At 44.2% G+C, this 144,179-nt stretch overlaps 1 protein-coding gene and 2 non-coding genes across 8 annotated transcripts; 2 read left to right on the top strand and 1 right to left on the bottom strand.

The window, feature by feature from the left end:
* Positions 1 to 9,747: 9,747 nt before the first annotated feature.
* TRNAG-CCC (transfer RNA glycine (anticodon CCC)) lies at positions 9,748 to 9,820 on the top strand. Its single transcript has one exon. It is a non-coding gene; the product is annotated as a tRNA-Gly (tRNA).
* A 19,463-nt stretch (positions 9,821 to 29,283) lies between these two features.
* On the bottom strand, positions 29,284 to 136,972 carry SYK (spleen associated tyrosine kinase). 6 transcript variants are annotated; one of them, XM_069575593.1, is made up of 14 exons: positions 136,489 to 136,972; positions 87,695 to 88,123; positions 85,228 to 85,388; positions 68,362 to 68,497; positions 65,044 to 65,125; positions 64,627 to 64,670; positions 62,890 to 62,958; positions 53,805 to 53,892; positions 52,051 to 52,228; positions 48,490 to 48,699; positions 47,461 to 47,650; positions 36,675 to 36,815; positions 35,418 to 35,530; positions 29,284 to 31,942 (listed from the first exon to the last, which is right to left on the bottom strand). In XM_069575593.1, exons 2-14 carry the CDS (start codon positions 88,094 to 88,096, stop codon positions 31,870 to 31,872), a joined length of 1,887 nt encoding a protein of 628 aa, XP_069431694.1. In that variant the 5' UTR covers positions 88,097 to 88,123; positions 136,489 to 136,972; the 3' UTR covers positions 29,284 to 31,869. The 6 variants fall into 6 exon arrangements, with proteins under 6 accessions (XP_069431694.1, XP_069431695.1, XP_069431696.1 ...); XM_069575594.1 differs by lacking the exon at positions 136,489 to 136,972 and adding an exon at positions 132,613 to 132,817; XM_069575595.1 differs by lacking the exon at positions 136,489 to 136,972 and adding an exon at positions 105,680 to 105,854.
* A 2,075-nt stretch (positions 136,973 to 139,047) lies between these two features.
* Positions 139,048 to 139,119, top strand: TRNAW-CCA (transfer RNA tryptophan (anticodon CCA)). The gene has a single exon. It is a non-coding gene; the product is annotated as a tRNA-Trp (tRNA).
* Positions 139,120 to 144,179: the final 5,060 nt, after the last annotated feature.

Below are 144,179 nucleotides of genomic sequence, written 5' to 3'. Positions count from 1 at the left end.
TGTTAACAATGATCTGTCTTGGATGTAAATATACCAGGCTTGTTCCACTGGACCTTGACTGGGGTGGACATCCAAGCCCTTTTTTATTTTTCTGCATGTGGTTGGCCTAAACCTGAAATATATATGCTATATTACACAAACTGCTGCTTTTTCTATTGTTAAGTTGCAATGGTCACTGTGTTATTGAACTCTCACACTGCATGTCTTTATTTGCAAGCCCAGATCCTGGTTAACATCCACACAAACATTGCCAGTTGGCACTATTGGAATATTCTGCCCCTGCTTTTCCAGACTTATATGAGAATTACTGCTCAGGGACCTCCAGTCACTGCCTATCAAGAACTCTGGCTGTTCCCACCAGTGCTAGAACCTGTGGTTCCACGTGGACCCCCACAAAGACCCCCACACTGCTGCAGGACTCTGGCTGAAGCCGCCTCACTACTGCCTCAGCCAGGAGGAGCTGTCCCCATGAGAGACAGCCGTGCCCTGAGGTTGCCCCCATGCTCTTGGGGATCCCTGAAGCCCAGCTCCATTTCCTCCACTGGAGTAAGACTGAAGGGCCGGGATGATGCCCTTCCTTGGTGCTGCCTCCAGAGTTAAAATTCTCCCTCTGTCTGGTCCTGCTCCCTTACCCCCACAGGTACTGATCCTGAGGTACTGCCCCGAAGTACTGCCTCTGTACAAACCAGGGTGTTTGGGGACCTCTGTCGTGTGTATGACACCACTCACCTCTCCAGACCCCCATCTTGCATTGGTCAGCCCTCTGGCCTGTGCTCTCTTCCCCACATTCATGCATGGGCCCTCATCTTGGCCCCACTAGCAATTAGTGCCATGCACCAAATACTCTAGTCATTCAGCCTTCTGGGGTTACTTTCTTGGCCCCTTTTTTCTTATAGGGGTCTCTGGGCCCCTTTGATAGCTTCTGGATGGGACTCCAGAGTGAAGGCTTAAGCTTGGCTATCCTGACCCGTGTTCCTTGAGTCTCTTGACTTAAGGACAACCACCCAGTCAATCCTAAAGGAAACCAACCTTGAATAGAAGGACTGTTGAAGCTGAAGCTCCAATCCTTTGGCCACCTCAACTCACTGGAAAAGACCCTGATATTGGGAAAGAGTGAGGGCAGAAGGAGAAAGGGGTGACAGAGAATGAGATGGTTGGATAGCATTACCTATTCAATGAACATGAGTTTGAGCAAATACCAGAAGACAGTGAAGGACAGGGAATCCTGGTAGGCTGCAGTTCATGGGGTCACAAAAATTTGGACGCACTTAGCAATTAAACAACAACAATAACCCTGACCTTAAAGAACTTAACCCCCCATGACAATGAGCTTAGTATTATTCCTTTGCTACAATTCCTTTCTGCACCTTCTCTCCAGGGGAGCAACAGGATGGAGGAATGGGGAGAGATGAGAAAACTGATTGTTCTCTTCAAAGAGGCAGTTAAATCATATCTTCTTTTTTTCATTCAGCAGACAAACAATAGAGGCTCTGTTCATCAGGGTTCTCCAGAGGAGAAAAACCAATCGGAGGAGATAGATATTCATATAAAGGAATTTCTTATGAGGAATTGGTCCATATAATAATGGAGATTGAGAAGTCATACTCTCTACTTTCTGAAAGGGCTGAGAGTTGATAGAATAGTACAGTCTAAGTCTAAAAGCCTGAGAACCAGGGATGCTGAAGGCCGCATACCAAGGGCAGAATAAGACTATGTCACAACTTCAAGACAGGCACATGTAGCAAATTCTCCCTTCCTCCACTTTTTTTTGGCTCTATGCAGACCATCAACTGATTGGGTGAGGCCCACCACATTGAAGAGGGCAATCTGCTTCATTCAGTCCTCCAATTCAGATGCTAATTTCACCCAGAATTAAACTCACAGACACAATGAGAATCACATTTAAGCTGATGCCTGGGCACCCCATGGCCCAGCCAAAGTGACACATAAAATTAACCTTTCTGTGCATAGTTATGATGTCTGGGTGCCTTAGGACTCACCATTGTTTTGGGGGGGGGGTGGACCTCAAGCATCTGGGATACATGGAATTATTGAGAAGAACTGAGACTTGTCCTTAGGCAAGCCTGAGAGTCACTCTTGTAGGACAGCCAACCTGTGGGGTACAGCTGAGGGGTGTAATGCTGGTCAACAGCCAGGAGGCTGCCAATGTCAGCCCTCTCCATGGAATATGTGCTCCAGGCTCATTGGACCAGAGGGAGGTTGGCAGGCATGAGCTCCTCTCCCTACCTTGGTTACTCTCAACCTTGTCCTTTCATGTCCCCCGGGGGCAATGGCCTCCTCCCTCTGATGCTGTGACCACAACCTGGGTGATCCTCTTTCCTTCCACCTTTCCCCAGCCTTGGATAGGCCAGTTACATATTCAATCTATTATTCATGGATAACATGACGCCCTGCCCACCAGTCTTTGGTTTTTAAAATCCTTTTAAATAATTAGTTTTTGTGTATCAAAATACTTTTCTCTTGCAGATTGAAAAGTTTGCCTTTTGATACTATTGTGTCAATAGAGACAGCCTCTGTTAGAGGCTAAATGTTGTATGTGGGGCTCTTTCTTTGATAAATTCCTTCCATAACATTCACCCTCCTTGAGAACACATCTAACAGGCAGAGGAAAGGAAAAGGAGGGGCTCTCAGATGTGCAGTCAGTCCTCTGCTTCCTCTTTCCCCTCATTTATTTTGTCTCCTTAATAAGTTCAAATCCTGGGCACAGTTAGAAGTTGTTGCTGTTTAGTCACCAAGTCGTGTCTGACTCTTTGCAACTGTACTCTCTTCTTAGTGTAACAATATATAAAGTGGTTGTGTTTTTCACAAAACCTGCAAGACTGAAGACTTTTGGAGTCCAGCATACAGTTGTTTCTAAAAAAAATGTTCCCTTTGAAAGAGGTCACCTGCTCCTCCTTTTTTTTTTGCTCCTACCCACTCATCTTTCCTTCTCTGATGAGATCTTCCAGTGAATGAAGGGTGGGATTGGTGAGCAGCTTCCCAGGGTTCACCAGCTATCTAAGATCTTTATAAGCTTAGTCAACACTGCCTGTCCCAGAGAATGCAGGAAAGAGGCAGTGATCCAGGGGTCTAGAATTAACTTCTCCCACCCCTCCCCACCCCACACTTATGTACAGATAGAATTGCACATTTAGTGGGACTTGGACTGGTTTATTTCTCAATTCTTTAGACAATAGTGGCTGTTTCTACCTGAAAATACTCTTGAAAGTGCTGGCCCCTCATCCAAGCAAATGGGAATAAGTGCACAAGTGCCCATCAGCAAAGAATGCATGAATGCATCACCTGACACCCTACTCTTCCCAGAGAGGGAATGCCCCTCGAACTGGGACAGAGTGACCTACAAGCTCACGAGACAACCCAGGGGAGGAGCTGGCAAGTGTAACATGAGCCAAAGAAGCTGAACAGGAAAGTACAAACTGCGATTCCATTTGTGCTGTTTGTTATTCAGTCACTAAGTCGTGTCTGACTCTTTGTGACCCTCATGGACTGCATCACACCAAGCTTCCCTGTCCTTCACTATCTCCCTGAGTTTGCTCAAAGTCATGTCCATTGAGTTAGTGATGCTATCTAATCATCTCATTCTCTGCTGCCCTATTCTCCTTTTGCCTTCAATCTTTCCCAGCATCAGGGTCTTTTCCAATGAGGTGACTCTTCACATCAGTCAGTTCAGTCACTCAGTCATGTCCGACACTTTGCGACCCCATGGACTGCAGCATGCCAGGCTTCCTTGTCCATCACTAATTCCCAGAGCCTACTTAAACTCATGTCTATCACATCAGTGATGCCATCCAACCGTCTCATTCTCTGCCGCCCTCTTCTCCTTTAGCCTTCAATCTTTCCCAGCATCAGGGTCTTTTCCAAGAAGTCAGTTCTTCACATCAAGTGGAAAAAGTATTGGGGTTTCAGCTTCAAAATCAGTCCTTGCAATGAATATTCAGGACTGATTTCCTTTAGGATGGAGTGGTTAGATCTCCTCACAGCCCAAGGGACTCTCAAGAGTCTTCTGCAATACCACAGCTCAAAAGCATCAATTCTTTGGTGCTCAGCTTTCTTTATAGTCCAACTCTCACATCCAAACATGACTATTGGAAAAACCATAGCTTTGGCTAGACAGACCCAATGTCTCTGTTTTTTAATATGCTGTCTAGGTTGGTCATAGCTTTTCTTACAAGGAGCAAGTGCCTTTTAATTTCATGACTACAGTCACCATCTGCAGTGATTTTGGAGCCCCTCAAAGTAAAATCTGTCACTGTTTTCAATGCTTCCCCATCTATTTGCCATGAAGTGATGGGACCAGATGCCATGATCCTTGTTTTTTAAATGTTGAGTTTTAAGCCAATTTTTTCACTCTCCTCTTTCACTTTCATCAAGAGGCTCTTCAGTTCTTCACTTTCTGCCATGACGGTGGTGTCATCTGTGTATCTGAGGTTACTGACATTCCTCCTGGCAATCTTGATTCCAGCTTGTGCATCATCCAGCCCGGCATTTCACATGATGTACTCTGCATATGTTAAATAAGCAGGGTGATAATATACAGCCTTGGCGTTCACATCAGGTGGCCAAAATATTGGAGTTTCAGTTTCAGTGTCAGACCCTCTCATGAATTTTTAGGGTTGATTTTCTTTAGGATTGACTGATGTGATCTCCTTGCAATCCAAGGGACTCTCAAGAATATTCTCCAGCACCACAATTTCCAAGTATCAATTCTTTGGCCCTCAGCTTTCTTTATGGTCCAACTCTCATATCTATACATGACTACTGGAAAAATCATAGCTTTGACTAAACAGAGCTTTGTTGACAAAGTGATGTCTTTGCTTTTTAATATGTTGCCTAGGTTGGTCATAGCTTTTCTTCTAAGGGGCGAGCGTCTTTTAATTTTATGGCTGTAGTCACTGTCCTCAGTCATTTTGGAGCACAAGTGAATAAAATCTGACACTGCTTCTACTTTTTCCTCATATAGATGTCATGAAGTGATAGGACCAGATTCCATGATCTTAGATATTTCAATGAGTTTCAAGCCAGATTTTTCACTCTCTTCTTTCATCAAGAGGCTCTTTAGTTCCTCTTTGCTTTCTGCCATTAGAGTGGTATCATCTGCGTATCTGAGGTTGTTGCTATTTCTCCTGGCAATATTGCCTTCAGCTTGTGATTCATCCAGCCTGACATTTCACATGATGTACTCTGTATAGAAATTAAATAAACAGAGTGATACAGCTTTGTCATACTCCTTTCCCTATTTTGAACCAGTCTGTTGTTCCATGTCTTGTTCTAACTGTTGCTTCTTGATCCGCATAGAGGTTTTTCAGGAGACAGGTAAGATGGTCTGGTATTCCCATCTAATCAAGGAAACTAAGCTCTGCTGATGGAAGTCAGGGTAACAGTGGCCCTGGTCCCACTCTAACCAGGTGATCCTTCCTTGGGGCTGCTGACATCTGCTCTTGTTCTGGGACTGGACGTGTGGGTTGAGCAGTTAATGAGACTTCAATAAATCATGCACTTATGAAATGTGCTCTGTGTGTGTGTGTGTGTGTGTGTGTGTGTGTGTATCTCACATTTAAAAGTAAAAAAATTCAAGGGCCACATCTGTGTGGAGTGAGGAATTCGGAAGATCCATGTGGGTCTTTGGGAAGGAGAGGCCCACAGACACCACTTTGCCCACAGACACCACTTTCCTTATCCATGGCACTTCCCTCCTGCTTGGTGATCTGGTCTATGTTTTCTCTCTGTGGGCTGTAAGTGACAAGCTGGGGTTATAGTGGGGGATGGCCAGTACAGACTGAAGTGGGATCCCCCAATGTCACCCACTGTGTGATCATGGCTTTGAGGTGGCTGACAAAAGGGAAAATAAATAAATATATGACTCATTATTGCTGCTTTTAACATTAAGACTCCAGATTATCCAGGACAGTGAAAACACTAAAGAGTGTTTTGATAATTGAAATTGAAGATCCAGGTTTCTTCCAGAATGTTTGCAGAAGGTCAAACAGATGAAAGTACAAGAAGAAGCAAAGCTGTGAGGGGCAGCTGTTGGTCCTAGAGCTCTAGGAGGAGAAGCCTGGGTGAGGATGAGAGCTGAAAACCTCCCAGAGCCAAGGAAATGGGTTTCCAGTGGCAAACTTCTTTTGTGAATATAATCCAGAATTTATTATTATTGTTGTTGCTGTTATTTGTTTGATTCATGTAAAACTGACCTCTTAAGAGGAATAAATTCAGTTTTCCTCTCAGAAACCCTTAAAAACAGAACCATCCTCTTTGAGATAAAAGAGGACAAACCAATTTAAAACTTTCACTTCCTCATTTCTTTTGTTGAATCTCAAGGGAACTTAAGGAAAAAACAAAACACTGAGATACACGGGTCTATTTTAAGAACAGCAGGTATTTCCACATTGGTGCTTTGACTTATTTCTAGACCAGAAAACCGGATTGCAGGTCCTTTCACAGAGCCCTGTCCCACCTGGCATTTGCTCTTCATGGGGCATGGGAAAGGGCAGCATGGGGTCAAGCCAGAAAGGCAGTTCTGTCTTTTTCATGATCGAATGCAAGAATGCACTGCTTTTAGCCTCTACTCTGATATGACACACAGAGGTCAGGATTGGAGTTTAGTCTTTTCTGGAAATGATTCCTTTGAATCAGGAGGACCACTTAAAGAAAAGAAACAGAGTTGCGTGTTCCCTGGTAACTCACCTCACTGCTGCTATGTGCAGCTTTCCTTGTCAAGACTTTATCTGGAAGCTTCTCGTGGGAGGTTTGTTCCCATCCGAAGTGTGGTGGTACTCGAGTTACTGCAAGCGTACCTGCCAGGGGAATAGCTTCTATTTCTAGAACCATGCCCGAATGAATATGTAGGAAGGGATTTCACAGATTTCAAGTATGAGTGTTCTCCATAAGGAATCCCACAACATTTGAATGCAGACTAGTACAGCCACTACGAAGAACAATGTGGCAATTCCTTAAAAAACTGGAAACAGAACTGCCATATGACCCAGCAATCCCACTGCTGGGCATACACACTGAGGAAACCAGGATTGAAAGAGACACATGTACCCCAATGTTCATCACAGCACTGTTTATAATAGCTTGGACATGGAAGCAACCTAGATGTCCATTAGCAGATGAATGGAAAAGAAAGCTGTGGTACATGTACACAATGGAATATTACTCAGCCCTTAAAAAGAATACATTTGAATCAGTTCTAATGAGGTGGATGAAACTGGAGCCTATTATACAGAGTGAAGTAAGTCAGAAAGAAAAACACCAATACAGTATATTAATGCATATATATGGAATTTAGAAAAATGGTAACAGTGACCCTTTATGTGAGACAGCAGAAGAGACACAGATGTATAGAACATCTTTTGGACTCTGTGGGAGAAGGTGAGAGTGGGATGATTTGAGAGAATAGCATTGAAACATTTATATTATTATATGTGAAACAGATCACCAGTCTGGGTTTGATGCATGAGACAGGGTGCTCAGGGCTGGTGCACTGGGATGACCCTGAGGGATGGGATGGGGAGGGAGGGGGGAGGGGGGTTCAGGATGGGGAACACATGTATGCCCATGGCTGATTCATGTCAATATATGGCAAAAACCACTACAATACTGTAAAGGAATTAGTCTCCAATAAAAATAAATAAATTTTTAAAAAGTTAAAATACAAAATAAAATGTATCAGAAAAAGATGAAGTACTTAGAATGTCAATTTTTAAAATAAAGTCATTTTTACATTAAGTTTGAAAATTGTATGGAGAGTGTAGACATTGGGAAAGCCACCTTCTCATTTGTAATTTCTGTGGTAGGCAACTTCTGAAATGCATCCCAATGGTCCCCACCCACTGATATTTATACTGTTCTGTACTACCCTCCATTTGAATCTAAGCAGGGACTAGTGACTTGTTTCTAATAAATATATAGAGGGAAAAGTTTTGAGATGGTATTTCCAATGTTAAGTTGCAAAAGACTGTGATTTCCATCTTGCTCCCTTTTGCCTTCTCATTTGCTCAGTCTCATGAATCTAGTGCCCGGTGTGAGTCTTCTAGGAAGATGCCCACATAGTGAGGAGTAAAGGCAGAAGTCTGGCCAATAGTGTGCAAAGAACTGAATCCTCCATTTATGAGTGAGCTTGGGAGTCCTCTTTTACTAGTAGTCTTCAGACAATGCTGGTTCAGCTGGCACCTGGAAGGCAGCCTTGTGAGTGATCAGAGTCAGAAGACCCAGCTTAGCAGTGACTTAGATTCCTGACCCACCAAAAGTGAGATAATAAATATTGCTGTGAGCCACACACACACACACAAAAGGAATCCCACAACATTTGAGTTTGAAATGACCATCTGGATCATCAGGTCCAGGAGTCTTATCAAAGCCTTTCTTGAGATGGGGCTGCCGGAGGGAGTTCCAAGTCGATGCCTCCACGCTTGGCACCTGCTGTGAGTATTGCCACACCATCTCCATTTATGCACTGTGCTTTCTCACAAACAAGATTTCATCCGACAACACTTACCAAAGTTAAAAAGAGTTGAAAACCACTCAGTTACTTGAGGCCTTTATTCCACAAACAGGAGAACCAGGCACAGAGAAGCATGCTGATCAAGGATTCCCAAATAGAAAGATCAGCAGATCACTGAGAACTCTCAAACATGAGAGAAAATGGAACGTTATGAAAAGGCAACAATTCAACAAATGGAAGGAGCCCATTTGGCAAAGTCTTAAAGGTAATCACAATATAGTCAAGGAGATTAGAGAACATAAACTATTCATAAAACAAGAAGAGTTTGTTATGAAAAAGAACTAGGAGAGTTGGAAATTTTTTTTAAAAAATGACTGCTAAAAAAACACCCTCAATAAGTAGGTTCAGTAGCAAATGACATGATTGAAGAATGATTTAGTGAACTAAAAGACCAGTCATTTCCTGCAGAATATTCCTGAGGACAAGAAAATCAGAATAGGAGAGAATAGTGAACACATAAAGGGGAGAGTCAGAAGCCTCATCACTTATCTTCCTAGAGTTAGAGGAGAACAGACAGAATCCAGGGAGGAAAATAAAAGAATCTCTATCAGATATTTTCACTTCCAAGCAGGACTAGCCTCACCACTGTGTGGCCTTTGCAGTCTATGGGGCCCTATGCTTGAAAGGCTGTCGACTTGACTTAATACCTTGCTGTCACTGACTTGAAATTGTTAATAATTTAAGCTTTGCATTTATGTTTTGTAAGTGAGTCTGATGGGGATAATGGAGCATACATGCGACAGGGGAGACATTGTGCAGAACTGGCGTCTGCTGGTGTCCTGTTGCCTGATTCAAATCCACAGTGCCCCATAAAGAGAGTAATTGTGCACAGGATGCATGGAGTCCATTCAGCAAGACTCAGAGTGAGTACAGTAAGTGTGTAGCTTTATAGCCAAGTGAAGGGGTGGTGACAGCTCTGCAAAGCCACTCTTTACTTGAACCAGAACTTGCTTCAAATGCACAGGGAAGGCAGTGGCCATCTCAGCAACATGAAGCACCAAGGCACACTGGCCTAGCCTCCCTTACCCATTTACATTTCTGTTTCAGCCAACCACTACTCTAAAGTGCCAACACAGCAGGAAAGGGAAGCACATTCTTATTTAGTTCTTCCTTTCTCCTCATCAGGCCAAAGTGTCAATAAGTGAACTAAAAATGCTGGAGTTAGTTTTGTTCAGTATTTCCACTGTTCAGGTAAGAATGAAATACACCTGCATGGGACTTCCCTAGTGGTCCAGTGGTTAAGATTCTGTACTCCCAATGCAGGGGACCCAGGTTCAATTCCTGATCAGGGAACTAGTTTTCTGATATGGCAACAAAAATTCTGTATGCTGCAAATAAGACCCAGCACAGCCAAATAGTTTTTCTCTTTAAAGACAGAAATATACCTGCATGAATTACACAAATAAACTATGTAATTTCAATGGTTCTTCACGTGGCTCAGATACTCTTGCATTTACATGTAAAGTGACATTGCACAGTATGAAGGTGAATGCTAAAATGTATGCTAATAATGAAAAATTGTAACTTTTATTTATTCAGAACAACATTAAAAACACCATGCACAGTGGAATATTAGTCAGCCATTTAAAAGAATGAAATAATGCCATTTTCAGCAACATGGATGGACCTAGAGATTGTCATACTGAGTGAAGCAAGTCAGACAGAAGGACAAATGTCATATGACATCCCTTTTATGTGAAATCTAAAACAAAATGGTATAAATGAACTTAAAAAGCAGAAACAAACTCACAGCCTTAGAGAACAAACTTATGGTTGCTAGAGGGAAGGATGGGGGAAAGATAGATAGGCAGTTTGGGATGGACATATACACACTGCTATATTTAAAAAGGATAACCAACAAGTATCTACTGTATAGCACATGGAACTCTGCTCTATATATATAGCAGCCTGAATGAGAAGGGAGTTTGGGGGAGAAGATACATGTATATATATGGCTGGGTCCCTTCACTGTTCACCTGAAACTATCACAACATTGTTTGTTAATCAACTGTACTCTGATACAAAATAAAAAGTTTAAAAAGCATAATGAAATGGAAATACTGGCACAAGTATGGGAAAATATCAGAATATTCTTAAGGGAAACATATAAATGAATTTTTACATCCAAAAAATAAATGAAAACCAAAACACCATTCAAGTCAAGAGAGTCTGTGAAGGAAAGGAAAGCTTTATACTATGGTGTCTATAAGTATGCTGTCTTACAAGGGCCCCGCATTTAAATTTTTCATGGGGTACTGCGAATGAGGTAACAGGCCCTCTTTAAAAGGCCTGATAGATTCACAGCAGAATATACTTTAAACATGTTTCTTTTGGAAATTCAAAGGTAAAGGGGAATTTTTTGAGCCTTTCAGAGACAGAAAGAGAGTTCAATGACAAGAAATGAGAGTGACCAGGACAAGCGATGTCTGAGCTGGGTAAGGATTTCATTGCTGATCAAGACTGTGCCACTCTGAATGTGAGCACTGTGGGGTGCCCCTCCAGGGCTCCCTACTAGGTGAGGCCATGCGGGCAAGGCCCACAGCCTCTCAACAATTGGGTGGCCCAGGTGGGACCTTGTCTTCATCTGGTCTAGAAAGCAAAGGAGGTGGTGAAGCCAGCGTCCCAGGGCAGTAAGGTGGCTGGTTGTGAAATCCCCAGGGCCGTCTTCTCGCAGAACCGGCAGGGCTGGCTCTGGATCTGGGCCAGGTTCCCGGACGTGCAGAGACGCAACCTGCTGGGCTGTCCCCGCGGGGCTGTAGGCAGGGCTGTGGTTCAAGGACAGGTTGGAACAAAGCGCCCACTTCTCTGGCACTTGGACACTGAGGCCCAGCAGAAAGCCCAGGAGGCTGGTGTGGGTGGGGGAGGCTGTGACAGACGCGGCCAGGACTGAAGGACCCTTGAGCCACCTGGGAGACTGCTGTTACCCATGTCAGGATGGCCAGGACTAACTCTGAGTTCATGCCCTAAGTTCATGCACTTATAGACACACGCACACACAACTGCAAACAGACACAGGTAAACATCTGCAGACAGACATACAGAGACACACACATTTACAGACATACACACACACACACCTAGAGACACACACAATGCACATATATTAAAATATACTCCACAGATATATATATAGACACACACACACAAACTCATGGACACATGCAGACATACACTTAAGAATACACACAGACATGCACATATGCAGACACACACATAGACATCTACACACACACACACACACACACAGATGATGAAAATTTCTCTTTTGGCTCTTTAAACACAGAAACCAGGGAAGGAAATGTACAAACAATTCACTTTGGCCAAGCAAACTCCTGGGCAATGCTAGGAGCTGGTGAACTATACAGGGAGTCAGGGTTCTCTTTCATCCCTTCCCCTTCAACCCTTGGTAGAGGCACTAATGAACAAATGCAGCCAAGCCATCTAGGAGGAGTGATACCGGGCAAAAGAGTCCAGTCGGCCGGAGTGTTGGAAAAGCCCTAGGTGAGCACTCCTTCTCATCCTTGCTGGGCTGGTCCAGGCTCAGAAAGGAAAGAAATACAGCTCCTGCTTCCAAGGACTTATAGCTGGACCTCCATAAAACACACCTCTCAGGGTGGATGGTACATCATGTTACAGGGACCATGAGAGTAAGGGAATGCAAGGGAGTGGGTGCTTAGCAGTGGAAGAGGGGAAAGATTTATGGGGAAAGAGGCATGGGCTAAACTCTTTGGTTGGAAGGGCTCAGGACAGAGAGTGAGGCCAGGGCAGGCACACAGGCACTCTCACTGGGCTAGTGTGAAGGGAAACTTCTGGCCAAGGACCCCAAGGACATATGGAATCATGTTAACAGGTTCTTATGCTGAGGAGTTCTATGCATTTTCTAAACATTTATTTTATATTGGAAGATAATTGCTTTACAAAGTTGTGTTGGTTTCTGCCATACACCAACGTGAATTAGCCATAGGCATACACATGTCCCCTCCCTCTTGAACCTCCTTCCCACTTGCCACCCCATCTCACCCCTTTAAGTCATCACAGGGCACCAGGCTGAGCTCACTGTGTTATACAGCAACTTTTCACTGGCTATGTAGTTTACATATGGTAATGTATATATTTCAAGGCTGTTCTCTCAATTCTCTCCTTCCCGTGCTGTGTCCACAGTCTGTTCTCCATGTCTGAGTCCCTATTCCTGCCCTGCAAATAGGTTCATCAGTACCACTTTTCTAAATCCCATATATATATGGAATATATGATACTAGTTTAATATAAGAACATATATCGTTAATATACGATACTTGTTTTTCTCTTTCTGACTTACTTCACTCTGTATAACATGCTCTAGGTTCATCCACTTAGTTCTATGCATTTTAAATGTGCTTTCTGGATCTCTGAAAGGGGGCTATTATCTACACAGGTTTCTATAAGAATTCAACCACAGACTCTATTCTGCTCAGCAGGATGCAGCCTGTAAATCCTGATATGAGCAGATAGTGGAGGCTGTGAGGGTTATGAGGAGGTGACAGGTTGTAGCTGGAAGATAGGACAAGTGGGTCCTGACTCCTAATGCACAGCGGAGTTAATCCAGTCTGCTAGATCAACAGCATGTGGAGCTGGAAAGTTGCTGTTGGCTAAAAAGGTCTGACCCTGGGTTGAGGGGCTGAATAAGAGGTGAGGGGATGGATCTTAGTTGATCGTTCTCTCTGTGGTTGGAAAGAGAAGGTGCACAGAGAAATCTCCAGGTCCAGTCATTTATAAACAGAGACAAGTCTATATCAATAATGGGGATTCCGGTGGGAGTGGGTGGTGCAGGTCTGGTAGCAGCTACACCGTAGAAGCAGGCTCTGCACTGGGGCTGAGGCCTGGAGACTCACTCTGGACCATCCAAGGGTGCCAAGTCCAAGTCTGGCCCTGGGTTTTAGCAGTACCTCCAAGGCACAAAGAACTCTCCAGCCTTGGGGTCCACGTGTGAACAGAGAGGCCTTTGGCCCTTGATCCTGGAAAGTCTGGACAAACGAAGACCATGCAGCGGCTGCCCTTGCTCTTATGAGTCCAGTTTTGGCATCTGGTCCCAGAGTTGCCGCCTGGGTGCTGAGGATCTCTTGGACTCCTTGTGTAAGGCCAGGCTCTGTAGATGCCTGGGAGGCAAAGTTTAGGGAGATTTCCCCCCACTGCTGCCAAAGAATTCATGCTTTAGAACTGTGGTGCTAGAGAAGACCCTTGAGAGCCTCTGGGACAGCAAGGAGATCAAACTAGTCTATCCTAAAGAGATCAACTCTGAATATTCATTAGAAGGATTGATGCTGAAGCTGAAGCTCTAATACTTTACCCGCCTGATGTGAAGAGCCAACTCATTAGAAAAGACTCTGATTCTGGGAAAGACTGAAGGCAAGAGGAGAAGAGGATGAGATGGTTGGATGTCATCATCGACTCAATGGACATGAGTGTGAGCAAACTGTGAGATAATGAAGGACAGGAAGGCCTGGAGTGCTGCAGTCCACAGGGTCACAAAAAGTTGAACATGACTTACTGCCTGAACAACAAGTCCCCACTGCCCTCAAAGCCTGCCCTTCTTTCTCTAATCCATTCCTCATCCAGCACATAAGTTCTAACTCTAGCCTCACCCTCTCATGCTGCAGAAAGATATGATAAGGCGTGATGCACAGGTTGGAGCTTATTTCTTGAGCTGAATCTCCCCATGTGGGGACCAGGACTTTGCCTGGAGGTGCTATGGTGGGAGGGCTGGGACTCAGCTCCCAAGTGGGTCACTTGAAATTCTTCATGGTGGTGTGCCCAAGTACAGGGGAAACTGGACCACAAAGCACATTTGTTTAGGGTCTAAATCCCTGCCCTCTGTGTGAATGTTATCCGCAGATCAGGAGTCAGTTAACTAGAAGGAAGTAAGAGAAAATGTAGAAACACCAACCTAGAAGGGTGATCTGTCACTCTTGACATTTCTCAGATATTTGGGGGTGTGTCAAGGAGGCAGCTCATCCTTGGCTTTGCTCCATGTCTGGGAATCAGGAAACGATATTTCAGCCCTGCAGTGGGATTTCCTCCACTTGCTGACGATCGGTGACCTGGGTGGAATAGAAAGAGCTCCGAGTAAGTATTTATGAACTCCACAGGCTCTAACCACACCCATCTTGGGGACTTAGTTGCTCCCCTTGTAAAACAGGGTGGGTTAGACCTGGGACCCTTTGTGTTACCCCCTTAGAACCTGCATCCAAACCATGCTGACTACATAGCAAATACATTGTTTATAGATTTCTTTTAATCAAAGGCTTGGACTATACAAGCCTGAATTAAGCAATCTGAGTATTTCTGAAGTCTGAGTGGCCTTCTCCAGGAATATGTGGTGAGTCCTTTAGTTCCCAAAATTCTAGACTGGGGAAGAACAGGCGTGAATGAGGGACCCTTCCACCTCAACCATTCAGCTTCCCACCTCAAAACGAGCTCATCTCAAGGTCAGGCCAGCAGGAATGAACGCGAGCCAGGCAGATCTTTACAAGAGGACTTAAAGAAGCCTTTCAAATTCCCTCTACTGGTCAATATCTAATGGCAGATTAGAAATTGCTTCCCTGAATAGAGTAGCCAGCTGCTAACCACTTACATTTGAAGTAAATCACTCACTACATCTTTTTACCAGCCAAAATGTGGTTTCCAATACTGCAACCTGTCGTTGACTTTCAGGCTTTTGTGGAAATACTGCTGCTAAGTCACTTCAGTCGTGTCCGACTCTGTGCAACCCCATAGACGGCAGCCCACCAGGCTCCCCCATCCCTGGGATTCTCCAGGCAAAAACACTGGAGTGGGTTGCCATTTCCTTCTCCAATGCATGAAAGTGAAAAGTGAAAGTGAAGTTGCTCAGTCGTGCCCGACTCAGCGACCCCATGGACTGCAGCCTACCAGGCTCCTCCATCCATGGGATTTTCCAGGCAAGAGTACTGGAGTGGGGTGCCATTGCCTTCTCCGTTGTGGAAATAGGCGGAACCTAAATCACTGCCTCCGGGGCTTCCCAGGTGGCGCTAGTGGTAAAGAACCCAGTAGGCCTAAAAGAGGAGGGTTCGATCCCTGGGTCAGGCAGATCCCCTGGCGGAGGGCACGGCAACCCACTTCAGTATTCTTGCCTGGAGAATTCCATGGACAGAGGAGCCTGGCAGGCTGCAGTCCACAGCGTCGCAAAGAGTCAAGACAGGACTGGAGTCACTTCGCCAGCAGGCTTGCAAATTGCTGCCTCCAAGACCGGTGAACTCTCCTAGGTGTTGCGCTGCCACCTAGTGGCCGCTGGGGGAGCGGCCCCGCTGGGTGTTTGTCCTGCAGCCAAGGGAGCCCCGGTCAGCCATGCTCCTGGGAGGGAGCCAGGGAGCCTGCTGCCTTTCTGCCATGGTCTGGTCAGACTGCCTATGTTGACTCGATGGGATGGTCATCCCTCCCATCTTTGTCTTTCCCTTCTTTTCCTCACCTCCATCTCTTCAAAGGGGTTCAATCCAATGAAATAATCCCCCACTTCCCCCCGCCCCACCCCCTGCAGCACATGGCAAGGTTTTTGCTTGGAGAGGAGGCTTCTAAGTCTCAGAAATTACCCTGGATTTGGCCCTAGCACAGGCTGACTGAGCCCCAGCAGGTTAGGACTGCACCATTAGATTCAGGAGGACCGGACCCCTAATCTTCCGTTTCAGGAAGATGGCTCACTTGGGGATCTTTGTTCTGCCCTGGCACCCCTAGTTCACTAGGTCATTATAAGAGGGTGCCCAGCAGCCCAGAACGACCTCACCAGGTTGTCATGTGGTGGCTTCAGAGCAGCTAACACTTGTGGGTGCCTCCCTGAACATGAACTGCACAGAGATGCTACCCCATTCCTGGGTGGCCCCGGGGCTGGCGCCTGTGGGCTTCTCAGACGGCTTGAGAAACAGGCCACAGACAGGCTTGTGGACCAAGGGGTGGTGGACTCTGGGTGGGGGGAACCCCGGGTCGCACACCCGGTTCCCTTCCTGCTTCCTGCCCTGATCAGACTTCCCATCACCTCCTCCCCAAGAAGCCCTCTGTACAGGTGGGATGATTATCACTGATTTAGCAGCTAAAGCTGCACCAGGGAGGAGGTGGCTTTCTCCAGGCACCTGTGAGAGACGCAGAGGGAACTGGGGCCTGGTCCAATTTCACAATTTCCTTGAGCTCTTTCACTTGGGAGGGGGCTGGAGAGCAGAGGGGCTCCACCCTGAGGCCCTACAGTTCTGGTTTAGAATGATGACCTTGGGGTTGTGATGACTAAGGCTCTGTGGGGTCATAGGGCAAAGCCAGAACACAGTGGCTGGACTGGGCACAATCCCTCCTCAGATCTGGCTGAACAAACCCACACAGAGAGGCCCTGATGAGAGCCAGGAAGCCGCAGCTTGTGGGGACATGGCCCTGGGCAGACCTGCCTGTCTACCCTGTCACTGTTCCCTTGTCCGGGTGGGTGAGGGTCTTGGGAAACCCCTTTCAGTGCCTTTACCTGCCTGCTGCCCACCTGCGCGGCCCATGCCCAGCACCAGGTAAACACAGCAGCTGTTTGACACCAACTATCAATGCCTGGGCACTTTCTCCAGGTGAGCCTGACCTCCCCCAGCTCCCAGCAATTCTGTGTCTCCCTGTGGCTGGCTCTGTCTGTGAAAAGCTTTTGGGGCCGTATGGGATGGGCTAGACATAGGGGAGCAGGGGGGAAGGAATCCTGGATTCTAGCAGAGCCCCCTTTTGTCCAGGTGACTTCTGACATCTGTCTCCCCACCACCACCACTGCCATGCCCACTGTCTGACTGGCCAGAATTGGGGTGAATGCTGGGGGCAGATAAAGGATCTGTGGCCATGAACGTGGGCAGGGTCTCTAGGCTGTTAAACACAGCTGTTCAGAGATCATAGTGGAGTACCTCAGATGGTTCCCATTTCTCTGCCTGACCTGGAAGCAGGGGGGCCTAGGTTGGGGGTAGCAGTTCCTAGCCAGGCTATTGGAGGCATGGACCCATAGTAAAAGTATTTCTTTATGCAAATATAATCATGTCTGAAACAAAGTGTTAGTTGTTCAGTTGTGCCCAACTCTTTGCTACCCCCATGGGCTCTGGCCTGCCAGGCTCCTCTGTCCATGGGATTCTCCAGGCAAGAATACTGGAGTGGGGTGCTGTGCCCTCCTCCAAGGGATCTTCCTGACCCTGGGATCAAACCTGGGTCTCCCACATTGCAGGCAGATTCTTTACCATCTGAGCCACGAGTCAGCTGAATCACAGATTCTCTGAGTGAGAATATTCCTCTAAGGTCAGCATTTCTGAGCCCATGGGCCTTGAAGGGACACAGAAGCAGACACGCGGGTACACAGCGATGGCACCTGCCTTCTCAAAGGACTCTCAGGACTCTCAGGACCCTGCACTTTTGCTGCTACCTGCCCACAGATGTCCTCAGCTACACAGCACTGTGTTCTGACCCTGTGCTGGTCTGGGTGCTGGGACCCAGGGTGATTGGTACCCGGTGGATTGGTACTGCCCTCCTGCCTGTGACCCTGACCCCGACCCCTGCAGACTTGTGGACTCTGTGGGGACAGAGTCCGGTCTCCTCTGGCTCAGGGATCAGGAACCTGCCTGGTGCTGCAGGAAGCAGGAGGGGTCAGGCCAAGCACCCTCACTGAGAAAGTGGTGGAGTCCTGGAGACAGTCGGGCCACAGCTGTCAGCATCTGAAGTGCAATGCCCTCTGACTCCCGACAGTTCACATGCCCACAGCTCCCGGGGGCACTGGGTTATTTGGAAAGAGCCTGGAAGCAGGTGATCCTCTGAGAAGCTGACTCTAAGGAAACGTCAGGGCAAGCGTTTATCAGCTAGAGCGTGGGTTCCACATGAGGAGTGGAGAGAGGCAGGGCCACAGCCGCCTTCCCATGGGGCTCGTGTGGCCCAGCAGAGCTGTCCCAGGAGGACCAAACGCCGGACCTGCACAGACCTGGACAGCCCACCTGGACAAGGTGATGTCTCTCGTCCCTCAGGATGTCCGCCTGTGCCAGGAAGCTTCGTGGGTCTTAAACTACCCTCTGGCTGAAATGGGGCCCCTGGGAACTCAAGATATGCCTCCAGGCCCTGGGCTTCCCTCTGGGACAGCTTCAGGCTCAGTCCTGGGAGCTCCTCCCTGTGGCTCCACTTGTGACCAGAGAGGGGGTCACTGTACAGCTGAAAATGGTCAGGATGGGCCTTGTTCTCTGCCCCACCCACCCCAGCACAAGGAGGCGATGACTTGGGGTCCTGGCACCCCAGGACCTCAGTGACTTGCTCATGTAACCTTGTGTTCTAGTGAAGTGAAAGTGAACATGTCAGTCGCTCAGTCGTGTCCGACTCTCTGCGACCCCACGGACTATAGCTTGCCAGGCTCCTCTGTCCATGGAATTCTCCAGGCAAGAATACTGGGATGGGTTGCCATTTCCTTCTCCAGGGGATCTTTCCAATCCAGGGATCGAAGCTGGGTCTCCCGCATTGTGGGCAGATTCTTTACTGTCTGAGCCACCAGGGAATTGAAAGTTACACATTTTGACCCCAGGGCATGAGACTGTGCTCTCCCTTCTGGACCTTCTCAGTGTATCCATACTTATCTGTTCTTACAAGTGGTTCCCAGGCTGCACCGGATTCAGGCCCCACAGAACTAGAAGTGCTTCTGCTCCGACCACCCCACCCCAAACACCCTGGGAGCCTGTTCCTCCCAGAGACCACACATCAGACTCACCCACCGGCCTTTAAACATTGTCAACACCCAGGCCACAGCCCAGACCCAAGGAGACCAGCACTGCATACCCCTGCAGGCAAGGCTGGAGGGCAGCAGGTCAACCGCCAGAGCCGGGGCCTCTTGTTATTCCACTTGGGGCCACATGAGCCTCACCTGGGAGCTGGGAGGCATGAAGTGTGCTTTCCCAGTCCCATTGCCTCAGAATCTGCCTTTCAGCCAGATCTGTGTGATCCATGAGCCCGGGTCATGGAGAAAGGTGACTGGGAGCCACTTGCCCCCCTCCCGGGTCTCCCTGGCACTCATTTAGCTCCACAGAGAGAAAGGGCACCTAGTGCGGGCAGGCCGCCGGACCCTGGGTTTCCCTGAGGATGCTCGTGGTCGCTTCCTGGAACCATTGCAACAAAGCACTGCAAACTGAGCAACTTAACAACAGAAACGTGTTGCCTCACAGCCCTGGTGGCTGGATGTTCAAGGTCAAACTGTGGGCCTGCTTGGTTCATTCTAAGATTCTGAGGGAAGGGTCTGCTCCAGGCCTCTCTCCTTGGTCTGTAAAAGACCGTCTTCAGGTTCACAAGTCTCCTAGTGTGCATGTCTCTCTGTCCAAATTCCTGTTTTTATAAGGACAAATGTTGGATCAGGGCCCACCCACATGACCTCATCTTACCTGAAAGTGAAAAATAAAGTGAAAGTGTTAGTTGCTCAGTTATGTCCAACTCTGACTCAGAGAGCCCGCCAGGCTCCTCTGTCCCATGGGATTCTCCAAGCAAGAATACTGGAATGGGTAGCCATTCTCTTCTCCAGAGGGTCTTCCTGACCCAGGAATTGAACTCCAGTATTCTGCATTGCAGGTGGATTCTTTACTGTCTGAGTCACCAGGAAAGCCCCATCTTACCTAAATCATGTGCAAAGACCCTCATCTGTCAGTAAGATCATGCTCACAGGTACTGGGCTGGTATTTCAGCATCTTGTTGGGGACACAGCTCAACCACACCTTTCCCAGAGTGTCTCAGGGCCAGGTCGGTGCTGCAGCCCCCTCCTAACTGGCTAGAGCCATCCTCGGCCAAAGGAAACACTGCAAGTCCCTTAGAAGGCACAGCCTGGCTTCAGCTGCCCCTGTCATCTTCAGAAAGACACGGCATGGGCTTGGGGCCCATCTCTGAAGGAACTATGGGGTTGGTCAGCTAGAATCTCTCTGTGCTGGGAGTGAGGTTCTGGTTGGACTCCGGTGGGGACCCAGCTATTTCCAGGCTCTTGAGATGAACAAATGGGCACAGGGACAGAAGAGTCCATCTGCCCAGTGTTATGGGCTGAGTCATGTTCTCCAAACCCATGTTAAAATCCTAAAGATGGGAACATTTGGTCTCAAAGACAGATGTTCACAGAAGGACTAACACGTTTTTCAGGGAGAAAACAGCTGTCTGCAAGCCAGAGAGAGAGGCCTCAGGAGAAACCAACCCTGCTGATGCCTTGACCTTGCCCTTCCAGCCTCTAGGACTGTGAGGAGAGAGATGTCTGCTATATAAGTTGCCCTGTGTTTGGTGCTTTGTTATGGCAGCTCTGGGACACTGCCACACCCAGGGATGTTGACCCGGGGAGGACTCAGTGACGCTGGCTTCAGGCAATGGATGGGCACAGGGAAAAGCATGTAAGACGTGCTTTTGGGGGAAGGGCCTGATGGCCACACGCAGCTCCACACATACACCCAGGTGTGCAGGCAGATGCGGGCAGGCATAGACTGAAGAACCCGACTTTGTTCTTGTCCTGTGAGACATGGGCCAAGAACAGTCCCGCTGGGCCTTGGTCTCTGCGTCAATTCAGGGCAGGCTGCCCTGCCAGGGATCACAAAGCCCGTTGGAGCCACATGTGAGACCCCAGGATGCTCAGCAGTAAGGTGGGGCATTCACAGATGCTGGGGATCAGGAACGTTTCCATCTTCTTTATGAATCTAGCCTTGGTTTCATCCACAGATGGTGTGACCTGGGGAAAAGGAAGCAGGGAACGTGGGTGCCAGGGGGACCCTGATGATGTCCCAAAGGGGCTGAGCTCCAGGGGACCCAGCTTGATGGTGCAGAGCCAGGTGGTAAGCATCCAGGCAGAACCCACAGTAGAGTGTGGTCCTAGAAAGTGACTTCTCTCCTCTTTTTAGGCAATGTCCATCCACCCCCACTCACACCATCTACACCCTCCAGGATAAACTTAAAAGAGATTTAGTCCCCCTGTTCGAGGGAGTTATTCAACCAAGCCTCCAGGTTGTTGGTCTCCACTAGGATGTGTGTAAGGGAATGGCTCAGACTGACATCACCATGGATTTTGCTCATTGCTGGGCATCCTGCAAGTCATCTGGGACACAGGTGTTGGCCGTGCTTTTGAGGCTGAGGTCCCCAGATTCTTTTCCTGGACGAGGCCTGAACCTCACAGTTTCCTCCAAGTCAGCCTCTGCTCATTGATGATAGCTCCTGACACCTTCTCAGGCCCCCTGACACCATATCGTCCTATTTGTGAGACTCTACAGACAGAGAGGGAGTGAAGGAGGCAGTTCAGTTGCTAGGCTGTTTCTCAATTTGCTGGCCAACACCGACAAGCTGATCATGACACTGACTTCTTCATGCCACAGATTTCTCAGTTCTTTCATGAAAAGTTGGAACCCAAATCACAGGGATGTGATGAGGTTTAACAGTCAAAACCACCAAGTCAGATTTTTATCAGCCAAGAGAATTCAAGACCTTCACTTTTCACTGAGATGCTTTGCAATTGCCGGGACCCCTGAGAGAACTGTCCTGGTAGGTGTTCAATGACCCATCACAGAGAACATCGGTCAATGCCACTTGGCTTTCATTGAAGAAACCCAACCTCCTGGAACTCAGGTGGGGCTCTGACTTGAACCTCCTGCCCCAGGATGCCAAATGGTTCCAAGTTGCCCAAGTTAGAGCTCTGATACAGAGGAGCACCAGTGATGGGCCACACAAGGGGGATGGGTTGCACTGTTAAGTATTATCTATGCCTTGGCCCCCGAGGCTCCACTCCAGATGAATGGAGTATTGCTGTGGGAACACTGTAGAGAATGCAGCCTGGACACCAGTATTTTTTAGGTTCCAGCTGACTCTACTGTGCAGTCAGGCCTCGGAACCAGTGGTATTAGATGAAGACATCTGGGTTGGCTTCTTTTGGGCAGCTCTTTTCTGAGTCAGGACATTTCCATTTGTAAAATGAAGAATCAGTGACCATAATCATCTCAAAAGTTGATTGTTTTTTAGACTAAAAATAGAAAATGTACCTGAAAAGGCTTTGCAAGCTACATTATGCAGATGCAACTTCTATTACAGAGTGCTCAAAAATGACACCGCACACACCTAGTCTACCAAAGCGAGCGGAACCGTGTGTGTGTGAGCAATGTTCTGGGCATTCATGCTTTGCTTGATTTTTTTAAAATTGATTTTAAAGCCCTGTGCATGCCGGTTGTCCCAGTAGTCAGAGGTGCAGGCCATGGGTCGCCAGAAGGCATCACATGGAAGTTCTTTCCTCTGACCTGTGTGTGTTCACCGGGCACAATCCAAAAGCTGCATGTCACTTTCAAGTGACATGGATGAGTGGTCTAACTTTGTTTTCTCTCCTGGTGAAATCTCTAAGAATCAACAGTGGCTTGGGGCTTCAACCGAGGCCGAGGAAGGGTCCTTGCCCCTGTTAGCCATGCAGGCAATTGTCTTTGAGACAACCTGGGCCATGGCTAGCTTCCAAGTGCCATGCATGCCCACTCTGCCAGTGGGCTGGTTCCTCAGGGGCAGGGAGACAAGGAGTCACAGCAAAAGCCTAAGTTCCACTGAGGATGCACCTGCAGGTATGGAAAGGATGCCCCCTGCTCTCAGTAGACCTGCCTCTCTCCTGACATGGGGCTCCCCAGCACCCACACCACCCTCTCACTGCAGAGCAGCAGGCGAGTCTCTGCAGTGCAGACAAAGCATCCTTTCTTGGGCACTGAGACATTAGGCTCTTAGAAAGATATCAGTAACAGTGCCCTTGGTCCATGCTGCTAAGTGGGGGAAACCAGTTCTGCACACTGAGAACTGAAGTGGGGAAAGCAGTGACCAGGTTGTTAACAATAAACAGTTATTTTTACGTTAAGAAGAGTATTAAAAGGACAAGAAAGTCTGCATATGACCCTGCAATCCCACTCCTGGACACATATCCAGAGGAAAACACAATCTGAAAGGATACATACATCTCAGTGTTCATTTCAGCACGATTTATAATAGCCCAAACATGGAAGCAACCTAAATGTTCATCAACAGAGGAATGGATAAAGTAGATGTGGTACATACCTTCAATGAAATATTGCTTAGCCACTAAAAAGAATGAAATAATGCCATTTTCAGCAACATGGATGGACCTAGAGATTGTCAAACTGAGTGAAGAAAGTCAGAGAAGGAGTAACAGCGTATGTCATCCCTTATATGTGGAATCTAAAAAGAAATGATACAAACAAATTTATTTACAAAGCAAAAACAGACTCATAGACTTAGAGAACAAACTTACCATTGCCAGGGGGAAGGATGTGGGGAAGGGATAGTTAGGGAGATCCCTGGGATCCATGCATATACACTGCTATATTAAAATGGATAACCAGCAAGGACCTACTATATACCACAGGGAACTCTACTCAATGTTATATAGCAGCCTGGATGAGAGGGGTGTTTGGGAGAGAATGAATACATATATGTGTATAGCTGAGTCCCTTTGCTGTCCACCGAAACAATCACAACATTGTTATTCAGCTATATTCCAATAAAAAGTGAAAAGTTTTTTTTTTTTAAAGTACAAACAGATGTGAAAAAGAAGAAAAAACATGAACACCTGTTTGACACAGCTTCACACACACACACACACACACACACACACACACAGGATCCCTGGGGAACATTACAACAGAATACAGGCCCCATGAGCCAATTTTCTACCCTGTGTTTTCAGATTATGACATACAGAAGCAGGGTTTTGGAGTAGAAGGAACTCACTGGCACTTTAAGGCAAACCCTCACCTTAAACGAGAAAGCAGACTGGGGGACATGCAGTTCACTGCAGTCGCTCAGTCATGTCTGACTCTTTGCAACCCCATGAACTGCAGCACGCCAGGCCTCCCTGTCCATCACCAACTCCTGGAGTTCACTCAGACTCACATCCATCGAGTCAGTGATGCCATCCAGCCATCTCATCCTCTGTCGTTCCCTTCTCATCCTGCCCCCAATCCCTCCCAGTGCCTAAGAATGAGGCACAGGAAAGATACAGAAAAATCTCATTGCAGGACATTCAGGAATGGACATCATACTGACTTGAAGAGAAGGAATGTTCCAGACTGAACAAATGTCTAAATGTTCTGATTGCAGAGTAAATCATTTGCCATGGCTGTCTGCGCTGTGCTGTGCTTTAGCTGGGCAGCCCTTTTCTTTGGAGTGATCACCTCCACTCAGTTCTGTCTGTCTCGGAAGCTTGGCTTCATCTCTGAGCCGAGTGGAGTCTGCTTAGGTTCTGATGTCCTGATACAGATTGTGTATTTAGGTCACCTTCTTTCTGTCTGGTTTTCCTACCGTGTACATACTCGCTTGAGGTAAAAGGTAGAGATAAGTGGGTTTGGCTTCATCAAGCATCCTGTTTTTTTCTTCAGGGTTGAATGTTGACAGAAGCAAGAAGAGGAGGGGGGAGGTGGTGGGCTGGGGGCTTATTGGGCAGCTCATGTGCCTCAGTTCTTGCGGGTGCTTGGGGGGCAACACACTGCTATGTAAGGTTGCTCACTTGGGCACCTGGGCAGGCAGAAAGCTCCCAGGCCTCCCTGGGAACACATCCAGTGCCCAGAGGTTGTGCTCTCCAGGGTGCATTCAGGATGAGAGGAGATGCCACTCCTGATGTTCTCTAAGCATCACTGGGTACATCACGGAATCAAAAACCCACTTCCTGCGCAGAGAATGCAGGTAACTCGCCCACTCTGGTGAAAATCATTTTCTTTCTGGCCCAAGTCCCCTTACCAAAATGGTTTTCTTGATCAATGATCTTTCCTTCCTTTACTTACCTGCTCACTGCCTACGAGGCTGACGCCTCTACCCTGCCTCCATGTCAGGGAAGAAGGGACTCGAGCAGCTGTTCACAGGCCATGAGTGTTTACAGCGCCGTCTTCCAAACAGCTTTGACAGCCTTGGTGGTTTATAGAAAATTCAAGATGTCATCACCTCATATGTGCCGTGGAGAATAAACAGCAACTAGACACTGGCTTTTTACTTTTATGAATGAGGAAGAGTTGTTTGTGAACAATGTTCATTTTCCACTCACTGTTCCACAGCTGAATGGTAGTCATGGAAAACTGAGTCATTCAAAGACCTCAGAGATTGCAAAGGCATCAAGTCTCATGACTCATGGCTTTGGCGAAATAACGCCTAGCTAAAAAAATAGCTCCTGGAAATGGCCTCAGTTGAGTGGCATGTGGGCTGAGAGCATCGCTTGGTCAGCGAATATCCCATAGGAGGGTGGTGACTGGCAGTGCCAGGCTGGTGAGATCACGAGTTCAAACAGGCTCAGACGGGCCGAATCACAGCTCAGGATGTGCTGGCTATCCAGGTGGATGCTTGCTGGACTTGGTGGTAGTGGCTCTGGGAATATGTTCTTTCTTTCTTTCATTTTGTGGCCACACTGTGTGGCACGTGGAATCTTAGTTCCCTGACCAGGGGTTGAACCTGTTTCTCCTGCAGTGCAAGTGAGGAGTCTTAATCCCTGGAGTGCTAGGAAAGTCCACGTTCTTTCTTAATGTAGGTTAATGTTGTAAAACTAAAAAATAGTAAGTGGTCTTAAAAAGAGTCCTATGTGACGAAACATCAAGTTATATGCCCGGTGCCCTCCTTCTGTATGAAAATGCCATCGTTTGATTTCTTTTTCTTCGAAGGAAAGAGTGATTATATGTGTCCTGGCATTGTGTGTGTGTGAATGAGAGAGAGAGAGAATATGGTGTGTAAATAACCCACATTTGAGGACAGGACGGGGCTAGTTTTTCAGCAATAAATACATGGTAACTGCTTCCTTGAGCTTCCCTGGTGGTCAGTGGTAAAGAATCCGCCTGCCAATGCAGTAGGCATGGGTTCAGTCCTTGGGTCAGGAAGATCCCCTGGAGAAAGTCATGGCAACCCACTCCAGTATTCTTGCCTGGAGAAACCCATGGACAGAGGCGTCGAGGGGGCTACAGTTCATAGGGTCACACAAGAGTAGGACACAGCTTAACAATCAGACAACAGCTCCCTTGGCTGATTTCAGGGACAGAATCACCTTCCCACAAACACACTGCATCTGCTGTTGAGACCCCGCCCTCCAGCGTGTTAACTGTGATGTTTCCCAGACTGTGAGGAGCACCAGCTCCATCTTGCTAGTAGTCTTGAGCACAATGGTGGCTCTATGGTCAAAGAAGTCAGGAAAATGATGAGCTAGAAAAAATGTGTGAAAAGGTCTTTGCTGCACTATTCCTTGAACCTTGGGCTAAGGGGACACTGGGATTCTTATGTGGAAATGCTCTCAGCCAGGCTGTTTCACCAGGGAACTGCTGGGTGCGCAGCACGGCTCTGTCTCCAGACTCACATTTGGAGGGAAGACACTTGTGAGCTGTTTATCGGGCTTCTCTTTGGGTGATGGCAGGGAGAAGGAGAAGGGGTAGGGCTTGGGTGCTTGAGTGCACTTTGCCTTTGCTGGGCTTCCAATGCCTGAGAAAGGTCACGATTCAAGAGGACTGGCTTTCCCTGAGGGTGGGGATGAAGTCCATCCTGAGGCCACAAGCCAATGTCCAGAAGGAAGCAATTACTGCCTAAAGTGGGAAATGCCGGCATCGTTTGTCCTGAATTAAGATCTCATTCTGGCTCTTTCAGTTATTTTTATTTTTCTGAAAATCAGCTGTATGTTTCAGAAGCTGGGAGCCACTGCCACTCCTGGTCTTGAATGAAATGAAGTTCCTCAGTCGTGTCCTACTCTTTGCAACCCCATGGACAGTAGCCTACCAGGCTCTGCCATCCATGGGATTTTCCAGGCAAGAATACTGGAGTGTGCTGCCATTTCCTTCTCCAGGGGATCTTTCCAATCCAGGGATCGAACCCGGGTCTCCTGCATTGCAGACAGACACTTTACCATCTAAGCTTAGGTGTCTACAAATTGGTGGGCAGTTTAGGATCACATGAGGAGTTGTCATTTCCTTGTATTAGGTGGTCACTGGGTATGTTTCTTTATAGTAATCACAGGACTTTCCATAAAGGGGGTTACTTCTCAGGCTCCTCAGTTTGGCCTGTGTGGGTGCAACGGGGAAAATGCCTTCTCTTTCTCAAGTAGACAATTTCAATGGAACTACTGAGTGGACAAGAAGTCACCCCAGCTTACAGGAAGGCGGCTGTTCTCTGCTAACCCCTTTCCCTTGGGCCCCAGCAACTCTCATCCTAAATGCAGCTCGGGACAGACAAAGTCTAACAGGTGCTTTTTTTGAAGTGAGAAAGTGTTTATTAACTGGTTTTGAAGTCCCTTCCTGCCTTTGGAAAGTCAAGCCAAGGGTCTTAAAATCTCTCTCAGCCCAAGCTCAGTTTGGTGGTAAAGCCACTTCACGTCACCGTTTCCAGTGGTCACAATCATGTGATTGCTCGGGTTCTGCTCCCTCACAGTGATCACAAATGGGATTGCTAGTTTTCTGCTCTCTCCCTGAGGTTGAAGAAGTCATTTCCTGTGCCATCACTCAGCGCCACCTGCTGGCCTGCAGAATTCCCACAGGTCAGGTGCTGAGGGGACCAGGGCATTTTTAGAATATGTAGACCCGCCCCCCCCCCCAAATCCCGCCTCTGCGCCTGGCATTTACGTGTGCCAGGGCAGTCAGTGGGTAACCCTCAGCTGCACTTTTGCACATCAGGAGGCTGAGTTTGTATGACTCCCCCAAGGTTAGTGCTGGAGACCACCTGTTATGTTCCGCTTCGGGGGAAACCCGCCAAGAGGCTGTTTGGCGGTCTGTGTTGTTCCTGTCCTGGGGCCGTCCTGATCTCAGGGCCCACCAAGGGAGAGTGAGGCCAGTCAACCCAGGTCTCTTTCAAACCTCTGCCTGCCAGGAGCCGGGGAAGTTCTAGTGGAGCTGGAGGGAGGCTGGCTGCCAGGAGACGCTCTGGTACTTGACCCTGGCATAGAGCAGGTAGAAGAAAGACGACAGGGCCACCACTGTATCTCCCACGGCAGGACGTCTGCCTTACACTTGTGCTGAATTCCGATGAAGTGGTCGTTTGCAATAAGGTTCAGTATATATGTGTGGCATGTGTGTTTATGAGGTATGTTACGTGCAAGGTATGTGTCTATGTGATGTCCATGCATGTGTGTCTAACCTCCTTTAAAACAGGGAATGGGGGCTCTGGCTTTCTTTCCTTGTCGCCTCCAGTGCTCCCTAAGCTATGTGTACAGAGAAAGGGAAAGTTCAAACCCACAGCCCTGCTCTGGCCCCTTTTTGGGATTTCTGTCTTGTCGGCCCACATCCCATTAGGGTACATTGTGAACTGCAAGGCTCTTGCTGGGCAAACCCCTGCCGTGAACAGAGGAGCTCCGTGGCTCAGGGCCCTCATCAATAGGCCTTTACCTTCTGTGCATGGCAGAAACTTCCAGATCCATTCCCACCAGCTGCAAACATCCACCATTTTAGACCGTGGCTGGGGACTTACTGTTTTTAAACACACTGCACACTGGACATGCTGTTTGACATAATGTATTTGACAGTATACCTATCCTATTTTGGGCTTCCCAGGTGGTGCTAGTGGTAAAGAACCCACCGTTCAATGCAGGAGGTGTAAGAGACACAGGTTTGACCCCTGGATTGGGAAGATCCCCTAGAGGAGGAAATGGCAATCCACTCCAGTATTCTTGCCTGGGGAATCCCACTGACAGAGAAGCCTGGCGGGCTACAGTCCCTGGGTCACAAAGAGTCGGACATGACTGAGTGACCGAGCACACCTATCATATTTTAATTACATCCATGCAACTCATCACAAAGCTCATTTAAATGTTTTATTAAAAATTACAGTTGGAAAAAAAGTCCAGTGACAAAAGATTGCTCTTCCGAAATGAATGGAGAATACAACACCCAGATTAACTGGTCAACTGTGCTCCTTGGGAGGCTGGAGGCCTGACAACCCAGCAGTCTGTCCCACATGTGAAAACCCAGGTGGGGTTCTGCAGTCATCGGTTGGGGGTAAATGTGAAGTCGCCATCCAGTGGCAAAGGCAGGGCTGATACCAGCAATTGCAGGGAAAGAACAGGTTCAAACAAAAAGCATTTATTATTTTAACCACAGAATGAATTATGTTTCTGTTACAAGAACTTTTGGTCCCACTGAGGAACAAGGTGTTTGTGGCATCATCAGACAACTGATGCTGGCCAGGGCAATGTATCCATCATACTGTCCTTTTGTTCCTGTTAAACGTGGACTGAAAGGCACATGGAACTGAAGGCACACGGAGTGAGCCCAGATCAGGGTAAAGACGCGCTTAGAACCATCAGAAGGGCAGCATGCATCTGAAAGCCCAGCCCAGGCCAGTTGCCCCAGAGGAAGCCCTAACCTTCCAAATTTTGCTCATTTACATCACAAATACCTCTTCTACAAGGTTGCCTTTCCCTGTGTCCCTTCCTCTGTGACCCCTAGGGGAAAGGAGAGTTATCCATAACACAGGACACAGTTTTCCCTAGATAAGACGTGGACAGTGGCCACAGGGGGAATTCTACACTCAGGTCTCTCTCCACTGGGGGCGAAGCAGAGGACAGCGTGGGAGGGGGAAGCGCTGGCTGCCTCCCAGGCTGGGTTTCTCTTGCCGCTAGCATTCTAGATGTTCTTCCTCCCCTGACTCCGGGGAGGGGTGAGGAGATGCTAGGCAGCAGACAATCCCACCGGAAGGAAGGAAAGAGCTCTGCACACTCACTACATGCACGCCCCTTATTCCTGTATGCATGCGGCCTCAGCTACAGACACACTTTAGGGCTGAAGAAGGACCCCGGGAGTCCAGCAGTGTGTATGGATGGCCTCTTTCTTAGATGCCATCCTCGCTTTATCCAGATCTTCCTCTGATAACTCTACACAGCCTGACCACAGAGATGGAGTCACTAATCTTTATAATTTCAATGTGCTGTGCACTGAGTATCTGCTTAGCACACAGGGATCCTCTCTTTAACACAGGGAATAAACCACGAGGGGGCACGATTCCAAAAAGCAGGGGTAGGTTCTGAAAGTTTCTTAACACAAGTTCCACCAGGGGACTCAAGTCTTTGCCTGGCTAAGCTGGGGTGCTGACCGCTGCCTTTCTCTGTTCCCAGCTCCCCTGTCAGGAGGGGGGCCTCCTCCTCTGGCCATCAGCTGGATGTAGACGCAACTGATGATGAGATGCTCTGAGTTTATGTGTCTTGACAGACCTAACCAAGAAGGATGGTCAATGAACACCTACCTTCAAGGGCTACAGCAAACCTGATATCAATGAGCTGATGCCCTACATATGATCAAACAATAGTCAGGATTAACCAAGAAGTAGGGGACTAGAAAAGATTTCCTGGGTTTCGTAGCTTCAGCTGAAAATCATACTCAGTGAGGCCTACTTGTGGGCAGGGCAGGGTCTTTGGCTTTATTCTGAATTAATACTTGCCTCAGAAACTTATCTTTAGATGGCCTTGGCCAACAGGTTGTCCCTTACCATGAATACATCCAGCTGCAGCAGAGGAAGCTTGGCTAAGCAGACAGCAGCCCGCAGCACCCTGCTGCTTGTCCTTGGTCAGACCTGAGATGATGGGCACCTTTTCCGCTACTGGATCTTCACAAAAAACCTTCTTTATTAGTCTTCAGTCAAGTACAGCCTTCAGAGAGTCTGAAGGAGAGAGGCTACTGTGGGGAGAGTAGGCCTAGCCAATTCATTCTAACAGGCCCCATTTTCCATGTAGACCTGAACTTTCTGCCTCAGAACACACAGAGCAAAAGCAGGATCCAAACTTTCTATTTTCCCTGAACTGGGCTACAGGCTTAGAGACTGCACGGATGCAGCCTGATTTGTTTGTTTGTTTTTAAGCCTCAAAGCACTTTTATTGGGGAAAGTTTCTCAGTGGCAGGGCTCAGTTTCAGGACCTGTTGGAGCCCATGTTCTAGAAGCAATCAAACCCCTTCTCCTCTCCTTTCCCTCCCTGGCAGGTGTCACAAGCCAAAGGCATCCTCCAGAAATTGCAGCCAAGGTGGGCAAGAGGGCTCAGCACGCCATGGTGATGCTGGGTGTTCAAATGCAACCCAGGAGCCTGAAAACTGGAAAATGAGAAAGGAGTTTGCAAACAAATTCTGCAAACAACGTGCCACATGGACAAGAAACACACACGAATCCCTAGGCTCCTTAGTCCTGCTGTCTGTCTGTCTTCCCACCGCTTCTCTGGGGCGGGTTTACTTTGTGGAGGGTGTGTTCCAGGACAGGCCTTGGCGGAAGAACAGTCGCAGACACAGTCCGCATGAGCTGTCTCTCCCAGTGGGCAGAGGGAGGGAGAGGAAGGCTCAAAATCAACGCACTAGAAAAGTCTTCCCGCGCCGCTCATCTGCTGAAAGACGGCGTGGGAGCCTTTAGTTAACCACGTCGTAGTAGTAATTGCGCAGCCGCAGTTCCACAGCTACGAATCCAGGCCTGTTCTCCACGCTGCAAAGGGAAGAGAGGTATTACTGTTTGTTATCAATGCTAGAGAAAAAGCGCTGATCACAGCTGGGGCCTTTGCAGGCCAAGTGCGAGTGGAGTGACAGCGCCCTCTGCTGGCTTTCTCAGGAACCCATGTCACAGCACACCTCTGCTCTGGGATCAGGACAACCAGAAGCCTCTGGGGGACAGTGTCAGGCCCACCCCAGACCCACAGAACCAACCTGCATACAACAGGGTACCCAGGTGACTTTAAACCCCACTTTTAGATCTATAAACCCCACTTTCAGAAACGGTCTATTTATGATCTAGCAAAACAGAATGCGTCTGAAAATACTTAGTTGATCAGTGTGCTGCCGATAAACACTTAGCTACTAATCTTTTTTTAAAAAAAATGGGGGCACAATTTAAGGTTGTGCCCCAGTAGATGGCTCTAGATTTTCTGAAAACACGCTGCTATTACACACCTTAATGCGGCAAAGTCTTACTTTTGTCACTGTTAGCAGGTGAGGCAATGGTGTATGCAAACCATGGGTAAAAGTCTTTAAGAACCTGCAACCTCTAAAGAAACATCTATAGGCATCTCTGTTTCATCTAACATGGGCATACTGAACAGGATCAGCTGAAAGCAAGTATTTCTTAAAACTCTGAGAATATGTCCTTGTTTGGAAGTTATTTTATTTTGCAAGATTTTTGGCAATATTGCAAGCGGGTAAAATCACCCAGTAAGTGACACAGAACTTGAGGTTACACTGCATACACTGTCCACATTCAATCTTTTTGACCAGCAGCAGCTGCAATTTCACATGGTTCAGCCTAGGTATGAGAGAATAGCCAGGCACCACACATGGGGAAAAAAATCACTCACTCACTGTGCAGTGGTTGCGACAGAACCAAAATGGGCTGTTCTAGCAAATGGCATCAAAATAAATGGTTGCATTTACGGTTTTCATTGGCACTCATGGTTTTCAAGAGCAAGCAATAAAGCTGCTTGACATATGTCATCTGCGGTCATGGTTAGAGACAAAAGCTTCCTCCAGCCACCAAGATGTGTCTCCAGCCACCAAGGTGTGTGCAGGAGTGGAAGTGATGGCCAAGCCTGGGATGCAGAACCGCAAGTGGAAATGCGTCCACACAGAGGGAAACCTTCCCTCCTGCTACTAAGCTTCTACAGCTAAAGAGCACAACCTCATCCTCTTTGCCAAATGGGTGTTCTCTGACCGAATACACAAAAAGTCCCTTAAGAGTCTTACTGTGAGGGTTTCATCCACCAAATAGACTGTACTGTGTGCTGTGCTTAGTCGCTCAGTCGTGTCCGACTCTGTGACCCCATGGACCGTAGCTCGCCAGGCTCCTCTATCCATGGGGATTCTCCAGGCAGGAATACTGGAGTGGATTGCTGTTTCCTCCTCCAGGGGATATTCCCGACTCAGGGATCAAACCCAGGTCTCCTGCACTGCAGGCGGATTCTTTACCATCTGAGCCACCACGGAAGCCCATGAATACTGGAGTGGGTAGCCTATCCTTTTTCCAGGGATCCCCTTACGTGACAAGCGAACTAGTGTGGGGAAATAGGAATATAGAAGGACCCTCAGCAAAGACGCCTGGTCAGGTTTCCCATAGAATCTCTCCTTTACATTATGGGTCAGGCTGCTGCCAGGAAGCCAGGGAAACTCTGAGCTTCTGCAGAGGAGCATGGCCAAGGGTCCTGTGTACTTGACGGTGTTCTGCCCACTTCTGTGTACCCGGGTCTGGGGTGCTTTTGCTGCTCTGACCCTGGTGCCCAGCAGCCTCCTTCTCATTTCCTGCACTCAAGTTCCTCACCTTGCAGTTCTCAGTTGGAACGCCCCTTCCTAAAAGAGGCCAATATGGACTTGTCAATGGAAGTAAAATCCCCACCCCTCGCAAATTCTCTGTGCGTGTGCTGTACTGTACTTAGTTGCTTAGTAGAGTCCAACTCTTTGCGACACTATGGTAGGAGGGTCCGACTACTACCAGTTGGAGTAGTGTCCAACTCTGTGCCTGTAACCCTCCAGGCTCCTCTGTCAACGGAATTCTCCAGGCAAGAATATTGGAGTGGGTTGCTGTTTCCTCCTCCAGGGGATCTTCCCCACCCAGGGATTGAAATTCTCTACTCTCACTCAAAGATCCCTGTGGTTTGCTTTATGGCACCATCACAATATGTAATCATGTGTTTAAGTGCTTAGTTAATTTGTTTCCTGTTCGCCCAGCCCAGAATTGTTAACTTCCATGAGGAAAGTTGGAGAAGGCAACAGCAACCCACTCTAGTACTCTTGCCTGGAAAATCCCATGGACAGAGGAGCCTGGTAGGCTGCAGTCCACGGGGTCGCGAAGTCGGACACGACTGAGCGACTTCACTTTCACTTTTCACTTTCATGCATTGGAGAAGGAAATGGCAACCCACTCCAGTGTTCTTGCCTGGAGAATCCCAGGGACGGGGGACCCTGGTGGGCTGCCGTCTATGGGGTCACACAGAGTTGACTAAAGCGACTTAGCAGCAGCAGCAGCAGCATGAGGAAAGTTGCTCTTTCCCTTGGCTCACCCCGGGTCACTTTTAGATAATAAAGAGATTCTTAACTTCCATTCCCAACTGCAGTCACAGAAGATGCTTCCTGGGATGTTGCAGAATTCCAGGTTGCATCTGAAAGCACTTAGAATATCTATCATCTTGGAGATGCTTCTGCAGCATCAGATGTCATACCTGAGAAGAAACCTGATCCTCAAAATATTAAATCTATTGGCAGATATATGAGTTCCTCTTGATTACAGACCTGCATCTTTTCCAAGCTACAAGGGTTCTGCAGCACACTTTAGTGTCAGAGGGACGGAGACTCTGGCCCTGAGTTTCTCCACAATACGCACCCAGGCAGCCAAACCCAAGCAAGGTCAAAGGCCATGTCCCTTATTCTCGGGGGCAATGCATTTCCCTTGTCAGCTGAGCTCCCCGGCATATCACCTGCCTACAATGTCACATGTGCTCTACCTGGCAGGCCACTGGGGCAGACTCTAGGGCCACTATTTCAAGTTCTGAGTCACTTTTGGGGAGTGCAACCTGAACCAATCCATCCGTGATCATGCCTCAGGCTGAAAGGTGATCAGGAATTAGGACAGTATGACATCTCTCTGCTAAGTACTTCCATCATCTTCTCTTACCAAACATGGCATGCATCCCCAGACCAGACACTTAAGAACATTTGTTTTTATTTTGAACACCCCTTAACCCTGACTGATATCATCTACATTTAAATTTTCATACCTGGAATTAGAGTAATTTATACTCTTTAGACTAAAGAACAGAAGTGTATGGTCCAGGAAGCAAGACCTGTCCCCGATTGTTTGTTTAGAAGGGAGCCGATCCCTGATTCATGAAAAGATAGCATTTATGCTCCTTATTAGTGCCTGGCAATTCCATCTGCCTCCAGAGGATTGGGCTACATGGCAGGAAGGGCTAGGTACTCACTCATAGGTCCAGCACAGGGTCATCAGCTCGTACATCTCTCTCGGACACCCTGGTGGGCACCCCATCCTCTCTCCTTTCTCCAGCATAGCAGAAACTTCACTGCCTTTCATTCCCTAAACCATGCAAAACCAAGCACAGCATTCAGCAAAACAAAACAAATAGAACCCATCCCTGAAAAGAGACGAAAGAGTCGATACTGTGTGACTTCAATTATATAAAGTGCAAGAAACAGAAGCACCTAACCTATGATGCCAGGAATCAGGTGGGGTGACCCTTGGGGTAAGTCTTGTGCATGTAAGGGGAAAAGGGAGCTTCTGTTTCTGCTTTGAGGGGCTGGCTTTATGGGCATGTCCCAGTTATGAAATTCCATCAAGCTGTAGCCTAGGATTTGTGCACTTTTCTGTACATATATTTTGATGTGAAAAAAAAAATCTTAGAAAAGATTACTGAACTGCACATTTGCAAATGAGAGTAGCCATTATTTTTATTTCAACTCTAATGAATGTCGATTTGGGTAAATGTTTAAGTAAAATTTGTATTTTAAGGCAGGACAAAAAAATTAAATATAAAATCCTCTCTGTGTGTTTTGACCTCCTCTCTGCCTCACTAATGGGCACCGTGTATCTGCACTACACATTAACCCGAGCTCCTCAAAGACAGGAGTACCTGCGTGACCACAGAGATCAATTTTCTTTCTCTCTTCTGACACTGGCAATGTCACTTCTTTAAACAATAGTGCTCTTTCTTAGCTCTGAGGGGGTCGTGCTGACTTGCTGCTCCCTCTGTACATGCTTACCTGGACTGTCTATCCTTAGTGAACGAGTATGTCATTTTGATGTATAATCTTTTGTCTCAAAAGATCTTGTTTCTAAGACTGTGCCTTCGACTTTTAGCAGGTGGAATAACTCTCAATGCCTTCTAAGAATTTGCTTCCTGGGTTATGAGCCTCAGTTTGACTCAAATAAAATTCCCTTTTTTCCTTCTGATCTCGATAGTCAACTGAATTTTTGTTGACATATGAATGCATATTTATGTGTATAATACACAATGAAAAAACAACCCACATATTGTCCAGATAGTTTCAAATATTTCTTTCAGTTTAGAATAAACTGAGATCGCATTAACTCTGTACTCTCAAAAGATACAGACTCAGGAAGGGTGACCAAATTTGAAGTTTTCCAGGGTCCTTTAAAGATAATCTGGTGCTTATCTGTTCTGATGGCCTGATAATTAGGAAATGAAGCACAAGTAACTCACCCGATATGGCTTCTGCCCATAGGAAAACGCTTCCCACATTAACACTCCGAAGCTCCAAACATCACTTTTGCTGGAGAACTTGTAGTAGTTGATGCATTCCGGAGCGTACCACTTCACAGGCCACTTTCCATGGGTCTGGGCCTGAAAACCAGGCAAATGGAGATGTTCCATTAAGGATAAAATGATGGACACCATGTCTGTTCATAGCAGCACTATTCACAACAACCAAAGGTGTGAGCTCCCCAAGTGTCCATTGACAAATAAACAGATACACAAAATGGGGTATATTGACATAGTGGATGTACATTTAAGAAGGAAGGGGATTCTGATCATGCATGACACAGATGAACCATGCAGTTGCCTTTTATTATGCTCAGTGAAATAAGCTGGTCAAGTCACTAAAGGACTAATATATGATTCCACACAACTGAGACCTCTGTGGAGTCACAGAGACAGCAAGGAGAATAACTGTTGCCTGGGACCAGAGGAGGGGGAGAGATGGAGAGCAGCTGTTTAATGGGTACAGAGTTTCAGTTTGGGAAGATGAAAAGAATTCTGGAGGCTAGTTGTGAGCAACGTGAATGAACATTACTGAACTATACTCTTGAAATGGTTAAGATGGTAACATTTATGTTATGTATCTCGTGCTAAGTTGCTTCAGTTGTGTCCGAGTCTTTGTACCCCTTGGACTGTAGCCTGCCAGGCTTCTCTGTCCATGGGATTCTCCAGGCAAGGATACTGAAGTAGGTTGCCATTTCTTCCTCCAGACGTTATGTATATATTTACTGCAATTTTAAAAATCAATAAAATCATGACTCACAAAATGCCTATGTATATATATTCTGTCTGAATCTTAAAATACGATTAAATCTTAAATTTTTAAGATTTAAATACGCATTTTTAAGATTTGGACTGAAGTTTTTGTATCCTCTAAGTCTCTTTCTCTTACCTCTTTGGTTGCTCACAACTTCTCGGAGTTTGGCATGACAATACAAAAGTCAGGCCTGAGTATTACTTAATGGTTTTGTTTCAAGAAATACTGGGCTGTTTACAATATATTTAACTATTATTGTACATTTGTCCACAGTTTTAAGTCAGCCCTGATTATTTTGGGGGAGATGGTTTCCTAGTATCATTTAAAACAAAGTTGCAAACTGTCTAATTTAAAAAAGCAAGTGGTGGTAAAAAGATCAAAGTTTTGCCCAGAAAAACCCATTCTGAGGGACATGAGGTTCAGTGTGACATGGATAAGTCTTACTACCTCCCCTGGAAGTCACTATAACCCTGGTGGCATCTCTTGGGTGGACAGAGGGAGGCCAGCTGCCCTATGGTGGCCAGAGGGGGACAGCTCAGGGATTTTAATCTGAGATCATAGATACCAGCACACTTCTCTAAATGGCACATTGCTTATACTTCTGTCTCATTCATTTATGCATTATTTTTAGATTTTGACTTCAGATTTTTTTGAACAGGCTAGTCATGTATGTTATTTCAAGTTAACACTCTCAGACATAAATCACAGCAGGATCCTCTATGATCCACCATCCCAGAATTCTGGAAATAAAAGCAAAAATAAACAAATGGGATCTAATTAAAATTAAAAGCTTCTGCAAAACAAAGGAAAATATAAGCAAGGTGAAAAGACAGCCTTCTGAATGGGAGAAAATAATAGCAAATGAAGCAACTGACAAACAGCTAATCTCAAAAATATACAAGCAACTTATGCAGCTCAATTCCAGAAAAATAAATGACCCAATCAAAAAATGGGCCAAAGAACTAAATAGACATTTCTCCAAAGAAGACATACGGATGGCTAACAAACACATGAAAAGATGCTCAACATCACTCATTATTAGAGAAATGCAAATCAAAACCACAATGAGGTACCACTTCACACCAGTTAGAATGGCTGCGATCCAAAAATCTGCAAGCAATAAATGCTGGAGAGGGTGTGGAGAAAAGGGAACCCTCCTACACTGTTGGTGGGAATGCAAACTAGTACAGCCACTATGGAGAACAGTGTGGAGATTCCTTAAAAAATTGCAAATAGAACTACCTTATGACCCAGCAATCCCACTGCTGGGCATACACACCGAGGAAACCAGAATGGAAAGAGACACATGTACCCCAATGTTCATCGCAGCACTGTTGATAATAGCCAGGACATGGAAACAACCTAGATGTCCATCAGCAGATGAATGGATAAGAAAGCTGTGGTACATATACACAATGGAGTATTACTCAGCCGTAAAAAAGAATTCATTTGAATCAGTTCTGATGAGATGGATGAAACTGGAGCCAATTATACAGAGTGAAGTAAGCCAGAAAGAAAAACACCAATACAGTATAGTAACACATATATATGGAATTTAGGAAGATGGCAATGACGACCCTGTATGCAAGACAGGGAAAGAGACACAGATGTGTATAACGGACTTTTGGACTCAGAGGGAGAGGGAGAGGGTGGGATGATTTGGGAGAATGACAGTCTAACATGTATACTATCATGTAAGAATTGAATCGCCAGTCTATGTCTGACGCAGGATACAGCATGCTTGGGGCTGGTGCATGGGGATGACCCAGAGAGATGTTATGGGGAGGGAGGTGGGAGGGGGGTTCATGTTTGGGAACGCATGTAAGAATTAAAGATTTTAAAATTTAAAAAATAAAAAACTAAAAAAAAAAAAGTTTATTCTGAATTTTGATTATAAGATAAAATTTTGACAAATCCTAAATATGAGGGAAAGTGAGTCTCTTTCCACTACAAACTCTAAGTCCTCATCAACAGAGACAGCACGTTTGATTATTTTTCTTGAGTCCTTCCAGAAAAATCTATATATAAGTATAAATAAGTAATACATGCTTTTTTTGAGAGGTAATCAAGCTACAGGCATATACTTTTATACTTTACTTTTTAATTTTTCTACTTAGCCATGTGTCATAGATATATTTCTGTCAGCACTTGCTAAGGAAGTCACTTTTAGAAGAGTTAATTGCATGCTTTCTATAAATCTGCTATGATTCATCTAGCCAGCCTCCTGCTGAGAGGTCATTAAGTTTTTTTCCCGATTTTCGCTCTTACGCATCATGCTAGAGTGAACATTACTGACAGTGTATATTTGCCCTGTGTGTGGAGTACTTGTAAGGAATTGCTGGATCAAAGGGCATCTGTGTTTACGGTCCTGGTGCTGCCCAAGTCCATCCTGCCATGCACAGTTCTCCAGGAGCCCAGCTAATTTGCTTCTGCCACTATCATCTCTCTTTAATCTTTCTTAACTTTTTAAAGGTTTTCATTTCACTTTGTTTTCTTAAAGAAATTCATCATGTTCCCATCTTTTCACGTGTGTTCAGTTTCTTTCAGCTGCTTCTAACATGGCTTTTTTTGGATACAGTTTGATGACTGAGACGTGTATATACTGCAAAATATTTACAACAATAAGATTAGTTAACACACCCTTCACCTGACAAGATTACCATATTATTTGTTGTTGAAATGGTGAGAATGTTTAAGATCTACTTTCTTAGTAACTTCCAAGCTTACAATGTAGTGGACTTTCCAGGTGGCTTAGTGGTAAAGAATCCAGTTGCCAAAGACCCAGGTGATGTGGGTTCTATTCCTGGACCAGGAAGATCCCCTGAAGGAAATGGCAACCCATCCCAGTATTCTTGGCTAGAGAACCCCATGGACAGAGGAGCCTGGTGGGCTACAGTCCATGGGGTCACAAAGAGTTGGACACAACTGAGTATGAGCACACACAATGTAGTACTCTTAACTCTAGGCTCCACACTGTAGGTTAGAGCCCCAGAATTGATTTTATAACTAGAAGTTTGTGCCCTTTGACCAACATCTTCTCATTTCCCCCACCTCCCAGCTCCTGGCAACCACAATCTACTCTCTGTTTCTATGACTTTAGCGTTTTTTAGATTCTACCATGTAAGTGAGGTCATATGGTATTTATCTTTCGCTGACTTGTTTCACTTAGCGTAATGTCCTCAAGGTATGTCTGTGTGCTGTGCTCTGCTGTGCTTAGCCGCTCGGGTGTGTCTGACTCTTTGCGACTCCATGGACTTTAGCTAGTTAGGCTCCTCTGTCCATGAGTATTCTCCAGGCAAGGATACTGGAGTGGGTTGCCATGCCCTCCTCCAGGAGATCTTCCCAACCCAGGGATTGAACTCAGGTCTCCCTGGGTTCATTGCAGATAGATTTTTTACCATCTGAGCCACCAGGGAAGCCCAAGAATACTGGACTGGGTAGCCTATCCCTTCTCCAGGGGATCTTCCCAACCCAGGAATTAAACCAGAGTCTCCTGCATTGCAGGTGGATTCTTTACCAGCTGAGCTACTAGGAAAGCCCCCAAGGTACGTTGATATTGTTTCAAATGGCAGGATTTCCTCCTTTTCTATGGCTGGATATTCCCCATGTATTTGTCTACAGTTTTAAGCCAACACACACATACACACACGGACACACTCACACACACATCACATTTTCTTTATCCATTCATCTATTGATGGATATTAGATTGTTCCCATGTCTCGGCCATTGTGAATAATGCCACAATGAACATGAGAGCTATCTTTACCAGATAGTGATTTCATTGTCTTGAATATATACTTGGAAGTGGGACTGCTGAATGATAACAGTAGTTCCGTTTTTATTTTTTGAGGAAACTCTGCATTGCTTTCCATAGTGACTGTACAAATTTATATTCTTACCAATAGTGCACAAGGGTTCCTCTTTCTCCACATCCTCAATAACATTATCTATCTCTTATCTTTTTGGTGACAGCCATTTTAACAGGTATGAGGAGACATATGATGGTTCTGATTTGCATTTCTCTGTTGCTTAGTGATGTTGAATACCCTTACACATACTTGTTGGCTATTTGTATGTCTTCTTTTATTATAGAAATATAGGAAAAATAGAATCTTTCCATTCTGGTCCTTTGCCTATTTAAAAATCGGATTATTTGGATTTTTTGCTACTGAGTTGTATTGAGTTGTATGACTTCCTTATATATTTTTGATAATTACCAATTATCAGATAGATGGTTTTTCAAATATTTTCTCTCATTCTCTAGGCTGACCTTTAATTCTGTTGATTGTTTCTTTTGCTATTCAGAAAACTTTTTAGTTTGATGTAGTCCTGCTTGTTGCTTTCTGCTTTTGTTGCTTGCACTTGGGATGTCATAGCCAAAAATAATCATTGCCAAGACCAATGCTGAGGAGCTTTTTCCATATGTTTTCTTCTACGAGTTTTATAGTTTCAAGTCTTACATTTAAATTCATTAATCCACTTTGAGTTAGTTTTTGTGAGTGTTATAGTCCAGGAGTCCAATTTCATTCTTTTGAATGTGAACATCCAGTTTTTGAAGAGTATTTTTCCCCGCTGGATATCCTTGACTCCCTTATCAAATATTACTTGACTATGTATGCATAGGTTTATGGGCTCTTGCTTCTGTTCTATTGGTTTTCATGTTGTTTTTATGTCAGTACCACACTGTTTTGTTTACTATAGTTTCATAGTATAGTTTGAAGTCAGGAAGCATAATGCATCCAGCTTCATTATTTTGGAGGATTGCTTTGTCTATTCAGGGTCTTTGAGGGTTCCATATGAGTTTTAGGATTATTTCTTCCATTTTTGTGAAAAATGGAATTCTTGTAGGGATTTGTATTGAATCTGAGGATGGCTTTGTGTAGCATGGTAATTTTAACAATATTAACTCTTTGTATCCATGAACACAGGATATCTTTCCATTTATTTGTGTATTCTTCAATTTTTCATCAATGTGTTATTTTCAGTCTGCAGATCTTTTAACTTTCTTGGCTAAATTTATTCCTAAATATCTATTATTATGCAATTGTAAATGAAATTTTTTCCTTCATGTCTTCTTCAGATAGTTCACTGTTAGTGTATAGACATGCAATTGATTTTTGTATGTTGATTTTGTGTTTTGCTAGTTTACTGAATTTGTTTATTTGTTTTCACAGCTTTTTGATGCAGTCTTTGGGTTTTCTATATACAATGTGGGGGTTAAACAGTGTAGAGGTTCAGGGTGCCAACACTTCATATACTCAAAAATCCATGTATAACCTTACAGTTGGCGCTCCATCTTCATGGTTCTGCATCTATGGATTCAACCAATAGTGAAATATGTAGTGCTATAGTACATACTTAGTGAAAGAAATCCATGTGTAAGCAGACCTGCACAATCCAAATCTGTGTTGTTCAAGGGTCAACTGTATAAGATTATGTCATCTGTAAATAAAGACAACTTTATTCTACCTTTCAGGTATGGATGTCTTTTATTTCTTTTTTTAACTTGAGGTAACTTTGATACATAAGCCCTTTTTTCCCCTAATTGCTCTTGCTAGGACTTCCAGTACTGTTTAATAAGCACTCATCTTATTCCTGATCTTAGATAAAAAGCTTTCAACCATTCTCCACTGAGTTTGATATCAGTTGTGGGCTTGCATACATGCCCTTATTGTGTTGAGGTATGTTCCTTTTATACCAACCTTTATGAGACTGTTTATCATGAAATGATGTGGATTGTGTCAAATGCCTTTTATGCATCTAATGAGATGACCATATGATTTTTATCTTTCATTTTATTAATATGGGGTATCACATTTACTGATTTGCATACATTGGACTAGCTTTGCATTCAAAAATAAATCCCACTTGACCATGATGTGTGATCTTTGTAACGTGTTGCTAAATTTGCTAGTATTTTGTTGAGAATTTTTGCATCTAAGTTCATCAGGGATATTGGCCTATAGTTTCCTTTCCTTGTATCTGGCTTTGGTATCAGGATAACATTGGCTGTGTAAAATGAATTTGAGAGTATTTCCTCCTCTTCTATTTTGGGCATTAATTCTTCTTGATATGTTTGACAGAATTCTCTTATGAATTCTGTTAGGTCGATTTGGTCTAAAGTATAGGTCAAGTCCAATGTTTCCTTACTGACTTTCTGTTTGTATGACCTATCTATTGTTAAAAGTGGGGTATTGAAAGCTCCCACAATTATTATATTGTTATCTATTTCTCCCTTCATATATGTTAGCATTTTCTTAATATATTTAGGTTCTCCAATGTTGGGGCATGTATATTTACAATTATTATATCTTCTTTATGAATTGACCCCTTTACCATTATATGATGACTGACCTTTGTCTCTGGCTAAGGTTTTTAGATTGAAGTCTATTTTGTATGATATAAACCTAGGTACATTTGCTACTTTTTGGTTTCCATTTGGAAGGGATATATTTTTTCATCTCTTCACTTGGAGATTTTGTGCGTCCTTAAAGTTGAAATGAGTCTCTTGTAGGCAGCATATTAGCTGGTTTGTTTTTTTTTTTTGTCCTTTTAGTCACTCTATGGTTTTTGATTGACAAATTTAATCCATTTACAGTTACAGTAATTATTCATGTTATTCATGGGTAAAGATTTACTAATATCATATTATTGTTTTCTGGATATTTTAGATTTCCTTTGTTCATTTCTTCCTCTCTTGTCTTCCTTTGTGATTTGATGATTTTCCATAGTGGTATACTTAGTTTCTTTTGCTCTATCTTTTATACATCTACTGCAAGTTTTTTCCTTGTGGTTACCCTAAGGCTTACATAAATATCTTACAAATGTAAATCTATTTTAAGGTGATAACAACTTAACTTTGATTGTATGAAAATACTCTTACCCTTTCACTCTTCCTCTTATGTGCTATGTTTTTGATATCACAATTAAAGTCTTTTTATATCATATATCCATTAATAAATTATTGTAGCCATAGCTATTTTTAATATTTTTGTCCTTTAGCCCTTATGCCAGCATTAAGTGATTAACACAACACCATATTATAGTAATGGGGAATGCTAAATTTGATTATATACTTACCTTTATCAGTATGCTTTATATTTTCATATTTTTAATGTTATTAATTAGCTTCTTTTTATTTTAGCTTGAAGAATTCAGAATTTCTTATAACATAGGTCTAGTGGTAATATATTCCCCCAGCTTTTTTGGCTGGGAAAGTCTTTATCACATCTTCATTTCTGAAGGACATAAAGCGTTCTTTGGGATATATAGTATTCTCGGTTGGCATTTTTTTTTTTCTTTCAGTACATTGACTGTATCATTCCACTCTTTTGGCTTACAGATGTGTGCTGAGAAATCTGTTGATAGCCTTAGGGGGAGCTCCCTTGTAAGTGACAAAATTTTTTTTCTCTTGCTGCTTTTACAATTCTTTTTCTGATTTTTGACAGTTTTATTATTGTGTGTCTTGGAGAAGATCTATTTCAACTGAATTTATCTGGGACCTATGAGCTTCATGAACTTGGATGCCCAAATCGCAGATTTGGGAAGTCTCAGTCATTATTTCTAAAACAAGCTTTCTTCCCCTTTCATTCTCTCTTCTTGGACTTCAGTAATACATAACTCATTTCACTTTATGGTGTCCCGTGAGTCCCATAGGCTTTCCTCATTCCTTTCTTTAAAACAGTGTTTTGGTTGTGTTGAGCCTTTGTTGTGGTGTGCAAGCTGTGGTGCATAGGCTTAACTACCCTGAAGTATGAGGGATCTTAGTTCTCTGACCAGGGATTGAACCCATGTTCCTGGTATTGGAAGGTGGATTCTTAACCACTGGACCCCCGGGGAAGTCCTGAGAGAATCAGTTCCTAGGCAGGTTGATAAGAAGTCTGGGGTCTCTGAGGAGAGGAGGAAGGGGTCGGGGGCTCTTGAAGCAGAGATAGGGGTCTGGAATTCTTGAGGCTTTCCTTTCCTGGTGAAGGGAACTCTTTCTAGCTGCGTTCTCGCCTGGCACTGAGTGGTATGGACCTGATGGATGGGATGATACAGGAAAAATGAAGTTATTGTTCTTTCCTTTTAGTGCAGTTATTCTCATGGTTTTCATTCTGCTGTGTTGCTAAAGCTTTTTAAGTGGACTCCAGAGTTCTCTCTGGAGCTCTGCGAGATAGTGAAGGACAGGAAAGCCTGGCATGCTGTAGTCCATGGAGTTGTAAAGAGTCAGACATAACTGAGTGAATGAACAAGAGTTCTCTCAAAGCTGTTTTATTCATGGATAGCTACCTGACCATTGATCATTTTTGGAGGACAGAATCTGGATCTCCTACCCCACTGTCTTGTTCCTGATCCTTTGCCTTTTATTTCTACACTGTCTTCTATATTTTCTTCCCTTCTTTATAGATTTTTAGAGATCTGCTTGTTCCCTTTTCAAAATATGCTGTTTAATATCTGTGGCAGTTGAAAAAATTGACCCTCATGTTCTTTGATATTCCTCCCTTCTGCCTTGAATATGGGTGATTTGGGGTTGCTCTGACCAGCAGAATAAGTGGACAAGACTGTAAGCCAGTTCCTAGGCCCTGAAGTTAGGAGTGTGACAATCTCTACTTCCTGCCTCTTGAGTAACTTGGTCTCAGAACCCAGTCACCATGCTGTGAGGAAGCCCAGGGGTACATGGAGAGGCCACATGTAGATAAGTTATTGTTAAATGGATACAGACCAGTGAAAGTCCCAGATCATGGCCCATGTCAAATGAGTCATTAGTGGTGTGAGTGAGCAGAGTGCTTGGAACCACCCCCATGACACTGTATGGAGCAGAGATGCACCATTTCCACCAAGCCCTGCCCACACCGCAGAACTGTGAGTAAGTGCTTGGTGTTGTTTTAATGCAACAAGTTTTGGGACCATTTGTTTTCTCAACTTCTCCGTCTCCTCTTTAAGCCCTTGCTTTAGATAGTCTGTATTTCCCTCTTCCTACTTATCATGAAGTGCATGTTCCAAAGTGTCTCTAACTTCAAAATCTATTTTTTTTCTGGTGTGTATGTGTGGTTATTATTTGAAGGCCATTGTTTCTTTTGCTCCATCTTCTAGCAGTCCCATCAAAAGGATCATTTGATGCTTTACACATTCTGGCTCATTTCTGAAGTGGCTTCTCTGGGGCCAGCTTGTCTATGAAGAATGGAGTGAGGAGCTGTGATGGGAGCTCTGCTTCTGTTGCTCAGCCTTTGTGCTGACCCTTCGCTGACTGAGATCTGCTATCCATCACCATCTGCTATACCCACTCAGAGAAAGCACGAGTGGGTGTATGTGGTCGCTTAGGTGTCTTCTCCAGCCACTTTGTGGTATGGCACTCAGGGAAAGTCCACGACTCTCACCCTGCCATTCACTAGTTAGATCATCAGGGTATGTCATCTATTTCTGAGACTGTTGGACATTCCCAGGGTCATGAAGAGCTGAGAATATGTTCTTGACACCCTTTTCTGCTATCTCGTCTCTGTTACATTTTCTAATGGGTCAGGGTAGACTCTACATACACTCTGTGACTGAGTTCATATGAGGATGGGGCTGTTTACTTTTTTCCCTTCTTTTACTTGCTATCAGTTCATTTGAGGGTTCATAAAGAAGCTTTGAAAAATCCTACTAGAGTCAACCTGTCCAATATGTATTTTCCAAAGTAATTTAACAAATGAATTCTATTCTTGTTTTTTTTCCAGATGAATCATCATTAATACCTTGATTCCCTATTTTTCTAAGGAACATAGTTTGGAAGATACTATTCAGAGTAAATCTCAAATTGTGACATATTAGAGTATTTCCATCTTTTTAACAATAGAATCAAAGCTTAAGAAGAACATTTCTTACACAGTCATTTTTCTATAGGGAAACTGCTTCTTGAAATCTTACCAAAATAAAATAAAGAACCATATATTTGCATTTCAGATTTTTACTACCAGCTGCTCTCAATGGTGGGTGAGTTGTTCGTACCTTGTAGTAGTTTTCATCAGCACGAAGTGCTTTGGAAAGTCCAAAATCACTGATCTTGGCATAATGTTGAGTAACCAGCAATACATTCCTTGCAGCCAGATCTCTGTGCACAAAATTGCACTCTTCCAAATATTTCATTCCCATAGACACCTGATGAACCAGCTCTATGATGTTTTTATCCTTGACATGCCTGAAAGCCACACATATGTCATTAATGATAGTGAACAGGAGTCCATTTCAGAGCAACCAACCATGCTTCTCACACAGAGAGAATATGAACCCACTTATTTCCTATTCTTCTAAAGCAAGAGTCACAAGTGGCAGTGACTGGTATTCAGCTGCTAGAATTACATGAAAAGCAGTATAACAGGGTGGTCAGACCTGGCTCATGGAGAATCAGGGTTCAGTTAGAACCCTCATTCCAATATTGAAAAGGTAAGAACACAACCTTGAGTCCCACTGAAGCACAAGCATAGGTACAAATGGGATAAAGTAATCAGTGGCTATTGTTATGATTTATTCCTCATGATTCTCTATCTCAACCATGACTGGAGATGAGCATAGCATGATTACTCCATTGATGGTTGCCATGAATTAACAGCAATGGATATTTTCAAAAATAATTACTTATGGGAATGCAGTAGTTAGCCAGATATGTAAAATATCACTGTTTTCCCATATAAAATGTTTATTTAATTGTTTCCTTTAAAAGAGCACATTCTTTCTGCCTGGTGAGAGGAGAATGCTTTCTAAGATAGTCTAGGGCTGACTTTATCACCAGGCCAGTATGACATGAGCAAAGGAGACCAAATTGTTGAATTAGAGTTTTTCTTTATACATTAAGGGGTAAAGAACACTTGATCCAAAGACTACAGCTTTCAAACCTCCCCACTCAAGGTCCCTGAGGGTGGGCCAACTCTTGGAAGGCACCGGAGGAGACAAGGGTTCTGGAAGAAATCAGGCTATGATGTGCACTGGGCAGGCAGGCCCTGCCCCTCACATATGAGCTGCTGGGGCACCTAAGGATACCTGTTCTGTTGTAAATATTTGTTGAGTGGACCAAGTTCTGCCATCTCCATGACCAGCATCCAGGACTCAGCTTCACATATCCCTATCATGCGCACAATGTAAGGGTTGTCAAGCTGCTGCATGACATTCGCTTCTGCTAATAACTCATCCTTAAGAGCAGGGTCATTGGCCTCATTTTTCAGGATTTTCACAGCCACTGTTTTCACAACTCTGCAAAAGAAATCAAAACACATAAGGAACTTTTCAAAGTGGTTCACGTATGGATAATTATCTTCCATGACACATAATTCCTGTGCTGGAAATGAAGTAATGGAAATACCTGCCACAGAGTGGAAATATGTCTGAAGAAGCCATGTTGTACATGGCTAATTCTTCAATCATGTTCTCTCATTTTATAGACAAGGAGTAATATGTAATTAGTTGAAAATAATCGGAGAGTGCCGAAGAATGCCCCAACCAACCAGAAAGCTGACACACTGTAGAATATTTAAATAACTTTCAAACAAACTTTAAAAACTGACATGCATGGATTCCAGTAGCATCTTGAGATTTATCACATCATTATGTATAATGTATGTAATTACAGCATGCCTTTAATATATGTTACAATGAATTTCTAGATGCAGAATTAAAAAGCATGCACTGTTGAAGCTTATAATTTACAAAACACTTCTAAAAACTGAATTTTGTTCATTTTAAGCATGCTTCAAAAAGTTTGGAAAAAAACTAATTTTTTTCCATTTTTGAATAAAAGCATCATTTAAGTCATGTTTGAACTCTTGAAAATATCCTGACATGGTGGGGGCTTAAAGAAATAAATAGCACTTAAATATGTACAATTTGAAAAACTGCATCTTTTCATGATACAGTTCCCACAAATGCAGGAAGTATAACTCTTTTGTTGAACTTCAAAAGTAGAAAATAAAAACAGATGTATCAAATAAAATACGTTAAATAACATAATAACAGGTAAGTCTGACATACATTCAGAAAAGAACATATAGCTGCAGTGTAGAACTCAAGAGTATTTACACATTGCACACAAGATGTAGTTCCTACACAGATGGAAGTATAGAACATATCCAGTACCCAAGAAGCCTCTGCATCCTCCTCCTGAGATCAAGGAAATATAATATTATGCCATCTCTAGATAGCTTATTGTTTCACCTTTCACATTTCGGTCTACCATCCATCTGGAATTAGTTTCATGTATGGTGTGAGGTAGGGGTCAAAAATAACAAGCACAAACTTCTTGATTCTTCCAATGTTTAAGGAAGAAAGACCATTCACAAAGTTTTCCAGAAACAAAAGGAGGAAGGGAACTTCCCAACTCATTTTATGATGTTACCATCAGCCTGATGCCAAAACCAGACAAAAAAATTACAGGAAAATAATTTACTGATATCTCCCATCAATGTAGATGCAAAAATCCAAAGGGAAATATTAGAAAATTTAATTCAGTGCTTTATGAGAAAGATATAATGAATATATAATTCATGAATAAGATAGGTTTATTCCAGGAATGCAAGGTGGGTTTAACATTTGAAAATCAATCAGTGTAATTCATCCATAAACACAACAAAGGAGAAAAAGACTATCAGCAGAGGAGAAAAACTAAACAAAAAATGTAACACCCACTTACAATTAAAAACAAATCTCTCAGAAAAGTAGAAATAAAAGGAAACTTCCATAATCTGATAAACAGCAGCTATGAACCTACTGGTGAAATATTGAAAGTTTTCCCCCTGAAATCAGGAATGAGGAATGTGACCGCTGGCACTTTTATTTAACATTGAACCACAGTATCTAGTTAGTACAATAAGGCAAGGAAGAAGTGTAAAAGTATAAGAATTGCACAGGATAAAATCAAACTGTTGTTATTTATAAATGATATATTTCTGGGTCAAACAATACACAAATAAACTACTGGAAATAATGAGTGAAAAATAATAGAAGAGTTTAAGAAAAGTTGTTGGACATCAGGCAAACAGACAAAATCATATTCTTGCATTTAAGCAATGCCAAGGAATAGCACGAAAAAATTTTAAAATTATACCACATATATAACCAAAAATATTAAATACCTATGAATGAATCCAGCAAAGAAGCTGTGCACGACCTGTACACAAAAAACTAAATAATTTTGCTCAGAGAAATTAAAGACCCAAGTAAATGGAAAAATGGGTCATGCTTATTGATATGAAGACTCACTACTGTAAAGACATCATTTTGCCCCCAGTTAACCTATGTGGCCTTTCCTCTCCCCACATCTCTAGTTGAAATTATATATCTATAGTCATGTCCCTGTCAATTTGTATATTTAATTAAGCAAGGAATCGAGTATCACAAACAAGTTGAGAAAATTTATACCTTAATACAGGATAATTTATATTCATTTATAAAATAATGGACATATATTAATTTATTTAAAAGTAAGCATAGCAGTCATATATCTATATATATGACTTAATATATCTGTCATATGTCATATATAGATATATATATACACACACAAAGTCAGACATAACTTAGTGACTGAACAACAACATATATATATATATATATATATACACACATGTATAAACACATATGGTGAAAGGGGTATGATTAAAAGCATGTTTCTGTGCATACTCTTGCTTGTATTTTTGACCCTTGAGCCACATAAATTATCTACTCAAGAAAAAAACTGTATACAAATTCCTTAAATTTAAAATAGCATCAAACAACCAAACCCAATTATATTCATATCAGTAACTTCCTAGCTTGAACATAGATTTTCAGAGGATTTGTTTCAAAGGATTTTAGAAACCAATAATTTTACTGAAAATTCCATGACGGATGCCTTCTAAGCACCAAATAAAATACAAAGAGATTTTTAGTACTCTAGCAATTTTAATTGTTATATAATAAATACTAGGGTTTCCAAGGTGGTGCTAATGGTAAAGAACCCTCCTACGAATGCAGGAGACATGAGACATGGGTTCAGTCCTTGGGTTGGGAAGAGCCTCAGGAGAAGGAAATGGCAACCCACTCCAGTATTCTTGCCTGAAGAACCCAATGGACAGGGAAGTCTGGCGGGCTACAGTCCATAGGGTTGCAAAGAGTAGGACCCAACTGGAGCAACTTAACACGCACGTGCACACACATAATACATACATACTGTTCTTGCATCTTAAGTAATACATATGTGTATGCGTGTGCATATAAAGATCTAAAAATTATAGACACTCAGGTTTGTTAACGGTCGCAGTGTTTGAGCGGTAAAATATGATGTTTTTATTTTCTTATATTTTCATTGACTCTATTTCTTAATTTGCTATAAGGGACACACAATACATCTAAACTATTACATACACAGTTAATATATGTAATAGATGCTTTCATTGTAATTGTACCAGAAATGAACAAAAATTGTACAGTCAGTCATAAAGGATTTAGCCATGCTACATGACATTTTGTGTCTGGGATTAAAAGAACATGATACATGTATATGCAGTAGTTTCTAGAATGTAAGCTCACATGAGAATAAGTGCAGGGAAATGATGCAAACTTTTGACTTACTTTTTCATCTGGTAATAGCCCTTCTTCACAGTCCCAAAGTTCCCAGAGCCTAGTTCCTTGTCTTCCAGGGTCAGCAGCTTCCGGTCCAGGTAGACCTCCTTAGGCCGGATCTCCTCGGGGTCTGCATAGGGGCTTTCGTAGACCTCAGTGTCCATGGGCAAGGCTTCTCTCTGAGCTTCTGCAAAGGAGTTAAGAAACTTACAGCCCGTGAACTTGATTCCATGTGAAATTGCCATTGTCCCCTGCTCTTGTCTCCTGGGGTCATGCCTTGCATTTCATGACCTTGGTTATCTTGGGCATTTATAGTACCTGTGAGCACTTCAGACACAGCCTTTCCCAGCTACAGCAGGGTAGGAAAAAGGCCCTCATCTTTGTTGTACTTGACCCCCTGTTCTTGCACTGAAGTACATCAAGAAAGAGTTTTCCTGTCAGCAGCAGAGATGGATGTGCTCAGTTGTGTCCAAATCTTTGGCATCCCATGGATTGTAGCCTGCCAGGCTCCTCTGGAATTTTCCAGGCAAGCATATTGGAGTGGGTTGCCACTCCCTACTCCAGAGGATCCTCCCAACCCAGGGGTTGAGCCTGTATCTTTTGCCTCGCCTGCACTGGCAGGTGGATTCTTTACCATTAGCACCTCCTGGGATGTGGCCCTCCTAGTGGACTGTGGTGCCTTTAAACTGTCTGAAAATCCTGGCCCTCCTTCAGAGAGGCGGGGTCTACGTCACCTCCCCTCCGTGGCTTCTGTAATCATGTCCACCGATAGAGTACATCAGTAGTGATGTTTGTGATATACTCAGGCCAGGTCCTAAAGGCCAAGCCCCTTCTGTCTGGGTTGCTGGGACTCTTGAAGCTTCAGACTCTGTGCAGTTGTTCAACTGCCCTGGCTCCTTCTATGCTGTGAGAATGCCCCAGCCAGCCCAGGTAGAGAGACCAGATGAAGAGTCTCTGAGGCTCCATATCCTGGAGATGAAAGATGCTGGCTGGCCTCCAGTGCCTTGGTTCTAGTCCCACCACGGTCTCCACTCCTGCTGGCCCAGCTCCACCCCCGATCTGCCTGTAAGAGGCCCCATGCCACCACAGCCCAGTTCAGCCTTGCCCAGATTCCTGATCTGCATAACTGTCGCTGATTTAAGCTACTAACTTTGGGGTTGATTTTTTTGTAGCATTAAATAGATCAAGTTTACCAACTAAAACAAAAACCTGGGGCCACCTAGAAAACCTAAGAAGCTGATCCAGAGGCCCCATTTCTGACCAGTCTAATAGAGGCCTTGTGAGTTTGAAGGGGTGCTTCCCCTCCTGCCCTCACAGAATCACTGCAGTTCCCTGAACATGTCTAGAATCCCAAAACTTAGACGTTTCTTCAGTTTTTACCAGCTACCCATTGTTGGACCTCCATCTGAATTTACTCCTGGATACAGACATCTTTCCAAGAACAGATCTTAGAAATGGAAACTTTAAGTAGCGTTAGTTATTACTGGAAAAGGTGAAATATTCTGAAGCAGGGGGTTTGGAGGATATTTTCAATATGGCTCATTTATTGTGAGGGAGGCTGTACAGATCATTTCCTCCAACAGACACCACTACTCGCAGACACATAGCATCTTCCACCTGCCCCCAGACGACAGGATCACTCACTGCTAAGCAGCGCCTGTAACAGCTGCTGACAGCAGGGCGAGCCTGCCCTGCCATTTGCAAGGGACTGTGGGAGGCATCCTTGCGCTGTGAACGCCCAGGGCTAAAGGGGCAGCTCTTACCTCTCTCGTTGGCCCACGGTCCTCGGTCTGGCTCATATGGGTTGAATGTTGTAGAACTATCCACCTGGTTCCCTGAGGATGTGCGGGTCTGAGGCACACAAATGATAACAGCTCATTTTTCTTCATGGATAACACTGTTGAGTTGGCCTGCATACTAATTTTTATTTTCAAATAATCACATCTTAACTTAAGCAGGGAAGACAAAGGAAGGAACCAGGAAAAGAGACAGGAAAACAACAACAGCATGGCTTATCTCATTCTCTGGGCAACTGATGGGATGCTGTGAAGGCTAAATAGAGCTCATGCTTCTATAACAGAAGGGGCCTGCAGGGATCCCAGGGGGTGTTGTGAGAGAATTAACCAGAACTGTTTTGGTGGAATTCCCGCCTACTTACTTGCCCTTTCAAATCCTACTTCCACTTGCTAAAAGATGCTGAGTATTTTCATTATCCCCTTGGATTCATTCTCCTCCGTTAATTTTTTCTAATATTACAGAGAAGTTATTGAAAAAGAAACATTAAGTATCCACCAGCCGCTTCAACCCACTTCCCAACTCTAAAGCATCCATGAATTCCCAGTATCCACATGTATCTTTACAATCTGTGGAGATCTAGCAACATTTGGGTAGATCCCAGAGGATAGTGTTGGTCTGGTCAGTAAGCTAGAGGTACCAAGATGAAGCGGCTGCTAGCATCCCAGGGTCTAGTGCCCCACCTATTAATTGTCACAATCGTCATTATCATCATCTACCAACCCTTTGAGACAGGGAAGCCTGTTTTTGCTAATCTGAAGGCAGGTATTTCTTCCCTGTACCCAGAGCAGGTAACTGATGCAGATAAAAAGCCTTGCTGGCCATTATTAATGGCAACTTTCCTTATTATTTATTTGATTTGCATCAGTTTGCAGCAGGAAATAATGGGGGTAAATCCACTGTTATATTCCTATATCTTTTCCCTTCCAAAAGCCTCCATCTCAGTGGAGATCCACCTTTATCCTCAACTAAAAATAAAGGTGTGTGCTTAGTCACTTACTCATGTCTGGCTCTTTGTGACCCCATGGACTGTAGCCCACCAGGTTCCTCGGTTCATGGGGATTCTCCAGCGAGAATACTGGAATGGGTTGCCATGCCCTCTTCCAGGGGATCTTCCCAACCCAGAGACTGAACCTAGGTCTTCCACATTGCAGGTGGATTATTTACTGTCTGAGCCACCAGGGGAGCCCAAGAATACTGGAGTGGGTAGCCTATCCCTTCTCTGGGGATCTTCCTGACTCAGGAATCGATCCAGGGTCATCCTGCATTACAACTGGATTCTTTACCAGCTGAGCTAACCGGGAAGCCCCCAAACAAAGATATTGCTACTAAATTTGGTTCACAGAAAAACCATGGTTCAAATTATCTTTGTGGCATGAGTTGAGTAGAAAGAAATTTTATATACCCCCCCCCCTTTTTTTTTAGCAGTGCCCAAACACTGGCCATGAAGAAATGAGATACTGCCATATTTTGGAGAAATTTAAAGAAACAGACCGTAAGCTGAATTTTACACAGTCGCTTATCTACTGGCACACACAGAATGTTCACCTGTCTTCCTGACATCCCCAGCTCGGGATCCAAAATACAGTAATGAAGTCACAGTGCATCACTTCTGCGACATGGTCAACTGTGCCTGAAACTGTCTTCTTGCTGCTTACCGAGCTCTATAGAGCCCTGGCTCACCATGGCAAAGGCCATTCTGACAAGCTAAAGGACATCTGCTCTTATGTGTTAATGGAATGCCATTGTATCCATTTTCTGATCAACTTTCTCAGCATTCTTATCAAACTGTTTAATAGAAACAGCTGTGATGTATCAAGAATGAAAATAGAATATAAGTTACAGGGGATATAATCATTGATTTACTGCATCAGAGCTTTGTTGCTAAATTGTTCACGCAACCACTGCTAAATAAAAATGAGTTCAACAAACATAACATGAAGAAATGAGTGAACGGAGATAAACTTCAGACTGGCAGGTGTGAAATGTAAACCCTTTTAGTGTGATTTAAAAATGAATTCTCTCTCAAGTTCTTCTATTAATAGGTGCGGATAATTCCAAATAACAATATACCACTTTAAAAAATTAACATGATTATAAGACTCTTGGATATACAGCTAGTTCACTTTTTATTTATGATCACCCTGTCTCAACGGAACTGTCCTAGGAGAAACTAGGTAATTCCCAAAGCTTGCCATACTCCTGCTCTGCTTAGTCCCCTCCGGTAATCGAACTGCAAGGTTGAAATAGTTTTCAAATTAAAAAATAAATTCTCTTTTAGGTTCACATTGACTGTCATTTCAACTTCTCTGATTTTTGCCCTCGAGGTAGGAAGGTTCTGAACTCAAAAGCTAAACCATGACCCCAGGACCAGCCATCATGGACAAGGAGAAGGCGCCAATACCCCTTCTCTGCACTGGAAGGCCTCCCACTCTTTTCCCACTTAGGGATGTATTCCAGGACTGCAGCCCTTCCACCCTGACGGGATGTTCTCCGGAGCAGAAAGACTTCATGAAGGCTGTTACATTTGAAGCCAGAATGCAATGATCTGCGATATGAATCCTGCCAGGGAGAATTTAAAAACAGAGGTGGGGATGTAAAAAGTACTGAAAAAGACACTAGGGCATGAGGAGTAGGAATCAGTGGTGATGGCCACAGTTTGCCTACGGCCCTGGACAGACTGATGCATACTTTGATTGGCTGTGTGGTGTCCATCCCTTGTCTGTCTTGTCTATGGATAAGACAATGGGTGTGGGTCTCCTCTTGAGAAGGTTGAGCCCCATCTTTTAAGCCGAGGTGGTTCAAGGGCTTCATTTCAACATTGCCCAATTAGACCACCAGCCTTTGCAGCCTAAACCTAGTTTCCTTCAATAACCACATCAGCTCCCTGCCTGGACCCCTTGGCCCTCCCTGCCCTGACTGCGACAAAAAATGGAAATACACTCCACAGAGAATGCACTCTGGAAGAAATGGGAGGTTTTTCTACTGTGTCTGTTAAAAAGGCCGTATTGACTTGATTTGAAGATGAAGCTACAAATGCAAGTTTCATCTTTCCCAAAGCACTTGGTGATTCTACCATTCAGTAGAACAACAACAAAACCCTATGGAGTCAAATGCTTGATTGAAAAGAAGATTTGAGGACTTTGTAAACAATGAACTCTAAGGCAAAATGATAAACTAGGAAAGTATTGTTAATATTTAGAATTGAAATGCCTTTTAATTTAATGAAAAATGTATTGCTGATCCATTATATCATCTGTAGTTATTATTTCTGCTCTTGTATCTTATCATTTATTCTGCCCTAATCAATAACATCTCCTTTTCTGCATAGAGAACAAGGTATCAATGAAATGTTGACTGTTGCTTTCCCCCTACTTTTGCTGACATTGGAAACCAAAGTCAAACCTTCAGGACACCACTAGATGTCACTAGCTACCTTAGCTTTCCACCTTTCAAAGAGCAATTTGCGAGTTTTAAGTTTTGTAAATTTAAGTAAAAACAGATCACTCCACAATAATAAAAATAGTATTTGGTTAGGTTGGGAAGATCCCCTGGAGGAGGGCATGGCAACCTACTCCGGTATTCTTGCCTGGAAAATCCCCGTGGACAGAGGAGCCTGGCGCGCTACAGTCCATGGGCTTGAAAAGCGTCAGGCGCAACTGAGTGACTAAGCACAGCACTGCACAGGTTGTAAATTATGATCCTTGATCTCTTGTTGGCTACTTAGCTGCAAGTAGAGAATATATTTGACAAATATCCTTTGAGTGCCTATTTTTAAGAAGTATAGATTCAGAAGTGAACAAAAGAGAAAAATACATTGCTTTTATGGAGCTAATTGAGAGTTTCCTGACAGGTATTCTGATTTTCATTTCTAGACTTTAATTTTTAGACTTAAAACACATTTTCAAGTCAGGTAACAGCAGTAATAATGATGACAATATATTCAATACTTGTCACCACTGCAATGACAAAAAGAGCCAGTAGGCTTCAGAAATTTTAGCTGCCCAAACCGCTGGTCTTCAGCGGAATGACTGGCCCCAGTCCAGGGTTCCAGAGCTAAAGGCAGACTCTCCTTGGTCAGGGCATGAAATAATCTTCGGTTTGCTTCAGATCCATAAAAATAAGCACTTGGCTGTCATAATTAATTTCCCTTCACCTTAGAAGCAAAGATGTAAACCTGGTCCTTTATAATGATGTGGAAACATTTTCTCAAGGGTGTGGCCCACCGCTTCCACGTTACTAAGTACATGGGTATGATTTAAGAACTCCTGTCTTTCTCCTAGCTGATTCTTCGTGAATCGTGTTAAAACGTCTAAAAGTATTCCAATCAGCAATGTAGGTGCTGGAATAAAACATGAAAAATGGATTTGAATTTGAAATTCTGGAACATTTTTCCACAACTAAGACAAATGTGAACGCTATGTTTCATCTTAGAGAACGTGCCTTTGAACTCTGAAACAGAAGCACGGTCTTTAAGGCTGCTGTTGTTCAAACTGACAGTGATCCTCAATAGAAGGATTGGTTTACATACTTAAAGCAGCAAAGAAAAATATTCCAATGCTAACAATAGGTGGAATTTTATCCATGTAAGGATTAACAGTCCTTAGAGTAAGTGATGGCAGGAAGCAAGGATAGGGTAGGTTATACTTGAATTATTCTTCAGTTAAATTCATTCATAATTTCAAGTGTTAAAATGTTACTAATCTCTAAAGAAAAATACTCCTGCCCTTAAGTTTTTGTCATAATATTTCAAATTATCTGATTAATAATATTCTGTAAATCATAATACATTTGTCATTAACTATCTGCATGCTAGAGTTAATTCAGGTTCTAGCATGTCCATTTTGTGCCTGAATTATTTAAAAAACAACTATTCATATTGAACAAATAAACAAATTCAAGAAAGTTATTTATACCTCAACAGATGGGATATTTGACATAATTCCCACAAGTCTTTTTCATGACTGGTTAAATAATGGAAAATTCCTCTTTTATTTTTTAAGACCTAAGTATTAGTTTTCCTAAAATATTTCCGGTGAGCAATTAAAATATTTTTAATTCATTGCTTAAATCATACAATGTTTCTGTTTATTAATGAACTACTGATATTTTTGGCTTTTATGAAAGTTCAATGCATACTTCAAAGCTGTTATAAATTTAAATAGACAGTAGCCCTCTTTTAGCCAGAAAAGTATTTCCACAGTATTAACCAGATTAATTAGCTTCTAATATTTAATTGTCTTTTAAAAGTGATTAAGTAATTTAAGAGGGGCAAATTTTAAAAAGCACAACAGGGTTTCAATGAAAAAAAGGGTCTCCTCGACACACCATTTCCTACTCCCAAGGCAACTAGTGCTATCAGTATTTGCTATATTCTTCTAGAACATTCTACACTGTATCAGCACATATATATGTGCCCAACTTTGTCATCTTCAATTAACATTGCATTTTGGAAATGACTCTATATCTCAGCTACCCATCGTGGTATGAATTTTATCATAAGTGATTTCATTTATTTCCCATTGATTTTTAAATTATTTCCAGTCTTTGTCAATGATACAATGTTAGACATGTACCATTTCACACTTCTCCAATAAAGTACAGCTTACTCACCACACACTTGTTGTGTGGTGTCACCAAGCTTATTTATTTGGGCCAGTTTTACTGCTGGACATAAGAGAGCACCATAGCTTTAACTCACATTTTTCTTATTATGAAATGCAACAGCTTTTCCTATGCTTAAGAACTGTTTGTATTTTCTTTCCTATAAACTATCCTATGCCCACTAACCTATTAGATAGTTAAAACTTTTATTGATTCATATAATTCTTTATATAGTAAAGATATTGACCCTATATATGGATATGTGTATATATATATATATATGATCACTGCTAATATTTATTTCAAGTTTATTATGTTTCTTTGGAAGACGTTTTGGTTCTTATCCACATGTCTTTTATTTTTTGGTAGTCTTGCTGATGTTTTCTTCAATTTCTTTAGACATTCTTCTTTCATCTAAAGGCCTACTGAATCTTATTTTCTGGATACTTCTGTATCACTGTGGGTGGGTGGGCTTCGGGCTGCTGGGGAGGACCACGAGGCTGGAGAGGGGCTTAGTTCTTCACAGGCCGGGTTACTGTTTCCTGAGGTGATAGCGCCTTAATGTGTCACCCTGACTGGCCTGAATGATACTGCTGTGTTACTGACTCAAACTATGATCATGGTACTGCTGTGAAGGGATTTTGGAGAGGTAATTAAAATTCTTAATTAGTTGCTTTTATTTAGGGAGATTATCCTGGGTGGGCGTGACTGAATAAGTCAAGAGTTCTTAGAAGAGGTTGAGACTTTTCTAAGAGGGGTGGGGCAGGGGGAGTGACTGACCCTTGGCTGTTAATGACAGTTCCACCTTGCTTATCCACCCTTCCTGATGACTAGCCCTATGGACATTGAACTTGCTCCAACAGTTGTGTAAGGCAAGTCCTAGTGATAAGTCAATATATATATATATGTATGTGTACATGTATACAGATGTTTATATAAATATGTACTTATGTGTGTTAAAAATGTACCTGTGTGTGTGTATGTGTGTGAGTGCACTGTGGGTGTTTCATGCATAAACCTCTGACTGATCACATTCTCCTGGGTGAACTCTGAGTGATGCCCTAGGACACTACAGAATTAAGGTGAACGTGGAAAGCTGTGTCTTCTCTGCAGTGAAACTGCTTATGTCTGGGACTGCCCATGGGTGGAGGACTGTGCATCAGCACTCGAGCCTTGGGCCGTCAGAAAGAGAAGGATGAATAAACAAGTGGTGGGAGTGAGGAGTGTGGTCCAAGTCCACAGAGACTCCTCCACGGCTGCCGCACAGACTCCATGCATGGAGGGCCGAGCAAGCCAGGTGAGTGAAAGGTTCTAAGCCTGCCGATGGGGCTCCATGGATGGGCAACGCAGTGTCCTTCCCCAGGTTGTACCATAATATGAAGTTTTGTCAATGCAGTGTTTGATTAAGGACTCAAAGAGATGACTCATGGTTGAAAAGCACCCTGAACCAGAGCATATTTTGAATCACCTCAGTTGATGGGGCACCATCTGGCCTATTTTCCCCAGAATATGGCCCTATGAGATGCCATCTTGACAACTAGGTGTGCCTTCCCCAAGGAGAAGGGGTGAATGCTGACAGGGGTTGAGGGCCAGGAGGGCCAGAAGATGCAGCCGCAGATAGTTCACCTTGGACCATGGGGAATGTTGACCTCTCCAAGGCCAAAGCCTCAATCACCTATTGGCCCTGGTGGCTTGAAACAAACACCAAATCATGGGGCAAACGGGGTACTGGCCTAGCATGCATTCCCTTGACAACTCTCCAGCCTTCCAGCTCCTGACATGCCACCCTGGCGTGGACAGCCCTCAGGGTCACCCCTCTAAGAGCAATGCCCCAACATAACTGATGTTTCCCATGAGCTGATCCACCCTGACTGGGAATGTGGCCTCAAAACAGATAGTTACTCCATTCAGGTTTATCACCTAACTTTCCCCCTCAAACACTACATTAAACTCACTTCGATTTTTTGTAGTCAACAAGATTGAAAATATCTAGAATACAACAGCCCACTTGGAAAGAAAATCTCGGGGCTTTTATGCTTTTCATTTACATTGTTTCTGCTAAGTACTTCAGGCAATCTGCTTCAGGAACTGATGCTTGATTGTATGCTGACATGTCTAGAAAAGGGGCTTCTCAGGTAGCTCAGCTGATAAAAAATCTGCCTGCAATACAGGAGAGCCTGGTTCACTTGCTGGGTTGGGAAGTTCCCCTGAAAAAGGGATAGGCTATCCAATCCATTGTTCCTGGGCTTCCCTGGTGGTTCAGATGGTAAAGAATCCACCTGTGGGAGACCTGGGTTAGATCCCTGGGTTGGGAAGATGCCCTGGGGGAAGGCATGGCAACCCACTCCAGTATTCTATCCTGGAGAATCCCCATGGACAGAGGAGCCTGGTGGGCTACCATACATGGGGCCACAAAGAGTCGGACACGACTGAGCAACTAAAGCACACATGCCTGGAAAAGTACTAACTGGATATGAAAATGGAAAGAATTATTAATAAAATAATTTTATACCACAATGATAACACTAAAAAATAAGAAATCCATATGCATGTTATAAATATTTCCTGAGGGAGGTGATTCATTATAACTGAGTCATTAAAAAACCTTTTTATTTACCTCATAATTCAATCATACAGCAAAATATGAATATGCATTATATGTCAGCTTTTGTTGCTATTGTTTAGTCACTAAGTCGTGTCTTTTGCAACCCCGTAAACTGTAGCCCACCAGGCTCCACTGTCCATGGGATTTCTCAGGCAAGAACACTGGAGTAGGTTGCCATTTCCTTCTCCAGGGGATTTTCCTGAGCAAGAGATCAAATCTATGTATCCTCTATTGGCAGGTGGGTTCTTTGCCATTGAGCCATCAGGAAAGCCCATATTATGACTCATAAGTAAAAATGATGTTCTAATCTTCAAATTCCACCTTGTCTTTATATATGTTATACCTCAGGTTCTGTGTTGGAACTCTACAGCCACAGTGAAGTTACTATGGCACTTGATATTTATAAAATCAATGACCTTGTGTAGCCACTGGGCAGGGCCCACTCTACTTTGGCTATCCCTTCCACCAACGTGTAATTTATCTAGTCAATTACCATAACACTGCGGCATGTGATTCTGGTTTCCTTTGAAAAGACTTTCCCATATGAGAATTCCCTCACTTATTACACTGACGGAGACGACTTCCAAGTGCACACTGTAGCAGAGAGAGCGTGCTCACGGTGATGGACTTTGCAGCAAAGGGACTTGGACCCACATGGAAAGCACAATGAGTACTGGGCACGGGCTGCCCATGAGGGCTACACATGGCAGGGACATGAGACCAGAGCAGCAGGAGGGTTGCCAGCAGTGCACACGGAGGGGCAGCCACAGGGCAGAGCGTGGGTGCTGAGTGCGGGTCTGTCCTACCACTTAGTCAGGGACAGCAAGCAGGGGACTCTTTAGCACCTTTCTGTGGTCACGCTTTGGGAAGGAGTATGATTTGATTCTTGAGATTATTCCACCCGCTGACCAAGTCTAGAAACCATAATGGCAAAGAGGAATAGTAAATGTTTCAGAAAACAAATACAGGCTACCTTACATGACATGTTATTTTAGCTGTTCTATAATTACAGTAACCCCCTCCAGATTCTGTTGATGAAATGCACTAGAGGCAACATGTGATCACCAGAAAGGCTTCAAGAAAAGCCTACTATTTGAGTAGAAGGATCTGGGAAAATATTTTGGCAATATTTTCCATGAAAAGCTATAAGATTCAAGTTTTCATATTACATAGCCCACTTTTCATATATAATTATTGTCAAACTGAAGACAAATCATCCTAAAGAAACTAATTCTAAAAGCCCAATTTTGTTACTTCTGGGTGCTGGTTCCATGATACTTGTGGAAATTCACTGAGTTGGACCCTTAGGGAACATGCATATTTTTATATAGTCAGTAAAAACTTTTTCCAAAATGTCTAACTCCTTGAAGTCATTACGTGATGCACAACTAAAGAGAAGCCATGATATTCTTTTAAAGTTCTCACCCCTAAGCCCACATGCCTCTTAGAGCAAAATGGACCTGTCCCATGGTGGATAAAATCTTAAAGTTGACTCGCCAGGCCCATGAGTCGTGTAAAGGGTAAAACCAAATGATGACTCCATAATGGTGCTTTACTTTAGAAGTTGATCCCAAAGTTCACTGGCATTTCAGTTCCCTTGATTTGGGGACAAGAGCTGCCTCAGACAGACTGCTTGGTTTAGCATAGGTGCAGCTTCTGAACAAGTCAATAGCCCCTACCATGGGTGGAGGGTTCATTTCACCTTCTGCAGATTTTAAGGGTTAACGGCCAGAAAGTGAGGTATAGAGCACATAGCTCATGTTGGGGGAATTTTTAAACCTCACAAATGGCATTAAAGGGCATCAAAGGTCCACAGTGAGGTCCCCTTCAAAGTAGCAGGACATAATTCCTGCTTGGAGTATAAACCTGTGTGTCAGCTCCTAATAGTCTGGAGAGAAGAGAGAGCTGGAATTCTCTCTCTTCAGGAGCATCAGGCATGTGTTGGCCAAACCCACAGGTAGAAGTGTGGAGAGATCACATTCTTACCACCCACTGATGTGGAGGGGGTGGTGGGTTCTTGCCAAGCCTTCAACTCCATCCTTATTTAGAGGCTTCTTCTCTCAAGTGATAGCACCAAGCACCCCCATTCCAAGCCTTCCTCCACCGAGCTATGGCCAAAGCAGCTCTCCTGGAAAGGGTGAGTTTTCTGATAACAATGTCTTATCTGATTTAACCAAAAGAGTTTGGCAGTCAACCTCACTGAGACAATTTATATACCCATCTTCCTACCCATCATGCATGTGGTCACAGGGATCATAAATGTGACTCCTCATGGATGGGTCAGGGCTGAGCCTGAATAATATGTTACCATTTCCAAAATCTACCAGGAGGTATATTTCTGATTTAACGTTGGGTTACATGGATATTTCATACACTTTTAGAAAATGGAGGGATTTTAACCTACCAAAGAAGCTAACTCAGCTAGTTCAGAACTGAAAATAGGCTGATTCTAGCTGCACCAGCAATCCCAGTTTATCAAGTGTGATAAAAGCAATGACCATAACTCCTTTGTCTAAAAATACTTTTCATTGTGCTAATATACAACTGCTTCATCATTAATGGCCTGGCTAAGTAACACTTACCCCAGGATGAGAACTTGGAAGTTGTGGACGGAAGTTAATATTTCCTGGTTAGAAAGAACATGCACAATTAGTGCTGTGTCAGAGAAAACCATCTATTTATCCCCTCCCCCACTGCAGATCAATCAACATGACTGTAAAATATTACTGCTTGAGAAGCAGATATATTTTCTGCATACATTTCTCGTTATCCTCTTTCATTCAATTTTCTCATATAAGCAATAAAAACAAATCCATTTTTAAAGTTATTGACTAGCTTTTGATGAATGGTAAATATACAGTTGGAGTAATCATTTTAATCAATCAGTAAAACCAAAGTCTCATCCCATCTGGTTTGACTTTGCAACAGATCAAATTTAAAATGAGGCTGATTATTATCAGCATCTGAAAGAGGGAAACTCCAATGTCTTGGCTACTCACCCGATTGCCCACCAATTTTTTGACATGGAACTGTAAGAACTCTTAACAAACCATCTGATTTATAAGAATAATGCTCGACCAGCTGAAAAAGAAAAAAGTAAGAAAGTATCATAAATAATGGGGGCAGGAAATGCTCCTTACCTGGAGCAGCTGACTCCCCTTTTGGATTTTAAAAGTGATTCAAGGACAGCCCTAAACAACAAAAGGTGCTTCCTTGGTGGTCTTCCTGATTCCTCCCTACACCTCTTTTCTGCCACCCTCAGACTTCTGGCAGAAGTCCACACGCCACCTTTCCTTTTTAACCTTATTCTACTCCTTGCTCCCTTCCCTCCTTCCTTCCTTTCCTTCCTTCTTTCTTTCTTTGGTGGTAAGTTGCATGTCTTTGTTTATATTCTTCTATATCCATGTGATACTATAACAATGAATTCATTTATTTGGTCTTTCAACAAACATTCTGTTGTTTGGTAGGCCCTGAGATAGGACAAAAGGTAAACTATGGTGAATGAGACACATTTCCTACTGTTGAGGTGCTTACTTCCTTGGTGGAGAAGGCTATACATGAATTATAATGTAGAGTAATTGATTCTGTATTAGTGCTCTGGGCAAAGGCTTTGGAGGGACCAAATAACTGGGCCCAAAAGTTTCAGAGAGAAGATATCACTGCACGAGTGACATAAGATCCAGGGCATGGAGAAAGCTGGCCCTTTGGAGAATGGCCTTATGTTCGCAGAACATGGACACCCTTGGCTAATGGTGCCCAGAAAACTATGAATCATGATGTCTGATTCCTATATTAAAAAGGAAATGAATGGCAAGTAGATTTATTTATACCTAATCAAAATTATGCCACAGGAAGGCAGCCTTAGTTTTCACATTTTCTTTTCTCAAACAGACATTTCCTCTTCAGACAAACTAAAATTCTTCTATCTGATATTTCTTTCTTATCTATTTATTGATTCCTTTTCCAGTTACGGACTCTTGGCTCCTAAACCTGTTTTTTCTCTTTTTCACATTTTCTTTTCTCAAACAGACATTTCCTCTTCAGACAAACTAAAATTCTTCTATCTGATATTTCTTTCTTATCTATTTATTGATTCCTTTTCCAGTTATGGACTCTTGGCTCTTAAACCTGTTTTTTCTCTCAAAACTTACCTATTTGGGTAAATGCTCATTGAATGAATATATTTTATCCTTCCAGGGAGCATTCTTCTTTAAAATTTTATTTTATTGTGGAAAGAACACAACATGAGATCCACCCTCTTTATAAATATTCCAGTATGACCAGCCCTAACACACAACTGAAATGGACCGCAAAGCTCTCTCTGTTCTGTTAAATGCAACAGTGTGTTCTCAGACATAGTATTGAGATCCCTATAACAGCTGAAATATCCCATGCATCTCTCCAGTATCATTCAAATATCTCCTTACATGCTTATGGTTTCAGACAATCTACTCCAAAAGGATGGGTGGGGGGTGGGCATATACATAAAGATTTCCCTCTTGGGCAAGGGTACGCAAACATTTTCTGTAAAGGGCCAGATACTGATATTTTAGGTCTTTTCATTCCACATATCATCTCTGTCACATAGTTCTTTATTAAAAAAAAAAATCACCCTTTAAAATATAGAAACCATTTTTCTTCAGGGACTACACAAAAGCAGCTCAGGGCCAGATGTGATCCATAAGTGTGTTGATTCTTTCTCTACAGAAAGGAAAACTAGAGTAGTGAAGCGATTACCAGCTCTCAGAAAAACAGCACCAGATTCCTGGGTAGGGGAAGGGTACCATGGAACCTTATTATTGTCAAGAAAGAACAATGAAATCACACTCATGAAAATGGAAGGTCCTGCTGGCACTTTCGAGGCTCTTTCTTAAACACACATACAGGGGAAAGATTTAATTAAGGCTGACTACTACAATATGGTAGCAGAATCAGTAGATACCGGAAAAAGTCTTGGAAAGGAATTTTCCAACAATTAAAGATGTTTAACATTAAAGTCAGCATGCAGACTTGGAGACTGTGAGTGGACTCACTCAGGGAAAATGGTCATTCAGGAGAAATCCAATGGCTGTGTGGCAGTGATGGAGCCCAGGACCTTCAAGTATCAGACTGACGGATGGAGGCCAGTGCCTTTCAATGCACACCATCAGCGATCCTTGTAGGAGGTGAGAGTCTCTGATGGGAAATTAATTCCAGAAGGCAATATTCCCTACTCATCTCTCTGATTTGCATTGAGCAAACACTCTTTCAAAACAATACCATTAAAATAAAGCAAAGACTGTGGTCAATAATGAGCTACACATCAATGAGCTACAAACCAAAAGATAATGTCAACATTATGACTAATGTGCATGAATATTAAAATACCCAGCATGCAAAGAAAAGATTTTCTTCCAGTTACAGTTAAGAGCCAAAATACATCATGTGGTGGTTACTCTGAGTGGTTTAAAGGTAATAGGGATCCCTGATCTCAGGTTTTAAAAAGACAAGATTTTTTGAGCCTGGTACTTTCCTGCTGGTGCCACCCATGAAGTTCCTAGTGGGGCCTTCATTTGAACCCTTTCCCAGTGACATCCTGCACCTACAAAAACTCAATGCAGCTGTCGTTCTTGGGGTGGCAGAGTCCTTTGGTTTTCTCTGCCTCTGGGCTCACTACAGTTTATAGGATGTTCTCCCATTTCCTCATGGAGCTGTGATTTAGAATGAAGCCAAGTCGTTCGTACCTGGTGGAAAGCAGGGGTGAACATCGGATTAGAGCTCACTAGTGCCTAAGTAACTCTCATATTACACATTGCTTCGGGCTTTACTATCTGGGTTAAGACGAACTCCTTTTTAGGCCAGGGGTGGATAATCCTATACAAGTGGTGGCCTGACACGCAGGAAATGATGACCACTAGGTTGCCTTAATTTTGCAGCGATTCATTTTGCAGCAAGAATGGCACTTGACATTTTATATTAAATTTGGCCCCTCACAATTCAAAGAATAGTCTGATTAGCCACCTTTAACACTCCCTTCCCAGCCATCTACACCTTTCTTTACCGTGTATTTGTCTGAAAGGCTGCTCTGGGCTCCAGGTAGAACGTCCCTAGTGCCTTAAGGCAGGATCTCCTGTTAAACCACGTGTAGTCCTGGTTAGGTACCACTGCCTGGTGCCAAGAGCTGAGGGGCCCTGAACGAGCTATGGGAGCCTCAGTCACCTAACGTGGTAACCCTAGACCAACGCATCCAGGAACCTGGAGGGTGCAATGTGGAACTCTGATTGGGCAGGTCTCAGCAAGGACCCAGGTCTTCTATAAAGGTCCAGGAGGACATGTACCTGCCAGAGAGTGTCGAAATTCTTCCCGCCAGGGATGGAGAGCTTCCCCGTTTTGTCCTTGTCGATGCGGTAGTGCAGCACCTTGCCCTCATGCAGCAGGCATAGGGCGTAGGACCCGTTGTCCTTGGCCCTGATCCTGGAAGAGAGAAGACAGTGTGTCACCATCACTCCTACTGCCTGCTGGGGGTGGGGAGGAGCGCCCCGGGCAGGCAGCCTGCAGCAGCGTCTTGACCTTGGGGTCAAGGGCTTGGTACCCAGGGAGGCCCAGCTCACAGCTCGATGACACCTCGAGTCCCAGACAAGGAACCAGCAGGCTTGGGAGCACTGAGGGGATGTCAGGAGAGGCCCAGGCTCTGGGGGTGAGTCCTCCATTCACCTGGAGCACAGCGTGGCTCAGGGCACAGGCACATGAATCCCACAGCACCCCGGAACAGTGGAGTCTGTGCAGCCCTCTGCACTCAGCCCCTCTCTTCCATGAGGTCTGCTTTTGGGTTAGATTCCAGACAGTGCAGTTCCCCGACTCAACCCAGGGTGTGTCACTGGAGGGGGTGTTTGGTGGGCATTTTAACTAGGAACATTCTTGACCCCAGATGGAGGCCAGGAAAGGCTCCCACGTCCTAGGACCCTCTTCATTCTGTCAAGATCACTCTCCCTTTTACAGGGAGGAGAAAGCAGGACTGGGACTTAAAATGTCCCATGGTAAAGAATCTGCCTACAATGCAAGAGACTTGGGTTCGATTCCTGGGTCAGGAAGATCCCCTGGAGAAGGAAATAACAACGCACTCCAGTATTGTTGCCTGGAGAATGCCATGGACAGAGGAGCCTGCTGGGCTACAGTCCATGGGGTCGGACACGACTTAGTGACTAAACCACCATGCGATAGCGTCAGATAATGTCACCAGGAGAGGAAAATATCCGCCACTGGGGGTTGGGGACCAATGAGCAGAAGCAGGGCTGTGCTGGTTGCCCTGGCTCTGCCTCCTGGTCCCCGAGGGGCCTCCTGGTCCCCTCCTTGATGCCACTCCCTTCCCTTATCCAGGGATGAGACTTGTGAGCCTGATGCCAAACAGAGACACCCATTGCCCTGTAGGGAGAGGTCTTCTGCCCTGCCCAGGAAGACCTGTGGGACTGTGGGAGGGTGCAGTCTAGGTGAGGGCTGCAAAGGCAGAAGAATGGAGGTGAATCCCCTCCCCCAACTGAACTCCTTAGTCATCACCATCCTCAGCCCATCTTCCCCTCTCAGCAACTCAAACCTTTGGGATCACAAGATGTGAGAGGGTGAGTCGCTGAGATCTCAGAAGGTCCCAGAAAGCATTGCCGGCCTTGTCATTTTCTAAAATGAGGGAACTGAGGCCCCCAAATGTTAAGCAATGTGTCCAGTCAACTGTACTTTGGGAAGAGGCCCAAATGTGCCAAAACTGTCATGGGATTTCCCCATTGTGGGGAAATTTCTGATGCCTTCCCTTGGCTGTAAGAGACCACATCCACAGGACCAGTTTTGGAAGCTGACGCAGTCACTTTTGGCCTTGTAGATTCATCTCAAAAAGTGAGCCCAGGACATGAGAGCTCAGCTGTGTCACATGGGGTTGGAACTTTGTTTTAAAAATAAGTTTCTTTTAAGTTGTGCTTGGCTGTGCGCGGCGAACAGGTTCCTTCCATGCCTCAGTGCTCAGGGCAGCTGGTGTGGGTGGCGGGACACACCCAGACTCCCCTCGACCTCTGCAGGACTGCTTCTGAAACCTTCCACACTGTGAAAACAGCCCTTCCCCCAAACCCAAGCAGGTCGCCTGCACCCCAAAGTGTAAGCTCCCTTTCATGGTCACATGGCCCATGAAGGCCAGTTGGCTGCTGTCAAATCGAAAAACAACCACACAGAAAAGGAAAAACAGTTTTATATGAAGAAGAACTGAGTTTATCTCTTAGGGAAGCTATTTTATAAGGCAGGATTACTCACCCCTGCTTTGCTTAGTTTATAAGCATCAGTGGCAAACAAATTGGATAGTTTGAAGATTCAGAGAATTATACAAATTCTAAACACGAAGCATTAAGAATTTATGCAAATACATATAAAAGGGTAACTTGGGATAACGATGTCCATAGGCCATTCCAAAATACCATTCTCTTTGATTTCCAGTCTTTTGTGTCTTGGGCTTCCCTGCTGGCTTAGAGTCTGCCTGCAATGCTGGAGACGTGGGTTCAGTCCCTGGGTTGGCAAGATCCCCTGGAGAAGGAAATGGCAGCCCACTCTGGTATTCTTGGCTGGAAAATCCCATAGATGGAGGAGCCTGGTGGGCTACAGTCGATGGGGTCACAAAGAGTCAGACATGAGTGACAACTAACTTTGGAATCTTGGACCTTTGGGTCCTGGAGACAATTAAATGGATCTGAACTCTGACTTTCTGAATCCATGTCCAATGCCCATCACTCTATCTTGCCTTAAGTCTTGATTGACCTTTTATTGTTAAAACAGACAGAGGATCGCAGAATGACAGGGAAATGGTGCAATCACCTCATTAGAAATGGGGAAATGGAAATGAGGCCCACAGTAGAAATAACATTATGCCCCTTCCAGGCTGGCAAAAGTTAAAAAGACGGAAAATAATAAATTGCTGAGAATGAGGGCAAAAGGCATCTTCATTTACCGCCAGCAGGTGCATGAATTGGTTCAATCATTTTGGAAAACAATTTGGAATTCTCTACTGACTTCACTCACTCACTGAAACTGAACCTATTTATTCCGAGCCAGTGATACACTCCAAGATATACAAAATGCATGCATTCTGCACCCGTAACATGTGTGGGGATGTTTGTATCAGCTTTATCTGTCATTATCAAAAATGGTAAACAAGCTAAGTATCTGCTGAGTACAGAGTAAGTCAGTCTTGGGGTATTCATACCACAGAATGTCATGAATAAAATGAACAAACGACAGTGATACAAAGCACAAGTGACTCTCATAAGTATAAATGGACGCTGTGATTCTATCTGTAAGAAGTTCCCAGATAGGTAAATTTGAACGATTTCATTGAGAAATGTATACGGAGGTGGTAAAAAGTGAAAGAAAAAAAAAGAGCTCTGGCTCTAGAAAAGATACACTAAGATACACGTATAGAGTGAGGCCCTCTTGTGTGTGTTGAATATTTCATAAGAAAAATGGCATTAAAAGAGCTGGTGTGAGACAAAAATCAATCAGCTATTTCTGTAAAGGCACACACTGCCTTGAGGATCCCCCCGAGAAGAGGCCCTGGAGGAGTCTCTCTCACAGAGCTCCAGACAGGCAGCCTGTGCCAGCTCCTGCGATATCAGTGGCAACAGCTACCTGGTGAGCACAGTCTAAGGAGCAGCAGGCACAGGGACAGACCGTGGACATGCAGCCTGAGCGGCCCCCAAGGCAGCTGGCAGGAAACGAGGCAAAGAAGGGAAACCCACAGGCCCAGCATCTGTAGGTGGCAAAGACCAGAGGCTTGGTGACACTAACGGCCAGCAACTGTGAGGTGTCTGCTGGCTGGCTGCAGGCAGATCCTGGGCTGGGTTATTTTTAATCTAACATATGGAAAACACTGGTTTGGAAGCTGAAGTAGCTCCTCCTCCTCCTGGCCCCTTCCTGTTCCTCAGAAAGACCCCCACTGTCCTGGGACACCCACCGGGTTTGTCACCTGGATGCCCTAAGTGGAAAGGGAAAAGGCTAGTCTTGCAGCCTCTCTTGAGGTTGACCACCCTCCAGGTCAACTATCTTCAGCATGTTCCCAGAAGCCCCAGAAGAATTTCTTTCTGGGGAGTCTCTTGGAAGAAGCAGACAGAAGAAGCCAAGACAAATCATGGCTCACGACAGATTTGTGTTTTGCTGTTACAAGGTGAGGGACTTCAGTGCTTTCAAACTGTAAGATTGACTTGAGGTCCCTGGTGAGACAGCAGGAGATCCACCTTGTCTCCAAGGGTGGACTGTGTCAGGCTCTGCCACGAGCAGGTTTTGCACATCACAGGCATGAGGCACAAGGCAAAACTGAGGTCAGGAGAGTGTTCATTCTGCCAGATGCAGCCTGGAGGGGCTCCCCCTTCCTATGACTTCCTGGATCAGAGAAAACATGCGGTAATGATGCCCAGACATTCATAGGGAAGGAAGGACCCAAGCGGTGGTAGGACCGTCAGGACGACCCTCACCCACTGAGGTCTGGGGTCATGGCATTGTGTCTGCTGCAGACTGAACAGAACAGCCGGGGCACAGCCTGGCCTACCAAGCATTCTCACTGTCTGCGTTTTTTTTTTTTTTCCCCCATGGCAGAGTAGAGCATGGCTGGCTGAGGGGAAAGGAGGATGCTGGGTATGAGCTGTATATCTATGGCCTGGAGGGGAGGTTCAGAGAGACATGAGGGGGCTCCCTTCCAGAGCTGATGCTGTATCAGGTGGTCAGATACTGCAGCATGGGGCCCAACAGTGGCTTCTTAAGAGAGGAGCTGGGAGAGGGGAGGAGACATGGGAGTGGCTCAGAGGTACGTGTGCTCAGTTGCATCCAACTTTTTGTGCCCCCACGGACTGTAGCCAGCCAGGCTCCTCTGTCTATTCTTATCTGGATTTTCCAGATAAGAATACTGGATTGGGTTGTCATTTCCTACTCCAGAGGATCTTCTTGACCCAGAGACTGAACTCATGTATTTCCTGCACTGGGCAGATGGATTCGTTCCTACTGCACCACCTGGGAAGCCTGCTCAGTAGTGTGCTTGCCAGCAAAATGCCAGGAGCATCCTTGGACTCAGGAGAGGTACCAGCCTTAATGATCCACAGAACGGAAAAGAAAATGCAACTTCTGGGTGCTTCTGTCTTCCACTTCAGTAAAATTTAGACACGTGAGACTTCCACACACACAGTGAAAGGAGGATCAGTATGGAACACAGGTCCAGATACGGGGCCACGCCAAGCTCTTCCTTCATACACCTGCCTTTTCAAGTTTCATCACAGACTCCCCTCTCTCCCTCTGCTCTCATTCATGAGATGGAACCAGGCCGCACTGCTTCTCCTCCAGCTTCATGGGGACCTTGATCAGACCAACGAAGAGATACTCCCATCAGTCCACCACCCCCTTTAAACTTTTCACTTCAGACAGGCTGTGACTCTTTTTGCTGACCTATAGCTGCAGAGCCACATGTGTCGAATGAAATGGCACACTTTGATCCCTGATGGCAGCACATGAGAGCACTCAAAGAACTCAGCTTTTACTGTGGGCATATGAGGGTCATGCAGTCTCATTCATCAGTGAACAAAAGTAAGGTTTTTTTTTTTTTTTCCTAAACCCACAGATTGCTTTTGAAATGTAGGTATATAAGAAAAAAGTGAGCTATAACTTGAGCAGGGAAAAGTGAGTGATAAATAAGAAAAAAAAAAGTGTGTTTCACCTAATGACAGTACTGGCGTGGACACAGGGAGAACATCCCATTCTTGGGGTCAGCAGCAAGGTGAGCATCTGAACCTAGGATTCCCACAACGAAGCAAGGACCATGAAGAAGAAAACCTCTTCAACCACAGAGGACAGTGTCCCTGGCACAGAACACTCAGGAGTCCCACAGATGAATATCAATCAAATACAAGCTCAAAAGATCACCCCAAACCAAAGGAAACAGGAGTTGTGAGAACGAGGGCAGGAAGAGAAAGAGAGCAGGAGAGACATAGATTTATACACTAAGGACTCTCTGTATTGAAATCATTAGACTGAGAATATAAGCTAATTATACATGAAATGCTCAAAAAACAAATGAGGGACTCACAAAAACTAGCAAGCAATAAGATGCTCTCAAAAATGTACAGGACTATTTGAGAAACAACCAGAACAAACAGGACTGCTAGAAAATTTTAAAAAATATAACTGATGGAAAAAAGCAGTGGATGAGTTTAAAGTAGATTAGATACAGATGAAGTGAAAATTGATGAACAAAAAGACAATCCAAGGACATTTAATAGTGCAGCACATAGAGAAAAGGCAACAGAAAAGAAGAAAGAATAGAGGATGGAGTAAGGCCTAAAATATGTTTAATAGCAAGCTATGAAGGAAGAAATGGTAAGAAAGAAGGATAGTAATATTTGAAAAAAAAATAGATGAGTATTTTCCAGAACTGATGAAAGAAAAAGATTCATAGTTGCAGGAAGCACAACTACAGGACAACCACAAGGTGAACTTTAAACACATGACCTTGTTCATCTCGATTATCAAGCCAGATAGCACACTAGTTTTCCCTTTTTATCATTCAGTAAACTGAGGTCAGAGAGATTAATTAGGCTGTCTAAATCACAGAGCTATTAAATGGTTGTGCTTGTCTGAACTTAAGTTTCTACAAACAGAAGCAGTTTCAAGGTTAACTATGTCTCAATCAATCAAATAAAACAGAAAAATTACTGCACATATACTTAAAGATCCTCCAATGACCTTGGAACATCTCAAATTATCACTATTCTTAGTTTTGCTAAGGTAGGCACCGGGCATCTGGAACAGGCTCAAATGTGGTCTCCAGACCAGCATCACTTGGGAACTTGGCAGAAATCCAAATTTCTGAGTCATAACCCAAACTTGGTGAGTTAAAAACTAGGTGGGGGGTTGTGGTTTGACCCAGCAATCTGTGCTTTAGCCAGCCTCCAGGTGATCTGCACACAAACAGAAGGCTGAGAACCACTGCTTACATCATCTGCTCTGGACTTTGTATCCACCCTGTGGAACCTCCTTCTTCATCCTAACTTACATTTGTTCCTTGCTCATAGGGAATACAAGTGTATATTCTTATACTCTATCTCACTGTCTCTGAAAAATGTGTCACATTCTGAATGCATTTTTTTTTTCCTGGCTACCTTATACTGAATTGTACTTACAGTGAAAAAGATGCCTCATAGCTCTTTCCAAAGAGAGGCATCCACCTGCCTCCCAGTCCATCTGGTGGGATGGGGGCAGGGGAGGGGAGAGGGCATTGTTCTAAGATTCAGGGGTGACAGGTAATATGTTGTCTGGTGTCCCAAGCCAGGTCCATCCTGGACAAGGACCACAAGGTTTTGCAGACCTCTGATTCTGGGTGATCACAACGTTTTCCCTTAGAAAGGCATTGTCACCAAATCTTCCAGTATCCAGCTGTGTACCGAATGGGGTACACCCTCATCAGACCATCTATACATGCTGCTCATTTCTTTACCTGTAAGTTCTCCTGGAGGGTTTCCCACAGGGCCCAGACACATAAGAGGCATGAATAAGTGAATGTGTGTGTGTGTGTGTGCATAATTTGTGCACCCATGTGTGCAAAGGAGGTAAGGGTGTGAGGGGCATGGGGCTATAATGAAAATCAATACAGGGGGCAATGGAAGGGAGGGAGGGAGGAAATGATGAGAGGGCAACACTCCTGGAAAATGGCTAATGAGGAAGGGACGCCGCAAAGACCAAAGGGCTTATTTCTCCTCGAAAGTCATGAAGAAGGAAGGTCTGGGGCACCTGGATTTCAGATGCAGAAAACATAAGAGGACTCAGTTGTTCCACTGGGCTGGGTGGGAAGATAATTGTGGAGGGCCTGAGAAAGGCAAATGGCACCACTACTTGGTACCTGGTCAGAGGCCTCTGCACTCTCTTCTTCCTTGGCATACAGGGCTCTGGGGTACCTGAGATGATTTTTGACATATTAAAAAGCTGACATGGGAAAGGAGCAGGCGGAGGAGTCCCACCCATCACATGCAACAACCACAGGCCGGCGCAGGGTGCTGGGGCCCACCCCAAGTGCAGGAGCTGTAACGCTCTATGACCTCAGGACTGGGGAAGCCCACAGGCCACAACTCTCGCCCTCCTCACACGCTCCCCAGCACAGGTGCCTCTCAGACCCTTGGACTCCAGCTCCCCTGGGCTTCCTCTTGGCCTCAGTCTTCACCTCCCTGCCCCTGCCCGCCCAACCCAGCTACCACATAGGCCACACTCGCTCTTGACTTCTGCAAACTACGGTGCCTGGTCCAAGACCTGACTCTGCCATCTCTCTCCCCACAGAAGCCTCATCCCCCTCTCTTTACACTCGGGGAGGGGCAAGCCCAGAAGTGAGGGTTTCCCTCAGGACCTCACAAATCTCCCACACCCGACAGCCCCACTGGTTTGGCCCTGGAGACTCGGCCTGGCAGCGCCTCAAACCCACCACTCTCCTAGGATCTCTATTTCAATCCCCTCCACCTCCCAGCCCCGTGGCAATGCTGGCCTGGCATTCACCAGGCATTTCCAAAAATAAGACCTGCAGTCAGCACAAGCAACCTACTCCTTTCCCTCCACCGTTCTCACCCAGCGGCTCTGGGTACAGTTGCCCAGCACTCGTCCCACTGTGACTTTTCCTCCCTCCTGATGGAGGAGGGCAGGCCTCCTGATGGTCAGGCTTGCCTTTTCACCATCTGTGTGTGCGTGCATGCTAAGTCGCTTCAGTCATGTCTGACACTTTTCGACCCTGTGGACTGTAGCTGCCAGGCTCCTTTGTCCATGGGATTCTCCAGGCAAGAATACCGGTGTGGGTTGCCATACCCTCTTCTAGGGAATCTTATCAACCTTGGGATCAAACTTGCATCTCTCATGTCTCCTGTACTCGCAGGTGGGTTCTTTACCACTAGTGCCCCCTGAGAAGCCTCAGCTAAATCTAATCAGCCAGTTTAAGGATCATTTGGCAAATGCTACAGTTAGTGCAAAAAAGGATGACCCTCTGGCCTGAGACAGTCCTGTTATCCTCTGCTGTACCCCTTTCCATCTTGTCATTGGCCCCTTTTTACTCTCAAAGGGTCCTTGAGTGGACAGTCCATTCCCTGGCCCACCCCTTGGGATCTGGAGGGACTTCCGGTCTGGCCTGATGACCTCCCTGTCACTCTTGCTTTGCTCCTGGCCAAGTCACACTCAGGTCACAATGTTGACCCCTAAGACTCTGCACTGACACTTTCTTCTGCCCAGGACCACTTTCTTTTATTTTTCAAAACACTATATGCTGTTTAAACTAACATTTGGCTCTGTTGGGTCTTAGTTGAGGTGAGCAGACTTCTCTCTACTGGTGGTGTACAGGCAGTTGTCCTGCAGCATATGGGATTTTAGTATCTCAACCAGGGATTGAACCAATAGCCCCTGCACTGGAGGGCAGATTCTTAACCAATGGGCCACCAAGGAAGTCCCCAGTTTATTTTCTTTTCTTTCTCCACCAATTTTCTTCTCATTGCTCAGAGCACAGCTTAAACGTCCTTTTCCCCAGAAAGAGTCTTACCACTGAGCCTCTGTCCTGAGCACTGGGGCTCCAGCTGAGAAGATGGTGGCCAGTCCCTGCCTTAGGCATTCATAATAAGTGGACTGATAGACAATAGACACGTGAAAAGAAATACAATAAAGATAACGCTTGAGAGTCAGTGTCCCTGGTAGCATTAGATAGACCGTGATGATGGGTGGGACACATGACACGCTTTGCAGCATGTCTTTCTAAATTTGACATCTTCCCCTAGGCGGTAAGGGCCTGCCTGATGGCTCAGCAGTAAAGAATCCACCTGCGATGCAGAAGATGCTTGAGACTCAGGTTCAATTCCTGGGTCAGGAAGATCCCCTGGAGGAGAAAATGGCAATCCGCTCCAGTATTCTTGCCTGGAGAATCCCATGAACAGAGGAGGCAGGGGGACTACAGTCCATGGGGCTGCAAAGAATTGGACATGACTGAAGCACCAACATGCACTTAGGCTTTAAGCATGGTATGGGCAGGGATCAAAGTCTATCTCGTTTGTCACGGTGCTGTCACAATGCCTGGTACATATCTGGTGGAATTCATTATTTTGTGGAATGAAAGGATATTTTTTTTAAATAGCATACTTCTGTTTAAAGTCAGACAATAATAGATGACAGAAAAAAAAAAAAAAAGAACCATAGTGAAAATGGCATTGGCGACTTACTGGTGTGATGATTCCTTTGATAGATCTAAACTACTACCTTCTCTGTGGAAGGTTAATTCAGTCATTTGGAAAGCCACCATCTGTGTGTTTTAAAGGTCACCTTGAACTCACTGCTGATTCTTTAAGACTTGAAAGCATCTTTGGCCAAAAACAATAATATGTTTACCTGGAGACTAAATACAAAGAAAGTGACAATTCCATTGTTTTATATTTGCAGAACATGGCACGTGTAGAGCATTTTTGGTCTGAGATAGCTTCCATGGTGACATGAAGGGGCCAGCACATTACATTTCAACAGACATGATGCGCTCTTGGGGGCAGCCTGTGTGCATGAGAGCTCTGAGCTGCCCTGCATGAACCACATGGTGAGATATTTATACATGAGATGGTCAGAGGTCTGTTGACCACAGCCCATCCCCATAGGCTCATCTGGCCCAAGCAGGGTCCAGCAGTGTGATCACATGGCCTTAGAGTTTTATATAATTTGTAAAAGTTATTTCATCATAGCCAGAGAAGACCACTCTCTCGTCCACTCCAACTTCCTTTCCCAGAGTTGACAGTAATCCTAAAAATGGATATGCATTACTCAGAATGAGTTGTGACCCAAGAGGAAGGACCAAGTTTTCTTTTTTCAATATTCAGGAAATATTACCAAATTATTGTCAAACGAAGAGGCAACCAAACAGTGTGTAGTCAAAAGATGCAGAAAACAAGTGCTATAGACATGTGTCAGGCACTTAACTAAAAAAAATGATATTACTTTCCAAAATTTTGTATGTCTGAAGTATTTATCAGTTTTTTAGAAGCTTGCAATTCCTTGTGATTTTTCTCTGACTCTAAAATACTGTATTTTGTACCTAATTTTGTGTTCTTTTATGAATGACATTCTAACATGTATACTATCATGTGAATTGAATCGCCAGTCTATGTCTGACGCAGGATGCAGCATGCTTGGGGCTGGTGCATGGGGATGACCCAGAGAGATGTTATGGGGAGGGAGGTGGGAGGGGGGTTCATGTTTGGGAATGCATGTAAGAATTAAAGATTTTAAAATTTAAAAAATAAAAAACTAAAATTAAAAAAAAAAAAAGAAAAAATAAAAATAAAAGAAGATCTCCAAATTATACAGGCTTTGAACCCCACCAATTCTGGATCTTTCCTTTTGGGGAGAGGATACAAATTTTTCATAAGCTTTGTTTCCCTTTCCTAACAAACTCATTGTGTAGTCACACCTGAGCTGGGCTAAATTCTCAAAATTGCAAACCATGCTGTCAAATGAGGCCTCAGAGAGCCGAGGGGATACATTCTCAACATAGCCTGTCCACTCTGCCTCTGTCCCTGGGGTCACGAAAGAGGCAGAGCTCTGGCCTCCATTCATAGGACCTGGGCTGGGGGTCCCTGTCTGGTGTTCCCACCTGGCCATCTAGACCCAAGACATGGATAGGTATCTTAGAACACCCCAACCTGGAGAGCTTAAACAACAGGCACTTCTTCCCCACAATGCTGGAGGCTAGAATTCTCAGATCACGATGATGTTCCTAACTACATAACACAAGAACTGTGTTCAATGTTACTGGGCAGCCTGAGGAGGGGTGGGGAGAATGGATACATGTGTATGTACAGCTGAGTCCCTTTGCTGTCCACCTGAAACTATCACAACATTGCTAATCAACTATACTTCAACACAAAACACAACGTTTCTTAAAAAGATGCTGATAGAGCCCATGTCTCGTGGCAGCCTGTTTCCTGGCTTGCAGACCATCATCATCTGGCTGTGCACTCATACACATGACCTTGTCTCAGTGTAAGCAGGCAGAGAAAGTCTTGTCTCCTCCTTTTCATATGCAATCCCATCATGGGGACCCATCTTCGTGGCTTTGTCTAAACCTAATCATCTCCCAAAGGCCCTACCTCCAAATCTCTTACACTGGGGGCTTGGGCTTCGACATATGAATCTGTGGGGACACAGCATTCAGCCCATTATAGCAGGTGATGAAAAGCCACCTCTAGAAATGGCGCAGATGACTGTGAGGGTGGGGGGTTCTATAGACCACACTGTCCATCCCCTCTGTAAAGAGCCTTTACGCTTACATCCTTTATTACCCAAGGACAGTAGAATGTCTCTCTTGGCCACTCTTGATAAAGCCACTCCTGAACAGTTGAGCAGTGCTGTGTGGACAGGAGACAAGGCAGAGAGTGGGCATTCTGAGTGACATGTCCTGGTACCATGCCTTACATGGGGAGAGCAGTGGGGCTTGGGGCCGGGGGGAGGCTCTGGACATGGATTTTTCTGCTGCTTCCTCTCAGGCTATGGTTTTTCCAGTAGTCATGTATGGATATAAGAGTTGGACCATAAAGAAGGCTGAGTGCCAAAGAACTGATGCTTTTGAACTGTGGTTCAAAAGAGAAGACTCTTAAGAGTCCCTTGGACAGCAAGGAGATCAAACCAGTCCATCCTAAAGGAAATCAACCCTGAATATTCATTGGAAGGACTGATGCTAAAGCTCCAATACTTTAGCCACCTGATGCAAAGAGCCAACTCACTGGAAAAGATCCTGATTCTGGGAAAGACTGAAGGCAGGAGGAAAAGGGGGTGACAGAGGATGAGATGGTTGGATGGCATCATTGACTCAATGGACATGAGTTTGAGCAAACTCTGGGAGACAGTGAGGACAGGGAAGCCTGGAGTGCTACAGTCCATGGGGTTGCAGAGAGTCAGACATGACTGAGCAACTGAACGATAGCAATCTCTCCGTCCAAACACATCAGAGACCCTAAATTCCAGCCCTCATCTCCTCCTTGCCTGACAGTCCTGGGCAAGTCCCTTGTGCCTAAGTCCTTGCTGCTGCTGCTGCTGCTGCTGCTAAGTTGCTTCAGTTGTGTCTGACTCTGTGAGACCCCATAGATGGCAGCCCCATCCCTGAGATTCTCCAGGCAAGAACATTGGAGTGGGTTGCCATTTCCTTCTCCAATGCATGAAAGTGAAAAGTGAAAGTGAAGTTGCTCAGTTGTGTCTGATTCTTAGCGACCCCATGGATTGCAGCCTACCAGGCTCCTCTGTCCATGGGATTTTTCAGGCAAGAGTACTGGAGTGGGTTGCCACTGCCTTCTCCACCTAAGTCCTTGATTGAAAATCAAAGGATTTAGACCATTAGCAGTGAGGTAGCTCTTGGCTCAGAAGTTCTGCCACCACAAATGTACTTCATACCATAATTCAAGAGGAGGAAAAACTACAATCTGAGTTGGCCAGATTCCCCAGACACAATCCATCTCAACAGTTAAGAGTCTTTGGCCCATACCTTCTGCATTTTAAACTGCATTAGAGAGGATTTATAACCTCATTTAGGTCTCAGACATTTTGAGATATGGTTTCTGTGGGTGGCAAGGACTGTTTTTCTAAGATGGAGGCTGGGGATCTGCTCCATTGAACCACAATGCAGACCAGAGATTCCAGAATGAATCTAATATTTTCACACTCGATTCTCCAAGATATTCCTAAATGGGAACCGTAAACCGTCAACATTAGCCATGGGGGTCCCTTGGCTTTTCATCCTATGTTCGTTAATGACTCGAAATCCACCTGTATTTATTAACCTACTATGAAGTACTTAACATTATGTGTGACCTATTCATGTGTTATCTGTGTATGTATGAGTTGCTCAGTCATGTCTGACTCTTTTTGACCCTATGGACTATAGCCCACCAGGCTCCTCTGTCCCTTGGATTCTCCAGGTAAGAATACTGGAGTGGATAGCCATTCCTTTCTCCAGGGGGTCTTCCTGACCCAGGGATTGAACCCACATCCCTGCATTGCAGGCAGATTCTTTACTGTCTGAGCCACACGAAGCCCATGATTACGAAGCACAGAGGATAGGTTCTGTTTCTGAATCTGAAAGCCTCCTACATTCTCAACATCTTCCAGGTGCTGCGGGCATGTTTCAGGTAAGATCTGCCAGTCTTGGCAAGTCTTAGACAGGGTGGCACAGGAAACAAACACCTCTGAGCTGGTGTGAAGAGGTTGGTGGGGGTATAAGAAGCACATGGTGGTCATGGGCAGCCAACTGGAGCCAAACCATGTCCAGAGGGCTGGGAATGGACCTGCATAAGAGCTGCAAGTAATGATGAGCTGGATCATCAGCCCTCAGTGATAAAATCAAGCAGCAAGATGAGATTTGACAAGGAACTGTGAACATCAGGATAAGAGAGGGTTGGTGCTAAAATTGTCCTCTTCCCTAGGGTCACTGGGGACAAGAGAGGAAACAAATGAACTGCTGCTCCCAACAATAAGGGCCCGTCTGCACAGGAGAGACAGAGCCCAGCCACGCTGGTGCAGCCACCAGCACCCATGCCACTCCTCCTTCCAATATCCACTAAAGGCAGTTCTTGTGCTCAGACATGAGAAGGTGAAGGCCTTGAAATCTCTGTAGGAAAATGGACATCGCACTTTGGTTTAAATGTATATAAACACACACAAGTGTGGCTGGTGAGCCTGCTCACTTTTGCTCCTCTGCACTGGCTCTGTCTACACCCAGCCAGATGGGTCCCCATGAACTTCAACTGTATCTGCCCTAACATCTTCCCAAAAGTAGATGCACTGCTTTGCCCAAAGAAAAGTCTTCTTAATACTGGAGAGCCTGCAGTGGCCTGCCTCCTATCCTCCATCCGTACCCCACCCCACTCTGTACTATCCACAGTGGCCTCATGGTGGCCTGACCCTCTGAGCACACTCCTGCCTCTGGGAACCCACATAGGCTTTTCCCTCAATCAGGATGGCTCCTGGCTGCCCTCAGGTCTCTGCTCAAATGCCTTCTTCATAGCAAGGCCCCTCCTGATCACCCAGCATAAAACAGAATCCCAGACCGCCAATCACAGCAAGTTCTAGTCCCTTCCTTAAATGCTCCAATGCACTGGGCAGCTCTTGTTCAATTGTTCAGTGTCTACTTCTGCCAGTGAGATGTGGACTTCACAAGGCAGAGATCTCCATCTCCAAAGTCCAAGTTGGAGTCAGCATCTAGCACCTCACACAACTCGGAAAGTGTTAGTCACTCTGACTCTTTGTGACCCCGTGGACTACAGCCCACCAGGCTCCTCTGTCCATGGATTCTCCAGGCAAGAATACTGGAGTGGGTAGCCATTCCCTCCTCCAGTGGATCATCCTGATCTAGTGATCGAACCTGGGTCTCCTGCATTTCAGGCAGATTCTTTACCATCTGAACCAGGAGGGAAGCCCAAGAACACACACAGCTGTGGACACTGGTAAATGCTGGTCCACAGATGGACAAGTTCATTTAAATGATGGGAAAGTGTGGAGGAGACACATTCTTTAGGGAAACCTGAATGAGGCTCAAGAAGCCTCAGTAAGAAGGACTCCATAGCTGTGGGGCTGTTCCACAGTGGGTGCCCCCTGCAGCACCCCCTTGTCTAGGTCGGAAGAAGGCAGCCTCCTTGAGTGCAGCTGTTCTGCGAGCCTGAGAGCAGGTTTCTGAACTGGCAAGAAGGCAGGAGGCCTTGCTGTCTGGATAATACAACATAGGGCTGACTTAACCCACAGGCGGCCATAGGCCCAGTCCCGTGACATGTGTGTTGGAAATTAGTCTTAAGAAGGTGGTAAAAGTCCAAACCTAATGGGAAACGAGCCAAGAGGTGCCACACTGAGTGGAAAACGTCTTCCTGCTCCAGGATCTCTGCCAGTGGTTGTTATTACATCCACTAAGCATCATCCCAGTCACCTTATGTGCCCACTCAGGCTGCTCTATGCTTGTTTTTAGGATCACTTTTTAAATAAAGTATTATGTTTAAGATCACCTCACCTCTTAAATAAAAGGGATTATGGTAAAGTCGGGCTTCCCTGGTGGCTCAGATGGTAAAGAATCTGCCTGCAGTGCAGGAGATTGGGGTTTGATTCCTGGTTGGGGAAGATCCCCTGGAGAAGGGAATGGCTACCCACTCCAGTATTCTTGCCTGGAGAATTTCATGGATGGAGGAGCCTGGTGGACTGTAGTCCATAGGGTTGCAAAGAGTTGGACACAACCGAGAAACTAAATTTACTCTTACGGTAAAGTCTGAGGAAGATTCTTTAAATAGATGGATACTCAGAGAAAACACTTTTATTTCTAGGAAAAATTTAAAACACCAACTGGGTGTGTCTCCACATTCTTGGTTACAGGGCTAACATGGCTATGTAACTGTCCAAGGCCAGGATGGGGCACCCAGTCGGCACGGCCAGGGTTGATCACTGAGTAGTGACAAGCACAGGTGAGCATTCCTCCGCCCCCCTGGTCACAGCATCTTAGGAGAATGAGGTCAACACCTGTCTGAAACAGCTCCTTGCCTTCTCTGGACCACCAACCCTGCTCCAAGGTGGCCTGCATCTCCAGCAGCTCCAAGATTGAGGTGCGCTGAGCATTGAGAATAATAGTGAGCAGGGCTTGGGATGCACATCTCATTTCTGAGATTATGAGGCCAGAGTTCACATACCTGCTTGTGATCAAGTTCCTGCACTCACCTTTCATATGAGTGACTATCAGAAAATTTTCTTTTCTATCTGCCCCATTGGCATGTCTCTCCAAGCAAAAAGAGAAGCAAAGTCTAGGATCTTGGGGCAAATGTGAGCAAACATATTGCACTGTTTTTTAACATGGGTGGATGCATACTATTACACATCCCATGTTTGTCATTGAAAGCAGAATATGTGGCTGAAAAGACTTTCTTAAATGATGTCCCTCAGTGCCCAAGAAGAGGGTTCACTTTGAGGCCAGACTGAGCAAAACAAATGCTGAATTACATGAGATGGCTTCAATTTGAGATGTCTATGAGGCCAACCAACATGCGTGTCTCAGTTGATAGCACATGATCCTTCTCCGAGGTCACCAGGAGTTCAGGGGTGGGAGGGCTGAGTGACCCCTAACTGTCCAAGCAGGACTGGTGCTAGTGGTGGAAGAGAAAAGACACAATACTTACAAAAACTTTCCATTTGTCTTTGATCCTATCAGGACAATCTGCTCAGATTCATCCCGAGAGATTTTTCCATGGAACCAGGGCATTTTTTCATGGGCTGTGGTGGCGATCAGTTTCTCCAGCTGAGGTTTCTGGCTGATGATGGCCTGCTCAAGAGCTTGACCCTGTCACGAGGAGAGGAGATGGAGCCATAATAAGTGAAAGTCACAAGAAAGACACATGAAGCAGGTCCAATCTGTCCTAAGTCCTGATAACGGTAAAATGAAATCACATCTGTTTGTTTGTTCATTCAATAAGGAAAGTTAATAGACCTCGTATGTTAAAGTATCTTCAAGTGCGTGACTAACAAAATAGATTTTAGAATACAGAGGCTGGCCTTTGCAAAGACACATCAGGCTTTAGAAACCATCAGGAATAATCCATGAGGACTAGAGAATGGGCCTCCTGACCTCTCCCAATCAATCACCTCCTAGAACTGATTGTTTTATATTAGACCCTGATCGTTTAATGACAATCTGGAAGACTTAAGATGTGTGCAAGCAAAGAGACATGCTTTGTTTCTGTCTTCCCCTAAAAGGCTTCACTCTAAGTGTTTACATATGCTGCTGCCTGTAACTGCAGATGTGGTCACAGAAAAAAGAGATAAATCTTGACAATGCAGAAATGACAACATGGAAAACGAGAATGAGAAGGAGGCTGACAGCTGAGTGAATTACCTTCCTAATCACACTTCGTGGGAGAGAAATAGATACCTATTACAGTGGTAAATGAAGAACACAAGTCGCTGATTCAAAGTTATAAAAAGAACCAGAAGAAGTGAAAATAAAAACATAACCAACCCCTGAGGAGCAGGAAGAGAGGAGGGGAGGTAGAAGGGAAGGTGAACCTGAACATTTTGTCATGCTTCATAGATGGGACGAAAAACAAAAGCAGTAACAGTTACATACCAAGGAGGCAACCGGTGCAGAGTTAGCAAAGGGCAAAAGCAACAGAGTGTGGAATACTACTCAGCCACAATAAAGAAGGGACCACTGACACGTAACTGGTTCACAAATGTGTTATACTGGGTGTAAGGAACCAGTCTGAGAAGGCCACATGCTGCGTGAGTCCATTTACATGACATTCTGGACAAGGCAAAACTATGGGGACAGAAATCAGGTAAGGGGTTGCCAGGGGCTGGAGTGGGCGGGGGTGACCTGAGGGTGCTTGATGGGTGATGGACTTATTGTGTATCTTGATTGGGGCTGGGGGTGGGGCTACGTGATGTCACCTGTTTGTTAAAAAAAAAATGATAGAACTGTACACTCAAAAGGGATGAATTTTCATAGTGTGTAAATTATACCTCAGTAAATCTATTAAAAGAGTAAAAGGATGGTCTAAGTCTTGGCACCAGGGACCAGTTTCGTGGAGCATAATTTTTCCACTGACCTCGTGGAGGATGGTTTCTGGATGATTCAAGCACATTACATTTATGGTGAGCTTTATTTCTATTATTGCTACAATAGCTCCACCTCAGATCATCAGGCATTAGATCCTGGAGGACCCCTGGTATAAATCATATCCAATAAATACTAATGAAGAATACAGAATCCATAATATTGGTCTGCAAGACTGAATGCAGTCAGTGCAGAGCATATTATAGGAGTAACAGAGTGAGTGGATGGAATCCTCCAAAAGCCTCTACTGTTATCCACACGTACATATAAAAAGCATACATCCACAAAGTGCAAGGAAATGGTTCAACATGTGAGTCCGACCAGAAGACTGTCAACCAGCCTGGTGCCTCCTGATACCAAGTGCTATGGAGAGTGTGGCGGGAATGTAAGTTGTCACAACCTTTGGGACCTTTCTGGATGACAACCTGTCATCACATCCAAATCCTTCACTGTGTTCAATCCAACCAGTTTGGGGTTACCCTGCTGATATTGATAAAAGGTTATGAGAATGATAGGGGGCATTGTTTATAAACAATGAAGGTGTCTACCAATATGTGCTAGTAAAATGAATTATGGTCCACAGGAGGGACTATCAGAGGGCCAGTAAGGGGCTGATGCAGCTGTGTGCTTGTTGACATGGAAAATTCTGGAAGAAATGTTAGGAAGGGGTAAAATCAAGTGCCAATCAGTGTGTTCAGTATGATCCTCTTAAGTAAATAAATACAAGTATCTGCCCAGTGATCCTGCTTTGAAAGGGCCCAGCATGAATTGGGTGACAGTGGTTTCCTGTGGTGGAGAAACCCACATTGCTGGCACAAAGGGGCCCACCCTCTCAAGCATGACCACAAAAGAGGAAAGGCTGCCTTCTTGGAGTGAGGCATTTGGGGGCCCATGTTGATGACTAAGGAGAAGGTTGCTTATCTGAAGCACCACTGCATAGCTCTCATGCAACTGGGTGCCTGTGTGGAATTCCAGGGCCCCTGTGAGCAATAAGACCCTTCATCACACCTGCCAGAGGACCGCCCACCACCCACCTGTAGGTTCCACGTCTGTTTCACATATTCTCGGATGAGGTTCTCCTTCAAGTCCTCAAAGGGGCCAGTCTTGGGCTGCACCCCCGGCGGCCGGTTGAAGGGCTTCTGGAGGAGGCAGATGAGGCCATCCAGCTCCTGGGTGTGGTAGTGGCAGAGCTCGGCTGGACTGCCATGGGCCCGGCCACCCGTGATGGCATAGGTGCCATTCAGCTCCCTCTCGATGGTGTAGTGATGTGCCTTTCTGTCATGTGCCACTGACAGGGCGAAGCCACCCAGGTAGTTGCGGCTCTGGCGCAGCAGGTAGAGCCCATCGCTCATGCCCCCCTGGACCAGGTAGTCTTCCGCCTCCTCCCGAGTGATGTTGCCGAAGAAGAAGGGCAGGTGATTGGCGCCGTCACCCATGCCTGTGCCTTTCCTTCAGGTGTCCACCTGGCAAAACAAAGACCAGGCAGTGGTCAAGACCCGAATGGCAAGGCATTGTTAGAGGACCCACCCTCCAGCTCTGGAGGAAAGTCCTCCAGTCAGCAGGATGCTCTTCCTTCATGGACTCAGGTCTAGAGCCTGAGCTAATCTGCCCTTTTCCTTTCTGCCCACATAACCATTAGATTTCAATCCACGCACCTATGGACACCTTATCTTTGACAAAGGAGGCAAGAATATACAATGGAGTAAAGACAATCTCTTTAACAAGTGGTGCTGGGAAAACTGGTCAACCACTTGTAAAAGAATGAAACTAGATCACTTTCTAACACCGCACACAAAAATAAACTCAAAATGGATTAAAGATCTAAACGTAAGACCAGAAACTATAAAACTCCTAGAGGAGAACATAGGCAAAACACTCTCTGACATAAATCACAGCAGGATCCTCTATGACCCACCTCCCAGAATATTGGAAATAAAAGCAAAAATAAACAAATGGGACCTAATTAAACTTAAAAGCTTCTGCACAACAAAGGAAACTATAAGCAAGGTGAAAAGACAGCCTTCATAATGGGAGGAAATAATAGCAAATGAAGCAACTAACAAACAACTAATCTCAAAAATATACAAGCAACTCCTACAGCTCAATTCCAGAAAAATAAATGACCCAATCAAAAAATGGGCCAAAGAACTAAATAGGCATTGCTCCAAAGAAGACATATGTATGGCTAACAAACGCATGAAAAGATGCTCAACATCACTCATTATCAGAGAAATGCAAATCAAGACCACAATGAGGTACCATTTCACACCAGTCAGAATGGCTGCGATCCGAAAGTCTACAAGTGATAGATGCTGGAGAGGGTGTGGAGAAAAGGGAACCCTCTTACACTGTTGGTGGGAATGCAAACTAGTACAGCCACTATGGAGAACAGTGTGGAGATTCCTTAAAAAAACTGGAAATAGGACTGCCTTATGACCCAGCAATCCCACTTCTGGGCATACACACCGAGGAAACCAGAATTGAAAGAGACACGTGTACCCCCAATGTTCATCGCAGCACTGTTTATAATAGCCAGGATGTGGAAGCAACCTAGATGTCCATCTGCAGATGAATGGATAAGAAAGCTGTGGTACATATACACAGTGGAGTATTACTCAGCTATTAAAAAGAATACATTTAAATCAGTTCTAATGAGGTGGATGAAACTGGAGCCTATTATACACAGTGAAATAAGCCAGAAAGAAAAACACCAATACAGTATACTAACACATATATATGGAATTTAGAAAGATGGTAACGATAACCCTGTATGCGAGACAGCAAAAGAGACATAGATGTATAGAACAGTCTTTTGGACTCTGTGGGATAGGGAGAGGGTGGGATGATTTGGGAGAATGGCATTGAAACATGTATAATGTTATATATGAAATGAATCGCCAGTCCAGGTTCAATGCAGGATACAGGATGCTCAGGGCTGGTGCACTGGGATGACCCAGAGGGATGGTATGGGGAGGGAAGTGGGAGGGGGGTTCAGGATGGGGAACACGTGTACACCCGTGGCGGATTCATGTTGATGTATGGCAAAACCAATACAATATTGTAAAGTAATTAGCCTCCAATTAAAATAAATAAATTTAAGTTAAAAAAAAAAAGATTTTCAAACACACCCTCTCAATATTGAACCAAAAAACAGAGCATTGGACCAATGGGCCAAACCAAGCTTTCTGTTTCTCTTTTTTGTTGTTGTTCTTGTTGGGGACAAAGAATTATAAGAGACAAACTAAAAAGAGAAGTCCTCCTGCAAAATAAGACTTAGGAGCTCTCACTCTGTCCCTATGTCTGGTTACCGGGACATAGGGACAGAACCCAGAGGAGTCCATTGCTCTCTGGAGATGAAGATGGCTGTCAAGACCACTCATGCTGGTCAGTTACCTGCTGTGAAGATGTTAAGGGACTCCTTTTACATAGACACTGAGGGACTACTGTGTCACATACTGTAGTTGGACCCCAGAGAGTTGAGCACTGGCCACGTTTATGTATCACATCAAACCTTTGGCTGGGAGGTAGGACAGGCAAGCAGTTGCCCTGAGGCATGAAAAGTGTCATCCTCCCAAAACCCCAGGCCTCAGTAACATGCAGACCCCTCCCTGCTCTCCTCCACACCACTTCCTGGCACCCACCTTGTACCAAACACATGGCTGATAGTGAACACACCGTGTAGGTTCCACATTTGATAAAGACATCTGTCACAAAAAAGCTACCTCTTGCACTAAACAGACACACACTTCAGAAGGGAAATGTGAAGACAATTTGACAGGAAGATTGTTTGATCAGTTGTGGTTGTAGATGAGAAGAATCTAAATTACCAGTCTAAAAAGCATACAAAAGGGTAAACCAAAAGCGGCTTGTCATCAGTGGAAAAGTATCTAGATGACTGCATCTGTACACTGAGAGAGCAAGGCAACACCCCTTCATGTTACACACACACACACACACACACACACACACACACACACACACGACACATTCAGAGACGCAGATACACAAACACCTGTACGCACACATGATTACATGAAACAGTTTCTTCTCAATAGGAATTACCTTAAAAGGATCACAGAACATAATACCTGCCTCGTAGAGGTAAAAATTTTCTCCAGGTAATATTGCCAAACCAGTATTTCTCAGTGAGCACCTCCCCCCGCGCCGAAAAAAAGACATAGGTTTTATTATAATTTGGTTGTACAAATAATTTTCTTGCTTGCTTCTCTTAATTGACTATCTATCATTACTTTTTCCTTGTGGAAGTTTCTAAACATCACTCAGCAAGGTTTTGTTTTCTCTTAAAAGTACAGTTCATATTTTCTCGTAAGGCAAAGACATCTGCTATTAACCAAAAGTCCTCTCTGGAAAGACAGTGAGTAGACATGTCTTTTCAGAACAATATTTCTCTTCTGCTTCTTTCTCCTTCTCAGGATGATAACCCCTGTGTGCCGTGCGTGTTACAAGTTCAGCCCCCTCTCCACAGGGATGGCCCTAGCGCTCCTTTCTCATGCTCTGCTCTGTTCTTGCAATGGGGCTTTCACCTGCCACGTGCTGTGAGCCCAGCTGCCTTTCCAACTGCTGTCCCCGGCAGCCCATCAGTTTTCCAACTTCCATGTGCCTGCACATCCCCTGAACTCTGTTAGGAGCAGGGACCAGCCTCGCTGCAGTGCCAACAATCTGGGTGATGTCGGAGCTGGCTCTGACTGCATCTGAGGCTGAGATCCCCATGTACTACTCGCCTACCTTCCAAAGCCCAGGTGTTGCCCCAGCCAGGAACCCACAGTTCTTTCAGAATACTTGTTTTTTCTTGGGCTTGTTTTTAAAATGGCTTTGGCATGTGTTCTGTTTCTCTGTATCCCTTATACATGTATGTAAAATTGCTTCCGTCGTGTCCAATTCTTTGTGACCCTCTGGATGGTAGCCCTCCAGGCTCCTCTGTCCATGGGATTATCCAGGCAAGAATACTGGAGTGGGTAGCCATGCCCTCCTCCAGGGGATCTTCTTGACCCAGGGATTGAACCTACATCTCTTATATTTCCAGCATTGGCAGGCAGGTTCTTTACCATGGACAGAAGAGCCTGGTAGGCTACAGTCCATGGGGTCACAAAGAGTCGGACATGACTGAGCAACTTCACTTCACTTCACTTCTTTACCACTAGCGCCACCTGGGAAGCCTCCTGTATCTCTTCCTACTGGCTCTTTAAGGCGCCACCCCCAGTTGCACAGCTGCCCTCCCCTTCCCCTTGAAGCTCTCCCCTCTTATTCCTGCTTCATCTGCTCCATATCCACACAGTTCCCTACAGCTCATCCTATCCCTCTCTTGGTCAGCTTCATTCCTAGCAGGCTCAGTCCACAGGCCATGGCTGCCCCCTCCTGTTTCCTGGCTCACACACTCCCTCTGCTTGGGTCACATACCATCTTGCACACCTGCCTCAGATGCACCCTCACACTCAGCTGTTCCTACTTCTTCGGACTTTTTACAGAGCTGCCACCCAGCATTAGGCTCAATGAAAACCGTTGAGTCTTCAAAAACAATATTGTAAGTGTTAATAAACATTTTTAATTTATATAAACCCTTAACCACTATCACTTTTAAAATTCATCAGTTTGCCACTAATATTTACATCGGTGCTGGCCCTCTGCTGTGAATCCCACACTGAAGTGGATGAATGTGACAAGACAGGAGACAGGCAGAAAGGCAGCCTGCCAGGCCCATCCTCCAGGCCCCTAGTGGGAGGCTCCTGAGGCATGGCAGGCTCAGCCCCAGCAGGTGGCACCTCTCTGGCTTCCCTGGGAGAGCAAAGCCTGGCTGCCCTCGGCGTGAGCAGTGCCTGGCCGAGTAGCCCTTTTCTGATGGTGTGATTTCCTGTGCTGGAGGTGACACTGCGCCAGGGCCTGACAAAGACGCACTGGGCCGTTGCTCTTGGTGGCGGTTTTGACAGCAGAGACGGTTTGTTGCAAGGACAGCTTAAGGAAGATTCTCGGGCTGTTTAATTTGGAGGGTGAACAACATCTGTGATGCTCTTCTTATGCCTTGTTCAGACAGCTCCCACCAGCACCCACCTGACACCTTCTCCATAACACAGGCAGTGGTGATGGGCGGTGGTCACCTCTGCTGTAGCCACTGTGCCCAGAAGCTGCATCCCCGCCCTGCTGTTCTCAGCCCTGCTTCTCAGACAGTAGCTCTCGCTCACTTTGCTAAAGCAGTACAGACAGCGCCTTCCCCGCTGCGATGCTCCCCTCTCCGCCTGCACTCTCTCACAGGCACTGCTTGAATCTTCCATTTCCCTGGACCCCAGGGGAGATCTGTAGCTCAAATTCTGTTTAACACCCACTGGGATAATATGCCTTCTAGGGTAATAGGATAATATTCCACCTGTGGCTTCCCAGGTGGTGCAGTGGTAAAGAATCCGTCTTCCAATGCAGAAGATGCAAGAGATACGGGTTCTACCCCAGGGTCAGGAAGATCCCCTTGAAGGAGACAATGGCAACCAACATCAGTCTTCTTGCCTGGGAAATTCCATGAACAGAAGAGCCTGGTGTGTTACAGCCCCTGGGACCACAAAGAGTCAAATAAGACTGAGTGACTAAATAACAACAAGGGTAATATTCTCCTCGACAGTGCCTAGAACTTGCTACTTGTTTTTTGCCTATTTCAACTTTCCCAGTTATTTTTTGCCAGGTGTGAAACCACTTTATTCTAAAGTTCAAAAATTGAGAAACAAAAAAGGCCATTGGTCTCCATGGACCAGGCCCTTCAACTCCTCCCAAACACCCTCAGCACCTCAGCTGGGGCATATCTGCATAGGTAGCTCTTGAGTAAGGTGAGGCTTCATGCTATTGCCAGATGAGAGCCTCAAAACCTTGCAGCACTGGGGAGAGTTGGACTGGGAGCTTGGGACTAGCGGATGCAAACTATTCTATATGTAATGGATAAACAACAAGGCCCTATTGTATAGAACAGGGAACTGTATTCAATGTCCTGTAGTAAACTATAATGAAAAAGGAGATGAAAAAGAATGTGTATATAAGTATAGCTGAGTCACTTTGCTGTACACCTGAGGTTAATACGACATTGTAAATCAGCTACACTTCAACTTAAAAGCAAAACCAAAAAACACCGCAGCCAGTGACTGGATCTTTGGGACCTTTTTATGACACAGGTTCAAGGTGGATTTCACACCAAGAAAATGTTTTATAACATGAAATAGTGTTTTGTGATTCCTGGGTAGCACATTCCTCTTCCCAGCTTAGTTTGCTCTCCAGAGCACATCTCCATGGATGACAACCTTTCAATATGTGGTAATTTGCTATTGAAGACAGATTCTTGTCTTGGTCCTCCCACCAGAGTGGCAGCTCTGGGAGGTGAGAAGAGAAAGATTTTGTTCACTGCCCTGTCCTGATGCCTGGAACAGCTCCTGGTATATGGCAGATGGCCAAACTATTTGTTGACTAATAGGCATTGTGATGTTGCTGTTGTTGTTCAGTTGCTAAGTCATGTTTGACTCTTTGTGACCCCATGGATTGTAGCCCACCAGGCTCCTCTGTCTATGGGATTTCCCAAGCAAAAGTACTGGAGTGAGTTGCCATTTCCTTCCCCAAGGGATCTTCCCAACCCAGGGATCAAACCCGTGTCTCCTACATTGGCAGGCGGATTCTTTACTGCTGAGCCACTAGGGAAGCCCCAGGTATTATAATGGGAAGAACAAGTCTGACTCCATACTGGATCTATTTCTCTTTAACCTTTGTATTCTGTTGATTTGGCTTTGAGCAGTCTCTAAAAGGATGCTGCCTATAGCTTAAGTAAAAGTCATGTCTGACTCTTTTTGACCCCATGGTCTATAGAGTCCATGGAATTCTCCAGGCTAGAGTACTTGACTGGGTAGCCATTCCCTTCTCCAGGGGATCTTCCCAACCCAGGGATTGAACCCAAGTCTCCCTCATTGCAGGCAGATTCTTTACCAGCTGAGCCACAAGGGAAGCCCAACAGCTTAAAGTACACATAATAACCCACCTCTGGGAACCCTACCTCCCATGTCTGAGCATTAAGCTAAAATATCTTTGGTTAGCTCACAGGAAATATCCTGACCTGGTCAACCTGTGAATGACTACAGGAAAGAAGAAATTAGCACATGCCCTGCAGAGTCTGAGCGGAACCAGGAAATATTTGCAACAACTTAGCGTCAACTTCTTTTTAGCTTCTCACCTCCCCGCTTTGCTCTAGAAGAGAAACTAGCATCCAAACCCCAGCAAGATGCGGACACTACTCCACCATCTTCTCGGTCTGAATAAAGCTGCTATTCCTTGTCCAACACCTCGTGCTCAACTTATTGGCCTGTGGTATGGCGATCTCGGGCTTGGTAACCATATGATTAAGTGAAAGCAGCTTTCAAAATAATGTGTCCAGAGTAGTCCAGTTTTGCCTTTAAAAGGTTGTATACATGAAAGCATATAATAATATACAGCTAGAGAGTGGGAAAGGAGAGAGAAGGTCTGAGGGGACAGTGGGGATGGAGGAAGGGCTGCGGCTGGTTTTACTGGCCTCTTTTGTATTTTCTGTCAAAGCGTCCACTCTGCCCCTTCTCTTTTGTCTACCATCCTCTGCCTGGCCTTTACTCCATGCTCCATGAATCTGTGCTCACCAGTGTCATCAGTCTTTACAAGGCCAAACTCAAGGTCATTCTGAGGGCCCTGTCCTGCCTGATCTCCCGTTAGCAGTGGACACTGCCCAGCGCCCACACTTTAGTGGGTCAATCCCTCTGCTTGGCCAACTCCTCCCCCAACCACGGCTCCTTCCTCTGCTTACTCTGCAGCCCAGTGTGGGGTCTTCATCTGCATCTTCTCCCTGCACATGGCCCCCATGTGCCCATGGATCCCACATCCACCTCTCCTGGCTGAGCTTCTGAACTAAACGCTGCTTATCTGATGCTTCCACTGAAAATCTAAAAGGCAACTCAACCTTCAGGTGCCCAAAACGGGCTTTCAGTTGCTCATGTATGGTCTCCCTGAGCCCCTCTTAATTGAGGAAATGACATTAACTATAACCAGTTGCTCAGGACAAGACCTTAAAGACTCAGGATCCCTCCCTTTCACTCATCATGCATGTTTAATCCACTCACTTGTTGCTTCTGTTTAGTTGCTAAATCATGTCCAGCTCTTTTGAAACCGCTTAGACTGTACCCTGCCAGGCTCCTCTGTCCATGGGATTCTCTAGGTAAGAATACTAGAGTGGGTTGTCGTGCCCTCATCCAGGGATCTTCCCAACCCAGGGATGGAACCTGCGTCTCCTGCTTTGGCAGATTTTTTTACCACTGAGCCACCTGGGAAACCCAATCTGCTAAGGCAGATGATCTTATTTGCAAAGCAGAAATAGAGACACAGATACAGATAAAAAAATATGGATACAAAGGAGAAAAGAGAAGGCAAGATGAACTAGGGGATTGAGATTAACGTATATATGGCACAATGTTGGACACAACTGAGCGACTTCACGTTCACTTTTCGCTTTCATGCATTGGAGAAGGAAACGGCAACCCACTCCAGTATTCTTGCCTGGAGAATCCCAGGGACAGAGGAGCCTGATGGGCTGCTGTCTATGGGGTCGCACAGAGTCGCACACGACTGAAGCGACTTAGCAGCAGCAGCAGCAGCCACAATGTATAAAACAGATAAGTAACGAAAGCCTCCTGTATAGCTCAGGGAACTCTAGTCAATGTCCTGTGGTCACCTAAACGGGGAGGAAATCCAAAAAAGAAGAGACACATGAATACATATAGTAGATTCACTCTGCTGTACGGTAGAAACTAACACAACACTGTAAATCAACTATATGTCAGTAAAAATTAATTAAGAAAAAGAACATGTTTTCTTTCACATGGGTCCAGCCCACCCAGTAATGTGTCCCCTTGGGAAACAGTGAGCTTCATTCAAAGACCAGAGGGGCTACATCAAGGGCTGGGGACTCCATCAAAGATTCTTGAAGGAAGTTGGACTAGCTGATCTCCAGGAAGCTCTCGTCAGTTTTCCTCTAAAAGGTATTCTGAAGTCATGGCTTCTCTTTGTCCCCCTTGACATTCCCTGGGTGAAATGTTCATCAGCTCTCGCTCATGTGAATGGAAGTCTTACCTCGTTAGTTCCCGCTTCCGCCCGATCCTTCTTCTGGTCCACCCCCACCGTGCCCCCAGCAGGCAGAAGCATCACCCTCTCTCAGACACATCCCAAACCCTCCTCCCCTGACCTTCAAAGCCTACTTGATTTGGCCCAAGCCCCTTCCTCCTCTTGCCCATTTGCCCATCTCACCCGTGCTCACCACACCCAGCCACACCACCCTTCTTCCTGTCCTGGCCATGGCACTTTCCCTTCCACACCTGCCCACCCCCTCCCACCACTGCCTGGTTTCCTCCTTCTCAAGCCTGTGGTCTCAGCTCACGTCACCTCCTCAGAGAGGTGATGCTGATGGCCGAGTCTAAGGTGGCTTCTTGACCCCCTTTATCTTCATCTCCTGAAAAGGTTTATTTCCTAAATCCATTCAGTACAAGCAGGCCCATGTACAATGTAAGCTCTGAGGTCTACAAATTGACTTGCAACCCCAACAGTTCACCTGCATCCCAAACACTTAGGGGCTTCCCAGGTGCTCACAAAATACCTAATAAATGGAAATGCACTGATCACTCCTTTTTAGAGTTTCCACAGTGAATACATATTACTTTAGTAATACGAACTCTCACTGTGTGGCTGCTGCTTTACCCAGGTGGACAGCTTAGTGCCAGAGTGAGAGAACTTTGGAGAACACGTGTCCAACCTCTTTCAAGATCCACACAATTCTATTCTGCCCAAGACCCTCTTAAGGTGTAGCTGGCTTTGTGCCACCACCACCGAGATCTAAACACACAAATGCACAGGTCCCTCTGGAGCTGCTGTCAGTGGCCCATAGACGTGGCCCTGGCTGGCCTCAGCTCCTGGTAGCCATACTGGGCTACTGGCAAGTGAAAAGCTGCTCTATCACATGTGATCAAAGCATGCCCTCCACCCTCTATTTACATATTAAGAAGGCTGCATGTGCCCAACTCACACTCTTTTGATTGGTATCACCCATTTCCATCTGTCACCTCTCACCGCATCAGCACCATGCTTCTCAACTTCATACACTTGACAACTGGGCCAGACCATTCTCTGCTCTGGGGCTTCTTATCAACTATAGGCCAGGTAGCAGCAATCCTGGCCTCCACCAGTAATGCCAACAGCTTCCTCCCATCCCCCAATCATGAAAACCATCTCCAGACACTGCCAAAAGCTCCCTGGACACAGTCCCCAAATGTCCCCTGACTGGGAGTCATTGTGTTAATCATTAGGTCTGCCCACAAATCTGTGTGTTCTTTCCATTGCTAGAGCATCTTCACCAACAAATTAGATAAATGAATATCCCACTCTCGCATTTATTACCATCATCATTCTGAGCACAGGACAGGGAGGGGTGGAAAGGAGAAGAGCCCAGTGGAGGTAAGTGTGCCTTGACTCTGAAGGTAGCAGAGCCAGGGGTGCGGAGCAGAGCCTGAGCGCCATACAGGCTGGCATCGCATCCCAGTTCCTGATTCCCAGACCCATTAGAGCCACAGTTCTGTACCTGTGAAAGTGGTGGCATTAGCACCAAAGTCACCGTAACTCACTACAGTCACGATGGGTAGTGTGGGGGCTGCCCATGGCAACTGGGACTTCACTCACGGAGGCTCTGAATGAAAAACAAAAGGAATGGTTCATGGTAGGGTGGTGGAGGGGGAGGTATGGTCAGCCCGCACTTGAAAGAAGTGTGTGTCTGCGAGTGTGGATCTGAGTGCATGTGCACACACCACCGCCAACAGATATTCTCACACAAGGATGATGCAAGCTCGAATTGAACCACAGACAATGATTCCTACTTTAAATCCTGCCTAATCAGGTAAGGCTTCATCCTGCATTCAACGCCCTCTGAGGAGTTATCTCTAGAATAGAGACTATTTCATCACTGGGCTTTGATTCTGGCTGCCTCACCCAAGGAGCCCCATCAGCAGCCCCCCTTGAGCCTACAGAAATGGATTCCTGGGACAGATGATGAACCCCTGGAATCCGACGAGCATCCTCCTGACTTCCTTGTTCCATCTAAGCAGCACTGTGTTCTGCACTTCTGACATGTTACAATCTTCCCTTCCGACTAGCCTCTCAAAGTCCATTTTCCCCAATCCCAGGGCCAAGGCTGCCAGCACAACCTTTGCCCTTTACAATGCATTTAGCTTGGAAGATATCACTTGTGTAGTTCTAGCTTATCATACAGCAGATTCATAGATTAAGGGGAATAGCCCATGCTTGCCATCATAAACACAATGTCTCAGATAAGATTAGCAAAGTTAAAAGAAAAAGTCACCCTTCTGGGGGCAGCCTGCGTGCAAGGTTAGGTACAGCTGCTCACACACGGGATAGCAGCTACAAAAGCTGTTTGGAACTCACAACTCAGGTGGAAGGAAATTTTTTTCCCTAGCAGAAAACAATCAGAGTGAATTAAGCATGAGGTGGGTGGGATCTGCACGCCCACCCACCTCAGCTTTTAAGACCTTCTATTTTTTCCTTGTCTGCATCCTGAAAGCCATTAGAATAGATACTTCATAAGGATCAGTGTGTTTCTGTATTGTTTCCTGTTGCCTAGAACAGAAAGTGTTAGTCACTCAGTTGTGTCTGACTCTTTGTGATCCCATGGACTGTAGCCCACCAGGATCCTTTGTCCCTGGAATTCTCCATACAAGAATACTAGAGTGGGTTTGCCTGCCCTTCTCCAGGGATCTTTCCAACCCAGGGATCAAACCCTGAGTTGTCTACATTGTAGGCAGATTCTTTACCATCTGAGGCACCAGGGAAGCCCCGTCTAGAACAGAGGCACCCCTAAAAATGGGCTTCCACCCTGCAAAGCTTGGTGGAGAATTAGAATGTATACATGGTAGCCAGTCTCCATGATGGCTCCACAGATCCTTTCCAGCCCTCCTACCCTGACTGAGGGCTGACTGCACAGTGATAATGTGTGATGCCTGAGGCTAGTCTATAACGGCCTTTACAATTTTCCCCTGTCTCTGGATCACTCACCCTGGGGAAAAAGAAGTGAATGTGTTAGTTGCTCAGTCGTGTCTGACTCTTTAGAACCCCATGGACTACAGCCTGCCAGGCTCCTCTGTCCATGGAATTCTCCAGGCAAAAATATTTGAGTGGGTTGCCACTCCCTTCTCCAGGGGATCTTCCTGGCCCAGGGATTGAGCCCACACAGATTCTTTACCATCTGAGCCACCAGGGAAGTCCCAATCTGGGGAAAACCAGATACCAAGTCATGAGGATGCTCAAGCAGCTCTTTGGGGAACTGAGACCTCCAGCCAACAGCCAGCATGGATGTGCCAGGAGGAAAGCCACCTCAGAAGAGGGTCCTCCAGGCCCCGATGGGCTTTCAGACAATGTAGCACTTGTGACTGCAGCCTCACAGGAGACCGTGAGCCAGGCCAGGCCACCTCAAAACCGACCCACAGGCACTGTGAGGGGTACCACATGATTAGTTTAAGCTACTAAGCTGAGGGAAATCTGTTGTAGAACAACAGATAACTAATACAGCATGTGGAATAAGGTCAGATGAGAGGAACAAAGCTGCTTCATACATATTTGAATGACTTGTTGACGAACAAGGCCCCCAGATCTTGGGCTGAGTGAGGGAAGTACCTAGAGGCTAGGTTCTGGCAGAGTCAGAATAAAACTTCCAGGTACTGAGGACGGAAGAGATGAACTCCTAAGGTCAGGAGGGAAGGAACTGAGGTACACGTACCTAGTGAGTGCTCCTAGGAACTGCCACCCTGGTCTGTCTTCCTCTATCCCCACTTCTACACACTGAAGACCATCAGAGGCACTGACCCCAAGCCCTGCAAAGGCCTTGGTATACAAGCCTGGAAACTGGGATCAGAGGCAGAGCCCAAAGTTCGGAGTAAGTTACTGTCTCTGACAACACTGTAACTCACCCATTTTCATAGCATCCTTTCCTTCCCTTCTTCCTCCTCTCTATCATGTCAATATCGCTACCCTTGGCTCTATTTTCTTTTCATCCAATGCATGAAACAAACCATAGCTGGCTGTCATTATTTGTGACTAGTTATCTTCTATGCTGGTGCTAGTGGTAAAGAACCCATCTGCCAATGCAGGAAATGTATGAGACACGAGTTTGATCCCTGGGTTGGGAAGATCCTCTGGAGAAGGGAATGGCAACCCACTCCAGTATTTTTGCCTGGAGAATCCCATGGACAGAGGAGACTGGCAGGCTACAGTCCATAGAGTCGCAAAGAGTCAGACTCGACTGAAGCAACTTAGCATGCATATATATGTTCTATATAGGTGCTGTGAACAATAAATTTTCAAATGCTGAACTATTGCTCATAGAGAAAGATCGGGTTGGGTTCTTTCGAGCCTCTGATCCACGATATTTTTGTCAACAGATCAATATATAATTTCGTTTTCTGTGTGTTCCTGTTTAAAGAAACTCATTTCATGTATATCATTGACATCAACAGCCCACTCATGGCCAACAACCCTATAATTTATGCCTGAGAGAAGCTTATCTAGTGTGTGTTTTCTCCATAAGTCACTTCATAGCCTTCTTGCCCTTAGAAACACCAGACAGCACTTCAGCACTATGCTTGGGGCCCTTTTAAACAATAACAACAACAAAAACACACAAAAATATACAAAACACATGGCACTAAAGAGACTATGGAAAGGCTACCTGTTTGCAGGATGAGCTGAGACAAGAGGACAGAGTGACTCTTCATTCAACCTCAGCTGAGAACGACTTGAGTGACTCACATTCTTCCCTGTCCTGTGCATGTAGACGAATGACCACACAGCGAGGTGAGTGATGTGGGGGTTGCAAATCCATTTTACCAAGAAGGTGAATTTGTAAAAATGGAATCCATGAATAATGAGGATCGGCTATATGTGACTCTCCTCCACTCTCTCCTACTTGCCCGAAGAGCCTCCACTTCATGGGTAGAAACACAATGATGTCTTGGTATAAGGGATTTGCTGGTAGCTCAGCGGTAAAGTGTCTGCATGCAACACGGTAGACTCAGGTTTGATCCCTGGGTCAGGAAGATCCCCTGGAGTAGGAAATGGCAACTCATTCCAATATTCTTGTCTAGGAAATCACATGGACAGAGGAGCCTGGTGGGTTGCAGTCCATGGGATCACAAGAGTGAGATATGACTTAGTGCATAAACAACAGCAACATAAGATTGTGTACTTACGTGTATTATTCTTGTTTTCTAATCTGTGTTCATTTCAGTGCTTTTAAACTTGGTGTAGAACTAGAAGAGGTAGCTTATGTCTTTGTAATTAAAAAAATTAATTTTATCTTTTAGAGAGGAATATTTTTATTGATCATAATGTTTATCTTAATCAAAGATTCCATAAAAATTCCAATATTTTAATGCTAAAAATTTCAGCTACAAAATGATCATTTGCTTATTTGTATTTTTTTCTTTTTCCCTCATATTTTAATTTTTTTTATTGTATATTTTAGTATTGTTGATGAACAATATTATATTAGTTTCAGGTGTGCAGCAAAGTAATTCAGTTATACATATAGATGTGTCTATTCTTTTTCAAGTTCTTTTTTAAAAACCCCATCTGCCCTGGTTATCACCAGCCCTGACCTGCGCTTCAAGGCTTTTCTTAAGACCCATCAAACCATGGCTACTGCAGGTGCTGCCCCTGACTAAGCGTTCAGCCCTTTCTACTTCCTGTGGAGGATGTTTCAACAGCACTTAGCACGCTAAAGGTAGGCTGATTTCTCATCACAGGCTCAGTTCCCCCTTCTAATATGGACGGAGGTGACAGTGGCGAGAGTAAGTGCTACTCTGGGGTAACACCGTCTGGGGACAATTTCTGTCACAGCCCTACCACAGAGGGGAACAAAATCAGGAAGACAGAAAAAGATGTCTTGCTCAAAGCCACACAGGCACCTCAATGCAAAGCAACCTTGATAAAATTTGCCTGGGAATTCCCTCTGCAGCTTCAAGCTGAGAAAATTAAGTACTTGGACTTGGGTAAAAGGCAAAACTGCATCTGTAGGTTTGATTAATTTTCATAAGTAAGAGGACAGAGCTTGGCCCAGGGGGGCGGGAGAAGAGTTCTTCCTGGGCGAGTCAGGTTCTGGCTGATGAGTTATGAGAAATGACCAGGCAAAGGGAGACGCAGGGGGACCATCCCAAACAACACCAGCAGATGACTGCCCTCCATCAGTCAGCAAAGGGCCCTGGGCGCTGCCCTCTGCAATGGGGTTTGGCTGCAATTAAAAAAAAAAAAAAACAACAACAGGTGAACAGACCTGCAGCTGTAACATGGAGAAGCAGAACCCAAGTCCCCAGCCTGAGATGGCCCCATATCGGCCCCCATATCGGCCTCATATTGGCCCCATATCTGGACCGATATGGGAGACCACCTTGAAGGGCCTTCTGGGAGACCACCCTGCAGGGCTGTCCCTGGGCCGTCTGAGGCCTGCTGGGCTGGTCACACTGCCTCAGACCGGGTCTCCAAGGCAGTGGCATACTTCACAACTTCTGCGGAATGGTCCCTGTTCTGCACTTGTGGTAAAGCACAGAGATTCTTAGATACAGAGACACACATTTAAGAAACAGAAAGTAAGTCTGAGGCTGGAGAGAACACGATGTTACACTGATATTTAGAAGAGATGAGATGTTCCAGTACTTGAGAATGTTATCCAAACCTTCAAAACCAAGTTCTTCTGCCTTGCCTTCAAAACCCCGAAGGTGCTGAAAATGCATCAAGGAAATACTGATGTATCTCAGCCAACATCTGGATTTTCAGGCTCCACAAAGATATTCAAGAACTTCACTATATCCACCCAATACTTCCTCAACGTGATTAGCACAAATCACAGATACAATGCCTACAGAAACATTAACACTTAACATAAACATTAACTTTCAATACATTCGGTTACAAATAAGCAACCAGCCCACCATCGTGAATTTAATTTCAAATCATGAATCATTTATTCATTTAGGATGTCTGTTGGGCATCTTCTATGTGCTCTTCATTTTGTTGAGGACCCTATGGAATAGGAAGGGGACTTCCCTGCCTCCAGACAACAAGCAAGCAGAAGTGGCTCATGGGTGGTAAATCTTCTCCAGGGGCCCTGCTTCCATGCCCAGGACTGTGAAGACCCCAATTCTCTACTGTCTACACCTCTCCTCGCTTCCCAGTGTGACTGGCCAGAGCCACCGCAGATGTAACATCTTGGCGGAAATTCTGTGCACTTGAGGCTCAGTTCTGGAAATGGGGTCCCTGACCCAGCTTGGGCCAGAGATACAGCATACAGAAGACAAGTCTGGATTTTAAATAACTTCCTGGCAATTTTTAAGCACTTTCCTACTTGAGAACCTCTGCCATAATCCAATATTTCGTTCCCCAAGTGGGGCTGGTAGAGAGAAAAGGGAATTGAGCTGTCTCCCTCCAGGATGTAAGGAAGAAGGGAGTCTGGAGATGGGGTGAAACTGGGCTGCCTGGGAAGGGAACCAGGGAAGAAGATTAAAGTCCTCCACACTGTGCCTGCTGACCTCAAGGCAGGAAAATCCATCTCCAACTCCCTTAGGGAGGAAAGGTTATCCAGACACTCCTCTGCCAGGACACCAGGTCAGAGGCATGCTTGTCATGAAGCTGGATTTATACACAAGGACGCTGTTATTAAAAGTGAGCTAGACTTAGTGAAGAAATAGTGAGCATAGGAATGCATCCAAGTGGTCGCTAGTGATGCCCTCTCATGCTCTCTTGGGGTTGTTGACTGTGGGCTGAAGCCTGGGTCAACCCAGAGTGGTTCCTAGGACATCTCCCCACCTCCAACCCCCACCATGAACTTCACTCAACCATTGTGTCCTGAAAACCACCTCGTCACCCACTCTGCTCTTGGGAAATTTAAAAACAACAGATAAAGTCATAGATGAGAGAATTCACATTGTTGGCTCATACCTTACCCCACTGCCCTTCTCTTCCTTTGGGCATATCTCACAGGAAATTTGAACAGGCAGCAAAATTACTGAGTTTTCCCTGGTCCTGATCCAGATGACCCTCCAAGACCCCTTCCCACTCAGAGAACATCTGGACCTGTTGGCAAACCCATGGTCCCCTCACAGTGACTTGGCCTCTCCTGTCCCCTCTGGCGGTGCCTGGAGAAGGTTTTTAGCTTCTGAGCACTATTTCACTTTCTTGTACCCCCATCTCATCCACACAATAATCACAGGGACCTGCAGCTGCTGGAGAAACCACACAACATTTAAATCAAGGGGCACAGTGGTAAAGAATTCACTTGCCAATGTAGGAGACTCAAGAGACATGGGTTCAATCCCTGGATCAGGAAGATCCCCTGGAGGAGGAAATGGCAACCCACTCCAGTATTTTTGCTTGGAAAATCCCATGGAGAGAAGAGCCTGGAGGGCTACAGTCCATGGGGTTGCAAAGATTCAGACATGACTGAGCACACACACACAGACACACAAATGAAAGGATTACAACTACTAAAAGTTTTACTAGGCATACCTGAAAAATTGCCATCACTTTTTTTCTGGTCAGTGAAAGAATAATTATGGGTGATTCATGATGGCAAAATACTATAGAAATGTATGACGGTATCCTTAGATTTCATAAATCTGTGACATAAATATATCCAGTACTTACATAGCTGGCAAAGTGTTTTATGAAAGAGAGAGATGGTCTGACTACACAGTAACTATAGGCAAGAAGTAGGATGGCAAAGACCTGAGTCCTGCTCTTCTGGGCATGCGTTCAGAGGGAGAAGACTGTGCACAGGGCAGAGAGCACACAGCACACGAGCACAGACATGAACTCCCTGAAATATGAGTGCACTACCCTTCCTCTGGGCAGTCACAGAGGGGAGGGCTCCAAGGTCACCGTTCTGGATTTACTTGATTCCCACACATCTGACCTACCTTCCTTTTCTGGATTCAAGTGCAGGTCTGCAGTTCGAAGTCCAGGACAGCATGGAGTGTGGGAAGTGAAAAAGCCCAGGACAGAGAGAAGTATTTAAAGGGAGAATAGCAGATATGGAGAGAAAGCAAGACAAGCCTTAACAACTGGAGTACTTCTTGTCTGCGCTGTGTCTGCAATTAGGGAAGTGGGCCTTCTCCTCCCATTTCAGCGAACTAGCCAGAAAGCAGAAGTGCAGATCTCCACGCAACTGGCCTCGTTCACTTGCACATACCAATGGACACCCCAGGGACATGGAACCCACTAGAACAGAGTGTGCCAGTGGCTGAGCCTGCTTGTGTTGAGTCAGTCAGGAAATTCACTCTCCTAAGAGTTCTTACTGAAGGAACTGTGTCCTGAAGTGCTAGGTGTGTGTTACTCAGTCACTCAGTCGTGTCTGACTCTTTGTGACCCAAGAGCTGTAGCCTTGCAAGCTCATCTGTCCATGGCGATTCTCCAGGCAAGAATACTGGAGTAGATGCTGCTGCTGATTAATCACGTCAGTCGTGTCCAACTCCATGTGACCCTATGGAGGCAGCCTGCCAGGCTCTTCTGTCCATGGGATTCTCCAGGCAAGGGTACTAGAGTGGGTTGCCATGCCTTCCTCCAGGGGATCTTCCAAACCCAGGGACTGAAGCTGGGCCTGCTGTATTACAGGCAGATTCTTTATGCTGAGCCACCAGGGAAGCCCACTGGGGTGGATAGCCAGTCCCTTATCCAGGGAATCTTCCTGACTCAGGGATTAAACCTGGGCTTCCTGCATTGCAGGAAGATTCTTCACCATCTGAGCCACCAGGGAAGCCCCGAAGTGCTAGCTGGGGTACACCAAAGTCATCTTGGTTATTTTATACTTTAAACAGCCCTTACATGCATGCGTATGTGATAAGTCATTTTAGTCATGTCTGACTCCTTGAGAACCTATGGACTGTAGCCCACCAGGCCCCTCTGTCCATGCAAGATTCTCCAGGCAAGAATGCTGGAGTGGGTTGCCATGTTCTCCTGCAGGAGATCTTACTGACCCAGGAATTGAACCTGAAATTCTTAGGTCTCCTGCATTGGCAGGCAGGTTCTTTAGCCAGTAGTGCCACCTGGGAAATCCCTTAAATAGCCCTAGGACATTATAAATATCAAATTCCACCTGAACTCTGGATCAAATAAGAGAGAAATCCTAGGAAAGGACTTAGCAATCTCAGGATGCTAATTTCTGTCTGGAGATTGGAGAGGTAAGCAAATATGGTCTTTACAGCAGGAAAGCCAGAGTTCAGGGTCAGAGTACCTGTGCCAGCCATCTCTGACTCTGCTCTCAGACCTCCTGGCAGACAGCCACCTGTAGTACCAGCAGGAGACACAACTTCACAAAGGGCCTTTTGTGAGGTCCTTCAAGTTGAGACAGGAGGTGCTTTCCAAGGATCTACCAGACATCTACACACTCTGCAGGGGGCACAGATTTGAATGTCTCACTCCAGGCTGTGCCATTCCCTTCACCTGGAAAACAGCTGGGAGGAGCCTAGCCAGGCTTCACCCAGAAGCAGGTGAGGAAATATCCTTGAAAAGGCAAGATGGAGAAACACCCTGTCCAGACACTTGAAGCTGGAAGGAGTTTGGTGGGTGGTTTATTTGGGTGAGGCCAGGACACTTGCAAGGATGTGTTCAGAAAAGTAACAGTAGCCAATCTGTACCTAAAGCTAGCAAAAATGATAGCTTTAACGCAAAAAAGCATTACCATTTTACCAGTGATAAACCCAAGGCACAAACAAGCTTAGTGCTGACATCTGATGACTGTGAGATGGATGATGACAAGGATGGCAACCAGAAGCAGCTCCCCTGCAGGGCGTCAGCTGACCTGCACAATATCCCTAAAGGTAGTGGCTGCTGTAATCCCCAACTCACACATCTGGGTATTAGGCTCCAAAAAGTCAGTTACTTTTCAAAACAGGCACAGGTATTAGTGGGAGAGCCAGTGTGGGAAGCCAGCCCTTCTCTTAGCTACTGCCTTTAGGTCCTCAGGTGAATGTGAAAAGACGCTTCTATCAGCACATCCAAATGCAAGCTCAGGCCTTTGCAACACCAGCATCACCAGGAGCTTGCAAGAATTTTGGCTTAAGAACTCCATCCATGTAACTGCTGAGGGCAAAAAAACTAAGCCCTCTCAGACAGTTCTCTCCCCTCCTCATTCCTGAAAATAATGCATCACCAATCTTACGCATCTTATCTTCTAACCTTCTAAACACGTCCACTCTTCAATCAAAACTTAATCACACCACTTTTCTGCTAAAGATTCATCACTGTCTGCTCTCTGATCTCAGGATGAACACCAATTTCTTAGCATCCACATCAGTTACCCTCAGATCTCACTACCCTGGGCTTTCTCTGTACAGTATCCTGGATGCACTCAGACCATCCACCTCCCCTCAAGGTACCATGTGCCTTTCTGTTGTAATACTGACCGTAATTCTGACTTAATTTTAATTTACCTTTACTAGATGTATGTGATTATTTGATGAATTCCTGTCTTGAAAAATGCAGGCTGAGATATCTATTCATCCCTCTCTCTCTTTTTCACTTTTTAAATGAATTTTTAATTTTATGATATATTTAAATTTACAGAAAAGTTGCAAAGATTGTACAGGGAGCTTTCCTATACCCCTACATCCAGCTGTCATCATTAGTGAACCAACAGTGACAAATTATTATATTATACTTTATTATTTTCTTTGGGTTTCCTTAGTCTTTACCTACTGTCCTTTTTTTACTGTTCCAGGAACCCAGCCAACATATCATATTATACTTAGTTGTTATATCTCCTTAGGCAGTTGTTTGGCTACAACATGCTCTCAGACTTTTCTTGTTTTTTATAATCTTAACAAGTTTGAGAAGTACTGGTCAAGTGGTTTTCAGAATGTGCTTCATTCAACTGAGGTTTATCTAATGTTTTGCTCATGGTTACACTGGGGCTTTATGTGTTTTGGGGAGGAAGAACACAGATGTAAGTTGTGTACTATTAACATGACTTGTCACCACTGATGTTAATCTTTAATCCTTGGCAGAGGAGGTGGTTGTCAGGTTTCTCCACCGCAATGTTGCTCTCCCACCCCATCCCCTTTCCATATCACCCTCCTTGGAAGGAAGAATTTCTGCATGACTTGCACTTAAGGGGGAGAGTATCTATATTAATTGTTTGAGATTTGTCTATTCTCTCCATTTATTCATTTATTTAATAATTTATTTAGGTAAGTATGGATTCGTGGATATTTATTTTTTTATCCATTAGGTTGTAATCTAATGCTACTTTATTTTGTGGCTTAAATTACTCCAGCCTGGTTATGGGAACACTTATGACTGGCTCCTGTGTCCCTCTGACACACCTCCATCACTGTGGGGTTTTGGGGGCAGTTTTTTTTTTAATTTTTTACCTTTGGCATGATAAGATACCCCAAGCTTATCTTTATGTTTCTTGTTCCTATCCCAGAATCTATGGTTTGTATTCCTTTTTATCGAGGATCTGGGCACTCAAGATCTGGGCACTAGGCATGCTTGCTGCTACCAGGATGTCACTATTCTAGACCTTGTTACATGACAGAGCAATACTTAACCTGTATATGTAATACATGTATTTCTGTATATATCTCTCTGTATCTGTATGAATCCGCATGAGAGTTTCTACTGATGTCTCTTCATCCCTCTGTTTTCTGGAAGAGAAAATTGTTGAAAATTGATAGAGTCTCTTCCTTAAGTAATTCACCAATGAAACCGTCTTTTCTGGGTGCTTTTTTGGAAGGGAGGTTACAAATTATTGATTTAAATTGAAAATACATGGATATTCAAGCTAGTTTTCTTTCTATGAATTTCAACAGTTTTTGTCTTTTAAGACAGTCTTTTTCACTTAATTTACCACATTAGTGAGAACCGAACTGTGTTATAGTATTTCATTATTGTCCACTTGTCCACTGAATCAGTGGCACTGACCTCTCTTTTATTTCTGATATTGCTAATTTGTGTCTTCTCTGTTTTTTCCTGTTTAACTTAACTATTAAGTTTATTGATCTTTTTCAAAGAACCCATTTTGAGTTTTGTCAACTTTCTCTATTGTCTTCCTGTTTTCAGTGTCAGTTATTTCTATTCCAATTTTAATTATTTATTTTCTTCTTCTTGCTTTAGAGAAATGTGCTCTTTTTTCTGTAGTTCTCTCAGGTTAAAAAACAGGTTGCTGATTTTATATTTTCTTTTTATCTAACGTATGCACTTAATGCTCTAACGTACGCACTGCTTTTGATGCATCCCATGAATTTTGTAAGTTGTATTTTCATTTTTATTCAGTTCAAAGTATTTTAAAATCTATTTTCAGATTTCTTTCTGAACCCACATTGTATTTCAAAGTTAGTTGTTCAATTTCCGAACATTTGGGAATTTTATAACTTTCTGTTACTGATTTCTGGTTTAATTCCATTGTGTTCAGAGAACATAATTTGCATATTTTTTCATTTAAATTTGTTCACATGTTTTTCAAGAATTTGTTCTGTCTTGGTGAATGTTCCATGTGTGTTTGAGAAGAACAGGTACTGGCATACAAGCAAATATCAATGAAACTAATCACATGAATTTTTTTGTTTCTCAAGAAGTGTATGCATATATTAATAAATATTATGTATATACTATACTGGTGAGCAGTAGCATTGTTTTAAAAACAATATAAATATCTTCATTTAAAATACTTTATTACTAAAAAATATTAACCATCAACCATCAGTGAGTCATAAAGTTTTTGCAATAGTAACACCAAAGATCACTGATCATAGATCACCATATCAAATATAATAATGAAAAAGTTTGAAATATTGTGAGAATTACCAAAATGTGATGTAGAAACATTAAGTGAGCAAATGCTGTTGCAAACACTGCACTGATAGAATCGCTTAACATAGTGTTGCGACAAACCTTCAATTTGTAAAAAGCATCAATACCCATGAAGCACAATAAAGCAAAGTGTAACAAAATAAGGTCTGCTTGATTTTTTCCATTGTTGAATTGGATATCTTATACGTATCAAGTTGATGAAACAGTGCTGCTCAGGTCATATATATACTTTCTGATTTTCTATCTACTTCATATATCAATTACTGACAGAGGTGATGGAAATTTTCAGTTGTAATAGTGGATTTGTCTAATCTCCTTTCAGTTCATGTGCACACATGTTTAAAGCTGTTGTGTCTCCTTAGATGGTTGATCCATTTATTATTATGTAACATGCCTCTTTATCTCTGATACTCTTCCACTTTCTGAAGTCTGCTTTGTCTAAAATTAATACAGCTACTCTGATATCCTTTTGATTGGTGTTAGCATGGAATATCTTTCTCCATCACTTTACTTTTACTTTATATGTGGTTTTACATTTAAAATGGGTTCTTTGTAGATAGTAGATAGTTGTGTCTTGTTTCTTAAACCATTCTGACAATCTCTATGCTTTAATTTGTATGCTTATACCATGTGCATTTAAATTGATTATTGACTTAACTGGATTAATATCTACAACGCTTGTATCTTTTTTTTTAACTCACTGCCGTTTGTTCTTTCTTTTTTTCCTCCTGTTTAAGCTTTCTGTGATTTTAATCAAGCATTTTATATCTTCTTAGCATAGCCTTTAAAAATTTTAGTGATTGTCCTGTAGCTTACACTATACATTTTAAAACTTAAATTCCATCTTTAAATAACACTATACTGCTTTACACATACAAGGACCTCATAACAGGGTATTCTCAATTCCTCCATCCTATCTTTAAGACAATGCTGTTGTTCATTTTGTGTATCCATGTTATAATAATCCAATATGCTGTTACTTCTATTGCTTTAAACAGTTACTTTTTGATTAATTATGATTATTAAAAACAAAATAACTTTTTTTTTTCTTTTTCACATAGATCCAAGCTTTGGACCTATATCATTTTCCTTTTACTATTAAATAGTAAGAACTTCTTTTAATATTTGCTGTAGAGGCAGTCAGCTAGTGGTGAATTTTTTTTGTCTTTATTGAGTTCGTTACAATAGTATTTCAGTTTTATGTTTTATTCTTTTGGCCATGAGGCATGTGGGATCTTAGCTCTCTTAACCAGAAACTGAACCTGTATCCTCTTCATTGGAAGGTGAAGTCTTAACCATTGGACTACCAGGGAAGTCCCTAAATTTTCTGTTTTTGAAAAGTCCTTATTTATTCTTCACTTTTGAAGGGTAAATTTGATGGATATTCTAGGTTGTTGCTTGTTTTTCTCTTTCAACACTTCATATCTTTCACCACACCATTTCTCGTTTGCATTGTTTTTGATGAGAAGTATGCTATGCTTCTTATCCTTATTCCTCTGTAGGTAAGAGTTTCAGTTTTATTTTTTTAACTGGACTCTCCTACAAATGTATCCTTTATATTTGAAACAAGCAGTCCCCCACCCACCTTATTTACATGCCAAGTCAGTATTCCTCAGTCATCCCAGGGTCAGGTACCAGGCAACTAGGAACAGCCTGTATGCACTAAAGTCCACTGAAATTATTCAGACTAGCCAATTCCAAGCTTACTTACTCTATCTCATTTGTTCTTTCCCACAGAAACCACAACAAAGCCTCTTGTAAGCATTTTCTTCTCTCCCTCTGCATCTTGGCAAAACCTGGTGCTTCCTAACGTAGCCCTGCATGGTGTGCTATACCTCCTATTTCTAGGGATCTATGGGTATAAAAACTTCCATCTTCATGACAGTTATTTCTGTGTCTGTGTGTCTTACCATACCCCAGGTACCCTTAAAACAAGGTTTTTAGAGATAAAGCCAGAGAAAGTGGAGACCTTCCTGAGACTGTGACTCACTGAAATTTCTCCCTTTCAACCTAGTCCACAATTATCCTCACCAAAATGATCATTTAAGAATTCTGTCTCTTTAGGGCTCCAATAGCTTCTGCTCTAGGTAAGCAGGATTTGGTGTTTCTGGAAGCACCAGACATAACATTTGGTCCATAAACATTTCTCAAATGAATAATGAATGAATGAGTGAGATGTAACTGCAGTTTTATCCAGATGGGTGCCCTAATTGTTCATCTCAAATCTAAAATTTCTAGGTGCCAATATGTCCTAAGACCTCTGTTTCCTAAGTCTAAAAAAGTATCACTGATTCTCAATTAGTCCAGCTTTGTAATAGTCTAAGAATAAAAGTGACAACACCTATTTTAAGTTCTACTTGTTGGAGCTGAAACTGGAAGATGGTGTCTCTTTTCTTTCACCCTTACCAGGTATCTATCCTATTAGAGATGGCCCAAAAATATTTGTCAGATAAATAAATAAATGAATAAGTAATAAGATGTGATTATTCCTTAACAGATGATCCATGTGCATTTGTCAAATGAAAGAATGAATGATCAGATATGATTATTCTATAGTAGATGGTCTATAACTACATCACACCTATGAATTTATAAATGAAAGACTAAATGATTCAGATGTGATTATCTGACCCATAAACATTTGTCAAATGAATAATGAATGAGTGAGTGAGTGAGATGTGATTGCAGTTTTTTCCAGACAGGCGATCCATCTCAAATCTAAGGCAACTCACAGGTACTTCAGGGTCCTAAGTCTGGTCCACCCGATTTCACTCTAAATAACTAGAGAACCCAACATCCTCTGACATACAGTGCATACCCTTTCTCTACTTTCTCCCCAGGAACTCTGAGACCAGTCCTAAACTACTTCTGCCTCAACTGACTGGATCTCTCTTTTTTTTTTTTTTTTTCATGCAGATCTGGAATGCAGAAGGAAAAAAAAAAACAAACTCTTCCCCAAATACAATACAGTTAGAAAATCTTCGTATGTCCCATTTAGATACTGTCCAGTGTTACTTGCATGTGTGTGTGCTAAGTCACTTCAGTCGTGTCTGACTCTTTGCAACCCTATGGACTGTAGCTCACCAGGCTCCTCTGTCAATGGGATTTTCCAGGCAAGAATACTGGAGTGGGTTGCCATTTCCTCCTCCAGTGGATCTTCCGAACCCAGGGATTGAACCCACATCTCTTTTTTTTTTAATTTATTTTTATTTTTTTATATATATATTTTTTTATTTTTTAAATTTTAAAATCTTTAATTCTTAAATGCATTCCCAAACATGAACCCCCCTCCCACCTCCCTCCCCATAACATCTTTCTGGGTCATCCCCATGCACCAGCCCCAAGCATGCTGCATCCTGCGTCAGACATAGACTGGCGATTCAATTCACATGATAGTATACATGTTAGAATGTCATTCTCCCAAATCATCCCACCCTCTCCCTCTCCCTCTGAGTCCAAAAGTCTGTTATACACATCTGTGTCTCTTTCCCTGTCTTGCATACAGGGTCGTCATTGCCATCTTCCTAAATTCCATATATATGTGTTAGTATACTGTATTGGTGTTTTTCTTTCTGGCTTACTTCACTCTGTATAATCGGCTCCACACATCTCTTAAGTCTCCTGCATTGGCAGGTGGATTCTTAACCAGTAGCACTACCTGGGAAGCCCTGGTTAATTAACAAATCATAATCTTGTCCCAAATTACAGGGACATTGTGAACCTTATTGTCTTAATTCCCTTCTTTTCCTTCTGCATAACCATTAAAAACATTTGAGGCTTAAACGAAGAAAATTACAATAACTCTGCAAAATTAAGGGCCTTGTGCTTTGAAAGCAATGTTCACATTTCCCTTTTACCCGAACAGTAAGATCAAGCTGCAATTTCCATGCCTTATTTTAGGCAGAATCTTCTTGTAGAGTCACAGAAAGCCTTGCATTCTTGGGGTGGAGAGGTGGTCTGTGACATGGTCACAGGACCCAGCTCAAAACAGAGTCCCTGGGTCCAAACACTGACTCCACTGCTTTTAAACCAGGCAGCTGAGCCTCAGCTTTCTTCATTAGCAAAATAAGGATCATGCTGGAACCCACGTACAATAGTGGTTTGGGGATTCCATTGTCAATCTGTATGAAGGGTTCACAGTGCATGGCCTGGCACCTGGGACATGCCCCACCCAGGTTGATAATGAGGGTGGCCTAGTGGCAGTCAGGGTAACAACAGTGTGTACCTTCACTATTGGTGGAAATGACTTCCTTGGGTAGATTTTCTCATCCTTTCACTCCTAGGATGGCATGTTCACCTGTCTCCATGGTTCTGTAGCTGTCAGCAGGCTCAGATGACACCATAATTACAAGTATTCCCCTAATGCTAATTGTGGTGGGAGGGGGATAACTATTATTATCACGCCTTTTTAAAGAAAGGACCATTGAAGATGTTTAGGGGTGAAATTTCATAACATCTGTAGTTTACTTGGAATGCACTTCAGAAAAAAATATGACAAAATAGTACCACAACTAAACTTTGAGTATATGCATGATACATTGGTCGGCATATTAGAAAATATTCAAGATAAAAATGTAAGTTTTTTCATGCAAAAATATTTTTTAAAATGAGCATATCCTACCTATCTTTGCATAATATGGGCTTTAAAGACAAATTTTAAGCCTGTCCCTGTCAACCACCACTTTGACTGCATGAGGGTCCATGATTATCCACACGGACATCTCTGGGCTTTATGGATCTTACTGGAAAAAGTGTGGATTTATGGGTCTTACTAGGGCTAACCAGGTGGCTCAGATGGCAGAGAATCCGCCTGCAATGTGGGAGACCTTGGTTCTATCCGTGGGTTGGGAAGATCCCCTGGAGGAGGGCATGGCAACCCATTCCAGCATTCTTGTCTGGAGAACCCCATGCACAGAGGAGTCTGTTGGGCTACAGTCTATGGGGTTGCAAAGAGCTGGACATGACTAAGTGACTAAGTACAGTACATGGGTCTTACTGGAAAAGGTGGGGATGACCACAGCCTGCTAGACCCAGACACCCCCCCTCCAAGCACATAAAGTGATGGAGCGTATCAAAGAATAAGGCACAAGAAACTCTGAAAACAGCCTGAAACAAAATATTCTCTATTATGATGTTACCTAAAATATTTTGTTCTCAGAAACCTCCAACTGCTAAAATGACTACCATTGTACCTTCCAAGGAACATATGACCTTTATCACAAGAATTGCTTAGGTTCAACATTTCCCACCTAAAAAATAAGCTCTGCTCCCCCTAGAAGATGCCCTTCTCCTATTGGCTGGGTGGTGCCCACCTATTTAGGCAGCACTGCTTATACTCATGCTAATTAGCATTTTATTTTATAATTTGCATCTGGACTGGGGGAACTATAAATTTCTGACAAAAACCAAAGCTTTGGCCTGTTTCCAGTGAGACTCTGAAGCTGTCTTGCATATTGTACAAAGAGAGTGCTGGCTCCCCAGCCATGCTCCGGGTGTGGACCTGTCTTTTTACACCTGAGCTGTGTGATGCAGTAAAGACCTCACTGGAGGAAAATGCTTGTTGGCATCCTGCTGTGCAGAGGGGTTTCTGCCTGACAGCCTCTGACTCAGCCTAGGCCAAATATGACCTGTGATGACTGAGGGGTCTGAATACAGTGAGCCACGAGGACCTTCTGGTGGGTTCATATTACTGTATATTATTACCAACTTCCCACTGTGCACCTAGCTGGGAGGGAACTTGACATAAAATCAGTCCCTGGTTATGATAAAGATATTTACTTAAAAATACTGGCTATGAAAAATTAATCTCTCATAAGAAAATCACTAATGTAAGAATCTGATTCTTATTTTGAGAAATCACTAGGTTTGCTACCAAATTTAAACAGAAATGACCTTGGCGAAACGTCAGGACATTTTCTGTTTTTAAGATTTTTTTGATGTGGACTATTTTTAAAATCTTTAAAGAATTTGTTACAATAATGGTTTGGCTTCTTGGCTGCACAGCATGTGGGATCTTAGCTCCCTGACGAAGGATCGAACCTGCACCCCCTACACTCGAAGGCTAAGACTTGACTACTGGACTGACAGGGAAGTCCTACTGTTAGGACTTTAAATTCTGATGAATTAAAAGGATTCATTTGACCTCTGAACCTGTTCACCAATGTCCTCCTGGTACCAGAGTAGTGACAGGTGCATGGTAGGAACTCAAGAAAAAAACCTGCTAATTTAATAACTATGCAATGCAAGGCTAAGGAGATGTTCACTGGATTATAAAATAGTCCATTTGTTTCAAACCCATGTCTCATAAAAACAGTCAAATTTAACTGGGTTTTAAAAATTATTTCCCTGATTTGTAAAAAAATGAAATAAAACAGTCATTCCTAGTTATTTGTGGTAATTATGTTTTATAAAGTTGCCACTAACACTGAATTAGCAAATATTGAACCCATTGTTGCTAGGGGCAATACACAGCTAAGTTCCTAAGAGTCTCAGGTCATCTTTTCATTATCCAAATAATACATAACCTTGTTTTACGTATGTTCCTGTTTAAAGAAATCTTAGTATATATATAATTATATATAAAATCTTATTATATATATAATATTATATATATATATATATATATAGTTGATTCGTTAATATTGAACTTACAGAAACAGCCCTATGACCCATGCCAAAAGGAAACTTATCCTACACATGTGTTTTCCCTGTTTAGGTACATCACAGCCTTCTGTGCACAGCACATTAGACAGCACTACAGCACTGTGTTTGGGGATCAATTTAATCATCAACAAAAAGCACAGAAAATACACTACTCAATTGATGTCAAAAAGAACACCATTCTTAGGGTGAGCTGAGACTAGAAGGCAGAATGTCACCTCATTCAGCCTAAGCTAGGAACAAGCATGTCAGATGACTCAAGTATTCTGCCGCTCTGCACACGTCCACAAAGGGCCACAGAAGCACCATGGGTATTGACTCAGGGGTCACAGAAAAGTTTTGGTGAGCAAGCAAATTTACAAATATGGAATCTGTGGAAAGCTAAATATGAGTCTTAGATTCATTTTTTATTCACAAGGGGGCTCAGTGGTCACAAACTAGATGGGAAAGTACAGGCTATTGTAAAACATCAATACAAAGGTTAAGAGATACTAATATTTGGAAATTTATATCTCAATTCATCTCAGCTCCCTCCTGATAACCATGTTTTCCTTTATTTGCTGGCTCTCGGATAAGATGTGTCTTGGCAATGTAAGCAGTAATTACATTTAATAAAAGTCAGTCTACTGTGTAAAAAAAAAATCTGTCTGGTTTACTATCGTAGGTGTTGATGTTTGCTGTAGATGAGCTGTACAGCTCACATGTCATAATCAATGCCATATACACAAGGCAATGCAGCAAATAAGTAAGGGAATAAACAGACTTTGCACCCAGAGGGGCCTGCTGCTCACCAGCTCTCCAGCCTTAGGAAGTTACTCTCCTCAAAAATGGTACAACTTCTACTTTATTTGGGATGCTCTTCTTTTGGAGGAAAGAAAGGGAAAAAATGGTAAATTAGCAGTGTTGGTTAATTATGAGTGATGTTGCACGTTTCTGAAATTTTTAAATGGTTGCAGTGAAGAATAAATGAGATTATATCTGATCAAGTCCTGGTGCTGGGCCTGCTCTTTCTTTCAACTTGGCTGTAAACAGCTTAAGTGCAGAGAGGGATCTTGGCTACTGCAATAGCCCCAGCACCTAGCATCATTTCTGGCTGGTGAGAGGTATTCAGTGAATCAATATAATGAACAGATCAAGAAACCAGCCAACAAAATAGCCTCAGTTGGACAGGTAGATTGGAGAGGCTGGCAGAAGCAAAGAGTGCCACACGAACTTTTTTTGGTCATTCTGAAGTTGTTTTCTGTGTGTTTGTTCTTAACTGTTCCTATAGAAATGCAGTTGTTCCATAAAAATGCCAAACATGTTAGGTAGTCATATATGATAAATATAAAAATATCAGATCGCTTGGATGTTGACAGAGTAAAGATGTCACAATTCCCTTCATTCTAAAATCACCCTCTAGAAAGAACAAGAGAAATGCCATGGAACTAATAGACCCCACTCACTCTGAGCAACAGTCTGAGGGGATCAGCAAAATGCAGCAAAGGCTTGTCCTGGGAGCATGAATACCTTTAAGGAAGATGGTCAAGGAAGCAGAGGTGCTTCTGCAGACCCCAAAGCCTGCAGAGCTGGGGCTTCTACTGAGCAGGTGGAAGGAAGCCAGCCATCCCCTGGGGGTAGAGAGGAGATTCCGAATGGCTGGCAGCCTCCCTGAAAGAAGTAAAGGTTTAGCCAATTCTCTCCCTTCCTTCCTTCCTTTCTTTCCTTCTTCCTTCCTTCCTTCTTCCTTCCTCCTTGTCTCTCCTCCCTCTCACACACACATATACACACAGAGACACACACAGCATTACTGAAAATGAGGAAAATATTCTGTTAGGCTAGAACACATCCTAGGCCTCTCCCTGACATGATTCACTTCCAAGATGAGGAACTTACCCTGCATCTGGACAGTGACACTATGAGGAAAAAAAGGAAAGAAGCAACAAGAGAAACAAACAGCACGCAAAGAACACTGGCTGGAAAATAGTCCCAGGGGGCAGATGAAATCACAGCCACACATACAGCCACAGAGCCAAAGGACTTAACAGAACAGCCACTGTTCGGAACAGTAGCTCTAAATGGAGACACAAAGGGCAGAGGAGGAGGTGGGGAGGCAAGAAAAGTCATGGGAAATAGGCCGGCAATCAGGGGGAAACACAGGAAAGAAATGATGTCTGTTATTTCCAACAGAAAAAAAGAGAACAGACACTAACACTGTGAATAAGTGGACAGGATGGAGTAGCTTGAGAAAAATGAAATGAACAAAGAGTGGAAGAATTCAACAGAAGAAGACTAGAAGGACAAAGGAGATCCAAAGTACGTAAGACTGACATTCCTGAAGTGGAGAATTTAAATACAAGGGTGGTACAGATGTTTAGAGTTTCAACTAAGTTTCAGCTTCCCCTGGATTCTCTTATCCAGGATCTTACAAAAGGAAGGAAAGTTCTGGGCTTCAGACTTCTTCTCAGCCACGCTCCAAGCCAGCAGGCAAAGGCTGGGTGTTCCCAGAGGGGTCAGGCATGTCTAGACCAGAAACAAAAGGTTCAGCTGGGCTAAGGGCTGGCTGCAAACATCACAATTTCAGGACAGGGACTAAAAGTACTGTGGGTGGTAGAAAGGTTCGAATGCTTCTGCCAAGAGTCCAAAGGCCAAGCAGGCCCATTACACCTCCAAGACTGCTTCCAAATCACTCCAGATGCTTCTTATCTGTGCAGATAGGGTGGGAGGACAGAGGTCGGTACAGCAGCCTACAGAGTCTAAGTCTGAGGGCCTGTGCTGCTGCTCCCAGAGCTGGATGAGCACATAAAATCACAGAAGAATGTTTTCAACAGTAAGTTCAATAGCAAAGCTCTAGGCCAGAACAGTGATTCTTCACGTGGACCCAGGTAACAACCACCCGGGTACCTTAAGTACTGGTGACCGTGCCTTAACCCAAACTCAGTAGTTCCAGAGGTGGGGCCCAGATAGCACTGTCTCTTTGTTTAATTTTCCAAGTGATTCTCGTGAGCAGCGGGGACAGAGAACCACTGTTCTAGAATTACTGCCTCTGTACCGAAGGTTCAAAACTGGCCCAAACAGAGCTGGCTGATGACGTGAGCAACAGCGTGGGCTACAGAACGGAAGAAAAATGGAAAGAGTAGGAAATTCAAAGTTTTACATAGAATTCTAAAGAAGAAATAAGAGAGACATTCAGGAAACCATGTTTAGCTCAATAAAGCCTCCTCACACACTGATTTTTAGACATACTGACTTTGCTAACTCAGCGATTCGGGTAAAAGCGTCTTGCCCCCCAGTCCTCCTTGCCCATCGCGCGTGCGGAACGGCCGGGGGTGGGGTGGGGCATGAAGTCCGCTTGGGAATCCACACGTTTTGCTCCACTTCCTGACGTCGGGCTGAATCATGAAAGGAAGTTCTATAATTCGCAAACCCGTCCAACTGCTTCGCTTGTGGTATTTTATCTCTCCCGAAACTGAGCAGCACAGGAATTTCAGAGACAGGCAAATGTCACATCTCTCTTACGCCGCCCAGAATGAGGATGAGGCAAAGATGCAGCCTGGGGACGGGGCAGGTGCCCCGCTGGGGTGGGTCCCCCCGCACAGGGTGGGTCCCTCTGCCCGTCCCCTCCCCATCACAGGCTCCACGGGTGCTGCCTGCCACAGGATGCACCTGCCTTTCACCCCGCCTTGCCCTTTCCACTGCCCTCGGAGCTCTCAAATGCACGTGGTCACGTTCCGTTCCCAGGAGTGAGAGTCTTGTTTTCTTGTATTGGCAGGAACAGAACAAGGTCATGCGATCAGCATTGTGTATTCCTCATTTTGCCTTGAGGAAGAATACACTCCCTCTTCACATCTTCCTTTTAAAATGGACAGATTTTGGATTACAGATATTTTGAGGAAATGGCATTGGATTTTCTATTATACTGCAGAGAAGTTAATCAGTACTCAAATTTTCCCCATTAACTCTAAATCCTCTTGAAAAAAAACTAGCCTATTCTTTCAGAAACTATACCGAACCAACCGTGCTTAACTCCAGGATATATTACGTATTCTCCAAGACGGGGTTCCCATTAGACTGCTCCAAGAGCGCAACTGGGAACCATTTCAGGCCCTATGTGAGAAAACTCACTAAACTAGACTGTCATGGTGTGTGCACTTGGGCATGTGTGTGTATGCACATGTATGTGTGCTGGGTGTGCATCTGTGTTGATGGAGGTTGCTGTGTTGAGAATGAAAGGGCCAGACCTGTTTCTTGTGGTCTTATCTCAGGGATGTGGGCATCCTGCTGACACCATCATCTCTGAGGCTAGAGTCCTTTAAAGAAACAGGAGGCACCCAGGATCCACACGTGGAAAAGAGTGCAACAATGCACTGGTGACACACAGCAGTATCAAGAATGAGGAACAGTGTGCAAGGGATAGAAACTTGTGTCTCTTCACTCCCCAGGAAGGACCCCATAGGGCTCAGATATAACGCAGAGTGGTTAATCTGTCCCCAGACTATATTGTAGTGATGGAGATACTAGTTCTACTCTGCCCCACACAGAGCCACCTGCCACACGAGGCTAGTGAGCCCTGAAATGTGGCCACTGTGGCCAAGCACTGATTTTTACATTTTATTGCATTTTAAGTATTTGCAGTATAAACAGCCATATGTGGCTGGTAGCAAAGCTCTGAGCAGCACAGTTCTAGTTCCTTTCCAGGGAAGCTGGAGAGAGGCCATGTGTCCTCAACTGGGCAAGGTGTCAGAAGTGAGCAGCAGGCAGTTCCTCCATCAGACCAATGTGATAGGACTGCAGGTCAGCAAAGGGAATTTCATAAATTCACCCCAAGGAACACGCTGTGTGGTCCAGACACCTCTGCCTTCCAGATGTTTTTTCTACTTGGGCCAAGCTTGGGACTCTAGGTTTTCTCTTAATTAACAAGAGACACACACTTTATTCCAAATACCTAGCTTACTGTATTCAAACTCTACGTGACATATTGAAATGTAAGGAGGGGACATTAAAAGTCTCTACACATGTGCAGAGGGCCACATGTTGGAAGCATAGAGCTCACAACAATGTCCTCAGCATGGTCTCCAAACCAATGTAAGAGTACATGACTGGGGTCCAAAATAATGTCATACTGTGTTTTAGAGCTTCAAGGTTAGAGTGCTGCTAGGACCCCCTGAGCTGGTTGTCCTTGTCCAGTCACTTGGGGACAGGAGAGAACACTCCATAAGAGCTGCATGTTAAAACCCAGCAGGGTTTCCCAGGGCACCACCAAAGAATAGACACACACTTGCTTCAGAGTCAAGTGATACTTGGGCCAGAGCCACTCTTTCTGTGGTGTTGTTGTTCAGTAGCTCAGTCATATCTGACTCTTTGCAACCCCATGAACCACAGCATGCCAGGCTTCTCTCTCCTTTACTATCTCCCAGAGTTTGCTCAAACTCACGTCCACTGAGCTGGTGATGCCATCCAACCAGCTCATCCTCTGCCGTCCCCTTCTCCTCCTTCCCTCAATCTTTCCCAGCATCAGGGTCTTTTCCACTGAGTAGGCCCTTCACATCAGGTGGTGACTGAAGGACTGAAGCTTCAACTTCAGCATCAGTCCTTCCAATGAATATTCAGGGTTGATCTCCTTTAGGACTGACTGGTTTGATCTTCTTTCAGTCCAAGGGACTGTCAAGAGTCTTCTCCAGCACCACAGTTCAAAAGGATCAATTCTTAGGTGTTCAGCCTTCTTTATGGTTCAACTGTCACATCCGTATATGACTACTGGAAAACCATAGCTTTGACTATACAGGCCTTTGTTGGCAAAGTGATGTCTCCACTTTTTACTGTTTTCTAGGTTTGTCACTTTCTGTGACCTTCCCATAAAGTCTTTTAATATCATTTTGCCCCTGGAAGACCCTCCTTTTCAATCCCCAGGCGACCAGAGGCTACGTAGCTCCTTGACTACCTTTACACAACCGTGACTGCTCTGCAGAGCACCTACCTGTCTGCAAGCCAGGCTGCTGAGCTCTCTGCACAGAGTGTCTCTGGAGCCACAGTCACTCTGGGGCAGGTCTTTTCAGCCTTGTTTTGGTGATGAGGTGGCCAGTGCTGAAGCAGTTTCAAAGAATGACGGAATTGGGCACTGCCTGCCGCTCGCCTCTGACACCTAGCCCAGGTGAGGACACCTAGCCCAGGTTGGGTCCTGGGACCCTTTGCTGCAGTGTTTGTACCTGGACAAACATCTCCTTAAGCAAAAAATTACAGAGAAGCTGTAAGGGACTAAAATAACTGTGCAATTGAGGCAAATTATGGATGAAATACAAAAAATACCTAAAAGCCTCAACCATCACTTCTGAAGAGCCAGGAACAAGAGCTATGGATTGAAAGCAAAAGTGGGGTACTGTGCATGCCCCCTGCACTCAACACCACTAAGGGAATGGGCAACCCACCTAAGCCACCCCTACAGTCTGACCCCTGGACCCACCCCTACCCCCACTTCCTATAAGGAACTAAAGCACTTTCACTAGGGCAGCAAGCAAGGAAAACTGTTCCTTGTTGTTGCTCCCCACTGCTGTGGGTGCCCCAATAAAGTTTCGTTTGAATTTCTTGTCTGGCCTCTGACCAGTTTCCATTGATTAAGGAGGCCACAAACCCTGGTCGGTAACAGAATCAGAGCCATGGGCTTGGTTTGCTCCCATCACACACACCGCCTCCCAGAGAGACTTTCAGAGCTGGACATTTATAGGTCACAGTCATGGTCCTAGAAGTTTCATTACAGAATATCAATGTGAGTGCACGTGATGAGCCCCTGGGGCTTCCCATGTGGGTGCTGCTCAGTGCTCCCACGTGTATGCCTGGATGGACACAGTCAGTACCAGGAAGCCCAGAACCTGGGAAGCCAGCCCCAGGGAAGTCCCCAAATGGTCCACACAGAGAGTGGCCCCTCCGTCAACATCTGCTGCAGCCTTCAAAGCCCAGCAACCACAGTCACCAGAAAACCCAGGCCCCAGCTCTCCACCCAAAGCAAGACTGTTCATTTACATCCTCCTCATGAGAAAAAAACCATCTCACATGAAACAGGCAGACGACACACTGTCTGAGAGTAAATAAGGCCAGTGGACTTGGAGTAACGCTAAAAACTAGTCTGAAAGATGGACTAATCATTCACATTATCTTGGGTAAAGAAAAAAAAAATGGTACGCATGGTTTGTCTAATCAGACCAGGGCACGCATTCTTTCTTGGACAATCATTTCAGGTGCGCTCACCTCCTACAAGTCTCACAGCAGGGTGCTAAGAACACACTCACATTCTCACTCATGCTTCCAAAACTTCCACAGGCCTCCAGATGTTATGAGTGCAAGTTTCCAAAGAGTAGAGTGCTTGAAGCATAAAAATATGTGAGTTTTCTCTATCTCAATCACTCTTCTCTCAATCAATCTCTCTCTCCCTTCCCCCCGCCCCTCTGTCCCACACACAAAGTGCGGATGTACCACCTCCTATGCCCAGAGTCTCTTCAGTCAGAGGCACACATAGCTGCCACTATACCCAGTAAAATCCCATTTGGTGGAACTGTGTCCGGCTGTGCTTGTGTGCTATACAATCCCATAAACGAATTCTAAACCAGTGGTTCTCAACCTTGGCTGCTGCACTTGGTGCAAGAGGAGTGAGGAGACCTTAGCAATAAATATCCAAGGCAGGTCACATGCCAAACCACATCAGAAACTTTGGAGGCAGCCTGAGCATCAGTGAGTGAGACAAGCTCAGATGATGGCTCTGTACAGGCATGTTGCAAACGTTGGCTATAAATCTCTGGGCAAACTACCCAACCTCTCCAAACCTAACACCTTGGAGACAGTACGGTCCCAACAGCCATAACTGATGCTTTGTTTTTGAATTAATTCTTTTCCTGGTCCCTTCCTACTTAGCTTCCAGCCCCATAAGCAAACCTCATCATTTCATTACAATCACTGAAACGTCTGTATGCAAAGTAAAAATGTACATTTCACTTTTTTTTTCTCCAAACCAATTCCCCTGCTGCCCTCACTAGATAACTGCTGCTCATAGTCGGGTGCCTTTGCTTTAGAATCTCTCCACATATTTACACACACACACACACACACACACACACACACACACACACACACTGGTATAAGCAGACCTGCATCTTTATATAGCAAATAACATTCCAATGTAGCCTACATTGTTATGTGCATGTGTTTTCAAAAATATAGTGACATACTACATCTTGCTTTTAACTTGAACATCTTTATATTTTACTTTGTAAGATTCCACATTTAAGAAAAACACCACATATGATTTGAGTGCATGGATAGACCACAGTTCATTTAATCAAGCCTGATACAAATTTCTTCCTTCCTTCCTTCTTTCCTATTACAAAATAAAATGTTGCAATGAGTTACAGTATGTATATATATATATTTCCCCAGTTTTATCAATTTATGTGTGTAATAAGTTCCTAAAAATGAAATTGCTGAGTCAAAACACATGTGTGTTTTATATTTCCAAAGCCATTACCTGACCGCCTTGCAGGTGCTGACCTGTAGGAGCGTCCCTTTTCCCCACATCTCACCATACAGTAAACCCTTAAATCAGAGGCAAAGCATATTCTTGTGCTTTTGGTTCATCTGCATTTTGGGCTGCTTGTTTGTGTCCTTGACTGCTCTTTCTATTGGAATGTGTTTATTTTTCTCATTGATTTGAAAGAACTCACTGCATATGAGGGCTTCCCTGGTAACTCAGATGGTAAAGAATCTGCCCGCAATGTGGGAGACCGGGGTTCAATCCCTGGGTTGGAACGATCCCTTAGAGAAGGGTATGGCAACCAACTTCAGTATTCTTGCCTGGAGAATCCCATGAACAGAGGAGCCTGCAGGCTACAGTTCACGGGGTTGAAAAGAGCTGGACATGCCTGAGCAACTGCACAGTCTTTCACAGCACTGCATATGAAAGCTACTAATCCTTTACCACAGACCTTGAAAATAAACGTGTCTTTTGTGTTTTTTCCCCCTCACTTATTATATTTTCCCTTTGTACAAGGACTTGTTTGCAATTTTAGAAAATCATACTCAACCTTTTCCTATTATGGTTTCATATTTTCTGCCATATTTAGAGAGGCCTTCACTCCAGTCATTTTATAACTCAACTCTTTTCTTCTAGGACTTTATATTTTATTCAATATTTTTGTTCAATCCAGAACTTATTTTTGTACACAGAGCAAAGCTTTATTTTTCCCAAATCATCAGTTTTTTCTCATGACCAATGATTAATAACCTATGCTCCCTTTCCTGACTGATGGGAAAGGCCACCCTTGTTTTGCACCAAATTCCATGTGGAGTTTGGGTCTGTTGCCCCACGTTCCTTTGCAGTTTTCCCTTAAGATCTTGTAGAATTTGTCTCTCTTCACCATTCTTACTTTTTTTTCCCTTTGGGTCTCATAGGTTTCATTTAAAAAATAAAATAAAATTGCCAGTCTAAGGTGGAAGGAAGATTGTATCATGAGCATTTTAACTTGCTTAGTTTTGTGTGTGATGGACATCTTGTTTCATAATCTTCTGTGCACAGAGCTCACTTCGGCTGGCTTAAAAAATCTCTCCATCGTGATAATGGAGAGCTCCTTCATGCTCCTGTGGCTACAAAGCAAGTCCACAGTGGGGGTGGGGGTGGGGGAGGTGGCAGGCTCCACTTAACTACCTGTTGTGGTGATGGACAGGGAGGCCTGGCGTGCTGCAATTCATGGGTTCGCAAAGAGTTGGACACGACTGAGCGACTGAACTGAACTGAACTATGGGAGGAACCACTTCCTTTCGCAAATACATATGTTGAAGCCCAGACCCCCAGTACCTCAGAATGGGATGTTGGAAATCAGGCCTTTACAGAGGTAAGTTAAAATGAGGTCATTAGCATGTGACCTAATTCCCTATGACTGATGTCCTTATAAAAAGAGGAAATTACAGATACATGAACAGAGAGAAGAAGATGTAAAGATACAGAGAGAAGACGCCATCCATAAGCCAGGGAAAGAGGCCTCAGAAGAAACCAACTCTGCCCACACCTTAATCTCAGACTTCCAGCCTTCAGGACTGTGATGCAATAAATGTCTGTGGTACTGTGCTCCAGGGACCCTAGAAAATGAATACACCGTTCCTCTATTAATGAATGCTGATAGTTTCCAGAGTCTTCTGTGGAAAAGGGATAAGCTAAAAGGAATATCTTGCACATATTTTTGCAGGTATTGGCTTCTTGGGGAAACATACATGACTTTTCTACCTTCTTTCTAGAAGGCATCCTTCCCCTGGAGTTGTCAACCTGCCTTCCTTTGACTGAAACCATTGAAATCCCAGCTGCATCACAAATATTTCCACCATGCAACAGAACTTCACTTGAAATTTTCCTTTATCTCCTGCTTCATTCTAATCTTCAGGACACCATGTATGCCCCCTCCCAACCCTCTCAACAATAACATGTGCAGAGAGCAGTGATTCTATCCTGTGTGGGGACAGTGGCAGAGATATCAGCCTGATATCTGAGCAGACAAAGGCTCGGAGTATCCTTTTGAACCTTACTTAAAGCTTCTCACATTACTTTAGTTCACTCTGGGTGGTAGATTTGAAAGTCAGCTCAATCTCGGTTGGATAGTAACATGTGCAAAAGCATCAGACATTCCCATGTTAACCTCTCATGGATTCAGGAATTTTTGGCCCTATTCCTACTGAATTTCCTTAATTTCTCAACACAAACTTATGAAGATAACAAATTTTCTAAACTGCTGGTAAAAGAGTGAAATCAACATGTCAAACTGGGCTTCTGCCCTCTGGCTGCCTCCACTGATAGGACTTTAAATCTTAGCACCAGGCATGACAGCAGGTCCCTTTAGGCTCCTCACTAGAGAACTGGATACAGAGTCTAATTCTGGATTAGAAACACCTGGGTCGTAGGTTTCAACTTGCAGCAGCATTGCTTAGCCGCTTGACAAGTCCAAGTGACATCATCTTTCTGGGACTCACTGCTTCTCAGGGGGTTGAGTTAGATGGTGCCTAAGATCCCTCCCCGCCTCTACCATCCCAGGCATCCTTACACACACTTCTAAGAAACATGATTCAGGACTAGCAATTGCCTAATGATCAGTAGAGTCTTAACAATGCAGCCCTCTCTCTAGAAACAATTTCTGCCTAAGCTGTAGAAGGGCTAGCCCAGCTCCCAGGGTAATAGGGAAGATGAAAGAAGCCCCAAGTCTGCCTTCACGGCTGCTGTAGGGAGCTCCCCTTCCTCCTCCTCCCTGTCACTTCCTTCACAGCTATGACCATCAGCTGATTGGTGTGGCTGAAAAAAAGGAAGTGTTGGACTTCCCCTTCAAGTATTAACAGCAGCTAAAAATGCAGAGAAAGAAAAGAAACAGCACCAAAAACAATAATATAGAATATAAATCCATAACCATGCTGGGAGCAAAGGAAGCAGATTGTTAGTGGAATGGAAACTCTCACAACTCTTGAAGGACTCAAAGAAAGATGGGCTCAAACTTAGGAAACCACAGCCTAAGTGCAGGCAGTTGGGGATGGCTGCAAAGAGTCAAGGGCGTGGTGCCTTGGAAATGACAAAGCCTGGGTGGGATGGGGTGGGTGAGGTGGGGGAGAAGCAGAGTGGGAAGCAGGCAGGCAGCCAAACCCTCTCCAGCTCCTCAGCTGCTGGCACCCCTAAGAGCAGCAGAAGGCCCTCTGCAGGAAAGACGTGCGTTTGGAGAGGCAGAGTATGGCCACATCTGCAAAGAACAGAGAGTGCCTGCGCCCCACACCGTGGTTACTGGCTCATCCTGTCCTGCTCATATCTCACGCTCCTCCCATCGTGTGTGTGTGTGTGTGTGTGTGTGTGTGTGCGTGCGTTAATTGCTCGGTCGTGTCCAACTCTTCGCTTCCCCATGAACTGTAGCCTGCCAGGCTCCTCTGTCTTTGGGATTCTCCAGGCAAGAATACTGGATTGGATTGCCATTCCCTTCTCCAGACCCACCTCATGGGTGACAGGTAAAAAGAGGGCCATGCAACATACGCAGCCTTAAAAACTAACTCCGAGGGCATCTCTGAAACAAGACCAGCACACATCCTAGCACAACAAGAAAGCTAACCCCACAAAGGTAAGGAACCAAATGGGCAAACAAATGAGTAGGTATCAAAGGAGATAGAGCTCATGAAGCAAGAAGAGAATGTCCAGACTGGAAGCAGTAACAAAAACAATTATCTGGAAGAGCCTAAAGTATCACTTAAAAAATAAAGAATTAACTACCTTCCTTCCTTGCTTGCCCACCTGTTTGCTAAAACACAAACGACTCAATAGATGGACTGAAAAACAGGATGGACAGGGCTGAAGATCTCTCTTGAGCAAATGATCAACTTGTCAATTCCATGAAATGCAATGAAAAGGGTAAAAGAGAGGGAACGAATGAAAGAAAAAGTACATTCCCTGCAGCTTTGTATATAATATCAAAAATTAGAGAAAAATCCTAAATGTCTATCAATAAGTAATCGTATTTTCTGCTCTGGAATAAAACACAAGGATCACTGATAGGAAGGGCTCCCCCAAACCTGTTGATTAAAAAAGTTAGCTGCAGGATGACACTGGTATTAAGAAGACACACACTATATCTTCTAAAAATACACACATATATATACACGCATGAATGCACAGAATGATAGATTAGAACACTATACATCAAGCTGCCCTCCCTCAGCTGGGGTGGGCTGGGGCTAAGGGTGGAGGTCAACGAGGGTTCCAGTGTTACCTGTCATATCTGAATTCTTCACCAATGGGTATATACTCAGACATCAGTTATGCAAGTCAACACTTTTCAAAAAGAAAATGAGAGACAGTTCCCCCATCTTGGAGGTCAGAGAAAAAAACTTCAGAGCCAGTACTTACTCATCTGTGACCTATTTGGGACTGCTATTATTAGTCTCCAGCCAAGACTACAGGGCAGACTCCCAGAGCTACCCACCTGGGAAAGACTGTGACCGTTATGCCAGTTCTAACCACAGGCCAGGTACGATTACTACATATGTTGTCTCCACCATGCACCACAAGGAAATCCCCTATAATCCTTCCATCTACAAAGACTGAAAGAGTAGCTTGAAAACAGTGGGATTTGAACCCAATGAGACTTCAGACCCCCTACTCTCAACCACTGTTGATAAAAAATATTCAGTGACTGAAGCATTAGGGCAATCAAGTGATTCAAATACTCTTAGTGTTTGAGATGAAAATAAACCTAGCATTCTGCCTCCGTCTAAGCAAAGCCTGAGGATTTTGTAACGGGGTAGCAGGTTACCTGCTTTTTCCCAAAGTAGACCTGGGGAGCCCCACTATACAAGATGCTCCAAGAACCAGTGTATCCCATGATCACAGGGGTGTGAGAGTTCAGCGACATGCGCCCTCACCATGCACACCACCTACACAACCGCCATGAGCAAGCCCAGGACAATGATCCTGCTTACTCAACTTTATTCTGCCTAAGAATAAGGAAACAAGGAAAGGTTAAACAAGCAAAGCTTCCTAGGAAATACCATTTAAAATCGCATAGCACCTGCTTCAGAAATCAAGAGAATTGAGCCCAGTCATCTGATTTTTAAAATTTGTGGAGCCCCCATTCCCAGGAAAGTACATATTCCCATTAATCAAATAATAAAACATCAGGGTCAGAGCAAATACAGAGGTGACACTGAGATTGATTTAAAATATAGATGCTAATTGCTAAATTGGAGCTAAGAATAATCTTTCACTAAGCATGATTCAGAATACACCCCGACCTGAGAAAGTATAAAAGTTCCAAAAACTACAAAAAGTAATAAATTATACAAATAAGCAAATGAGCATAGAAATCAAAAGTTTGGGGGAAATGTTTTCAACAATTATGACAATGGATTTACAATGGATTTAAAAAGTACACGAATGTTGATAAGAGTTATGTTAAGACTCCAAAATGCGTATAGGACAGCAACTTGCAGAAAATATATTTAGCTAACCAACACCCCCAAATATGCTTCAGTTATTAATAGGTGCGTAGCAAGACTGAAAAGAAACTGTTAGACTGATGCAAAGAGGCAGGGGTTTCCAGAAAAAGAAAGAAATGGAACTCATAGAGTGCTTGATATATTTGACTCAGTAGGAAATTGAGTCCGAATTGCCGGGGTTGGCGGGGGGGGGGGGGGGGGGGGGGGGGGGGGGGGGAACGTGCGGTTTAGCTTCGTGTCAGAGAATCGGGGAGCGAACCACTACAGGCACAGGACCAACTGAGAAAACACAAAAATGAAACAAGAATTTACCCCATGAAAAACAGTTTGAGGTACAAGAAAGAAAATGGAACTGTACTATACAACATGCTCTATTAGTAAACAAAATCACAAGGTAAATACCAAGTAGCATCTTAACCCTAGGTTAAGGTTCCAGCTGTCCATTCATCCTGTGTTCAGCAGGGTCTGAGTCTTTGTGACCCCTCGGACTGTAGCCTGCCAGGCTCCTCTATTTATGGAATTTTCCGGGCAAGAATACTGGAGTGGGTTGCCACTTCCCCCTCCAGGGGATCTTCCCGACCCAGGGATTGAACCCATGTCTCCTGTGTCTCCTGCATTGCAGGCGGATTCTTTACCCCTTGAGCCATCAATCGGGGAAGCACACAGAAAGATTATCTTGGGTAATAATAATTATCCTAGGACTGCCATGTCCTTACTTCTCAGAATAGGAAGTCAGCATTGTCTAAACTGATATATATATAAAAAGCAAGTGAACATAGCATCAGGAAATAAGAAGGAACATTCTAGAAGAAATAGCTAAAAATATTAAAAGATTGCTTTTGGGGAACAGTACTAGAGGATGGGAAGGTATTGTTATAAATTGAAATTAAATAAAAAGATTAACTCTGGTTGCACCAAAACGTTTCCGTGATAACTGAACGGAAATGGACAGATTTAATAAATTGTCAGACTGACCAGAACAGCATGAAGATTTAGCATTTAAGACAGAAGATGGAGTGGGAAAGTAGAAGGTTAATTGTTGCACATTCAAATGCTCTTTGTAGCCTCACTGAGTATAACTAAAGAAACCAACGTTTAAATTGTGACTTTTTCTACAATTTGGTGCTCAGCCCTCTTCCATCCTTTAACACTGCCCCAATATCCAGGCCTAAGCCTCACTTACGTGACATCAGCCCTACCCTCTCCTTGTCAATCCTGCTGTCTGCCCAGCCTCTGCTCAGATCAAATATCTCACACACAGTGTGCCAATCTGGAAGCCCAATGTCCTCTCAAATCTGTGCTCCCCTCCAGGGCTCCAGCACAGCACTGAGAGGTACTGCCTTCTCCAGCAACAGGAGCTAGGATTCCAGTATCAGAGCCAGGTACCCTCAGGACAGAGGATGCTACTTACCAGAAACTGTCCATCATAAGTTTTCAGTACATTACCCTTGGTAATTGAGGTGTTACATCATCCCCACCTTTCTCTTCCTATCTTCAGCCTTTGGCAGCCACCAAAAATAGATACATAATTTTCCAGAAACAAAAGAATCAAGAGAGTGTCCTTTTTGATTTGTTAAACCTACTGTGAAGTGAAGTGAAGTTGCTCAGTCGTGTCCGACTCTTTGCGACCTTCCAGGCAAGAATACTGGAGTGGATTGTCATTTCCTTCTCCATTTTGATTTGTTAAACCTACTGAATAGAAACTAAATATTCTTCCTTCTATCGGTGTCTTTGGCAGTGGCTAAATTTGACTATATTTAAGATTTCAATTTAACCACCTTTCAGGATTCATAGGGCAAAACTTACATAATTAATTCTTAAAAAACAAAACAAAACTAAGTTGATACAAGCTAACATTTTGCCAGAAAAAATTCTAAGCTAATAGAAAATATTCCTGCTGATGCAAAGCCACAATGAATGAACAAAGCTTTCCCTTTAAAATCCAATCAGCTGAGTTTTTAAAATCTTCCCATAATTCCTCTCTTTTTCACAAACTTTTAAAGAGAAAGGAAAAAAAAAATCTCTTTTTTTTTCTGAATGAAAAAAGCAAACCCAACCTGTTCAGTTACAAAGTAGAAGGTAAGATGGTGAGACATAATTAAGTCAAGCAATTTAATTCCAGTCTCTCTTTAAGACTCTGCTTTTTGATTTCAGTTGCTTTAAAAGAAAAGCAATGTACAGCATATATATATATATTTTTTTTTTAAATTTCACTCACTGGCCTAAGTTCCTAATTTTCTCTCCACTCATTTGCTGCTAAATCAGTCCAGAAGTGGAAGAAATTGTGGAGCTGGGCAGGGGGTGACTTAGGGAATCAGAAAAAAACTATATGGTGGAAAGCTGAGAAAGAAAACAGGAGCTTAGATTGTACAAAATACTGGGCCATTCCTTAGGCACAGATAACGGAGACAGATAGAACAAAGTGAACAGGAAGCAGTATTTCTTCCAAGGACAGGCTGTAGTTGTGAAGTGTGATAATACCTCTTCTTTAAGTAGCTACTGCATTCTTTGTTTAGAATCAGAGTGGCAGAAACTTTGCTGTTGAAAAGTCTATAAATAAGGATGAAACATCCTATTCTCACTCGGAGGGTCTGTATTTTGATTATCATTGAGAATTCAGGGAAGTCTTGCTATTTCAAACTTTCTGTAAAGGCAGGGGAACTATTTGTCTAATTACTGGAAAGTGTGACTTGTTGGGCAACAGAAATGCAAGTTACTTTCAAAACCTAACAGTAGCTTCATGAAATCTAACACAGACTTAGTTCCTTAGCCTTAATTCCACAAAGCTCTGAAAAACAAGGTTTTTGGTGAGTTTTGCCCTGAACTGGCACACAGTTATTTGTAGCCTCTCTTTATTCCACTTAGTGAGACTTTTCACACTATTGGTGCAGAAATATTAACACGTGGGATTACAGGAGGCTGCCCAGGCTGTGTTGGAGTGGTGTGCAATATATGGCGTCAGTTTGCATGCACACCTTACTAAATTCTGAGAAATGGATTTCTCAAGGCTGAAACTCATATTCTAAATTTGAATTCTAAATTCTGAGAAATATTGAATTCCAAAACATTATCTTGGCACAGGGTTTTGGATAATGATTTTGGATATGCTATGTGCTGCATAAGTTACATTCTGTTAAGAAGTCTTTGATTAAAAAACAGAGAAATCAGAACTGTACTTAGAACAAGAAATACAAACCTAAAGAAAGCTAAGGTGAATGGTTTCTGAAACGCAAATCTAGCAATAAAATGAGCTTTCTGACAATTTTAGCCTCAGGAAAGGTAAAGAGCTAAAATAAATACCTCATTTTTATTCCTGGATTAAAACATTAAGAACATGATAGTTATTGAGATGATTCCTAAAATCCTACATATTGAAGCACTCTAAATACAAAGAATAAATTTTTTATTTATATAAAAGTAAAATAAAGAAATATAAAGTTTCTATCGTACTGCAACATTTCTCTAAACAGATCAAAGCAAAAGTTCAGTGTAGATAAAACAAAACAATTTGATAAAATAATTTTAGTAGACAAGATTTTTCACTTGAAACATCTAATACTTTACATGTATTTAAACCTTTTAGGTCAAAGATAAACCTATCTGGGGATAGGAGAGAGGTGTGCACATCAACGAATTTAGTTGCATCTAATGAAAATATTGCCTGAGTCACAGCAATGAATTTGTTCTTACTACAACAAAGAAAACAGATGTTAGAATCAATTCCATTTCTTTCAGGAATTCTCCATCATCTCTCCCCGCCCCCCCTTTTTTTTAACACAAAGATTCAGATGTGAGATATCTCCAAGCCTTTTAACTACATACTGAACTACCTCTAAGGAAATGGCAACCCACTCCAGTGTTCTTGCCTGGAGAATTCCAGGGACGGAGGAGCCTGGTGGGCTGACGTCTATGGGGTCACACAGAGTCAGACACAAATGAAGTGACTTACCAGCAGCGGAACTACCTCTAGGATTTAAGAAAAAGAACAACTCCAGCCAACAGTTTTATTTGGGTCAATGGGAATCTTTAATGGAGTCAGACAAACTCATTAAAATAATCTGCAGTCTGGTTTCCAAAAGCCACCTGGCAAGATGGCAAGGGCTGGGTGGTCACCAGTCAACAGGAGTGTCTTGGGTTGGTTCCTGTGAATATACTGCACCATGAAGGAGAGTCTCTTTGCCAAGCAACTGCACCGAAAACGGCCAAAGATTCAAACTCTAACTTCTCCAGTGGTTGTCTTTTTAGTTCTTGATATTCAAACAAACCAAAAAATGAATCGCCTTTGTATCATTATGTAGGTTAGGTTTAAAGTTTTGAAGCCGTGCATACATGTGTGAAGTCGCTTCAGTCCTGTCTGACTCTTTGCGACCCCATGAGATGTAGCCCGTCAGGCTCCTCTGTCCATGGGGAGTCTTCAGGCAAGAATACTGAAGACCCCATTTGCTACTCCAGGGGATCTTCCTGATACAGGGATCCAATCCGCGACTCCTGCATTGCAGGCAGATTCTTTACCGCTGAGCCACAAGGGAAGCCCTTTAAAGCCATATTGCCATAGTGCAAAAAAAAATCCTTAACTCAAAATTATCGCATTTAACTACACCAAACTTTCCTGCTCTTCAAGTAATTCACTGGCTAATTAAGCTATTTTACCATGAGAATATGAAGAAAGAAAAAAAAAAAAGGCAATCGTGCTACTGTTCAGAAACTGTCATGTTTTTATGTAACTGCTCTTTCTGTAGTAAAAGTATAAATAAAACCTTTGCATGCGTATGAACATCTCTACATGGAATCACTTCCATAAATTCAGTGGAATTTTCCAGTGACTTCTGTAAATGGCCAAACGAAAATAAGTTCTTTCCGATACCCGACACCGAGTTTCTTGTGCCTGCGGATTCCAGCTAGTCTCCCAGGACGCAGCAGCTTCCGCACTTGCTGCGCACGCGGCAGCACCTGGAGTTTGGGGGCCCCATTGCACAGCCCCCAGACCCCCAGGCCCAGCCCCTGGCTTCCCGTACAGAAACCGGAGCCCAAGAGACACTACCTAAGTTTAGGAGAAAAGCTGGCACAATCGACTAATTCTCAATCGAAATATTTTATCAAACGTTCCCTCCGATTTTCAAAGCAGGAAGGCCCTGAGCGTACCTGCCCGGGTGTGCCTGGGCGCACAGGTCTTGTGCGGGCCAAGGAGGAAGGGCCGCATCTTTCCCTCTCTTGGCGCCTTCTCTCCTCCCATGCCGCCTTCCCAAGCCCGGCAGCCAAAGCGGAGGGATCGCGCGGCCACACCTACCTGTGCCAGGTGAGGCGAGGGCGGGGCGCGGGGCTCCGAGAACTCGACGGGCGAGATCGCGGGGGCAGCTCGGGCACTGCGCCGGGCCACCCGCTCCTCCTCGCTGCTCCAATCGCCGGAGTCACCTCAGTCGCCTAGTGCACGACGCTTCCTTATTTTGGGCAACTTCCTTAACGCGCCCTGGCAGGCCCTGAACTTCCTCCCAACTGCCGCGCCCCGCTGCCCCAGGCCCGCCCTGCCGCCCGTGAGCCCCGTGTGCCCGGTGCGCCCCCAGCGCCCAGCGCAGGGGATCGGCAGCCAGAGCGCACCGGAACCCGGCTCGCGGGGTGGGCCTGAGAGGCAGGAGGCCGGAGGGGAGCAGGGAAGGGAGCCAGGTGGGCGCTCGGTCCCCACTCCCCTGGCGCAGAAAGCCCAGACGAGGGGGCTTCATATGCAAAAGGGGGGCATGGCCAACAACTGTACCCTCTGGCCACCTGTCCTGCCTGCTGCGTGATTCTTCCAAGGACCAACTGGCACTCAGGGTCACGCCCACTTGCGGTGCAATTGTTTGGGAAGAGAATCTTGTTCACAGTGTGGTCTATTCCTAATCACTAACCCAAGACGCTCCTGCTGACTGGTGATCGGAAGGCCCATGTCGTCGTCCTCCCAGGTGGTCTCCTGACATAAGCGAACATCAGATTTTACAGCTCACCTTTGGGTGAGCCCAGCCTGTCCAGCTGGTCAGTTGTCTGATGGCTTTAATTATTACAAGGTTCTTGACAGTGAGTTAAACTTGCTTCCCTCTTACCCACAAGCAGTTCTGACGTTTAATTAAATAAAGTTTCATCTTTCTCTGTAGTCTCTAAAATGGTTTAAAAACTCCTACCTGGTTCTCTCCCCACCCCCTCTCCTACCCCCTTTTTTCCCCCCTGTTAAGCCTCTTTAGAATCTTCCCATAAAACAGCTTCCAGACCGTGGCTGCCCTGGTAACTCTGGCTACCATTGCCTGTTTGAAAAAGCTTATCCAAAATATAATCAATAAAATAAAATATATAGGGTGTTAGATTAAAGTTGCCATGGAGAAAAAAACGTTAATAGGAGGCCCTTAGACTCCAGTGGGACCCCTCAGACTTTTCCACTGGAACATTCTCTTCCATTTATTTTTACCACTAAATTTTTAACTCAAGTGAAGGATTTTTATTATGGTTTTATTTGTTAGGGCTTCCCTTGCGACTCAGCTGGTAAAGAATCCGCCTGCAATGCAGGAAACCTGGGTTCGATCCCTGGGTTGGGAAGATCCCCTGGAGAAGGGAAAGGCTCCCCACTCCAGTACTCTGGCCTGAAGAATTCCGTGGACTTACAGTCCAAGGGGTCACAAAGAGTCGGAAACGACTGAGCGACTTTCACTTCACTTTATTTGTTAACCACAAGACTTAATTTTACTGCAAATAGCCAAGGAAATAGCCATTGTTGTCTAAACAGAGGCTACAGAATCTGTCTTGCTTTTACTAAGATTACAATGTTTCCGTAGGTAGTGCTTATGGGAGATAAGATGAGGTTTTCCATCCATCTTTAAGCCACCTTTTAGCACTGCTACAGTCCTTCCCACCTCTGAGTCATCTTAAAGTTAACTAGCCTGCTTTTAATGATTAAAAAAAAAAATGTTAAAATTATCAACATCCCTGGTTTTCCAGTGGTTAAGAATCCATGTGCCAGTGCAGGGGACATGAGTTTGATCCTTAGTCTGAGAAGATTTCACCTGGGGAGGGGAAGGAAGGACAACTAAACCCATGCACCACAACTACCCAGCCTGTGTGAGCTAGAGCAGGTGCTGATGTCAGAAGCCAGTGGACCTCAACTAGAGAGCAGCCTCAGCTTGTAGCAACTGGAGAAAGCTTGCACGTAGCAACAAAGACCCAGTGCAGCCAAAACTAAATAGATAAAATTTAGAAAATAAAACTATCACACAAACACCTAGGAAAAAGAAAAATCTTCCTAGAAGTCAATACATTTCTTCCAATCTTTCTTCCTTCAACTTCATGTGTCATTTCCCTTTGCTGTTGAAATAAATCTTAGCTATGATTATATGCTGAGTCCTGGAAGCCTTCCTAACAAAGCCCTGTATCCAAAGGGTCCTACAGACTCCAGACACAGTTACTTTTAAAAAATCTCCTGTTCCTTATAGAGTCTTAATTTTTTATTTCTTCAAAAACTATATATATATATATACAGTTTTGCCGCATTAACTCCACCATATGAAGTCTTGAATATATACTTATGTTGTCTGAGTGTTACAGTGCCTGGCTTTTTTAGTTGTACTTAGTTACACTGGACTGTGAGCCATTCCTTGTCCTTGAAAAGTTATTTATGGAAATTAGTTGTGGCCCAGGGTGAAAGTATGTTTGTTTGTTTGTCTGTTTTTGATTTCAGAGAGAATTTGCCTTTGTTTCTGTCAGCAGTCTGGAGTGCAACTAGTATGCCAACAATTTAAGGTAAATTCTCAGCTTATGTCTTTAGGGACCAACTAGGGGACACGAATCTGGACTGGAGATTTGGGCACTATTATGGTCAACTTGGGCTTCCCTGGTGGCTCAGAGGTTAAAGCGTCTGCCTCCAATGCAGGAGACCCGGGTTCGATCCCTGGGTCGGGAAGATCCCCTGGAGAAGGAAATGGCAATCCACTCCAGTACTCTTGCCTGGAGAATCCCATGGACGGAGAAGCCCTAGTAGGTTACAGTCCACAGGGTCACAAAGAGTCGGACACGACTGAGCGACTTCACCTTATGGTCAACTTGGACTTCCCTGATGGCTCAGATGGTAAATCATCTGGCTACAATGAGGGAGACCTGGGCTCGATCCCTGGGTTGGGAAGATCCTCTGCAGAAGGAAAAGGCAACCCACTCAAGTACTCTTGCCTGGAAAATCCCATAGACAGAGGAGCCTGGTAGCTTACAGTCCATGGGATTGCAAAGAGTCGGACACGACTGAGCGACTTCACTTTCTTTCTATGGTCAACTTGTGGCTGCAGTTTCTTAAGGATTCATTTGCTCTGATTCTGCTTTGTGCTTCTTTTCACATTTCTTCTATCTTTGAGTCCATATTGTTTGTATTCCATGTTTTTTTTCTCCCTTAGTTCACTCGATCATTTTGGTGAAACACAATTTTCTACATAGATATTTATTTTAAAAAAGAAACATAATAACAAGAAGATACAGCACAATTCATCTTCAAGAATGATGCATGTCTCTAAAATACTTTAGGCAGTCATACAGCTCTATATTTAATGTCTCTTTTGGTGAGTATCAATACCTGTGGTGGGTATCTTAGCACTGATAAGATAAGCCATGTAGTGGTGGCCTCCAAAGTGGTTAGAACTCTAGCTGACCGCCAACGAGGATGTGAATCCCAGATAAGGAAGTGGAAATAGGTATTTTAAAGACCTTCCACATCCAAAATGCTTTTACTGTCAAATTTGATTGATGGTTTAGATTGTATAGAAAATAGTAGTTCAAATAGTAGTTCAAAAATGACTTCTCTTCACATTTTAAAGTCATTATTCTATTGCGTTTTTGCTTCTAGTGTTGCTGTTGAGAATTCCAAACCATTCTGATTCTTCATCTTGCATCCTTCAACTTTAATTCTGATTCTTTATCTTCTTGGCATTGTTACTAGTTCATTGTTTTGCCCATGCTGGCAACCCTTCATTTTGTTCTGCTTCTTTGTGCCAGACTGGCTTCCCAGGTGACGCTAGTGGTAAAGAACCAGTCTGCCAATGCAGGAGACATAAGAGACCTGAGTTCAGTCCTTGGATAGGGAAGATCTCATGAAGGAGGACATGGCAACCCACTGCTGTATTCTTGCATGGAGAATTCCATGGACAGAGGAGCCTGGAGGGCTACAGTCCATGGGGTTGCAGAGTCAGACCTGACTGAAGTGACTCAGCACACTCGTGAGAGATAGCTCCTTGAATCTTGTATCAGAATCTTTTTCTTTCCTCTGTCTGGGTAATATTGATAGTTTGCTTAATAATAAAATACTATTATTGATTTGAATAGTAAATATTAATATTTATTCCCTTAATGCCTGTTTTACTATAGGCTTTGCACAGGGAAGGTGGGGGTGTTTAGCTGGAGTCGTGTTGTACTAACTGGGCTCCTCTCTCCCGCATCCCACGTAATAAATATATGAGGGTTCACTCCTCCTTGGGACTTCCTAGGTGGCACTAGTGGTAAAGAATCTACCTGCCAATGCAGGAGACAAGGGAAGATCCCCTGGAGGAGGCAACCCCCTCCAGTATTATAAATTGCCTAGAGAATGCCATGGACAGATGATCCTGGCGGGCTACAGTCCTTGGGGTCACAGAGAGTCAGACATGACTGAGTGAGCGTGTGTAATCCTCCTTGGCAGAGGAAGAAGGGAGAGGTAACTATTTGGGGAGCACTTTTGGGCATTTGCTCAGTTCCCCCGCTTTTCACAAGCATGACAGAGTCATGCCAGATTGCTGACATTTTTCTTTTTACCCTCATCTCCACAGCAACTATTTTCACTACTTCTTGGTCAAAGTTGGGAAAAGCTAAGAACAAACAGTCCTTTTTACTTCTCTCAAGATTTCAGCGAGAACTGGCAGGATTTTGTAGACTCACAAGATGTAGTTTCTGGGAGGTGGGGACATGGCCTCATCGTGACACTCTCAAAGTTCTGTTTTGTGGATGAGCCAGCACTTTTCTAGGTTCATGCCATTAAGGGCTTCTCCTTTTCTCATTTGGTTACTGTTGGTAACTTTTACATTTTTATTTCTCCCCCTTCCTTTTTTATTGGTAGAAGAGAGATACGGGTGAAAGTGGAGGAAGGGTTCTTTATCTTTTTTCTAGATGGTAGAAACTTGATACTCCCTGAATATCTCACCACTTTTATCCAAAATTTAATGCCGCACATTTCTTTTTTCTTATAGAGTATAGATCATATATTTTAAAATTTAGAATGCAAGGTCCTCATTTTTCTTCTCTTTCAGATAAAAAATACACATTTACACAAGACACTTTAGGTTGCAAATAAAATAATATTTAACTACAACTGCTGAAACAGTAAAATTGAGTCATCTGCTGTTGGACATTTTGATTGCTTCCATGTCTTGGCTATTGTAAATAGTGCTGCTATGAACATTGGAGTGCATGTACAGATTGGAGTTCTAGTTTTTTTCAGATATATGCTCAGGAATGGGATTCCTGAATTATATGTTAGCTCAATTTTTAGTTTTTTAAGGACTCTCCATATTGTTCTCCATAGTGGCTATACCAATTTATTAATACATTCTAACAGTGATATTAGATTAATACATACTAACAAAGTAGGGGGGTTCCTTTTTCTCCACACCCTGAATGGATAAAGAAGATGTGGTATACACATACAATGGAGTATTTCTCAGCCATAGAAAAGAAGAAAATGATACCATTTGCAGCAACATAGATGAACCTAGAGATTATCATGCTAACTGAAATAAGCCAGCCAGAGAAATACAAATATCATATGATATCACTTATATGTGAGATCAAAAAAATGATACAAATGAACTTATTTACAAAGCAGAAATAGACTCATAGATATAAGAAACAAACTTATACTTACCAAAGGAGTAGGATAAATTAGGAGTATGGGATTAGCATATACATACTAACTATATATAAAATAGATAGCCAACAAGGATCTACTATACAGCACAGGGAACTATTCTTGTAATAACCTATGAGGCAAAATAATCTGAAAAAGAACATATATATAAACTGAATCACATTGCTATATACCTGAAACTAGCACATTGTAGATCAACTGTAATTGAATCTATGGGGGACCAGTGACTGAGACTCTGAGGTCCCAATGCAAGGGGCCCAGTTTCAATCCCTAGTCAGGGAACTAGATCCCACATGCCTCAATTAAAGATCCCACAGGTGACAGCAAAGACCAGAGATCCCACGTGCCACAGCTAAGACCCAGCACAGCCAAATAAATAAACACTTAAAAATGAAATAAGAAGATTGAATAGTAAAATTTTGCTGACATATAAAGGAGAAAAATCCCAGAATTAGGACAGTATCAGGCGTACTTTTATACAAATTATTTTAAGTTGAGATAAAAGTCACGTGACACAAAATCTACCATTTTAATCATTTTAAAATGTAGGTGAAACTTCTAAAAATGTTATGGCTCAGCCCTTTCTTATCTTATGAAGACAAGTTAATTTTGATTAATTAGCCAGAATCACTGGCAGAAAAATGAGATGAATTCCTTTATCTCAGTGATTTCCCCAACCTTGCCACATCCATCTCTCTTCTAAAATGCCACTGAACATGGCAGGAAGGAGAGCCTCTTTCTGCTGCTGGGATCCCCTGCCAATTCAACCATGATCTCAATGTGACTTTTCACCTACAAATTACAGACTTCCTTCTTTTTTTATAGTTAGTGAGGTTTTGAACAGACAGAGAAAGAGAAAAATTGCTTAAGAACCAAGTAAAGCGTTGGAACTTGGATGCCAGCATCTAAGCTAGTGATAAGAACACCCAGTGGAGGCTGCTAAGCCTGGACTGTCATCCCAGTGCTCCCCCTTTCTTGTGGCTCTGAGCAAATCAAGTCTTTTGTGAGAATTTCTGGTTTCTTGTTTCCATGAAGTCAGCAAGCAAGTATTGTGTGTCATTTATTGTCAGACATAATCCTAAGCACTGGAGATTTAAAAGGATGGGAAAATTTATGCTCAAAAATAAGTCCTCTCTTCGCAAGTCTGAACAGGTAGGCATGCATTTGCCTCTTAAAAAATATAATTACTAAGCAAAAATAAACAAATGGGACCTAATTAAACTTAAAAGCTTTTGCACAGCGAAGGAAACTATAAGCAAAATGAAAAAACAACCTTCAGAATGGAAGAAAATAATAGCAAATGAAGCAACTGACAAAGAATTAATCTCAAAAATATATAAGCTGCTCATGCAGCTCCATACCAGAAAAATAAACAACCCAATCAAAAAATGGGCCAAAGAACTAAATAGACATTTCTCCAAAGAAGACATACAGATGGCTAACAAACATGAAAAGATGCTCAACATCACTCATTGTCAGAGAAATGCAAATCAAAACCATAATGAGGTACCATCTCACGCTGGTTAGAATGGCTGCTATCAAAAAGTCTACAAACAATAAATGCTAGAGAGGGTGCAGAGAAAAGGGAACCCTCTCAAACTGTTGGTGGGAATGCAAACTAGTATGGCGACTATGGAGAATAGTGTGGAGATTCCTTAAAAAACTGGAAATAGAATTGCCATATGACACAGCAATCCCACTGCTGGGTGTACACACTGAGGTAACCAGAATTGAAAGAGACACATGTACCCCAATGTTAATCACAGCACTGTTTACAATAGCTAGGGTATGGAAGCAATCTAGATTTCCATCGGCAGATGAATGGATAAGAAAGCTGTGGTATATATACACAATGGAATATTATTCAGCTAGTAAAAAGAATGCATTTGAACCAGTTCTAATGAGGAGGATGAAACTGGAGCCTATTATACAGAGTGAAGTAAGTCATAAAGAAAAACACCAATACAGTGTATTAATGCATATACATGGAATTTAAAAAGATGATAACAAAAACCCTATATGCGAGACAACAAAAGAGACACAGATGTAAAGAACAGACTTTTGGACTCTGTGGGAGAAGGCAA

This window comes from Ovis canadensis, chromosome 2 (assembly GCF_042477335.2).
Source record: "Ovis canadensis isolate MfBH-ARS-UI-01 breed Bighorn chromosome 2, ARS-UI_OviCan_v2, whole genome shotgun sequence".
NCBI classification, from domain to species: Eukaryota; Metazoa; Chordata; class Mammalia; order Artiodactyla; family Bovidae; genus Ovis; species Ovis canadensis.
The sequence above is the reverse complement of the archived record's forward strand: the minus strand, read 5'-3'. Positions and strand labels throughout refer to the sequence as shown.

Bases quoted from the DNA above. Each gene is read 5' to 3' on its own strand.
- SYK (XM_069575593.1), bottom strand. From the start codon at position 88,096: ATGGGTGACGGCGCCAATCACCTGCCCTTCTTCTTCGGCAACATCACT. The intron at 68,498-85,227 runs GTAAGTATTGTG...TCTCTCTTCCAG, and splicing joins AAGACAAATGGAAAGTTTTT to GATCAGGGCCAAGGACAACG. The intron at 47,651-48,489 runs GTATCCTTAGGT...TGTGGCTTTCAG, and splicing joins AAATATTTACAACAGAACAG to GCATGTCAAGGATAAAAACA.